This window comes from Chiloscyllium plagiosum, unplaced genomic scaffold (genome assembly GCF_037043375.1).
Source record: "Chiloscyllium plagiosum isolate Xiang-an unplaced genomic scaffold, Cpla_swu_hap1 HiC_scaffold_26, whole genome shotgun sequence".
In the NCBI taxonomy this organism is placed as follows: Eukaryota; Metazoa; Chordata; class Chondrichthyes; order Orectolobiformes; family Hemiscylliidae; genus Chiloscyllium; species Chiloscyllium plagiosum.
Window position 1 is genome coordinate 42,075,822 of NW_028270164.1, and position 138,414 is coordinate 42,214,235.

At 42.3% G+C, this 138,414-nt stretch overlaps 1 protein-coding gene and 1 long non-coding RNA gene across 3 annotated transcripts; both read left to right on the forward strand.

Moving 5' to 3' along the window:
- The first annotated feature begins 53,654 nt into the window (after positions 1–53,654).
- LOC148145138 (uncharacterized) lies at positions 53,655–54,857 on the forward strand. The gene is made up of 2 exons (XR_015751005.1): positions 53,655–53,915; positions 54,131–54,857. It is a non-coding gene; the product is annotated as an uncharacterized LOC148145138 (long non-coding RNA).
- A 10,207-nt stretch (positions 54,858–65,064) lies between these two features.
- Positions 65,065–121,688, forward strand: LOC122563263 (T-complex protein 11-like protein 1). 2 transcript variants are annotated; one of them, XM_087973652.1, is made up of 12 exons: positions 65,065–65,160; positions 65,303–65,446; positions 68,183–68,345; positions 85,393–85,525; positions 88,450–88,570; positions 94,240–94,460; positions 96,931–97,067; positions 98,585–98,754; positions 101,107–101,288; positions 106,278–106,441; positions 107,968–108,216; positions 121,189–121,688. In XM_087973652.1, the coding sequence occupies exons 1-11, from the start codon at positions 65,143–65,145 to the stop codon at positions 108,195–108,197; spliced, it is 1,683 nt and encodes a 560-aa protein (XP_087829778.1). In that variant the 5' UTR covers positions 65,065–65,142; the 3' UTR covers positions 108,198–108,216; positions 121,189–121,688. The 2 variants fall into 2 exon arrangements, with proteins under 2 accessions (XP_087829778.1, XP_043572842.1); XM_043716907.2 differs by lacking the exon at positions 65,065–65,160 and having other exon boundaries at positions 65,331–65,446; positions 68,157–68,345.
- Positions 121,689–138,414: the final 16,726 nt, after the last annotated feature.

A 138,414-nucleotide genomic window follows, 5' to 3' on the forward strand; every position in this document is an offset into this window, starting at 1 on the left:
TAATGGTAGGTGGCTTGTCCTTGGGATGGGAGATTTCAAGACAAGGGGACACATTTTTAAGGTAAAAGGAGAGAGATTTGAAAAAGATAAAATGGGCAAATTTTTCTTGTGGAAAATGGTTAATATCACGACACAGTGACAACCAGGGATAACGGTGCACAGTCTCTTTATTGTGCTTTAATGTTGGAGAAGGAATATCTGAGTGAGGCCTAATTGGATCGTAGCTTTCTTAATCAATACGTTACCGATCAATCCGTTTGAAACCATATGCTGCAGAACAAGGAAGGATCCCTTTGAGGCAAGTCTGCACAACATCAACCACAAAACCATTGATGCAGATATTCACCCATACACTGGTCAGCTGAACATCAAACAGCACCATCATCAAATCAGCTATTGATTTTTCGAGGAAAAGTAGCACACAATGAATCTGAATTTGGACTACAGAAAGAAGTTTTTTTTAAGCAAATATGCAGTATCTTCACACCAGTTGTAGAATGTGGTTTAATTACTGGTTTTTACTCAAAGCAAATATTCCATCTCCAGATACTCCTTCTGAAGTCAGCTGCAAAACAGGATTGTCAACCCAGTACAAATTTCATATCATTTGTTCCAGCACCACCAGACTAGGAACCATTTTGGAGAGAGTGGCAACTTTTATTGCTTATTAGCCCAAGGGAAGGACAGTCATTTTTCTACTTTATGTTATCATGATCAACGTCATTCACTCCCACATCAGTACATCAAGGATCAGATATAAAGTGAAGATTCCTCTACTTCAGCCCATAAAATTTCTCTTAACCTCGGCCTCAGAATAGCACCCATTTATAACAACAGTGTCAATTTCTGTCTTTCTTCATCAAGCATCATGGTAGTCTGTCTGAATGAGTTAACAATTTAATGCTAATGAATGGTGATTTGTTGGTAATTTAATACAGCTTTATGCACAGGAATAGGAGCTAAAAGGGTAAATCCATATCCATCCCCCCCCCCACCACACCACCCCAGACAGTTTAAAACCAATTTCTTTGTGTTCCTGGTTCCTGCAGGCCTCTCACCAGTAGCAGCTGTGAGGAAGGAATGTAACCTTTTATGAAGAATCTACTAATTTCAAAACTTGCTATTTAAAAGTGTTTGACAGGAGCTTGAGGATGACTTTCCCACCAGTTTTCCTCCTCCACTTAAGCGTGTCTCCTTCACACTGACATGATTAAGAGTAGAAATTCAGCAGAGTCAAATGGGACTGGTAATTTAATCACACTTACCTTGCACATGGGTGCAATAATATAAATACAGGAGTGGTCATTTAAATTGATCTTGACAAATGAACAAATTCAAGTTAATTGCAGGTGTAAATACTATGAAATGCATTCAATTTCATAAGACTAATTCAAATTCAATATGATTTCCTAATGTAACTGCAGATTTAGAGATAGGTTCAAATATATTGTGGCAGTAACTGTAACAGTCGTGATATTTACCTTTGAAGGAGCTAAAACAGTGATGAGGCAATAGGGGAGCTAGTTACCATTATAAAGTTTGCATTGGCAATATTCTATTAGATATCAATGTACAGGACCAACTCTGTATTAGAGGCAATAAGCAATTTTAACAAACTGACTGGAGTGATAAAGCTCCATTACAGTAGGGATGTATTCTCATTGGGTCTGTTATAATTGTAATATTCTATTATTAAATGAGGTATATTACCCTCAGCAGGTGAATTCAACCATTGGCCATAAGGTTTAACTGATTAGACTATTTAGCACAACTATAATGGATTCCAGAATTTAGTCATTTCAATTTTAATCCAGAGAAAATCCGGATTCAACTCTCAATTGAAATATGGTGTACAGTATAAAGCTTTCTCAGTAATGCACCCTAAATTCTCATCACCACAAATTCTTTTCCCTCGAGTGGCATGTTTCATGTTGCCCTGACTTAAAAAGACGGCACATGGCAAAAACTAGTCAAAATCACGCAATCACGTTTGGGTGTTTGATAATGCCGATGATAAGGGACGGGTCCCAGCAAGAGCTGATGCCACCCTACTGGCAGCGTTGCACCTGAAAACTGTCCAATGATCCTGCTGCACTCACTACCTGACGAAGGAGTAGTGCTCCGAAAGCTTGTACTTCCAAATAAACCTGTTGGACTATAACCTGGTGTTGTGTGATTTTTAACTCTGTCCACTCTCAAAAATGGTATATTGTTTTACAGAAACTGCAGCATACAGTTAAATAGACAGAGACGACCCATGGTGAGTGATGGTTATCAGTCTCTATACTTGCAGTGGCCTGTGGCTAGATTCTAATCAGTACTCTGCAGTCTTAAGTTGGCGTATCCCATTGAAACTGAATCAGATACGTTAGCTTAACACTTAAATAACCACACTGTGGCATTTGTTAAACGAGCAGTATGGAATTCCACAATATTGCATTTGTACTCACAAGAATGCAACATGATGCAGTTGTTATCTCTTCAATGTAATAGATCCATCTTCTCATCAGGGCAAGGATTGCATATGTCCAGTAAGGTCTACATCCCCAAACATTCTGGTTTTAAAGATACCCCGCTGACAGTTCTAATTGTGTTATTTTTCCCCTCTGGAAGAAATATTAAAACAAGAAATAAAATGTCACCATTACACATTAAAGTTGGTGCTGCTGATGACTTGTTGTAGAATGTAACATTCCTCAGTGGTGAATAAAAGGATTTTTGAGTGTGTTGACACTGTCTGAACACGACTGATGGTCTCCCAAAAGATGCTTAGACTGTTTCTTTAAGGGAATGAGTACTGATTAGTATCAAGTCTCTGAACTGGACCTTACCAGTGTGCACATTAGTGTGAAAATCCAACTAACCCACATTCTGTCTGAGAGAATGCTTGTAATCTTGGTCTTTCAACCATGTAATTTCACGTAGGATACCGAGTCATCTTTTAACAGTGTTTTCATGCAATATCACGTGAGCTCAAGCACACTTCAAATCAAGAATCATGGTAGTGGAATCAGCCAGAAATGTGTGAGTGCCCTGAGCTGGGTCACACATTGTTACAGCACACAATGACCATCAAGATGATGACTTGGGCTTAGTGGAAGCATTTACCCCCCTCAGGGTAGAAGATTATTTGATTCAACCCTGACTACAGAAAGTTATCTCATAACCTAAGATTATACTGTGCAGTGCGAAGGGAGTGCTACATTATCAAATGCCATCTTGTGGATGAAAGGTTAAAATGAGGCTCTGACTCCCTTCTCAGGTGGACACAAAACATCCCACAGCACATTCAAAAAAGAACATGGGATTTCTCCTTTGCATCCTGGCCAACATTTATCAGTCAAATTGACAACTGATTATCTGGTAAAATACTGTTTGTGGGATCTTGCTGTGCTCAAATTCACTAATGTTTCCTAACAGTGATTATCAGTCAAAAGTTCCTCATTGTCTATAAACTGTTTTTGGGGTGTGGTTGTGAATGCTTCTATATCAATACAAACATTTCTTTTTATTAGTTTAAGAAAATACAGTTAATACATACAAAATGCACATAGTTTTGACTTCATGTCTTCCCAGTCTCCAAAAGCTTTCCTTAACAAAATAAAGGGAGTTGGCTGAGAATAATGAAGAGCCTTTCAGCACATGCTCTTGGCAAAGTTTTTATTTTGACCACCTTATCAGTAAAAAACAGAAGGCGGTAATCTTCTACGCCGATCTCCAGTAGACTGTCCCTCCTGAACCCCTTTTTTTTTGTGTTCGCCATGGGTTCTGAGCATGGCTGGAAAGGCCACCATTTGTGACCCATGCTGAATTAATCTTGAGAATCTTTTAGTTGGCCACCTTCTTGGACCACTGTAGTCCATATGATGGGGGTACAGCCATAGCATTGATACGGATTAAGTTTCAGGATTTGATGTGGAAACAGTGAATGAGTGGTGATATGGATCTAAATTAGAATGGAGTATGATTTGGAGAGAAACTTTTGGAGAGAAACTTACAGAGAGCAATTTGCACATGGTTGCCTTGTTCCTCTAGGTAGTAAGGGCCACATATTTGTAAGATCTTGTCAGAGAAGTCTTGGTGAATTGCAGTTGTGCATTTGTAAATGATAGAGATTCCTGCCACTGTATCTCAGCAGTGGAAGAAGTGAATGTTTAAGCTGGTGGATGGGGTGCCGTTCAAATGCGCTTCTGTGCTCTGCATGGTTTCAAATTCTTAAGTGTTATTGGAAGCTGCACTCATCCAGACAAGTGGACATTATTCCTCCACACTCCTGACTTGGCCCCGATTTCTAGTGGACGCATTTTGGGAGTCATGTGGTCAGTTACTTGCTGACAAATCTGTGGCCTCAAACCCTTTTGTCAATGAGGTGGTCTTTGGTGGATGGATTAGAAGGGAAGAGAAATGTTTTGTTATTGTGAAGGCTCAGAACTCCCAAAGTATTTAAAAACTAGTTTTACTTCTAATTCCAAAACACAATTTTTAAAAAAGAACTGCTGCAGGAAAAGAAAAGCTGTGATTATAAGTTCAGTAACTGGCAAAGTCTGTGTGAGACCATTGGAATATCGCATTTGTAAAGAGTCAGGAAATGTCAAACAGGGAGAGACTGAACAAGAAGGGACATCAAAGGGGCTGATTATACCTCTCTAAGCAGAAGGCCACTCTTGCAGACATATCTACTTCATCACCAGGAATGTATGAAAAAGGGGGTAAAAACTGACTGCAACGAAGGTCGGTGTGTGTTATTGGCCTGACCTCCTTGTTTGTGGACTGAAGTGCTGTGAGGGCCACAGCTTGGAGAACTGCCATTTTAAACACCCCTGCAACACAGGTAAAACAAAGAGGAAAGAACTCCCTCATTTAAAGTACTGCCAGCCAGTTTAAAGGAATCAGGACAAGGGAATTTTGATCAACCTACAAATAAAGAAACTTGAGATTGACTACTTAGTTGCCAACATTAATGCTATTGGTTCCATGGGTCAGACAGCATCCATGGACAGAGAGCAAGCTAATGTTTCGTTTAGATGACTCTTCATCAGAGTTAACTATGTCTTCAGATCTTTACTAATTAATAAACTCACCCTTTTTGATTGATTCAAGAAGACTAGTTCAACTGCTTCCTTTTAAAACATACGTTCAATTTTGTCTATAATCAGAAGAGAAGAGATCATTTTTAAATAAACCTTGTTGCAACTAACCAAAGGGACACATGGATTACCAACAGGAGTCAGTTCACCTTTCTCAACCAGGAGCCAAATGATTTGGCTATCCATCTGGAACAAATTGAGGACCCTCACTAAGAGTCTGATCATAAAAACATATACATTATGATTCTTCATTATTGGAGGCCCCTGAAAACAATGATTTGGAGATGCCGGTGTTGGACTGAGTTGTACAAAGTTAAAAAATCACACCACCAGGTTATGGTCCAACAGGTTTAATTGGAAGCACACTAGCTTTCAGAGCATTGCTCCTTCATCAGGTGGTAGTGGAGGGCTCAATCCTAACACACAGAATTTATAGCAAAAATTTACAGTGTGATGTAACTGAAATTATACATTGAAAAATAGATTGTCTGTTAAGTCTTTCATCTGTTTGAATGATAGTTTCACTTCTTTCACGTGTAAATCACAAAACCACTGATTACCCATTCTCCTGCAATCCTAAGGTGGATGAGCATGAAGTCGGATTGTTTAATGTAATAGCAGAGAAATTGATGGTGATTCAACCATTGAGGTAGTGATAGCCTAATCATTTTTATCATTACTAATATCTTATCCTAGTTTTCACCAAAATGACTTTATTTTTAAAATGTAGGTTCTTCCATAAGTATTTTCCCTGTACTAAGTGTATAGCCACATCAGTGAGCATTTTCTATTTGCTACATAAGAATGATATCAGTCTATTCAGCACAGTCTACATGTTCTTATAGAGTCACACAGCACAGTCTACATGCACAGTCTAGATGCTCTTACAGAGTCATACAGCACGGAAACAGAGCCTTTGGTCCAACCAGTCCATGCCGAACATAATCTCAAACTAAATTAGTCCCACCTGCCTGCTCCTGCCCCATATCCCTCCAAACCTTTCCTGTTCATGTATCTATCCAAATGTCCTTTCAATGTTGTAGTCGTTCCCTGTTAAAATCTGTTAAAATCTATTTCAATGTGGTGGCATATGTTAGTCCGGATTGATTATAGGCAAGATGAATGTTTACCATTTTCTCCAAAACTAAGAGTTAAGGTTAATCTTTGATTCAGCTTTACCCAATGGTTTCACCCTTTTGGCCAGATAGTTATGGGCTTGCAGACTCATGATCATTCATCTAATTGTTCCTTATATTCACCTACGAAACAAGTGACTACGCTTAAAAATGAATCTGCTGGTGGAGTACTTCAAAATTCTATTAATCAATACCCTAGATTTTGCTCGTGGCACACTTGGTAAGCTTTACTCTCATCACCCTCAGAAGCTGACCACAGCATCAGGTTTTAATGCACGGAGTAAGTAATGCAGAAATCCTGAAGTTGAGGTTTCTGGTACACTGCTTCACCTCAGACTGCTGTAAACACTCCAGAACTGACAATCAGTGAAATCAGTGGGTGTGCTGCAGGACTCCTCCTCATATTATCATTGGAAACCCTATAAAAGGTTAAATCATTGTGCATTCAGGTAGAATTGGAGTTTTGTGAGAATTCCTCAATGAATTGAGTGTTTTTACAATGCCCATGAATGAGACCATTAGAATTAATTCAATGTCAAGAAGGAAAGTTCTGGTCACAGAGATTGCTAGCTCTCTCAGTGAAGGTTTCTTTAAGTTCAGCAGCAAGCCCCTTCAACAATGACCATAAAAGCCAGGACAATATTTTACCAATTCCAGTTAAGCTCTCCTCCCTAAGTCAATGTGGCTCCAAACTAAGTGGAGTACAACTCCCACCACTGCAGACATTACAATAGGATTAAACTGTACAATTAATCAACCTCTTCAGACCTGTTAGTGTATAAGCTCCACAGAATAATTGACAAACTTCCTTTGCCTTTCCTGTGTAGACAGGAAATTAATTATTTCACTTTATTCAATGTTTTCAACTGTTGAACTGTTGTTTAATCTCCTGATCTCAGTATTTTGTGCCAGTGTACTGATTTACTTTCGCTTATCCTATATACCACATTTAATTGATTAATAAGACTTAGACAAAACACTTGACTGATATCAAGCAAAAATGTTATCTTCTGTACAGTACTGAAATTCCCTAGCTGAAACTTTGGCTCAAACATAATAAGGCTCCAGGAAATTTTCTTGGATTAGTCACCCAAATCTGCCCTTACATGAGATGGAAGCATTTATCTATTTCTAATGTTACAATACCTGATGATGAACAGTGCAGGTAAATCAAAGCTCAGAGTGCTGCTGTCAAGGGGAATTTTCAGAGTAGGTTGTAACTAGAGGAAATGATAGACAGGTTAATCATTTAAAGAGGAGTACCAAAATACTTTATCAAAATCAAATGCTCTGTGAAAAGATGATTCCACCACTTTCTAACCACCAGTTAGTGAGTTCTTAATCTTTGTCAGAATAAATGACAACTTGACCAAGATTAAATGAAAGAAGACTTAGTAACAGGTTTTGATTTTGTAGCTTAAGCTGTACAAACAGTCTTTTAAAGCAGCCATGAAAGTAAACACAACTACCATCAATTCAGTTGAAGACTACTCAAAAACATTACAGACCACTTTGAAGTCATTCCATAATTACTATGAATTGATTTACCTCTGTACATTTTATGAATTCTACTTTATAATACTCAGCATTTGATATATATTAAAAAAAGGTTCTCATGGGGATATGTGCAGAAAGGCCACAGTTCAAAAGTTGAAAATGTCGTTGTTTACTTAAAATGCAAAAGATCATGTGTCAATTTGTATTGACAAATTCTTTATTGATGGTGATATGACTGCTGACAGAACAATCAGTCCAGAAGTTGAAAGCAAATGGAATGATATGATTTTACACCACATCATACTGGACACTTTTAACTGGTGCCAGTTTTGTAAATGATAAACCATTTACCTCCAGCAATGATCAAACACAAGGAAACCCTCACCAGGAGCACTGACACGATTTAAATGTTACCTCGTGGGCGGCACGGTGGCACAGTGGTTTGCACTGCTGCCTCTCAGCGCCAGAGGCCCGGGTTCAATTCCTGCCTCAAGCGACTGCCTGTGTGGTGTTTGCACATTCTCCCCGTGTCTGCGTGGGTTTCCTCCGGGTACTCCAATTTCTTCCCACAGTCCAAAAATGTGCAGGTTAGGTGAATTGGCCATGCTAAATTGCCCGTAGTGTTAGGTGCAGGGGTAAATGTAGGGGAATGGGTCTAGGTGGGTTGCGCTTCGGTGAGTCGGTGTGGACTTGTTGGGCCGAAGGGCCTGTTTCCACGCTGTAAGTAATCTAATCTAATCTCCTGTGGTGAAAGTTCTTGAAGACCTGAAATCACTCAAAGAGAAGGTTTTCTGCTATTACAAGTACTATCAGAGGCAGATCCTTTGATTGGCAATATGACATGTCAAGTAAAGACGATGCACTCTATTTCAAGGGTAGCATTCACAGTCTCCAGAATCTGGTTTCCAGCATCTGCAGTCTTGTTTTTAACTTTTTTCACAGTCAGTGCTGTTCATAGCTCACACAATACAACTCTTGACCACAACGCCTTCTCTCTTTTGAGTCTTGAAGGTTTGAGCAGGATGTCCCACTGTCTTATTGGTGTTGACACATTTGTCTGACATCACTGAGGAAGAGAGCTGGCATCACTGCCTCTTCCATCCCACAGCAGGCAGTCAGATACTGGCACCTCGGTGGTAACTTCAGCTTGGTTGGAGTCAGGAGCACCTCACTGCCATGTCTCATGGCTGGCTGAGGAAGCAACCCCCCCCCCCCCCCCCCCAACTGCTGGCACTCAAAGGGCGACCAAATACCAGGCCTCTGCTCAGCCCTGTGCAGGAGAAGACCCTGTGGTGGTGATAACTGAGGGCTTAATCCACAGGCGCGGGCAGGTACAGGACCAACAGACAGTGATGGCCCTCATAGCCCAGAGGCTGAAAGGCTGCAACTACACTGTGGAGACCCAGCATGTGATCTTAGGGCCTTCTGGACATGGGCACAGGCCTACACGCTATCGCTCTCAGCAGCAACAGCGAGGCACAGGAGGTCAGGCTAATTGGACCTCACTGCAAGTTCCTGTCCTCACAAGGAGCCAGAGAAGGAGCCACACACGAGCTCCTCACCAGTCTCCTCTCAGGACACTCCACCTCCAACCAACCTGTGACCTCAAACCTGGGGGAGTTCAAGCCAAGGTGAGGTGCACTTGCCTCTGGCAAGGACACATTCAAGTATGTCTGGGCCCTTCAGACACAAGTGCCCCTGGGGTCACCCAACTAAACCTGCAAGGCCATCAGGCTCAAGTGTGGGACTGGCTCCCTCCACTGCCGGTGCAGGAGCTATGATTGCATTGGGCGGTACTGGGAGGGAAAGGGAAAAGAAAACCTTGAGATCACATCAGTGGCATGGGTGACATTTCACTGCAAATAAAGTCGGATGTTTGTTAAAACATGCTCACAATACCACTAAATCTATTTGCTTGTGTCTCCCTCTAGCTCCTAATGTAACTATCGCACTATGAGGTCAGACATCAGGTCTGTGTGTGTCGGGTTAAGTGGCCTCATTTCACTGGGTTTGGTAGCTCCCCCCTCCACACCCCTGTCTCCCTCACAGACCCCAACCCTTCTCCTGCCCACTCCAGGAATGGTTGTCATTTTCCTCACCATCACATGGTTCCAATTTCCAGGATGTTGGAAGGTGACAATGAGTAATCCTTGGACAGTAATTTCCTGGCTCCACCTTTGTTTGGGTGAAGTCCCAGAATTCCAGTTCACCTTCCTGGCAGATTCCCTCCAGCAAGCCCATCACACCTCCTTAGGTCCATACTCAACCCATTGAGATAATCCTGTGGCTTCCCAACTTTCCCTGTCAGCCCCCCTGGTAAATAAGGGGACCATGACAAGTACTTTCATACACATCCCCTTCCTATGTGTCAGGAAGATCCTTATTGTCTACAAGACACCCCTCACATGAACACATTCTCATTCATGCTTTACTGTAACCTCTCCCCTTCCACCCAGGCTGCAGTCCCTAGCCCCATGAAGAGATTTCTCATTTCACCCCCCAACCCAATACCAGGTGGGTGAGAGGGAGCTACAGGAGCAAGCGGTCAGCACTGAGTCCGTGCACCCACTGTGTCCTTGAAAAGGGATTGCAATGCTAGTTGCCAGAGCACACTGAAATGCAACTTTAAAGTGTGGATTGGAGAGGTGCCACAAGGGTCCTGAGGAGCTGACAAGTGCCAGTCAGATCGGGTACCTGGCAACTTTAGCTTGCAGAGCAAGCAGCAAGCTAAAGTTGCCAGGTACCCGATCTGACTTTCACTTCAGGAATTGTTGACATCTGGTTTCCTCACAGCTGGAGGTAGAACAGGAATCTGCGTATCGATGAGGCAAGGCGTTGACAAGCAATACTCACCCTCAACATGCATCGCACTGCTCCCTAGCGAGAATCTCATCTCAATGCTCAGAACTCTGTTTGAAAGTACAACGAGTTAGTCTGAACGGCCTCACCTGGCCTCTCGCACAATTCCCCCAGACTCAATGCCAAAGCCCAGATCTTTGAGGGCCCCCTTTATGATTCAGCTCAAGGCTTCTCAGCAGCTGAGGTGCCCAGAGTCCCATCAATTGTGATCACGTCAGAGTTCTATCGATCAAAGCTGTAATTTTAAAATAACCTCCTTCTGTTCACAGCCAGTCAGTCAGTCATTCTCAATTGTTCTTTGTTCCTTTGAAGATTTGTGTGCTATAGCTGGCCAGGAGCATCAAGAACATAACATCTCCTTTCGAGAGATTGCCACCTGGTACAGCATTTGAATAGAAGGCACCTGGAATGCATCCAAATAACATGCACTTCACATTTACCTAAACAGCACAGAAGATACAATGACTGTAACCACAAGGAAACAGTCACTGTTGCCCATAGGGCAGCCTTCTGGCAAGAACAGCTGTCTTCCCAGCAGCAGATGTGTGATAATGTATCTGGGGTGTGATCCAATACTCAATGAGTCAGCTAGAACAGGCAATACTGAAGTTATTGGAGAATACTGACTACCAATCTTGAAGAATCAAGATATCATTCTTCTAATGTTAACAACAAATATATGACTGCTATTGTGAGTGAAACTTTCCCCAAAATACTGAGCATCAATACGTTGGACTTCTTCATATACAGGTATTAAGTATAAGGTAGACTAGTCAATACACTCACCTATTGTAAAATCCCAGTGTTTTGAGATATCTGTGTGACTTCTGATTGAAATATCCCACACCATTTTACCACAAGTATACATTCAAGACTAATCTGATGGCTTATCTTCAAGCCTTTCATGGGGTCTTCTGTGGTATAACGGGAGCGTTTAGTTTGAATCAAAATAAAGTGGCAACATGTAAGATCAAATTTCCACTTCATCACACACAAAACAGAAATAATGTAATAGTTCCACCATCCCACATCAGGGCTTCACAGTTCCACCATGGTGAAATCATTTATGACTTCAAGATCTCTGCAAAATATAACAAAATATATGGTAAGGTCCTAGAGAGTGTTGCTGAACAAAGAGAACTTGGAGTGCAAGTTCATAGCTCCTTGAAAGTGGAGTCGCAGGTAGATAGGATAGTGAAGAAGGCGTTTGGTATGCTTTCCTTTATTGGTCAGAGTATTGAGTACAGGAGTTGGGAGGTCATGTTGCAGCTGTACAGGACATTGGTTAGGCCACTGTTGGAATATTGTGTGCAATTCTGGTCTCCTTCCTATCGGAAAGATGTTGTGAAACTTAAAAGGGTTCAGAAAAGATTTACCAGGGTTGGAGGATTTGAGAGGCTGAACAGGCTGGGGCTGTTTTCCCTGGAGCATCGGAGGCTGAGGGTGACCTTATAGAAGTTTACAAAATTATGAGGGGCATGGATAGGATAAATAGACAAAGTCTTTTCCCTGGGGTCGGGGAGTCCAGAACTAGAGGGCATAGGTTTAGGGTGAGAGGGAAAAAATATAAAAGGAACCTAAGTGGCAACTTTTTCACGCAGAGGGTGGTATGTGTATGGAATGAGCTGCCAGATGAAGTGGTGGAGGCTGGTACAATTGCAACATTTAAAAGGCATTTGGATGGGTATATGAATAGGAAGGGTTTGGAGGGATATGGGCTGGGTGCTGGCAGGCGGGTTGGGATATCTGATCTGCATGGAACGGGTTGGACTGAAGGGTCTGTTTCCTTGCTGTACATCTCTATGACTCTATGAAACAAAATCAATTTTACAGATTTACAAACATTTCTGAATAAGATCTTTTTATTAAAAAATTAAAGTCATTGTTTAATGAACATAGCCAAAGCCATTTTCCTTAATCAAATTTACTTAAAATATTTATTGGGAGTGTGACAAGGACAAGGCCTATAGAAGTAAACACTGCATAAATCTAAACTGAAAAGCCAGCCTTTGAAGCTCAATGAAAGCATTAACATCTCTTGAAACGACTTAATGTGTGACAAAATACACGATTGATCCCCCAATTAAAATAGATTAAAAGCCAATGCTTTTGGCAGTTTGAAAGGGAAAGACACAGAACAGAAATACAATGTGTCAAGTTCGTCTGTGGAATTATAATGTTTGATCCCAAGCCAGTAACTTTCAAAGCTTGGCTTGCTTTGTTGCATTATGCAAGGTTCTTATCCACCATCTCTGGTTTGCATAATCTGATCAACATAACATTCCCTGTCTAGATGTGGACAATCTATAGAGTTCAAACAGACATGTAACTACTTTTTAGATACTCACAAGATAATTCCAATCTAGTAGAGATTGCATTGGAAAATTGTAACACGCACAATGCTGTATCAGCAGTGAATGTTCAGTTTAGAAATCAACTTGCCATTGCATAAAGAATGCACTGCTGAAAAATTGATTTGTTTACCTTTCTTCTGTACATTCTGTTATCATTTGGAATAAGATTGAAGGTATCACATTCACTGTTATTAAGTTTAAGACTTAAGGAAAGAAAACCCAAACAATTTGGGGATGCACAATCTACTCAATTTCCATTTGGAAGAACGGATCTATGTTCAACTAATTATGGGCTAATGGTATGGCATGCTGGATAATTTTTCGTGGAAACTATCTAAAGTGATCATAAAGAAAATATAAGCTTCATAGGACTTCTAATTGAGGAGTAGACATTTTAGAATTGAACTCATTGATTCTTCCTCAATTCCAGGATGAGGTCTGCTCAGTCATAAATTTATACCATCAGACTTCATACGACTCAACAAGCTGATTCTCAACCCTTTGGTTACACGGGGCAGGATATCTGAATATCTGGCCAGAGCATGTGTTATCCACAGCATACCAAGACCTTTTTTGCTGCTCCTTCCAACCCACAATTTCCTCTACTTAGAAGGATAAGGGAAATTGGATATTTGAGAAGCCATCATGTCCAAGTCAACTATGTTCTCAATATGCATCTCTGTTCCTTCATCAGCACTGGGACATAACTCTGGAGCTGTCGAACAGCAATGTCGGAATATCTCTACCACATGTTGCTCCTTTCCAGAAAATGACCTTTACAAAATCTTACCCATATTTTAAAATGGAAGTTCTTACAGATCTCAAATTGACCACTACTTATATAATCTGTAGGTTTGTAAAATGTAGACTTGGCATCTGGCCTCCCCCTGTGGTCCCCAGCATCACAGATGCCAGTCTTCAGCCAATTTAGTTCACTCCATTTGATATCAGTAAATGGTTGGAGACACTGGATACTACAAAGGCTATGAGTCCTGATAACATTCCTGCAATAATAATGAAGACATGAGCTCCAGGACTTTACTTGGCAGGGGTGTTCTAGTACAGTACAACACTGGCATCTATCTGTCAATGTGGAAAATTGCCCAGGTATGTCTTGTATGCAAAAAGCAGGACACATCCAACCCATCCAATCAGTGTGTCCTTGATCATCAGTAAAGTGATGGAAGGTGTCATCAACAGTGGTATCAAGCAGCATCTGCTCAGCAATAACCTGCTCTATGATGCCCAGTTTGATGTTCCAACAGGGTCCCCACCTCCTGACCTCATTACGGCCTTGGTTTAAATAAAGACAAAACAGCTGAATTTCAGAGGTTAGCTGGGAGTGGCTGCCTTTGACATCAAGGTTAAATTTGATCAAGTGTGGCATCAAGGAGCCCTAACAACACCAGAGTCAATGGAAATCAGGGGAAAACTCGCCACTGGTTGAATCATTCCTGGCACATAGGAAGATGGTTCTGTTTGTTAGAGCTCTCAGCCCCAGGATATCTCTGCAGGAGTTCCTCAGGATAGTGGTCCTAGGCCCACCCATTTTCAGATGTCTCATCAATGACCTTCCCACCATCTCAAGGTCAGAAGTGTGATGTTTGCTGATGATGCACAGTGTTCAGCACCATTCAGGACTCATCAGACACTGAAGCATTCCATGACCAAGCTCAGCAAAACCTGGACAATATCCAGGCTTGGGCTGAAAAGTGGAAAGTAACATTCGTGCCACACAAATGCCAGGTAATGACTATCTCCAACAAAAAAAAGAATCTAACCATCGTCCCTTGACATTCAATGGCATTACTATCATGGTCAAAATTCCCCACTATCAAACTCCTGGGGAATACCATTGACTAGGAACTGAACTGGAAGAGCCATATGAAACAGTGGCTCCAAGAGCAGGTGAGAGGCTAGGAATCCTGTCGCAATTAGCTCACCTTCTGACTTCCCAAAGCCTTTCCATCATCTACAAGGTACAAGTCAGGGGTGTGATAGAATATTCCCCAAGCAAGAAGCTTGATATCATCAAGGACAAAGCAGCACACTTGCATCCACAGCATCCTTCTACCATCAACAATCAATAACAATATTGTAACATCTACACGATGCATCACAGAAATTCACTCCTTAGATACCACCTTCCAAACTACTTCCACCTAGAAGGACAAGGGCAGCAGACACATGGGAATATCACCACTATCAAGTTCTCCTCTAAGCCACCACTCACCATTCCTTCAGTAACGCTGTGTCAAAATTCAGGAATTCCCTCCCTAATGGCATTGTGGGTCTATCCATAGCATGTCAACTGTTGAGTTTCAAGAAGGCAGCTCATCATTACCTTTTCAAGAGCAACTAGGGATAGGCAATAAATGCTAGCCAGCCAGTAATGCCCAAATCACACAAATGAAATGAAATAAAACTACTTGTTCTCACTCTTTCCAATATTGCAAGAGCCAAGCACAATGGTCTATTCTCACCATCTCAGTTCTCAATCATTTTTGTAGAAAACCATCAAAGGTGATTGATCATGAGTATATTATTAGGCTGTTAGTGATTTCACAAACTATTTGAGGTAATTTCCAAATACGATAAATAAAGTACACAGCAGGGCTCAAATATGATTCTCAAAAGCTAATACAAAAAATTTAATTTCTGCCAGATTGTGATTAAAAGGAACAATATTCAAACTGATTGCCATAATCCACAAGGTTCTCAAAGGAGATTATCAGTCGATTTATTTGTGGCTCTCCCTCATTCCCAGGTTTTGTGCTTTATAACCTACTGGGAACAGATTTCTGCAAATTCTCCATTTAACCCCCTTCCCATCCCCAGCAGAATGATTACATTTTTGGCTAATGACCCATCTTAAGGGCAGTGAGGAGAGTACCTGAGTAAGGCACCACCAGATTACAATTTGTGGGGTAGATGAGATTAGGAGGAAGTTCGACAGACAGTGGACAGCAATTTCAAAGAGGACAGCATGGAAGGTAAGGAAGAAAAGAGACATCATCTGTCATTAATGTACCATGTGATTATTGATCATGTTGTTAATGGTCAATACTTCATATTACTTTGAGTATAGAAATTAGAGATATTTCTTTCAAAATCAAGTTCTGACAACCAGTAAATTAAATTGGAATAGCAGTCATTTTAAAACAGACATCAATGAATTTCAATTGACCATATTACACCCACACAATTATATCATGACTTGGAGGTGCCAGTGTTGGACTGGGATGCACAGTTAAAAATCACACAACACCAGCTATAGTCCAACAGGTTTATTTAGAAGCACTGGCTTTCGGAGCACTGCTCCTTCATCAGGTGGTTGTGGAGTGTAAGATTGTAAGACACAGAATTTGTAGCAAAAGTTCACAGCGTTTTGCAATTGAAATTATATATGAAAAATACCTGGACTGATGAAGGAGCAGCAGTCCAAAAATGAGTGCTTCCAAATAAACCTGTTGGACAATAACCTGGTGTTGTGTGATTTTTAACAATTATATCAATGGCTTAAATTACTTCATTATTTTCATTAGCAAAATACTTTGGCTATTGATTAGGACAGATAATATACCAAATAAATATTAATATATTTTCCTTTCCCCTGATATCAGGCACCAATTATTCACCATTCTTGTTCCTGTTTCAATGGGTTAATTCAAAAAAAGCTGTCATTGAATTTTTTTGAATTCCCATCCAATCTAAAATGTCAATCCTAATTTTTTTTATTAAAAAGCCCCTTTGACCACTCTGGTGAAACTTAAATGATCATAAATCTCAAAGTTATGTCTTAGACCTATCCACCTTGAACTGTTACATCAATGATTTTTCCTCCATTATTAAGGTCATTTGTGGGGATATTAACTGATAATTGCACAATGTTTAGTACGTTTGCAGCAATAATGGACTGTGTTCACTGGTGTGATCTCGCAATAACACTCACATCATTCATTTGCCAGATAATGATCTGCTCGAACAAGGAAAGTTCTAACCCATTTTCCTTTGACACACAAAGGCATTACTATTGCTGCAACCTCGATCAACCTCGATTATAGGGGTCACAACTGACCAGAAATGTAGTTGGACCTGCCATTTAAGTATTGTTGTTCCAAGAACAGGTCAAAGTTTGGAAAATCTACAAAGATTAACTCATCTGCTGATTCCCTAAAGCTTGTCCACCATCTACATGACACAAAGCAGAACGATGTGGAGGAGTGTAGCTTCAACAACAGTTAAGAAGCTCAATACCATCCAATAGAAATTAACCTTTTTATTCACCCTATCCATCAGCTTAAACATTCACTTCCTCCACCATCAGCCCACAGTAACAGCAGCTTGTACCATCTGCAGTAACTTGTCAAGGTTCCTTTAAGCATCTTTCAAACCCGCAAACTCTACCACCTGAGAAGGATAGGGACAACAGATATTCGAAAACACCAGCACACGCAACTTCCCTCGACACCATGCACCACCTTGACTTGGTACCATACCCTATTGCTAACCTGCTCTGATAGCCGCAGTGTTAATATATCCTTAGTCTAGTTAGGTTCTTCGTTGTCACTGGGTCAAGATCCTGAAACTCCTTACATTCCAGTACAATGGATGCACCAACACTGTGCAGACTGCAGTGCTTCAAGAAGACAGCTCTTCACCATCATCTCCAGGGTAATTAAGTGTGGGCAATAAATGCTGGATGGACCGTTGATGTGCACATCACATGAATGAATTAAAATGCATGCTATTTTATAATCAAATGTTTTCCTGTGAAGAAGCTTTCAAATGTTACTGATACTGGAATTGCTCCATGGAGGGTATGCTTATGCTCCTGGACTTCCAATGTTTTTATACCCATCAGATCAAACTATTGCTCTAATGATGTTCAGATTGTGCATAGCATAGTGTTCTAGGCCTAACTATCTTGATCAATGACCTTCTGTCCATTATAAAGTAAGAGTAAGGATGTTTGCTGATGATCTTTATAGTGTGGAAGCAACTGACCCTCCAAAGCCATCTCATGCAGACAGACCCCTACTCTATCCCTGTGACCCTGCATTTCCCATGGCCAATCCATCTGACCTGCACATCTTTGGACTGTGGGAGGAAACTGGAGCACTCAGAGGAAACCCATGCAGACACAGGGAGAATGTACAAACTCCACACAGACAGTTGAGGGTGAAATCAAAACCGGGTCCCTGGTGCAATGATTGTACAATGTTCAGCATCATTTGTGACTCCTCAGACCCTGAAGCAATACTTAATCTCCCTGAAGCAACAGCTACACAACATCTGGGCTTAGGCCGACAATTGGCATGAAATTCACACCATTAGGCAGCACGGTGATTCAGTGGTTAGCACTGCAGCCTCACAGCACCAGGGTCCCAGGTTCGATTCCAGCCTCAGGTGACTGTCTGTATGGAGTTTGCACATTCTCCCTGTGTCTGCGTGGGTTTCCTCTGGGTGCTCCGGTTTCCTCCCACAGTCCAAAGATGTGCAGGTCAGGTGAATTGGCCATGCTAAATTGCCCATAGTGTTAGGTGCATTATTCAGAGGGAAATGGGTGTGGGTGGGTTACTCTTTGGAGGGTCGGTGTGGTCTTGTTGGGCCGAAGGGCCTGTTTCCACACTGTAGGGAATCTAATCGAATCTAATCTAATCTACAAGTGCCAGACAATGACCATCGACAACAAGAGAGAATCCAACCCTCTCCACTTGATTGTCAATGGCATTACCGCTGCTGATTCCCCCATTGTCAAAATCCTGGAGGGATTACCATTGACCAAATTACCATAAACTGAATTAAATACTGTGGCTACTGTCAGACTGTCAGTCACTACCTAACCACCTAAGCCTGGCCACTAGCTACAAGGCATAAGTCAAGAGTGTGATGAAACATTCTTCACTTGGCTGGATGAAGAAGTTTGACATCATCCAGGATATAGCAGCCCATTTGACTGGCACCCCATCCACCACTTTAAACATTCACTCCCTTTTCCATCGTCACACAATGGCAGCAGTGTGTGCCATCTGCAAGACGCATTGCAGTAATTCACCAAGGCCCCTTAGACAGTGCCTTCCAAACCTGCAATCCCCACCACCTAAAGGACAAGGGCAGCTGATACATGCAGAATTCCCTCCAAGCCATACACTATCCTAACTTCCTTCACTGTTGCTGTGTCAAAATCCTTAATCTTCCTCCCTGCAGTGTTGTGGGAGCCCCTACAGCACGTGGACCTCAGTGGCTCAAGGAGGTAACTCATCACCACCCTCCCAGAGCAATAAGGGCTAGCAATAATAGCCAGCACTTCCTGAAAACAATTAAGAACAGGGAATATTATGGAATTTCCGATTTGCTCTCACTGAGAGATGTGATTCAAGGGCCCTATTACAAGCTGATTTGAAGTATTCTATAGATATATTCATAATCACCATTGGTGGAATGGGCCTCTTCATGTTCTGTATCATTTCAATTACTTCGGGTCATAGTGTTGTTGATTGGGTTTAAACTGCGGGGCCTGCTGCACAAGGCACGGCAGTTTTACTAATAGCTTAAATAAATTCACATGCCAGAGATTTCTCAGCGTCCTCCCCTCCCCCTCTCCTAAAGAATATTCTGGAAGCAAAATTAGGAGGTTGTTCACTGTGTTAGTAATCACAGCACAGACTCATACAAATATAATGATTGAGAATGGTTTTGTCTGTTCACACTGATAAACTTCAAGGAACCAAAGCAGTGAAGAAAGCTCACTCTGAGCCCAATAACACTGTCAAATGTGAGCATTTTTGTAACCAGCTTTGATGGACAAAATTTCTACAATGTTCAACTATCTGTTGAATAGCTTTGACAAGAAACCCGAAAAGAAAGTACAAAGTTCTGAGACAAAGCTGTCAATTCGCCTTCTGACTGACAGAAAAATGAAATAAAGTGAGTGAGTTTCTGCTTCTATTTAGTGAGACTGAACCCCCCCCCCCCGACCCCACCCCCAAACAGTGTCCCTGAGCAAGACTCAGCAAACATCAGTGAGGCTCAACGTACCCTGTGCCAGTAGAAGACAACAGTTTAAGAGCCGAACCAATGCAGTTTGTATTGCAGCCCTGTTGGAAATGGTATCCCAGCCCCTCAGGCTTTGATGGAATGTGGGTGGAGGTGAAGCTGGAAGATAGCTACGGAACTAAAACCAGATCTAATTTCTCTTAAAGGACAACTCCACCCTACCTGATAATTGTGGTTAAGCTGAGAGGTCACTGACTACATTAGGGGATCTTTGTCTGTGCTTGACTGAGCAGAGCTGCTAGTGTCAGAAATTCCACGTATCTTGTCTGGGTGTGTCAGATTAGGGTGGTGCCATTTTTGCCATTCTTCTTCAAAGGGCTGTGCACAAAGTTGTTATGCATCACTCCCCATTGTTGTACACAGCCATCACTGAACGTATCTTCATTACATCTCTTGTAGGCATAATATAGGTACAGATACACGTCAAACACACACAATGAGGGGGATCGGTTGTCACTTTTACAGGTTTCCATTCTGAAAATGGATTTTTAAAAAAATCTTCAGTTTCTCGCGTAGAACAGCACAGATAGGAATTTGTTTTGTGCACCGAAGGATTCAGATCACAGTTTTGCTTTTGGGATTCACAGCATCCCTTCATCAACTCTGAATGGATCAGTGAACAAAGAAATGATTGAGAAAGAATGGATCATTGCTGAGGCTCTGTAATAAACTGTATTTAACATGACACAGCTTCTGTGTTACTCTGAGGCCTACAATGTATGAGTGATCCAACATGAAATATGAACATACATCACAAATGTTTCATCTTGCAATGAATATACTGCAGCCATATTATATTCGGTATAATACATTACTACCACCATTTCATTTTTGATTAAACACCAATAGCAAGGATAAAAATTACACAACAATAGGTTATAGTCCAACAGGTTCGATCACCTGATGAAGGAGCAGCGCTCCGAACGCTAGTGCTTCCAATTAAACCTATTGGACTGTAACCTGGTGTTGTGTTACTTTTAACTTTGTACACCCCAGTCCAACACTGACATCTCCAAATCAAGAGCAGGGATGTAAATTTGGAATCTTAGATTAGTATTTAAAAAGTATGTGAATTTTACGCACTGGATTTCCAAGCCAAGAATTTTGGACAGAAGCATGTATTTTGTTCATTGCCATTGGGGCTTTTGAGAAAATCCATCACAAATATTTGTGATTGGAATTTTCAGTAGAAGTTATAAGAAATGTACTGCGTGGATATTTCAAATTGTGTATTGATATTTTAAAATTGGCTAGGAATTATTGCCCTCTAGTGGCTGGATAGAAATAGCAGATTGCAAGGTCACACCTGTTTGACTTGGAAATGTCCAGGATCTGATAAAATTTTAAAAAATGTTTGTGCAATAATGCAAGTTTCAAAGAATCATAGAACAGATGAGGTCCTTCAGCCCATGGAGTCTGTACTTCCAAAAATACAAAACCTACACTAGTCCTGAATTCCTACACTACAACACAGTTTGAATGGTATGGTGTGTTGCTGGAAACATACAGCAAGTCAGGCAGCATCTGAGGAGCAGGAAAATCGACGTTTTGGGCAAAAGCCCTTCGTCAGGAATGAGGCTGGGAACCTTGGGAAGTGGAGAGATAAATGGGACGGGGGTGAGGCTAGGGGGAGAAGGTAGCTAATAGGTGGATGGAGTTGGGGTAAAGATGATAGGTCAGAGGGGAGGGTGGTGCAGATAGGTGGGAAAGAAGATGGACAGATGGGACAGGGCATGAGGATAGTGCTGACCTAGAAGATTGGAACTAGGACAAGGTGGAGGGAGGGGAAATGAGGAGACTAGTAAAATCCACATTGATGCCATGGGTTTGGAGGGTACCGAGACAGAAGATGAGGTGTTCTTCCTCCAGGTGCAGGTGGTAAGGGAGTGGCGATGGAGGAGGTCCAGGACCTGCATGTCTTCAGCAGAGTGGGAGGGGGAATTGAAGTGTTCGGCCATGGGGGCGGTGGGGTTAGTTGGTGCAGGTGTCCTGGAGAAGTTCTCTGAAGCGCTCTGCGAGTAGACACCAAGTATCTTTTTAAAGGTTGTGAGGTTTCCTGACTCATCCCAGGAAGTGCATTTCAGACTCCCAGCACACTCTGGGTGAAAATGTTTACCCTCAAAATCCCCTCTAAACCTCCCGCATTTCATTTTAAAATTATTCTCCTCTGCTTTTGATCCTTCAGCTAAGCTTTCTATCCCCTGGCCCATATAACCTTACCTCCCTCTATCAGATACTCCCCCCAACCTTCTCTGCTCCAAAAAAAACAACCCTAGCTTAGCCAGCCTCTCTTCAGGTTTGTTGCTATTTTGATATGCTGCCCTGTGTGTCAAATTTTAATGCAGTTCCTCAAGCTGAGGCTCAATTCTCATCGTTCCAGCTTTTGCTCGAAGATATTTCACAATCATGATTTTAATTTGGATTCTTGATAATGGAAGGAAGACGTGCATTTCAGTAACTCAGCAAGTTCTTGCAGGAACATTCCACACTGGGATAGAAATAAGTCCTTCCTGTGCCAGTTTATTAGGTTCTCATCACATTGTACTCTAACAATACCTGAGAAAAACAGCTGATGACATATTGGCTTTCGACAACCTCCAAGCATCTCCTCATTACTGTAACCACGACTAATGTTTGTTTCTGTGCCATTGGGCTATTCTGGTGAGTTAAGTTGTTCCAAATTTAATTCACACCAAGTCCCCGACAGGGTGAGCTGCTGACACCCCACCAAGTCATTGGGACAGCTCCAATTTCAGCCCAGGACAATTGGTCACAAGAACAGACTATTAAAATGGAAAAACAGCACAAAATCTAACTGCGATTACAAGACCTCAGTTTGCTTTTGTCAAATGTGCAGTGACATTCATTTCGAAAGCCGGGTTTATCAATCCTCTGTATATTCCACTGCTGTGTCATTGAATCTTGTCAGTGTGGTGGGAACCAATAAATATAAAAGTGGATTTTCCAATCATTCCTTTCACACTGCCGACGCATGCAGGAAAATTCCACATACCAAAGCAGGCTGGCTTCAATGGACAGGGCATCATAGGTCAAAGAAAATCTACTCTATGGAGTAATAAACTAAAATATTTCCCTGTGCTTTGTTTTATTCTTACATGAGATGTGGGCATCCCTGGCAAGACTGGCAGTTATAGAGTCATAGAGACATGGAGATGTACAGCTTGTCCACGCTGACCAGTGATCTCAATCCAAGCTAGTCCCACCTGCTAGCACCCGGCCCAACCCCCTCCAACCCCTTCTTATTCATACACCCATCCGGATGCCTTCTAAATGGTGTACTTGTACCAGCCTCCATCACTTCCTCTGGCAGCCCATTCCACACACGCACCACCATCTGCATGAAAAAGCTGCCAATCCCTAAATATCATTGAACAAATTTACACTTGAGGCCATTTCAGGGGGCACTTGTGTCAATCACATTTCTGTAGGTCTAGATTTACAAGGATGTTGCCGGGTTTGGAGGATTTGATATATAGGGGGAGGCTGAATAGGCTGGAGCTATTTTCCATGGAGCGTTGGAGGCTGTGGGGTGACCCCATAGAGGTTTATAAAATCATGAATATTCATGAAAGGATGAGTAGCCAAGGTCTTCTTCACAGGGTAGGGGAGTCCAAAACTAGAGGGCATAGGTTGAAGGTGAGAGGTGAAATATAAAAAAAGGACTAAAGGGCAATTTTTTCACACAGAGGGTGGTGTGTGTATGGAATGAGCTGCCAGAGGAAGTAGTGGAGGTGGGTACAATACAACATTTAAAAGGCATCTGGATGGGTACATGAATAGGAAGTGCTTAGAGGGATATGGGCCAAATGGTGGCAAATGGGAGTGGATTAATTGAGAATATCTGGTCATCATGGATAAGTTGGACTGAGAGGACTGTTTCTGTGCTGTATGACTCTATGACCATGGCTCTATATGTAGGTTGGGTAAAGATGACAGATTTTCTTTCTTAAAGCCAACAAGTAAACTGGATGGGTTTTCAGACAATCAACAATGGTCATGTGGTTGCCATTGGATTAGTTAAAATCATTGGGATGAGTTTAAACATAAGCGATCGAACACAGAATTATAAGGGGTTAGAGGAAATTGAAGATAATCTTGTAAGAACATGTGGGTTTAATTCTAGGGTAAGAAGTTAGTATGACTCTGTATTTAGTGTTACACTCAGAGTCCAATTCATTATGGTTCTGAATGAGATACCCCAAATTGTTCAACTGACAGGTGAGAAGAGAAAAACTAGTTCTCTTTATGCACATGCCCCCTCAGTTGGTCACAAGATTAATTGAAAAGTGATCCATTCCCTTTCTCCCAGACCCAAATAAATTAATGTTTTAAAAAGGAACTACTTTAACTCAGCTTCCTACAGGTAACAAATGAGTGAGTTTATTCATTACTAAACTTCAGAAGAAGTAAAAGTCATAGACACAAATTAAGAATAAAAGAAGAATACAAAATATGATAACTGTTAAAAAATAAACATGGATTAGTCTATGGGCCGCTGGTGAAGAACAGATAGGACAGTGTTGTGGGATGATACCATTGTATGAATATCAGCTGTTGGACTATCAATTTAGTGATTCTTGGTTTTGCAAGTTGATTTAACTCTCAGTTCCTTCTGATGGTGGCTGACTGGTAGTACTCAGAGAGAGAAAGTGTTTTTCTCTTTCTTAATCTGCACAACAGGTTAATGGTCATTCTAATTCACAGCACATTAGTCCATATTTTAGTGTAACAGGCCTCTAAAACACCGAGACCATGGGTTCTAGTTGGTTTTTAAACTCTCTTTTTGGAGATCCCTGGAAGGTTAGAAAACAAACATATCTGCAGGAGTTGGCTTTCTGCTGCCAAGGATGGAGGTGGGTAATACTTCTTCATTCTTAGTTTTTTACTTTGAGGTTTCCCTGACTGGGTACAGCAATGGCATTCCATGGGCTGAGTCTTACCTGAAATTGGCGAGAGGCTTTCTGTCCTCAAAGCCCAGTCAGTTTTCTTAAGCTATCACCCAAGACATGGCGTAATTAACTAGTATCATGTCCTTTTGTCCAATGCTAGCTCAATTCTTCAATTCACCACAGACAAACGTACTTGCCACTGAAGGGATCTCTGGCACTGGTGCTATCATCGACCCCTAGCCATGCACCCAGTCAAGTGTTGGCAGTCCGGAGTTACCCTTCATGGTTAATGTCATGACACAGCAGCCATGACCAACACCTCTCTTGGCATTTTGGTGGCATGTCTTACACTTCCTTGTACGTAAAACTCCACAGTCGTACCCCAATCACTGTTTAAGCATCGAGCCACACATCTCATCTGTCCTCAGCTATATTCCCTTTTATAATCCTCTCAATCTACCCTTTCTCCCATGCCCACTGTAGCCCAGCATCTTATCATTGTCTAATATGGGACCTTTACATACAGGGAAGTTATCAATAGCTTCAAAACATTCACCAACACCAAAGTTGACCAGAACTCAAACAAACTGAAGGTACATTTTCCTCTCAAAGCAGAGATAAACTGCTGGCATGTCAAACACCAATTTTACAGGCAATGAATGATCATTGAGCCCAGCTCTTGTCTCCTTGAACCGGGTTCAATTAAATCCAGTCTGGCTTATAGCTCCCAGGACAGTTGCACTCTCACTGTGATGTGTGTACCATCCATGATGCCCTACATTGGGCTGTAGGGGAGTAGCGATGGTGCCAAAGTCTACTGCCCAGGGTGCAGCACTGACTTCATCACAGGGAACAAGATGATGTGGCACACTCGGTCAGTCTTAGCCTACAGGATGATATAGATGGGCTAGTCAGGTGGACTGAACAGTGGCAAATGGAAATTAATACCAGAAAATGTGGGGAGGTACCATTTGGGTGGACTAACAAGGCAAGGAAGTACATGTTGAATAGTAGGACACTTGAGGTACAAAGCATCAAAAGGACCTTGGTGTGCATGTCCATAGACCCTTGAAGGCAGCAGGACAGGTGGATAAGGTGGTGAAGAAGGCTCTTATTAGTGAAGCCATTGAATACAAGAGCTGAATACATTGTTAGTTGGGCCACAGCTGGAGTACTGTGTGCAGTTTTGGTCAGCAAACTATAGGAAGGGTGTGATTATACCGGAGAGGAATCAAAGGAGATTCACCAGGATCTCTTCATGGAGTGATTCAGGTATGAAGTGAGATGAGATTGGCTGGGATTGTTTATCTTTAGAACAAAGAAGGCTGAGGGGGATCTGATTGAGGTGTACAAGGTTATGAGGGTCAGAGACAGGGTAGGTAGGGAGAGAATTTTCCCCTTAGTGGAGAGGTCAATAACTGGGGACACAGTTTTTATGTAAGGCCTAGGTGGGTTTGAGTTGGGAGTTGGATTATTGGGAGAATAATCACCCAGTAGGTGGTGGGCATCTGAACTCACTTCCTGCAAGGGTGGTAGAGGCAAGAACCCTCAAGACATTTGGCAGGATTTATTTAAGTACTTGAAACACCATAGCACGCAAGGCCATAGGCCAAGTGCTGGAAAATGGGACTAGAATAAATGGATCCTTGATTACCAGTATGGAAATGACAAGCCAAAGAACCTCTTTCCATGCTGCAAAGACTCTATGATTCTATGATTTGTACTTCAATACAAACACATAGCATGCTGGAGAAACACAGCAAGTCTAGGGGAGGTGATTGTCTAGCGGCATGATCGCTAGACTATTAATCCAAATAAAATACATAATATTCTCGGGATCTGGGTTCAAATCCCATCATGACAGATGGTGGAATTTGAATTCAAACGTTTTTTAAAAATCTGGAATTGAGCATCTAATACTAATTATGAAACCATTGCCAATTGTTGGGAAAAACCCATCTGGTTCACTAATGTCCTTTAGAGAAGGAAACTGCCATCCTTACCAGGTGTGGCCTACACTTGACTCCAGACCCACAGCAATATGGTTGACTCTTAACAATTAGGGGCAGGCAATAAATGCTGGCCTCGCCAGTGACGTCTCCATCCTGTGAATGAAAAAAATAAAATCTGTGGAGAGAGAAACAGAGTTAATGTTTCAATTCTGATATCACCTCTTAAGAGTTTCCAGGATTACCTCTGCCTCAGGGAGATGTCTGTCTTCAATCCACAAGGACGAATGACATGGTCAAGATTGCTTGGACCATGCCATTGTAGACTACACAGATTTCAAAATATAAAATTGGCTCTATGCTCGCTGGCTCAGTTGCTAACCATTTTGCAACTGCAGGTGACCGACTGGATCACTAATCACTCTCTGTACAGATCCCCAAATATGATCTGCAGATCCCTGACTGCTTATAGTAGACCTGCCAGATTAACCATGGTCCACATCCCAAGCTGAAGTGAGACAGTGCCCAAGCCCCTGGACTGGGAGTGGACACTGCCTTTGACTGACTGTACCGGGACCACCTAACTGACAGCTGCCCTCAGCTAGACTTAACTGAGGACTGATCCCATGCGAATTTGAGGCATGGTCATTTGATTGAAGCATGTACGGTGTGTTTGCCAGCTCTTGAACTGCTGGCCCATGATGTAAGGAAGACTGACACAGCACAGTGCTGTCGATGTCCATCCCCCCCTTTCACTTTCACTGACACGCTGCCTGGCTATGTGTCAGTGTTAGAGGGATCACAGAAATCCTGACAGACTTTAAGCTCTGGCTAAACAGCAAAATGCGAAAAGGGAGCACAAGACAAGACAAGGCAGGATTACTAGGCAAAAGTGAGGACTGCAGATGCTGGAAATCAGAGTCTAGATTAGAGTGGTGCTGGAAAAGCACAGCAGGTCAGACAGCATCCGAGGAGCAGGAAAATCAACATTTCGGGCAAAAGCCCTTCATCAGGAGTGCTGTGACCTTAATTGATAAACATGCAACATCCTTGGATGCTGCCTGACCTGCTGTGCTTTTCCAGCACCACTCTAATCAAGGCAGGAATACTGTGAGATCCAGGTAACCGTGTGAGCTGAGAGAGTGACTTCACAGCCCTGAAATGCATGCTAGTGCACTCTGTGAGCTGGGTGCCTGTCCTTGCGGCAGCATTACCATGGGAGGTGTCGGTGAGCTCCATATACAGGCGCATACTGCAACTGGATCAGAGATGTACTATGATGATACAGTGATGCTGGTCGTATCTAGTGATGAGAGTTGAGGTTTTCACTCTCTGAGAATCAAAGTTTATTCACAGAATGCTCCAGAACTGCCTACTGCTTCACCTACCCCTTACTCGACCAAAATTACACACATTCTGTGAAATTATTGTACAGTTGACATTTGATCCGAGATGACAAGGTTCCATCTTAGCGTTGTTGTGAGAGAGTAACAGCCTGTGTCTGAGATACAAAAGGACCCCTATCCACTCTATTAATGATCCTTTTAGTGTCCCCACGGCCCAATGATGTTCAAGCCGACTCCTGTTTCAGTTTTTAAAAAAATTATTCATTTGTGAGACACGGGCGTCGCTGGACTGGACCAGCATTTAATGTCCATCCCTAGTTGCCCCCTTGAGAAGGTGGTGGTGAGCTGGCTTCTTGAACCGCTGCAATCCATGTACTGTAGGATGACTCACAGTGCGCTTAGGGAGGGAATTTTGGAATTTTGCCCCAGCGGCAGTGAAGGTACAGCAATAAATTTCCAACTCAGTATTGTGAATGGCTTGGAGGGGAACTTGAAGGTCATGATGTTCCCATCTATCTGCTGCCCTTGTTCTTCTAGATGGAAGTGGTCACGGGTTTGGAAGCTGCTGTCCGAGGATCTTTGGTGAATTTCTGCAGTGCATGTTGTATATAGTATGCACTACTGCCACCGAGGGGTCACACACATTGCTGTGAGTTTGGTGTCACAGTTCAGCAACCCAATTAACATGAGGCTAAGTTGTTATTCCAAATTTTTATTGAATTTCAACTTTGCCATCTGCCACAGTGAGATTTGAACCAGTGTGTCAGAACATGAGCCTGGGGTTCAGGATTGCTAGTTCAGAGATGCTACCATTACATCATAGCCTCCCCACGTAAAGGCCAGACTGACAGTCACCTGGTTTCCTCAGTGACCCAGTTCAATGAAACCCAACCTCAAATTTAAGTTCGCCACTTTTTCCAGGACTCCATGGACTGCCCACTGAAAAGGCCCCTGACCAAACTCCAGGTTTGACTGTGTCCTACTTGTCGGATTTGACTGATCATTCCCAACTTAGCGCAGCCCACCCCCTGGACTGATGACTGCAAAATTCCCCACTTACCCACCTGAAATCCCCAGGCTGTTGTCACCTGCCCTACAGGACTGACCAGAGCCTCATCCCTCGATCTGGTTCGGTCCAAACTCCTGACCAAATGTGGCCAATCACATGGACTAGAACATAATGAACCCTTGACTGAATGTGGCGGAAAGGCTTGACTATAGCTCTGCCTTGGCTGTCATTAAGGATGGCAACCCTTTGACCCTTTGTCTTAATATGACCATTGCTTGGCGCACATGGAGTGTGTTTGCTGCATAAATCTCTGGAACGTATTGGAGGCATGACATTGATATAGCACAGTGCTGTTCGGTGAAATGTTCTTCCCCTTGACTGTTCATTTCTCCCTCACATGACAAGCTGCCTGCCTCTCCCTCGGCACTAAAAAGCAATGCAAGCCAGAGACGCTTGCAGCCCGTAACTAGTCACTGAAGACCTTAATTGCTAAACATGCAACATCCACTCAATACAATTGAGTGAGCTTTAAGTAAGCAAGCTAAAAGTCACAGGATGCATTTAGTGCAGATGCACGCAATGCATGTGTTTCCCTGTGTACAAAGCAAGCTGGTGGAAGCATACAAGTTGTTAGTGATCCAGTGCTCCAAAGGGAAGTGTCAAAAGGGCTCAAGTGATGTGTGTGTGTGTGTGTGTGAGAGACAGTCCAAGAACAGCATGATGATGTGACATGGCTGCTGGGTGGCCAATGCTACTTGTGAAGCTGAAAACTCCAGGAGGGTGGTGGCCATGAAGTGTATGGGACATTGTGTTGAAGGCACAGTTGGTTGCTATGAACCGCTGTGAATTAAGGATAGGATGAGTGGGATACTTTTTGGAGGGTCAGTGCAGACTCAATGGGCAGAATGGCCTCTTTGTTTGATTCTATGTTGGGAATTTTTTGCTGTCCAGTTTCTCTAGGAATGAGGGGGGCATTGGAAGTGGCATATAATTGGGGTGAGGTGGGGTATTAATGAGGTGCAATACATTTAAATGAGGTAGACACTTAGCGAATTTTGAGAAGATTTGTAGCTCAGGTTAAGGTTCTGGATGTAGGTTTGCTCGCTGAGCTGGAAGGTTCATTTCCAGACGTTTTGTCACCCTGCGAGCTAACGTCTTCAGTGGGCCTCCAGGCCCAGACGCCCACTGAAGACGTTACCTAGCAGGGTGACGAAACGTCTCGAAATGAACCTTGCAGCTCAGCGAGCAAACCTACATCCAGAGGTAGACACTGCCCAATGGTGAGATTTTGAAATAGCCATTTGAAGCTTAAGAGGAAAAGCAATTTTAAAAATTTTTGCTGCTGAGATTCTCATTTTGACTTCCTCATTGTACTTTTCCAATCTTTTTGTCACGTGCCCATAAATATCAGGGAGGGGAAAATCTTGCCCAATGTTTTTTGTGCATAGGAGAGGGCATCCTGGGAAACTCTGATATTCTGAGGGCCTTAGGGAACTAACGGGTGTACGTGCAGGGATTTTAGTCAGTGTTAGCCTGTTATTACAGAATCAGACTGGAATCTCCACAGTCGAAAAGTAGTTTTTTTTTTGTCCATTGGTACCTAGAATCACTGGATCCTGAATTCAGATGTTAGGAATTGGAGAGAACTCACAACTTTTTATTCATTCATGGGACAAGGGCATCCCTGGCTAGGCCAGCATTTATTCCCCATCCCTATTTGCCCAGAGGGCAGTTGAGAGCAACCACATTGCTGTAGGTGTGGAGTCACATGTTGGCCAGACTAGGTAAGGATGGCAGTTTCCTTCCCTAAAGGACATTAGTGATCCAGGTGGGTTTTTCCAACAATCAACAATGGATTCACGGTCATCATTAAACTCTTAATTCCAGAAATTTATCAGATTCAAATCTCACCATCTGCCTTGCTGGGATTCGAACCCAGGCCCCAGAATGTTATCTGGATCAACAATAATACCAGTAAGCCATCACCTCCCTTAACTTTCCAACTGAGAACACTGAACAAAGACCAACCATTCCTCAATCTGTGTTTGCATATGAAACATAGAGTCTTTTTGAGATTTTTTAGAAAGAACATTAATTTACTTTTACCAGTTTGAAACATGCAGATCTAAATTTATATTTCTGTGTTTCTCCAACTATGGCCTCTCTCACATTCCCAAATATCACTGTCCCACTTTTGATATTAATTCGATTGCTGAAAACATTGCCAAATTCTGGAAATCTCTCTAAACTCTTCATGTATCTACATTAGTTTCTGCTTTAAGATATTCCCTAAACCCAAATCTTTAACTAGACTTTTGCTAATACTCTTCCTAGAAATGCCATTCTGCTCTAATATCTTATGGCCATTGGACTTCTAACACACCAAAGATATAGATATGTGTCTAACGGTCATTGTAATTGTTAAAGGGCTGGGGAAAGAAGTGGAAATTGGGCTTTATTAGCACTGATTATTCCAGCACTTAGATTTCAAATGCAGAGCTCAGCAGAGCAACTGATGGGTATGTAAACTGAATTGTGTACATCTATCAGTGGGCTGTCAGCATGGCTTCTTGCACTACTGAACAGATTACCTTGTTCTGCTGTTGTGTATTATTAAATCCTGCCAATCCTGCTGTCAGATAAGTGGGTGTTAACGCATAGTAAAAGCCCACATTCTGAGAACAGCCCTGATCATTAAATCACATTCAATTGATGTTTGGAGTGAACATTTAAAGGCCTTTCTATGAGAATAAAAGATTGCAGCTGATTAATGGATATGAAGGTGATGGAAGGATTTCGCTGCTGTGCGTGTTTTAATCAGTTGGGGGAACGCTGCTGCACTGCAGAATTTGTTGGAATGGGTATTACCAGTGCCTTTAGTCTCTAAATGATGTGTTGTAATATTGAGAACCAAATACAAACTTGGAAAAAATACAGCAGAATATGCAAAAGCCTACTTCCAATATACTGGAATGTCAGTGCACTGCTGTAGCACTGCATGACAGTGTCAATTGCCAGAAAAATACATTAATGTAATGCCATGCTGGATATCAATACAGCATATTGGAGTCTCAGTGACTCTGCATCAAAAAAACATTGGAAAATGGATCTACTGGACTATCAACACACTGCAGTGTCAGGATGCTGCAGTGTCAAATCCCTGAGTCCCAGTCTCCACACAATAGATTCCTTACACACTGGAGTGCACACTTAAATACTCCTCACTTGCCTGGATGGGGGCAGCTCCAACATCACTCGAGAAGTTTGACACCATCCAGGAGAAAGCAGCCCGCTTGACTGGCACCATATCCACAAACATCAAATCCCTCCACCACTGACGCTCAGTCGTAGCTGTGTCTACTGTCTACAAGAAGCACTGCAGAAATTCACCAATTTAGACAGCAAATTCCAAATCCATAACTACTTCCATCTAGAAGGACAAGGGCAGAAGATACAAGGGAACACCATAACCTGCAAGTTCCCCTCCAAGCCACTGAACATCCAAATTTGGAAATATATCACTGTTACTTCACTGTCCCTGGGCCAAAGTCCTGGAAATCCCTCCCTATAGCACATGGACTGCCGCGGTTCAAGAACACAGTGTCCTATCACCTTCTCAAGGGCAACCAGGGATGGGAAATAAATGCTGGCCTAGCCAGCGATGCCCATATCCCATGAATGAATAAAACAAAACTACTTCATGGAGTAAAATCTTTATATATGATTATATAGGATATGTACCATGGATCAGGTCATTTGACCCAACCAGATTTGGTGGTGTTGCTTCATTCAAGAATCATCCTAACTTTTCCATATTGAATCTAGCATTATAACTATCAATTCCCTTTTCATTCATGTCCTTGTCTAGTTTCCTCTTGAATACGTTTATACTTCAATGATACCTATCATAGCAAGTTTCATATTCTTTGGGAAAGTAGTTTATTCTGAATTCCCTATTGGATTTCATGAGGAGTATCTCACATTGATGATCTCTGGTTTTGCTCTTTCCAACAGGAGGATATAGTCTATCACAACCCACCCTACCAAAACTATTCATGATGTTTAAGTCCTTGATAAGGGTACCCCTCAGTTTTTCTTTTTCAAGATAAAAGATCAAGCTTGTAAATCCTTTTCTGATATATATATCTATGTACATCTCCTACCACCCATGTAAATCTTTGCACCCTCTCTGGTGTGTTCTCTTTCCTTCCTATAATATGATGCACTGCATATAGTTTTGCAAATGTGGTCTAACCAATGTACGATACAGGTTTAGCAGAATCAAGACATTTCAATTCCAACCTTCTAGAAATAAAACATTTGGCTTGCATTTTTTATGACCTTCCTAACCTTTAGTGAATCATAGAATCCCTACAGTGTGGAAGCAGGCCTTTTGGTCCATCGAGTCCACCTTGACCCTCCACAAAGCATCCCACCCAGACCCAGAACATCCCTATAATCCTGCATTTCCCATCACCAATCCATCTAACCTGGACATCCCTGGACACTTTGGCAATTTAGCATGGCCAATCCACTCTAATCTGCACGCGGGACTTTGGGAGGAAACCAGACCACACTCACACAGAGGATACGGGGACAATGTGCAAACACTACACACACCATCGTCTGAGGGTAGCGTCGAACCCCAGTCCCTGTCATTTTGAGGCACCAGTGCTAACTGCTGAGACACCCATGCTACCTGTGATTGATGTATTTGTATCCTGAAATCCCCTTGTTCCTCTACCTCACCCAAACTCTCAGCTTCCAGGCAATAAGTGACCTTTCAGTTCTTCCTACAAAATTTGGATGAAATACCTCATGTTTATGTGTGAAGAATCCCACATTTTCAAGGTTCACTCTCCAAGCTGTGGAGTGAGGGGTAATTGCACCTTACTTTAATCATTGCTACCGAGCATGTACATAAGGAGCTCTGTCATGACGACTTGAGATCACATGGAACTGAGACATAGGTTCCAGAAATGTGTCTCCTATACTCTCCTGCATGGAGTGTGTATCCTTAATCAAAGTTGTTGATGTTCACTGACAAGGATATGGCTACTTTTTATTAACAACCCAGATATGATCTTACTGCATCTAGGAACAGAGTGACCAGGCAGTGGCAAGCAGCAAGGGAGCGCTGAAGAGAATCCCAGCAGCTATAGGGGGTCAGCAGGAGGAAGATACTGAACTAACCCAGTCACTGGTCCTGTCTACTAACTAACAGAGGCAGTACTGTGGTAAACACCAGCTTCATCTCGAATGAGCAATGTGTTCCACTTTACCCCACTCAAGAAACGTATGGAACAGAGTCCCCCAGGCAAACCTAAGCAAGGGTGTAATCCCTGTCACGCTATCAGCTGCAGTGGACGTAAAACCAAAAGGGCTGTGTGGCAGCATTTAGCTGGGAAAAGCTGCCAACCACCATTTTACCCATGACAGTACGAAGGAGGTCCACCCATTTATGAGTGTGTCTTCCAAAAGTACAAAGCAACTGTCTTTAAAGGCACGAAATGAAAATAGAGAACGGTGCTGGGCCCTCTACGTTTTGTCATTTACATAAATGACTTGGATGCACGCATAAGAGGTACAGTTAGTAAGTTTGCAGATGACACCAAAATTGGAGGTGTAGTGGACAACGAAGAGGGTTACCTCAGATTACAACAGGATCTGGACCAGATGGGCCAATGGGCTGAGAAGTGGCAGATGGAGTTTAATTCAGATAAATGAGAGGTGTTGCATTTTGGGAAAGCAAATCTTAGCAGGACTTATACACTTAATGGTGAGGTGATAGGGTGTGTTGCTGAACAAAGAGACCTTGAGTCCAGGTTCATAGCTCCTTGAAAGTGGAGTCGCAGGTAAATAGGATAGTGAAGAAGACATTTGGTATGCTTTCCTTTATTGGTCAGAGTATTGAGTATAGGAGTTGGGAGGTCATGTTACAGCTGTACAGGACATTGGTCAGGCCACTGTTGGAATATTGCATGCAATTCTGGTCTCCTTCCTATCGGAAAGATGTTGTGAAACTTGAAAGAGTTCAGAAAAGATTTACAAGGATGTTGCCAGGGTTGGAGGATCTGAGCTATTGGGAGAGGCTGAACAGGCTGGGGCTGTTTTCCCTGGAGCGTTGGAGGCTGAGAGGTGACCTTATAGAGGTTTAAAAAATTATGAGGGGCATGGATAGGATAAATAGGCAAAGTCTTTTCCCTCGGATTGGGGAGTCCAGAACTAGAGGGCATAGGTTTAGAGTGAGAGGGGAAAGATATAAAAGAGACCTAAAGGGCAACTTTTTCACACAGAGGGTGGTACGTGTGTGGAATGAGCTGCCAGAGGATGTGGTGGAGGGTGGTACAATTGCAACATTTAAGAGGCATTTGGATGGGTATATGAATAGGAAGGGTTTGGAGGGATATGGGCCAGGTGCTGGCAGGTGGGACTAGATTGGGTTGGGATATCTGGTCAGCATGGATGGGTTGGACTGAAGGGTCTGTTTCCATTCTGTTCATCTCTATGACTCTATGACTCTATTACTGCGGATGCTGGAAATCGGACACCAAAACAGAAATCGCCGGAAACATTCAGCCTGGAAATCAGAAATCAAAACAGAAACTGCTGGAAAAACTCAGCCTGGAAATCAAAAATCAAAACAGAAACTGCGGGAAAACCTCTGCCTGAACCTGGGCCACCACAGCTGAAAAGTTAACTCTGCTTTCTCTCCACAGATGCTGCCAGACCTGCTGTCTTCCCAGCAGTTCCTGTTCATGTGCTTTTCAAGGCAGCCGTACGCAGGGAATTATTTCCCTTGGGGAAAGCACAAACAGAGAAAATCCAATCTTGACATATGAAGCTCAAAGTCAATTCACATCACACCAACTTTAAATTGGACGCAGGAGCTCCGGCCGCCTATCAGTGAGATGGTTCTAAATAGTTGCAAACGATTACCCAGCAACCTTCATCCATATAGCTTCTAAGGCTAGGAGAAAACAGCTTCAATGTCAAAGTTCAGTCTCACCCAAGAATAAGATGCAACAGACCAAGAAGTCTTAGAAAGATGGTAAGTCGTCCACAGCCAGCTATGTTTATTGCTAAGCAGGAGAGCTTGCATTTCTCTTAACCTTATCCTTAAATTGGAATGAGAAACAACAAATAGGAACCAGCAAATACATTTAAACAATTTTCAAAATTCAAGACTAGGGAAACTGAATAACTGGCACCAAGTCACAAACTTATATTTTAAAAGTGATGAATTTACAAATATAAAATGAAAACAAAATTTAAAAGGGATGGGGGTGATTCAAGCAGGAGAGTAGCACTTACAGAGAACCAACAAATGAAAGATGGCAGAATAGCCTCTTTGTGAGAATGGTTTTAAGTCTCATTTGAAACATGATCATTATTAAACAGAATCCACCAGCAGCAAATCACAATGAATCCCAATAGCTGTGTATTCTGTAGTTCTTTGGGCCCACCTTTGAGCTTCTGCCAGAAATGGAGGTGAGTAGGAACTGGAAGCAGCACTGATGACCCGTGTTCGAGTTCTCCTGCTCAATCTCAGCAGCACGACATCTCCAAGAGGCAGAGTGGTGATTCCTGATGAAGGGCTTTTGCCCAAAACGTCGATTTTCCTGCTCCTGGGATTCTGTCTGAGCTGCTGTGCTTTTCCAGCACCACTCTAATCTTGACTTGAAGGATGCTGACTGGTCTTTTCCAGTCAGCTTCCAGGTTTCCTGATGGGTGGTATTAGTTTGCCTCCCTGGAGGTGGGGAAGATTTCAGGGAGATTTAGAGCCTTCAACACCTGTCGGGGTGCAGGCCACTGTGTAGAGAGGCTCCTTTCACCCCCATTCCCCAGCACAGTAATGGTCAGGCTGCACGTTAAACAGATGGAAAGAGGGAGCCTCCAATATGAAACACCCTGTTCCCCACTTACCTGTCATGGCTTCGTCTGCTGCTGGCTAGCTGTAAAATCCCTGATTGGTATCCACCTTAGGGAGTCCACTGGCTATCCTCAATTGGACAGTGAGCCTGCCCTCTGGCCATGATTTGGACTAATGGCTCCAGGGAAAATCACATTAAGCATTTCCTATGAGTTTGGCTGCCTTGAGTCAGAAGGAGTTCAGAACTCCCAGAAGGAAAATCCAGCCCTAAGTACATATCCCACATTACAATCACATAACTTTCTTCCTAGTTTTAATTTTTTTAAACTCCCTCTGAAAAAGATCTTCTTGCATCTAACAATTCTTAAAATCTAAACCTTGACCCTAACTAAAACAAATAAAATAAAATAAAACAGATTAGATTAAAGGAGTAGGATTTCACAAAATCTGCTTTCTTTTAAAAAATCAGACTACTTACCAAAGAATTTGATGCAGTTCTGCTACATTTGTTGACAGTAGGAAACTGGGTCTGTGATTTAATTTGGAGCACTTCGACATTCAGTTTGCAGTATAATGCGATTATTAAAGCAAACGTTCTGTAATATGTAACTATGGATTTATCTTGTACATGATTATGACTATAGGACCAGTTTAATGTGTCTAACTGTTGGTTCCTTACAGGGTTTTGCATCACTGATGTGTGTTATAGGTTACAAAACCCAAATGCAACAATGATTGATATTAGTTAATAACGGTGACAAAATAAGTTCCTGATAAAGGACAAATGGGAATTCCTTAAAAAAAAATTCCCATTGAGATGTAAAAGCCAAATGTCACAAATTTATCCCAAGACGTGATTTAATAAATGCCTCTTTTGCCCACTCAGGGGGTGGAACAAATACAAAGTTACTCAAAAAAACAAGAGAACGTGTCTCAGTGTCCTGTCCAATGACTAACCTTCAACCAACATCGTTAAAAACATTTTCCGGTCATTTGTTGCTTTATACTTCATGTGATCTTGCTGTTGTGCATGTTGTCTGTATGTTTACTACACTGTAATTGAAGAGCACTGAAAACCTGTGCTCCAGAACAAGCCATGCCCCAGCTAGTCTGTTCTAATCATAGCTACAACACATCAGTATAAGAAGATGGAAATTGCCCAGCCATGTCCTGTACACAAAAAAGAAGCAGCTCAAATCCAATTCGGAAAGTTACCACCCATCTCTGCCTCATCTTGATCATCATCAAGATGACGGAAAGTGTCAACAACAGTGCTATCAAGTGGCATTTGCTCAGAAATAACCTGATCACTGAATCACAATTTAGTTTCTGCCTGGGCCATTCAATTCCTGGCCTCTTGGGCAAAATGTTGGTCCAAATCTGCACAAAAGACCTAACCTCCAGATGTGAGATGGTAATGACTGTCCTTGAAAGTACGGGAGCATTTGATTGAGACATTAAGGAGCTCTAGACAAATTAAAGCCAATGGGAATCAAGGGAAAAACTCTCCACTGGTTGGAGTAAGACCTAACGCACAGAAAATGATGGCAGTTATTGAAAGCCAATCATCTCACTCCCAGAGCATCTCTGCGGGGGTTTCTCAGTCTAAGCAGCTTCAATTGCCTCATCAATGACCTTCCCTCCATCACAAGGTCAAAAGTAGAACTGTTCAGTAATGATTGCACAATGTTCAGCACCATTTGCAATTCCTCAGACACTGACCATATGCAACAAGACCTGAACAATATCTAGGTTGGAGCTGATAGGTATCATGTTACATTTGTACCACACAAGTGTCTGAGAATGACCATCTCAAACAAGAAAGAATTAACATCTCCACTTGACTGTCAGTGACATTAACATTGTCGAATCAACATCCTGCAGTCACTATCCATCAGAAACTCAATTGGACTAGACATATAAATACAAAAACAGGTCAGAAGCTAGGAAGTCTCTCGTCACAGTGACATGCAGAAGATTGGATGTTGGCTAACGGGTGCCACTATTTAAGAAAGGTGGTAAGGAAATGCTAGGGAACTATAGACTGGTGAACCTGACATTGGTGGTGGGCAAGTTGTTGGAGGGAATCTGAGGGACAGGATTTACATGTATTTGGAAAGGCAAGGACTGATTAGGGCTAGTCAACATGGCTTTGTGCGTGGGAAATCATGTCTCACTAACTTGACTTAGTTTTTTGAAGAAGTAATAAAGAGGATTGATGAGGACAGAGTGTTGGACGTGATCTATATGAATTTCAGGAAGGTGTTCAACAAGGTTCCTGATGGGAGCCTGGTTAGCAAACTTAGATGTCATGGAATACAGGGAGAACTAGCCATTTGGATACAGAACTGGCTCAAAGGTAGAACACAGATGTTGGAGGTGAGAGTTGTTTTTCAGACTGGAGGCCTGTGACCAGTGGAGTGCCACAAGGATCGGTGCTGGGTACATTGCGTTTCGTCATTTATATAAATGATTTGGATGTGAACATAAGAGATACGGTTAGTAATTTTGCAGATGACACCAAAATTGGAGGTGTAGTGGACAACGAAAAAGGCTACCCAGAGTACAATGGGATCTTGATCAGATGGGCCAATGGGCCAAGGAGTGGCAGATAGAGTTTAATTTACATAAATGTGAGGTGCTGCATTTTGGAAAGGCAAATCAGGGCAAGACTTATACACTTAATAGTAAGGTCTGGGGGAATGTTGCTGAACAAAGAGACCTTGGAGTGCAAGTTCATAGCTCCTTGAAAGTGAAGTCACATGTGGGTAGGATAATGAAGAAAACATTTGGTATGCTTGCCTTTATTTTGTCAGTGAATTGATTATAGGAGTTGGGAGGTCTTGTTGTGGCTGTAAAGGACACTGGGGTTAGGTCACTATAGGAATACTACATGCAATGCAGGCCTCCCTGCTTTTGGAAGGATGTCGTGAAACTTGAAAGAGTTCAAAAAAGATTTGGAAGGGTGTTGCCAGGGTTGGAGGGTTTGAGCTATATGGAGAGGCTAAATAGGCTGGGGCTGTTTTCCCTGGAATGTTAAAGGCTGAGGGGTGACTTTGCAGAGGTTTATAAAATCATGAGGGGCATGGATAGGATAAATAGACAAGATCTTTTTGCTGGGGTGGGAGTGTCCAAAACTTGAGGACATGGATTTAAGGTGAGAGGGGAAAAATTTAAAAGGGACCTAAGGGGCAATTTTTTCTCACAGAGAGTGGTATGTATATGGAATGAGTTGCCAGAGGAAGTGGTGAAGGCTGATATAATTACAACATTTAAAAGGCATCTGGGTGGGTACATGAACGGGAAGAGTTTAGGGGGATATGGGCCAAACGCTGGCAAATGGGACTAGATTAGTTTAGGATATCTGCTTAGCATGGGTGAGTTGGACGGAAGGATCTGTTTCCATGCTGTATATCTGAATGACTCTAAAGGACACACCATCCAACTCTTCAAAGCCTTTCCACTATTTACAAGTCACAAGTCAGGGGTGTGATGGAATATTCTCTACTAACCTGGATGAGTGCAGCCCCAGTGACACTCAAGATGCTTGACACCATCCAGAACAAAACAGCCCAATTGTTCGGAACTTCATCCACCAATTTAAACATTTAGTCTGTCCACCACCAACACACAGTGGCATAGTGTGTACCATCTTCAAGATGCACTGACGCTTCGCAGCACAGTTCCTTCAACAGCACCTACCAAACCTGCAAACTCTGTCATCTCAAGGGACAAGGGAAGTGGATGCATGGGAAAAGCACCGCCTGAAAGCTCCCCCCCGAGCCACTCACCATCTTGACTCCAAAATATATTGCTGTTCATTCATTGTCGCTGTGTCAAAATCCTGGACTCTCGTCCTAACAGCACTGTCAGCTCAACACCCTAAGGACTGCAGTGGTTCAAGAAGGTAGTTCAACCCCAACTGCTCAGGGCAATTAGGGATGGGAAAAAAGTGCTGGAGCTGTTTTATCTCATGTAGTCAAGTAATTACACTTTCAACAACCCTTTGCTGGCTGATTTGTGGTATCCTGAGATTTTTCAAGGTGCTATATGAATGAAAGTCCATTGCTTCGTCTAAAGCAACACATAGACTCTCAAATTCTCACACTGTGTTCCTACTCCCTAAGTACTGCCTCCCTTTTTATAGCAACCGCTACTCTTCCAGACACAGCACTATCCCTAAAAAGAGACTCACCGAGTATTAACTACTCTGATTAAAATTGCTTTTCCTTTGGAAATTTCTCTTTACCCCTTAAAGTAAGAGCAACAGTCAGCCTCAAGGTCACAGAAATGCTTCCCCAGGAAACCGAATCAGAAAGTGGCACTGTCATTTTAGAGGTTCAAATGATAATGTGGAAAGACCCCACAAAAAAATGTACACCAATTTATTCCCAAAATATTCAATATCTCTCTTGGAAACTGGGAAAATTCCCTGGGAAAGAAGAATCTGTGCTTTGATCAGGGTTTCTGCACAGGAGACTGGGGAATTCCATCAAATTCTGTGAACTGCTACTGCCCTCTGCTGCTGGCTGGGCAGCATGATTCTCTCCTCTGTCACTTCGGCTGTTCTATAAATTTGCAAACATTGAGCAGGAATGTGTGGCTCTGTGACTTTACAAAAATATTTATATAGCTATCATGAGAATGTACTCAACCAAAGTACTTGCAAGTGCACTGTAGATCGAGGCTTTAAAAACGAAATACTACTTTATATTTGTTACCATGACTCTGAGTTACAATACAAAATTTACATTGATTACACACATGTCAACTGTGACAGTCAATTGATTTGTGGTTTCCTGGAACTGAAGAGAGGGGACTACAAAAACTTGACACTATTTCAATAAATTACGCAGAATAGATTTTGTTAGAAGGGAGTTGGAAAGTGCATATGGTAGCTCATTATGTATCATATTGAATTGTAGAACAATATACCACAAAACAAGGCCATTTAGGCCATGGAGTCTGTACTAGCTCTTTCAAAGTGCAGTCCAATTTTCCCCTTCTCTTTCTTCACAACTTTACATTTTCTCTTCTTTGCTCATCTATCTAATTTTGTTTGGGAAGTTCTTACTGAATGCACGCCTCCACCCTTTCAGGAGGGTATTTCTAATCATAAAACCAAGTTTCTGATGCTGTCAGTGCTGCTGAGTTTCTCCAGTATTCTCTGTGTTTGTTTCCTCATCTTCCCCTGATTCTGTTGTTTTGCCCAAATACATTCATAATTTGCAAAACCAGTACAAATCAGTTCATCGGCTAATCCTGGCTAAATGTTTGGAAGTCTCCAGTGATGGGAATAAACAGATCAGTTCTGGATCGATGCAGGGCTTGGATACCGAAGGGCCTGTTCCTGTGCTGTAATTTTCTTTATTCTTTGCTCTTTGCTCAACCACAAAGCAAATAGCTGATTTCTGGCCATTGAAGGCTTCATGCTAACTTATCTTTCAAGTAAGATTAGTTCACTCCAACGACATTATTGTCAGACAAAACACCTGGGTAAACTGCAAACATGGATGCATCCCAACTCCTTCCTGTAAACTCACCAATTCCCCATTTTAATGTACAAATGCAGCTCACTGTTCTTGCTAGACCACAATCTGATTCACAGCAAAGTGTAAGAATCTGTTGCTGGACTTCTCTGGCTTGAACTTTCTGAACTGCTTAGTAGCACAGTCACACAATTCGGTGAAGGCATGAAGAGAATTGAATAAAACGTGAAGTCATTATAGTACATTATAGATATAGGTAAGATGAATGGCACGTAAATTTCCCTTGGGTGGGGCATTACAACACTAGGGGGCATATGTTTAAGGTGAGAAGAGAAACATTTAGAAAGAACGTAAGAGGTAACTGTTTTACACAGAGAGTGGTTTGTGTGTGGCATTAACTTCCAGAGGAAGTGATGGACGCAGGTACATTTACAATGTTTAAAAGACATTTCAATAAATATGTGAATAAGAAATGTTTGGAGGGATGTGGGCCAAGTGCAGGCAAGTGGGACTAGTTTAGTTCGGGATTATGACTGGCTGGACTGAAGGGTCTGTTTCTGTGCTATATGACTCTATAACTGTACTTACAGGGTGCAGTAATAAAAGGACTATTTATTCATTGTGCCTAATACAACTGAAGCTATCTAACCTAATCCTTATTTCAGCTCTTTTCTGGTAGTATTTTGTCTTGTTCCCAAACACTTGGGCGACACAGTGGCTCAGTGGTTAGCACAGCTGCCTCACAGCACCAGGGACCTGGGTTCGATTCCAGCCTCGGGCGACTGTCTGTGTGGAGTTTGCACATTCTCCCCGTGTCTGAATGGGTTTCCTTCAGGTGCTGTGTAGGTTAGATGAATTGGCCGTGCTAAATTGCCCATAGTGTTCAGGGATGTGTAACTTAGGTATATTAGTCAGGAGTAAAATGTACAGTAATAGGGGTAGGGGAATGGGTTTGGGTTGGATACTCTTTGGAGGGTTGGTGTGGACTTGTTGGGCTAAAGGGCCTGTTTCCACACTGTAGGGATTCTATGATACTTAACAAATGTTATAACATTCTCAGTAGCCACTTGTGATAAAGCAGTCCAAACTGTCATAAACCTCTGTGAGAAACTGTTGCGAACCGTCTCCTTCATTCTTGTGATATTCCTAAATTTGCACCCTCCCACTCCTCAACTGCTGATTTGCTAACCAGTAGAAACAATCTTTTGATACTTGCCATTTCATAACCTACTGTAGTGATTGTAACCAGGTCAGCCAGGTCGATCTCTACCATGAGTTCCCTGATTGGGGCTGTTAATCTGGTTCAATCAGGGAGCCCTGACTGACAGATAAGAGCAGGAGTGTCAGACATCCTGTTCCCTCCAAGAGCTGGCTCTGAAGGATAGTGTCAAGGGCTCGCCATGTATAAACAAAGGGTGACTTGGTGACAGGATACTGGCCTCTGTATCATTAACTTCTCTTATTTTAAAATAGATATGTTCAGCAAATGGTCCATTGAAGGCAGGAAAACTGAGGTTGCAAATTCAAATTCCATCATACAAGAAGTGAAACTGAATGGAATGAAAGACAATATATTGATCTTGAAGGGAGTGTTGTGAATCATTTTCAGAATGGTACCTGGATTCCAAAGTGAAATTATGAGGAGAGATTACATAAATTAGGGCTTTATTGGTTGGAATTTGAAAAAAAAAGATTAAGAAGCGATTTCTGTTCTACACAGGTCAGAAAGGGTTCATACTTAACTGGGTGCAGTAACTACCACCACCTGGGAAGAAGCTGCAGGAACAAGGTAAAGAAAGAGCTGGTAGGAGACAGACCTGGAGCAGATTTAACCATCTCTGCAGTTATGTAGGTCAAATAGAACTAGAATTAGTTGTAGGAATGCAAAGAGCTTCATATTGTTTACTCCACAAGACTCTTTGTATTAGACCAGAAAGGAGGATGTCCTCATCTACACTTGATTACTTTGGGCTTGAAGGAAGCCACACGCAACATGGTATCAGCAGTGGGCCCCTGCTACAACATGTCGATCAGTGCTATTTTTAAATGGTGCCATTTAAGAGAAAGTAGAATTTAACACTTCAAGAAAAAAACGTGAATAAAAACAGATTGGTGACCCAGATGTATCAGGAGAAACATATTCCTGACTGTTGATGACAGTAAACTTTGTGGCAACAATAAACTTCCAATACCTTTGAGAATGACACAAGAAGCCTTTCAGACTTGACAGAAGATGTGTGGCAATGTGCAGCTCCAAGGCAGAGGGACAGGCTACATCACAAGATGGTTCTTTGTGGAAGTGGTCGTGAGTCCAAGTTCTGTTGGTGAGCAGACCAGACACCAAGAATTGCATGAATCTGAACCAAAAACCTGTTGTAGAAAAGGAGAGACAATGAATTACATGGTAACTTAGGCTGAAAGGGTAGTAATTGTTAACAAAAAATTAGTTAGAACTCTGATCAGGCGTTGCTGCCATTGTGTGGAGACACTGCAGGACAGTTGGAACTAAGTGGGCCATGGGAGAAAAAAACATGTATCCTGGGGGTCCAGGAATTTGTTAGCCAAGCCACTGACAGCAGTTGGACAATTTATAGGATAATGTGATTCTGATCTAACAGGAACATTTTTTCAGAAGGCAAAATTATATGATCACACAAATCATAAGCAAGATTAGGCCATTTAGCCTCTTGACTGTGATCTATTATTCAATCAGATCACAGCTGATTTAATAAATCCACAGAGAAATGCAGGAACAGTCCTAGTGAAGTCCCAAATACAACAAAATTTTCACTTTAAATAAAAGCTCTATTACAGCTGTGAAGGACTGTGAAGTGTGGGAGAACCACCATTATTACAGAGTAATTACATCAGAGATAGTACCAGAAATAATTTCAGAGATGAGCCAAATAGAACACAAAATTGGACATCCTGAAGAAGCTAATTTTTGAGGTATGGATTAGCTTCTAAACCAGATGCACAACAGAAGTTGTACAAATCAGTATACCTCTGGACACAAGTGGGAGTATACAAGATGATGTTATCACTCACCAAAAAATAAATGAAACATCAGACAAATTCAAAGAAGTATTAAAAATGTTTGTCAATTATTTAATCCTCAGAATTAGTAAAATTCTGGAAGATGCAGAATTTAACAAGAGTACAGCATCCAGGTAAATCCCCTGAGGAATTCATAAATGATCTCTACAGACTAGTAGAAGGTGTAACTATGGTAACTTCAATTTAAAATTCGTAAGAGACTTATTGTTGTATGTATCACTGATGTGTCTTTGCCTGATTTATTATAGTACAACGAAGACTGAACTCCAGAAGAACAGTGAATTGGAAGCAAAACAGATCAATCCTAAGAGGAGTAGTTAAGACTTGGCACAGGAGACCTACAGAATCTAAGGTACACTATCCCAAAAAACACACCAGGTCCCAAGCAGTTAAGACAGACACAAATACCAAAAGCTTTTGCAGAAACAAAACCTCACAGGCCAGTAACAGTGCCCAGCATTTTGAACCAGATGTCTTGGTGTACTTCCAGAAAATGTACCAAAACAGGACAGAGCCACAAAAAAGCTGTAGAATTACACATACAAAAAGTTAAATAAGGTAGAGTATTCACTAGTAGCAGATAAAATCAGGGCTTTTTTATGGGATAGCAGCAAACCAGTCAATGGGAATATCATGAAATTCAAGTTAAACATGGGAGTAAATGTCACATTATTGTCAGATGGATGCCCTTGGTTAACAAAACACTGCTTACAGATGATTGGTTCAGCTGCATGATCCAGAAGACATTGCACTTAATGTTAAAGTAATGCCACAAGAAACTCTCCAACATACAGGACACCAAATACTAAAAGCAAATTTCACCAAAATTCAGTCTTATTCCTGAGCATGTGTTGTTTTTAATCTCATTCAGAAGCTCCAAGTTATGCAACAAAAGCTAAAACGTTTGTTTGAAAAGGAATATCCTAATTTATTCAAAGAGTTAGAAAGGTTCAACATTGAATATAGCATCACACTGAAGAAAGATGTTAAACATTTCTGCCTTCCTCCACCAAGGAAGATATGCAACATTTAATACAACAAGAGATAACAAGAATGAGTGCCATTTCACTAATTTTAAAACTAACAAAATGATCTTCAGACATAGTCCCAGTACCCAAGCCTATTGATATTTGTCTTAATCTTACACAACTCAATAAGCTGGAAGCAAACAAAATTCACATCATGTCCATGGCTGACAAGAGCCTTGCTGAACTATCCAGGAGCAAAGTTTTCATAAAACCTGATGCAAATGGAGGCTCTTGGTAAGTGCTATTAGATAAGCAATCAAGATTGCTTACCACATTTATAACTGTGTTTGGAAGATTTTGTTTTAACTGATTACTGTTTGTAATTGCCTCTGTACCAGAGATTTTCCAGAGAATTATGTCAAACATCTGACAAGGTCTTTTCAGGGTTTACTGCTCTCTGGTGAAACAGCAAAGGGCAACATCAGACAATGGACATAGCATTTTGCCCGAAACGTCGATTTCACTGCTTCCTGGATGCTGCCTGAACTGCTGTGCTCTTCCAGCACCACTAATCCAGAATCTGGTTTCCAGCATCTGCAGTCATTGTTTTTACCTCACAGTATTAAAATGTTTACAATTGGTTGAGCCAGATTTGACAAGAACAAGTGAGAGACCAGAAAAGTCTCAATGTTGACTGACGTAGGGCCAAAGGTTGGCTATATCAAAGGCCAAGCAGTGCGGCCATGAAACATATTTTAAATGGGAAAAAAAATTCCCGTTGTTGATGCATACTAATGTGTGAGGAATGACTGATCACCTCAGCTTTCTTTGAGCAGATATCTTGGGGAAGTTGCATCAAAGACAAGTGTTGGGTCAGAGCTCAGTTGGCAGGGTGGTGGCCTGTTTAATTGACCCCTCCGAACTTCCCCTCCATAACACACCCATGTATAAAAGCTCCTCAGTATTTCCATTCAATCCAATATTTTCCCTTGCCAAATCCCAGCCACTGCAGTGGAGGAAACAATGAGAATGTACAGACTTAACTGTCCTTTTGACTGACTGCCTTCATGCACAGCAAGATCTCAGTCCCCGGGCATTGCCTGCCTCCCCCCAGTGTGAACACCACTTCAAACCACTTCACCCCCATCTGGACAGCAATGGGACAGAATAGAACAGAGAGAGGTTGGTGGGGTGGGGGGGGGAGAGAGAGGGGGGAGAGAGAGAGAGATGCAGGGAGATAACCAGAGGACAGAGGGAAGGAGAGACAGAGAGATGCAACAACAGAGACTTAGTTAGGTAGAGAGAGGCAGGGACGATGCAATATGCAGATAGAATGATCCACAGATAAGAACAGCAAGATCCCACAGGGCTTTGGTAGAGCAGTGTGAAGAGAGGTGAGCAGGGAAGTTAAGACTGGAGAGATTGAATGATTACATAGTTCTGGAAAAGAGTGAGGAGACAGAGTTGTAGAAAGGGATCTAAAAGGGAATGCGAATAGAGTCACAGAGTCATAGAGATGTACAGCATGGAAACAGACCCTTCGGTCCAACCCGTCCATGCCAACCAGATATCTCAACCCAATCTAGTCCCACCTGCTAGCACCAGGCCCATATCCCTCCAAACCCTTCCTATTCATAAACCCATCCAAATGCCTCTTAAATGTTGCAATTGTACCAGCCTCAACCACTTTCTCTGGCAGCTCATTCCATACACATACCACCCTCTGCATGAAAAAGTTGTCCCTTAGGTCTCTTTTATATCTTTCCCCTCTCACCCTAAACCTATGCCCTCTAGTTCTGGACTCCCCGACCCCAAGGAAAAGACTTTGCCTATCCTATCCATGCCCCTCATAATTTTGTAAACCTCTATAAGGTCACCCCTCATGACACAATAGCTACCTTGCTTAGGTTTCTTCACACCCTAATTCCAGTAAGGGGTTATCTAATTTTATCAGTTTCTCTGTCTCTGTCATATCCGTTCTTATGCTGAAACCTTCCATACTCGTGTTTCTGACGTGTCTTTTTCAACTGAGGATTCCCATAAGCTGCAGTTCTGCCCACCACTTTCAGCATTGAAAGGCCATTCCATCCATCACATCCCAACCCTCTCTTCAACCAGTCAAACTCCGACCCGTCAAATCCATTGAACTTTTCCGTTGCCAAATCTGCCCTTTTATTTCCTCCCATCCCAAATCTCCAGGGGCCCAAACACTAGACTAAAACAGTGATTCATTTGTACTCCCCTAAATTCACTGCTTTTGCTGCTCACTGTCCGTGCTCTCCTCTGCAGTGGGGACATTGTGTCCATTCAGTCTGTAACTGTGACCCTGACTTTCTGATTGCTTGCCATTTTAATTCTCTTACAACTCCCACTGTGGCCTTGACCTCCACACTGTTCTGATGAAGAAGTCTTCCAGACTCAAGAATTTTAGATCATATCCAATGCTCCCATTTTTTTTTCAGATATAGGTTGCAGGTAATAACTTCGCTCTTGGTTTCAGTTCTTCTAACCCCGTTTGCATCTGCCATGTCAGCAGTTTTCTGGCCCTGATCTTTTTCACCATGGACAGCCTATTCCTCTCCTCCTCCAAATCCCCACCAGGACAGTGAGGGCTCACCATTTCTTCCCATTCCTATTGCCTTGCAGCTTCACTCCTTTTGTCAGTTAATCTTTCCAAAACCATCTCAGACCTTCTTGATTTGGAGACGCCGGTTTTGGACTGAGATGTACAAAGTTAAAAATCATACAACACCAGGTTATAGTCCACCAGGTTTATTCGGAAGCACTAGCTTGAGGAGCGCTGCTCCTTCATCAGGTGGTTGCAGCGCTCCGAAAGCTAGTGCTTTCATATAAACCTGTTGGACTATAACCTGGTGTTGGGTGATTTTTAACTCAGACCTTCTTGTTTGCTTTTTCCTCTCCCTCTCCTTTTCTCTGCCTCCATACTTGCCTGGAGACAAAAAAAAAAGCCCGGCAGATGCTGGAATCCAAAATAGACAGGCAGGAGGCTGGAAGAACACAACAAGCCAGGCAGCATCAGGATGGCCAGAAGTCAAACCTTGTTTAAAGCCTTTTATACCTCTAATTTTTTCCAGTTCTGGATTATCAACCTGGAATATTAGGTGTTTCTCTCTACAGATTCTGCTGGGTATTTCCAATAATTTTTGTTTTTATTTCAGATTTCTAATGTTCAATGACTTGACACATTTGAGCATATTGAAACATGTGTAAAGAAGTTAGATAGCAGATATTATTGTCTGATTCTCTACCTTTTATGTGTTTCTCTAAAGGAGAGATCTTAAAGTATTCACTAGCAATCCAGTTTACCCAATAGCCTCAAACTATTTACCTACAAACATTACAGGACCTAAATCTAACTGCATCATCTATTGTAATTACACAGGATAAATAGCTGAGAAACTGGTCATTCGTCCATATTTTCTCATCTAAATCTACCATTGCAACCATCTTTCCCTTCTCCCTCATATACTTGTCTGGCTTCCTTTAAATGCATCCACTATTCACTTCAATCACTCTGTGGAAGTGGATTCCAAACTTGCACCAAATATTTCTTCAGAATTCCTCATTATGTACTTTGGTGATTATCTTGTATAGATGGCCTCTGAGTACACTCACTTCAATAAGAAGAAATAATTGCTGTATCCAGTTTCATAACCTTAAAGATCTCTGTAGGTCACCTTCAGGTTTCATTTTTCAAGAAAGAAGCGAGTACAATGTGACATCTCTCATCCCAGTAACCTGGTAAAATCTTTTGTACGTCATTTAATCAGATGGTAGTAACGCTGTAAGAGTACTGCAGAACAGTACGGTTCAAAAAGTGAAATAGCTGCTTTCTCTTGTCCTCCCATTCCTCCTGGTTTCTGTGGGTCACTTCACCAGTATAGTACTGTCCTTTCATTTACACGAGCAACTACTCCCAAGCCAAGTCATGCCTGTATGTAATTTTACATTTAGAAAACCTCAGCCACTAATGCTATGAGCCAGACTATAATTAAGTGCCATAAACAGCTACTTACTGTCATGTCCCTCTCCACATCTATATGTGTAACGCCTGAAGGCGGTGACATTTTTGCGTGATTAACAACTGGAAACTGTTCAGGCCCGTGCAGAACACAATGCTTGCATTTTATGTATAAAAGATGCTCCACAGTGATACTTTGCAATGGGGAATGACTATGTATTTAAAATAAAATCTTGTCAGCTGATGGGAGGCAAGTAAACTGGCAAAAATAAAGCAGGTCAAATAAAATAAAAGGTCAAATTCATTAAGCCCAAGCCATCTGGAAGTCATCTTCACTTGTGGCTCGGGCATAATTGTATTGCTTAATCTTTGTCAGGAGAGTTCTGCAAAATTTCTTCAAAATTAAAAAGTTAATCATTGAATGAGATTACTTCTCCATGAATTTAAAGTAGCAAGCAGCATTTAACAGTAATAGTTCCTGTTCTGGCAGCACAAGCATCGCAGCAGTCCAATGAATAAGTCAACATCCCAACACATCTTATAATCTTCAATCACATTTCTGATCCAACATTGATTCAGTTTAATTTTGAAGGAATGACCTGATGATGTTTGTTCTTCTCACTATGTTTTACACACACACACACACACACACATATCTCAGTCTTAACAGTGAAAAACTGTTTCTCTTCATACTGATATTTGTATAAATAAGAAATGCTCTTGTTTATAACTGAAGCCAACTTTGTAAGAGAAAACGTACACAAGTACAATCTTAGAAAAACCCTGAAATTAAGATTTGTTAAGAAATAAGTAAATCAAAGGTTAAAAAAAATTCCATAATTCACAATATGTTGATTAATGCTTTTAGATTTTTCCCTGAAAACCTCAGCCTCTCCTAAAACCATGGGCTTGGAATTGATATTTTTGCTGAATTGGGGTGGTTTAGAATGTGTAGCACAGATAGCTTTTCATGATTCATTGTTCAGTTGTGCTGATGGAAAAATGCTCTTCAACCTTCAGCATTCTTTCAAAATTACTTAAAAGAAAATCTGAACGCTTTCTTCATATACAGTTTATGTTGAATAATTTTAAACTGTGTTTTGGTGCTTTGTTAAACAGAACAGGTAAAAGTATGCATATACATGAGAATAGTAATGCTGACTGTTACAATCAGATGAGGAGGGATGAATTGGTTCCTCTTTCTTTAACTCCTCTCCATTGGTTAGCACAGAGATATGTCACACTTCAATTAAAACCTAGTACTAGTCAAAATTAAGAAGCTAAGACTTCCTTCAATGAATGAGAGAGGGATAATGTTCTTTACATCCGCTGTTCTCTGGGATAGATAATTCCAGTGAATAATAACTGTCTGAGAGAAAGAATTCCTTCAAATTTCCATCTTAAATGAAATCCCCCTACTCTAGTCCCATGAGGGGAAAAATCTCCCAGCAACCACCTTGTCAAGCTCCTTTGGATTCTTACGGTTTACCAGGATCACCTGAAACTTCTAAACTCCAATAAGACCCTTCTCATATAACCTTTTTCACATAAGACAACTCCTTCAAAGCAGATATCAACCTTGTGGACATTCTTTGAACTGTCATCAATGAAAACATATTTCTCCTTCAAGAGAAGGCCAAAACCTTATGCACAACGTTTGGTGTGGTCTCATCAATGCTCTATAAAATTGTAGCAAGATATCCCGACTTTTATTCTCTATCTCTCTTGAAAAAGCTACCGTTTGATTTGTCTTCCTAGTCACTTGCTGTACCTGCTTGCTAAACTTCTGATTCAAGGGGTAATCCAAGATGGAGGATGGGGAAATGTGGCTGTGAGAGCTGCTCCTTTTTTGAGGGATTTTCAGTGCTGGAACTGATTTCTTCAAATTCTTGGAGCAGTAATTACTGTTTTATAAGCTGTTGCATTGTTTTCGAACTTTGGAAAAAAAAGATCAAAACAAGGTTACATAAAATCGAGCCAATTTTTGAAGATTACATAGTGTTAGGTGCATTAGTCAGAGGGAAATGGGTCTGGGTGGGTTACTCTTCGGACGGTCAGTGTGGACTTGTTGGACTGAAGGGCTTGTTTCCACACTGTTGGGAATCTAATCTAATCTAAACTTAAGTTAATGTTAAGATGTTGTTTCCACATAAAGAGATCAATATAGGGCATGTACTTTCTGCTGTACAGTTCAGACAAATATCGCAGAATCAATTAAGAAGCAGCTGAATGCTGTGATCGGGATACTTCGGGATGGATAATTGTGGGAACATTTTTCTTCATCCAATCTATCACGAATTGTACGGTTATTGTTTCACAGTAAGTCTGACAACATGCTTCTCCCATTTGCTTCAATGATATTTATACCCTCCATGGTCAGGAAAATCTAAAGCTGTACATACAGAACAACAATTTGTTTCCAAGTTCAGTGTTCTTCTGGCCAAATTTCAAGTACAGACCCAGAAATATCAGATTAGCCCCAGAATCAACATCATTCATCAATAAAACAATTAAACAAACCAGTGAATCTGGTTCATGTCACATCTGTGGAGAAGTAAGAATCTATAGTTTAAGTCATTCCCTTGAATTTTCAAGCATTCCGTTGCATCAATGGAGTTGGTCATAGACAGGTCAGCTGGAATATTTTGGATATAAATAGGATATTTTGCAAAGGTTGCCAATGAATGATTAAGATATCAGAAAATTATTGTCCCCTCTGCACCCTTCACCCCACTCCATGCCAAAACACACATTTGCAAAGTCAAATCACATTAGGTAATTTCTTCCATTAATACTCTGTAAACTGCCTAGTTTCTGTCCACTGATTCCTTCTGCAGTGAGCTTTAAACTTTACAGCAGTTAAACACTGACAAATAAGCACTAGGCAACAGGAAGCAAAGATATAAACAAGGCAATGGGCCACCTGTTTGAACTTAAGATGTGTAGAATTTTTAAAAAGTTTCTGCAATGTATATACTATTGGCTGGGAGCATTGAACATCTGCTTGTGGTCAGGTGACACATGACTTCCTGGATTGTTACAGAAACATTGATATTTTTTCACGAGCACAGATAAAATCTTGAAATGTGGAAACCAAGTTTAAATCTAGCTGGACGTTGTAAGTTGCAAACAGCAGAGCTGGAACAGACAGTATTCATGTAGCCAGCCTTCGACAATCAAGTTCCCAATGAAACCACATTGACTGGAGCTGTTTGGTCAGGTGCTAATGACCACATTGTTTTAGAATTCTACTTTTTAAAAAAGGTTTTGTGATTTACACATGAAAGAAGTGAAACTATCATGGTATTTGAACAGATGAAAGACTGAACAGACAATCAAGGTATTTTTCAATGTATAATTTCAGTTACATCACACTAAACTTTTGCTCTAAATTCTGTGTCTTATAATTGTGTCCTCCACAACCACCTGATGAAGGAGCGGCGCTCCGAAAGCTAGTGCTTCTAATTAAACCTGTTGGACTATAACCTGGTGTTGTGTGATTTTTAAATTTGTCCACCCCAGTCCAACACCAGCATCTCCAAATCATTGTTTCAGAACGGACTGGTGTTTATTTCTCAAGTGAAGCTGCTGTTTTAGAAGAATGTTACACAGGCTTGGCACCCAGCTCAGTAGGAGGCCAGAGGCACAGCATAACAAGGACAGCACTTGAAGGTTCAAGATCATGTTCTGCGATCTCCAAATATGGAAAGTCGTCACCTCATTGGATTTTTCTGCCCCTGCCTGATACTAATATTGGACACAGGCTATAGATTCTTCAAAAAGGACACAAAGAGGGGGATATAAGGTAAAACCTGGAGCCCCAGATCACCCTGCCTTTTGCTCATTCTTCAGTAGTGTCTCCAGAGAGCGCCTTTTACTGTTAGAGAGCTGCTCACTATCTCTAGTTCCTTGTACCCAGAGAGACCACCTCGACCTGCGAAGTAGAACCAGCCCTAGATGAGACAGGAAGACCAAATCAACTGCAGATCCTGAAATATCGACCAATCCTCAAAGACTGAGGAACAACCTGTTCTAGCCTTATTGAACCAGCCTGTTCAATCCAGGATAGAGGTGTGGATAAGGTGTAATAAATCCTCAGAAGCACGTGTCAGAAGTAGATAGATAGTGTACATTTGAGACTGATTACTTAGAGATTTAAAACTGTTTCCTGAAAAGTCCTGTGAAGAAATTGATAGAGTTTGATAGAGTTTAATTAATAGTAGAATCTGATAAATATTGTTTTTTCTTGATAAAGTGTTCAATAAAGTTGTTTTGGACCTTGTCCTTATTTTTGTTTTCTTTGTCTATCTTGTCACATAATATGCCTGAGTTAAAAAGTGTTTCTGCAAACTGGTCAAGATTAGTCAGGGTATATTTACCCATCTTTCACTTTCCAACATGTTCCATGACTCAACTTCTAATGACCATTTTCTTCTTTAGTGCAAATGTTGAGAAATCAATCTTGGTTAATTAATTTTCAACAAGGTAAAAAATGTTAAAACATCATAAATCAGCCAGCCAAACCCCTTTACCATAAAAAATGCTTGTGAGAATTAAATGTATTTTGAGAGGACTAACCAGGCAAGGGAGTATACATCAAATGGTAGGACCCTAGGAAGTAGAGGTTCAGAGGGACATGGTTGTGCTTGGACAGAGGTGCTTGAAGGCAGTAAGACATATAGATAAAGTAGTTAAGAAGGCACTTGGGATTATTAGTCAAGAATATAAGAGCAGGGAGGTTATGATAGAGCTATATATAACATTAGCTGGGCCTTTGCTGGAGTATTCTGTGCAGTTATGGCTGCCACAGAAAAGGGAAGATGTGATTACATGAGAGAGGGTTCAGAGGAGATTCACTAGGATTTTGCCTGGGGCTGGTGTGATTCAGCTCTGAAGATAGGCTGAGGTTGTTTTTCTTAGAGCAGAGAAGGCTGGGGGGGGGGTGTTCTGAATGAGTTGCACAGAGTCATGAAGGATTGGGTAGGGTAGATTGGGAGAAATGTTTACTTCTTAATAGACTGGCTGTATTCTAATGAGGGGTATGTCAGGTTCCAAGTGATCGATTGTGATCGGGACTGTCTAGGCAGGAGGACAGACAGATGTTTCTGCGGTTGACAGTGAGACATTAAAATGGTGTGTTGCCTTCCTGGTAATAGGGTCAAGGATACATTGGAAATGATGCAGAATATTCTCAAAGGGGAGAGTGACCAGCAGAAGGTCATGGTACACTTTGGTACCAACAACATAGGAAGACAAATGGACAAAGTTCTGAAGAGAGCATATAGGAAATTAGCCAGGATGTTAAAATGTAGGTCCTCTGAGGTAATATCTGTATTATTCCGAGTGCCTTGTGCTAGTGAGGTTAGGAATAGGACGATAGGGCAGATGAATGTGTGGCTGAGGAGCTGGTACGGGGTCAGCGATTCACAATTTTTGGATCATTGAGATCTCTTCTGGGTTAGAAGGGGTCTGTATAAGTAGGATGGGTTGCACCTGAATTGGAAGGCGACCAACATCCTGGCGGGGAGATTTACTAAAGCTACTCGGCTTGCTTTAAAGTAGTGGCGGTGGTGGTGGTGGTGGTGGGATGGGGATCCCAAAGAGATAGTGAGTAAAGTGATTAGTCTGAGGCTAGTATAGTAGATAAGGGCAGCGAGTTGAATAGTTAAGACAGGCAAAAGCGCGGCAGAGAATGAGGTAAGATTGATGAATTAAACTGCATTTATTTCAATGCAAGAGGCCTGGCAGGTCAGAACTTAGGGCATAGTTAGGAACAGGGGACCGGATGTCATAGCAATTACAGAAATGTGGCTCAGGGAGGGGTATCTGGGGAATAAATGCAATAAGTAATATAGAAAAGGGAGCAAGAGAGGAGGGAGAGTGGCAGTTTTGGTTAAGCATATCATTATGGTTGTATTTAAGGACTTATTCCTGGGAGAATGTGCAGTGAAGTAATATGGGAACTGTGAATTAGGAAAGGGATGAGCACTTTGTTGGGATTGCATTATAGGCCCCTTAGTCAGTGACAAATTGAAAAGCTAATATATAAGGAGATTTCAGATATCTCTCAGAATGGTAGGGTTGTAATGGTAGGAGATTTTAACTTTCCAAAACATAGGCTGGGACTGCCATACTGTTAAGGGCTTGGATGGAGAGGAATTTGTTAAGTGTATAATTTAAAATTTTCTGATTCACTATATGATTCAATGTACCTACTAGATAAGATGCAAAAATTGACCTTCTCTTGGGAAATAAGGAAGGGCATGTGACTGAAGTGTAAGTGGGAGAGCACTTTAGAGCAAATGATCATAATATTAGTTTTAAGGTAGTTATGGAAAAGGATAGACCTGATCTAAAAGTTAAAGTGCTAAATTGACGCATGGCCAGTTTTAATTGGGAGTTGATTGGAAGAGGCCATTTGCAGGTAAAGGCACAGTTGGAAATTGGGAAGCCTTCAAAATGAGATAATGAAAATTCAGAGACAGTATGTTCCTGTTATTGTGAAGGACAAAGGTTGGTAGGTGGATGAATAGAAAAATTGAGCCTCTAGTTAAGAAAAAGAAGGAAGCATATGTCAGGTATAGACAGCTGGGTTCAAGTGAATCCCTAGAGTGGTGTAAGGGCAGTAGGAGTATACTTAAGAAGTAAATCAGGAAGGCAGACAGGGGACATGAGATACCTTTGGCAAATAGGGTTAAGGAGAATTGAAATAGATCTACAAATATGTTAAGGGCAATAAAGTAACTCAGGAGAGAATAGGGCACCTTAAAAATCAACAAGGCCATCAAAGTGTGGAACCACAGGAGATGGGGGAGATCCTAAATGAATATTTTACGACAGTATTCACTGTGGAGAATGACATGGAAGCTTGGAACTCAGGGAAATAAATAGTGATGTCTTGAAAAGTGTCCATATTACAGAAGAGGGAGTCCTGGAGGTCTTGAAACACAAAAAGAGAGATAAATCTCTGGGACCTGATCAGGTGTATCTCAGAACTTTGTGGGAAGCTGGGGAAAAGATTGCTGGACCCCTTATTCAGATATTGGCATCATCAACAGCCACAGGTGAGATGCCAGACAACTGGAGGTTGGCTAATGTGGTGCCATTATTTAACAAAGGTGGTAAGGAAAAGCTAGGGAAGTATACACCATTGAGCCTGATGTCAGTGGTGGGTAAGTTGTCAGAGGGGATTCTGAGGGACTGGATTTATATGCATTTAGAAAGGCAAGGACTGTTTAGGGATAGTTAACATGAGAAATCATGTCTCACTAACTTGATTAAATTTTTTGAAGTGGTGACAAGGGAGACTGATGAGGGCAGATCAATAGATGTTGTATGTATGGACTTCAGCAAGGAGTTCAACAAGGTTCCTCACATAGGCTGGTTAGCAAGCTTCGGTTACATGGAATCCAGGGGGCGCTATCCAATTGGATGCAAAATTGGTTTGAAGGCAGTAGACAGAGGGTGATGGTGGAGGTTCTTTTTGGACTGGGAGCTTGCGTCCAGCGGTGTGCCATAAGGATCAGTGCTGGATCCACTGCTTTTCATCATTTAATTAAATGGTTTGGGTGTGAAAATAGGAGGTATGGTTAATAGGTTTGCAGATGACACCAAAATTGGAGATATAGTGGACAGCAAAGAAAGTTATCTTACAATACAATGGGATGTTGATCAGATGGGCCAATGGGCTGAATAGTGGCAGATGGAATTTAATTTAGATAAATGTGAGGTGTTGTACTTTGGGAAGACAAACCAGGCCTGGACTTGCACTTGTAGAGTGCTGGGGAGTGTTGCTGAACAAAGAGACTTAGGGATACAGGTATAGTTCCTTGAAAGTGGAGTTGCAGATAGACAGTGAACTGAGGAAGGAGTTTGGTAAACTTGCCTTCATTGGTCAGTGTATTAAGTACAGGAGTTGGGATGTCAAGTTGTGGATGTACAGGACATTGGTGAGGCCATTTATAGAAATCTGTTCAATTCTGGTCTTCCTGACCAGCAGAGATGATGGGCTGAAGGGTTTGTTTCTATTGTGTAAAAACTCATACTCTATCACTCTCTGTCTCAAAGATGTGGTCTTCTGCAATCTTTGCTGAATCAGGCTGGTTCCTTGGCTTGGTGGCAATGATGTGAAGACAACAAGACAAAAAAGACAGAACAGCAGAAGAAGACCATTCAGCCCATTAAATCTACTCTGCCTTTCAATGAGGTCATAGCTAATCTAATAAACCTCACCTCCACTTTCCTTTCTTTTTTTCCCAGAACCATTGACTCCATTACTGATTAAAAAAATCTATCTCAGCCTTGAAGTTACTTAATGACCCAGCCTCAACAAAGGATTCCACAGATTTCACAAGTACCCTAAGAATCTTGTATGTTTCAAAGACCCTCTGAAATGATCCTTGAAGTGTGCCTGTATTGCATTGATTCAAAATGGGGACAATTTGTCCTTCAAAACTGTGTCATGCTTCAAGTCTAACTACTTTAACAATCAAGCAGAGTAGCAGCAGTAGAGGAAACAAATCCTGCATTCTAGATCCCACTGCCTGGTGGGACACCCTGCTCCATATGCCCAAAGATCTTGGGGTTGAAAATCAGCCTGTGCAGTCACATGACCCATGGCAGAAACCTGCAACATATCATCCTTGAATTGAAGAACAAACAAAAACACTCACGTTTCTCTGGACCATGAGACCATAAAACACAGGAGCAGAAATTAGGCCAGAGCTGAAAATGTGTTGCTGGAAAAGCGCAGCAGGTCAGGCAGCATCCAGGGAACAGGAGAATCGACGTTTCGGGCATAAGCCCTTCTTCAGGAATGAGGAAAGTTTGTCCACCAGGCTAAGATAAAAGATAGGGAGGAGGGACTTGGGGGAGGGGCGTTGGAAATGTGATAGGTGGAAAGAGGTCAAGGTGAGGGTGATAGGTCAGACTGGGGTGGGGGTGGAGAGGTCAGGAAGAAGATTGCAGGTTAGGAAGGCGGTGCTGAATTTGATGGATTTGACTGAGACAAGGTGGGGGAGGGGAAATGAGGAAACTGGTGAAATCCGAGTTAATCCCTTGTGGTTGGAGGGTTCCTAGGCGGAAGATGAGGCGCTCTTCCTCCAACCGTCGTGTTGTTGTGGTCTGGCGATGGAGGAGTCCAAAGACCTGCATATCCTTTGTGGAGTGGGAGGGGGAGTTGAAGTGTTGAGCCACAGGGTGGTTGGGTTGGTTGGTCCGGGTGTCCCAGAGGTGTTCTCTGAAACGCTCCGCAAGTAGGCGGCCTGTCTCCCCAATATAGAGGAGGCCACATCGGGTGCAGAGGATGCAATAGATGATGTGTGTGGAGGTGCAGGTGAATCTGTGGCGGATATGGAAGATTCCTTTGGGGCCTTGGAGGGAGGTGAGGGGGGAGGTGTGGGCGCAAGTCTTGCACCTCCTGCGGTTGCAGGGGAAGGTGCCGGGAGTGGAGGTTGGGTTGGTGGGGGGTGTGGATCTGACGAGGGAGTCACGGAGGGAGTGGTCTTTACGGAATGCTGATGGGGAGGGGAGGGAAATATATCCTTGGTGTCCAGCAGGCTAAGATAAAAGGCCAGAAATTAGGCCATTCAACCAATCAAGTCTGCTCTGCCATTCATTCAATAGGCCATTCATTTTTTCAAACCTATTCTTCCTCTTTCTTCCCATAATCTTTCATCCCCTTGATAACCAAGAACCTATCTATCTCTGTTTTAAACATACTCCATGACCTAGCCTCCACAGCCTTCCGAGGCAATGATTTCCACAGAATCACCACTCTCTGGCTGAAGACGTTTCTCCTTGTCTCCATTCTAAAAGGGTCTTCCCATTACTCTAAGGCCATGCCCTAGGGTACTAAGCTCTCCTACTGATAGAAACATCTTCCCAATGTCCACACTGAACATCAATGTTTGCAAGTTTATTGTTGTTTAAAACTTATTCTGTTTCTATTCATACTACTAAAATAAATAACCTCACATTATACTCCATCTGCCACCCAGTTGTTCACTTAAATTGTCTATATCTCTTTATAACTTCTTTTATCTTCCTCACAGCTTGCATTCACACCAGATTTATATTATCAGTAAACTTAGATACATTATACTCAGACTCTGCACCTAAGTCATCAGTATAGGTTATAAATAGCTGAAGTCCCAGCAGTGACCCTTGAGGCAATTACAGCCTGGCAACACTGAAGATCTCCCGTTTATCCCCTCTCGTGCATCTTGCTTGTTTACCAGCCCTCTACCCATGTTAATATATGACCTCATGATTAAGCTCTTATTTTTGTTGCATTTTATCTAATGCCTTTTCAAGAGTTAAGTATATAACATGTATTAGTTCCCCTTTATCCACCTTCTTGGTTGCATTCTTTAGAAAGTCCAGTAAATTTGTCAGACACAATTACCCTTTTATAAGCCAATCTGAACGCTGATCAAGCTGAGATTTTCTAAGTGCATTGTTAAGACTGCCTTAATTACAGATCCATAAATTCCACATGGATTTTGCACAGAAGATTTCAACACTTTCCTGTCAGCTGATGTCAGGCTTACTGGCCTTTCGTTCCCTGTTGTCTCACTCTGTTTCTTTGTTTCAATGACAGTATTACATTTACGAACTGAAGGGGCTTGACAGGATAAGTGCTGAGAGGATGTTTCTGCTCATAGGAGAGTGTAGGAACAAAGAGCATAGTCTCAGAATAAAAGGAAGCAATTTAAGACTGAAATAATAAGCAATTTCATCTTTCAGAGCAATGTGAGTCTTTAGAACTCCTTGCCACAGAGAGCTGTGGGGGCAGAGTCCTTGTGTATATTGAATGCTGATAAAGATTCTCGATCAGTCAGGGAATCAAGGATAATGGGAAAAGGGCAAGAAAGGAGATCAGGAATAATGGATCAACCGTAATCCCACTATATGGCCGAGGGGAAAGGGGATAAATGGCCTCTTCCTATTTCCTACTGTCTTTTCACAAAGTGGCCAATTTTCCTTCTACACTTGTTAGAGTGAAAGATTGGACAGGCCATGAGGCTTGGCTCACAGTGGAAGTCAATTCTGCTGATGGCTTCATGATGCTCACTCAGGAAGGAGCTGTTAGATCTACAGTGGAGTGATGTTGGAATTCTGAAACAAGACAAAGTATGGGAAGAATGACAGCTCTGACAACATCTACAGGAAGAGAAGTAGAGTTAACTTTTCAGGTCAATGATGTTTGGTTAGAATTCCAGTTCCAATCAGGGGAGAGTGCAAATGAGAAGATTTCTCAGAAAGTTTGCTTTTGAAAACAGTTTGTGTTAAAAAAAAGTCTTTTGCTGTGAATCAAATTCCCACACCGCTTCTGTGCCTGTTATCAAAAGCTCTTGAGAGAATGGTGCAAACTTCTGAGAAACTTCAAAGCCTCTGGTCCAATTCACTGTCGCTAGGGCCAGTATCTGAGAGAGTGTGGAAGGGGAACATTCCTGATGAAGGACTTATGCCTGAAATATTGAGTCTCCTGCTCCTCAGATGCTGTCTGACCTGCTGTGCTTTTCCAGTACCACACTTTTTGACTCTGACTGCATCTGCATCTGCAGTCCTCACTTTCTCCACCTTCCTGTATCAGAGAGAGCCAAAGAGGGGTTCAGGCAGGAGAACTCTGCCAAAGGGGGATGTTTGAAATTCATCAGCATCTGAACATTGAACAAATGACATCAAAATTGGAGGTGTAGCATCCAGCGAAGAAGGTTACCTCAGAGTACAATGGGACCTTGATCATATGAGCCAATGGACCGAGGAGTGGCAGATGGAGTTTAATTTAGGTAAATGTGAGGTGTTGTATTTTAGAAAGGCAAATCAGGGCAGGACTTATACACTTAATGGGGAGTGCTGCTGAACAAAGCGACCTTGGAGTGCAGGTTCATAGTTCCTTGAAAGTAGAGTCGCAGGTAGATAGGATAGTGAAGAAGGTGCTTAGTATGCTTTCCTTTGGACAGAGCATTCAGTATAGGAGTCGGGAGGTTATGTTGCGGCTGTACAGGACATTGGTTAGGCCACTTTGGAATATTCTGGTCTCCTTCCTATAGGAAGGATGTAGTGAAACTTGAAGCTGTAGGGAGAGGCTGAATAGGCTGGGCTGTTTTCCCTGGAGTGTCGGAGGCTGAGGTGTGACCTTATAGAGGTTTATAAAATCATGAGGGGCATGGATAGAATGAATAGTCAAGGTCTTTTTCCCGGGGTGGGGGAGTCCAAAACTAGAGGGCATTGGTTTATGGTGAGAGAAGAAAGATTTAAAAGGGACCTAAGAGGCAATGTTTTTACACAGAGGGTGGTGCGTGTGTGGAATGGGCTGCAGAGGGAAGTGGTGGAGACTGGTACAATTACAACATTTAAAAGGCATCTGAATGCACATGAATAAAAATATTTAGAGGGGTATGGGCCAAATGCTGGCAAAAGGAACTGGATTAATTTAGGATACTTGGTCGGCATGGACTAGTTGGGCCGAATGGTCTGTTTCTGTGCTGTACTTCTCTATAAATCTAATACTTAATTAACCAGACAGATATTAATTCTGTGAATGCTGGAGATCTGAAACAAAAAAAAGATAAATCACTGTAGAAACTCAGCAGGTCTGGCAGCACATGTGAGAAGAAAGCAGAGTAACCATATTGAGTCTAGATACCCTTCTTCCGAACTGCTAGCAGTTAATAAAAAGTGGTATTTCAGATGAAGACAGGGGTTGGGGTGGGGGAAAGGTGTGAGAGGATAGGTGGAGGCGGAATCTATAGAGAGGGAAAGAAATCTACAAATCTTCTCAAAACTTGCTAAGAGGGAAAGAAAGTTAGGCAAATGGGTGGTTAATACTAAACCATGGAGGGTGAAAAGCTGTTAATCAGGACAACGGGTAAGTGAAAGGGGTTAGCTGTGCTGAAAGCAGCCCATGTGTTGTGCAGTGACCCACAGTACACAAACACAAAGTGTCACTACGTACTGAGGTTTTACCTGTCCCCGGTGTTGGGAAGAATGGGACTAGCCTTGTTGCCAAGTAGTTGGACTGTTCCATATCACCTGTCCTTGTGGAGAAATTTGCAAAGATAAACACCTTTGACCACAAGTTCATCAGGAAGTGGTCAGCACACAGCATCCTCAAGACCCTGAGGGAAAAGGAGAGGGTAGATCCTGTCATGTGGTTCCCTGAGCAGACTGTCAAAGTCATTTGGCAGAATGCTGCATCACCAGAACTTTCCAACAAGCACCAAGACATTACTTGGCTGGTGGTGAGAAGGGCACTACCTGTGAGATGCTTCATGAACACCTGGTTGGTCTGCACCATTGCTCACTGCCCTCAAAACGGCTGCAGGGGCGGGGGGGGGGGGGGGGGGGGGGGGGGGTAGAGACTGTCACACATCTCCTTTTGGAATGTGCCTTTGCAAATGAAGTCTTAAGGAAGATGCAGTGGTTTTTGTCAAGGTTCATCCTGAGCAGCTTTGTGATGCAGGATTCCATGCCCTATGGTCTGTTCCTTGGGATGCACACCGAGACAAACATAGATTGGAGGACCATCAGCTCGGTGAAAGACACTCTTTAGTCTGCCCAAAACTTGTTGGTCTTCCAGAACAAGCAGCTTACCTCCAACAAGTGTTGTAGATTGGCACATTCCAAGTTCCAGAACTACGTGGTGAGGGACACACGAAAGCTTGGGGCAGCTGCCACTAAGGGCACAGTGGGGAAAGACCGCCATCAGAGATCTTCCTACTGAAATTAAATGTGGGTCTGTTCTGTTTTCGGAACATCCCAGTGCCTCAAGTGCATGTCTTGTATGTGTAAGAGATGTCTTTGTTTTGTTTGGATAGATTCAAACTCCAATATGTGTTTGTTTCCTTGATACTCTATTGTACAGAACCGTACAGCATTTGTGACTATATATATAATGAATAAAGTATAATTTTGACATAAAAAGAAGCAGCCCATGTCATGACAGGACTCAGGGTGTGGGGGATGGACAAAGGACATGGAAGGAGATGTTCTGGCCTTAAAATGATTGAACTGGACATTGAGTCCTAAAGGCTAGTCTGCTGTATTCAATGTGGTCGCCTCTGTATTGAGGAAGAAGAAACACAGACTGGCTGAATTATTTGCAGAACACCCACCTTGTGTTTGTAAAGATGACTCTGAAGTTGCTGGCCACTTCAACACAACACCGTGTTTCCCTGGCCAACATCTTTGTCTCTGACAGGCTGCAGTGCTCCAGCAAAGCTCAGCACAAGCTGGAAGAACAGCATCTCATTTTCTGGGGATCTGCAGCCTTCAGGACTCAATATAGAGTTCAATAATTTCAGTCAAAAACAGAAGTTGCTGTTGGTCCTGCGGTTCCTTGTATTATTTCAATAATTTTATAACCTGAACACTGTCCATGTTATTTACCCATCCCTCAGGCCCTGTCAATCACATGGGGTGAGTCAGCACAGTTGAGCCACTTTCACCTACTTGTCAGCGTTTCTTCCTGGTTTAGCATGAGCTACCACTTTGTCTGCCTAACTTTATTTTCTCTCTCACTACTCCACCTATCCGCTGGCTTCACCCCCCCCCCCAAACCCATGCCTTCAACATATACGGTATATAAAGTTTAAAAATTAAATATGGTACTGGAAATCTGAAGTACCATCTTTCTATATATAGCCTTTTCCCAGGAACTATCAGTTCTGAAGAAGGGGCACTGGATTCGAAATGTTAACTCTGTTTCTCTCTCCACTGAAGGTGCCGGAGGGGGGCTGTATATTCCTGGCATTTGCCTGTTTGTGTTGCCCATTTCGCAGCGTGAAGCTTTCGCGCAGTCCCTGCCCTGCTATGGGCTCACCAATTCGCTGTCGTCGCTTCGTTGTCACTTCCTCGGTTGCCATGGTAAGACATTGCTTATTTTTAAATTATGTTTTGATTTAGGGGTGACAACGGGACTGTCCAGATTTGTGACTCCACACAATTTCTTTTCCGTATTACAGCGGGTGAATTTTGTAAATCCCTTAGCTGTGGAAGGACAACAAATGTATCTTAGATAGGGATTTCCTGAGCTGTTCAATGACTGTACAACTTTGTGACTGGCTGCACGGGTGGAACTCCAATACTCTGTTTAGTTTCAATATTGGAATGGACCATTCATTAGGGGGTAACAGAGGAGCTGCGGAAAACATCATCATACCATAATTCAAATGAAACACTTACAACTTTGCACATATCACACCTTGAATATTTACAGTCGGAATATGATGAAAAATTATGCCCGCTGCGTAGCGCTGTGTCTAAATGTATAAGTTTGTATTGATAGAGCCCTCCCGTGCTGTTAGCAGAGTGGCAGGGCTCAGTTTAAAGTTACAAGCGGGACTGATAGGGTGTAAACACTCCGAGCAGTTATCTCACAGGTAAGGCAGCTCAGCTCAAGGACAAACAAAACTTCCATTTACTCTCTTTTCAACATATTTCTTCACCATAGATTAGCAGCTCGACTGCTTGACGTTTTTTTTTTACCCGAATGTCGGAAGGAAGGCTTTAAATTTAACTGTGTGCACTGCAGATTTATCCCCAACTCTTGTTAAATGGTACCGGAAAGGGTTGCATTCCAGATTTGAAATGTTAAATTGTATTACGAGTTTATTTTCGCTATTTATGCGCTTATTCGTCTCGCGGTTGAATATCTGGGATGTGGTTCAGCTTTATTTTGGTTTAAAAGCCAGACTTGCCATTAGTGCAACCAAAAGTGTTTGGATTTCAATTGAGACGGGTCTGTTGGTGTCCCTCCCTGTTGCCCGTGCTTGCTCCACACTGTGTGGATGCTGAGATAACGCGAGCAGTGTACACTGACAGCAAAAGGCGGTTGTTAGCAGCAATAGGTGCTGGTGAATGCAGGAGGCACAAATCCTGTGTGCAATTTGCCGTCATGTCCCTGACGCGCGGAATTGTCTCAGATGCTGTTTGTTGCAAACATTGTGGAATTCTAGGGTCTGGGTCTGGGACTGGGTTCCAGGTCAGAATCTCCCAGGCACCCTCTGCACTTTAACTGACTGGATTCCCCCATCAGAACAGCAATCGTGTCACTCAACCTTTGAATCTGTCTGAAATGGCTAATCTGTCAGTGAATTATCTGCCTTTTGCGCACCCCCCCCCCCCCCCATCCCATAACCTCAAATTTATCTAGCATCAGTTCTCATTTGCAAAAGAAAGTTCTACATTTCTTTGTGGTAGAAGTGATACCTAATTTCAATCCTAATGAAATCAGCAATGGGCCAATGGAACTACTGAGCTGCCTGCACCATTCAGTAAGGTCCTGGCTGATCCAACTACAGTTTGATCTCCGCTTTCCTGTTTTCCCCATTACCATAATCGGGTCTAGGTCACTCAGGAGTTGTATTCGTGGTTTCATTTGTTGCTTTAGTTTCTGCCTCCCATCAAGTCCTCCCTGCCCTTTTTCCAGGTTGGGATGAGGCTTCCCCATACTGGATTCACCGTAATGGTTGGAGGCTGGGTGAATAGATGGCCAGTGCTGTAATAGTCCATATAGTAAGCTGGATGTAGGGCTGGAAGGAGTTGCAAAGGTGATAGGGAGTGATTTCCCATATCAGCATACTGGCTCCACCGACAATACATGGACTGAATGCATTCAAGATAGCAGCTCACCACCACCTTCTCAAGGACAACTCAACATGAGCAATAAATACAGGCCCAGTCAACGATGCCCACATTTCATGGATGAATTTTTAATAAAAGGCTAAGTAGCAACTTGCAAAGAGAAGGTGAAGCATTGGAAATTGGCAAGGAGAAGCATTATAGGGCAGAGAGGGAGCGGGGTTGCATGACTGAATGGCCTGTTCTTACGTTTCGTGTTACAATGTGAATTGCTCTCCTTTAATTAGGGCATGCTGAACAAATAGTGGAGGCTTTCCTTTGAAAAGTAACTTTGGTGAATATGATAAGGATTTTGAGAGTCACTTGCTTTTTTATATTTAAAAAAAAAAGGAGTGAATGGGACAATGTCTGCCCAAATGCTCTGCCCAATTTTGTTCCCCAAATTAAGGTTCCCTTCCCTGTCAATTTACCAAAACAAATCTGGTGTTTAAGTTGTGCTGTATCTAGACTATTGGAACTAATAGCTACAGCAGGTAATCATCTGTAAATGCATGAGCTTGGATCTGAGCATACCACACCACAAAGGTTCTACAGTTATGAAAACTGACTAAAAAAAAAGTTTTCCAGCACAGAGTCAGTACTTAATAGGTTGTCGCCAAAGTCAAATGGTGACAATTCCAAAAATGGAGGCTATTGGGAAGGTGCCCTCAATTGTCAGAGAAATCTTGTTGGTCAGCAGTACCTTGAAAGGCAAAGTGTGGTGTTGGAAAAGCACAGTCGGTCAGGCAGCACCCGAGGAGAAGGAGAGTCAACGTTTCGAGCATAAGCTCTTCATCAGGAATGAGCTTATGCTCAAAACATTGACTCTCTCGCTCCTTGGATGTTGCCTGACCAGCTGTGCTTTTCCAGCACCATCCTCTTTGACTCTGATCTCCAGCATCTGCAGTCCTTACTTTCTCCCAGTACCTTTGAAAAACATGTCTTGTTTTGACAGATTAATTATCTGACTTGTTTCGAAAGGAGGAAAGCCCAGACAAAATGCCCAACAGTGAGGAGACCAGCGATGCCAGTGGCAAAGGTCAACAGGAGCAGGACAGAGGAGCTTTGCTTGATGAGACAACGTCTGCAACAGGAAAAGGCGACACAAACATGCCTGGCCTCTGTAAACCAGGGGTTTCCTGCTGTAAGTACAAGGTGACCACTCTCAAGGCATCACTTTGCATGTGTCAACCACATCTAGTAAACATGACATTTCAAAATCAGCACATCCACACTGGTTTACACAGGTGTCTAGGTATAATGTCAGTAGTGCAGTCACACAAAAGTGCTACTTACTCCACCATTTTTTAAAATGATAATTTATTCAATGAATATGGCCATCGCTGACAAGGCCTAGTTAGAGACACAAAAATTGCAGATGCTGGAATCCAAGGTAGACAAACAGGAGGTTGAAAGAGTGCAGCAAACCAGCCAGCATCAGGAGGTGGAACAGTCGATGTTTCGGGTATAACCCTTCTTCAGGACTGGAGGTGGGGGTGAGGGGAACTGCAGATAAAGGGGGTTTGGGGACGGTTTTGGGTGGGGAGTGGAGTGGAGTGGTGAGGTAGTGATAGTGAACAGAGGTAGAGGGTATGGCCTGGTTGGTTGATGGGAGGAATGAATCCAGTTGGTGGCTGGAATGACAGGTCAGAAAGTGGGATGAAAGGGAGGAGGTGGGGGATTGAAAAAGGATGGGAAGGGAGGTTATTTGAAATTGGAGAACTCCACATTTATTACCCATCTCCAGTTGCCCTTGAAGACGGTGGTGACCATCATTAGTGTTGCCCAGTAGCTAGCAGAATCTCCATTCTGATCCTTACAGATCATGGTAATTGTTCATATTAATTATTCCCTATTAATTGGTAATAAAGAAATATTATCCTCTAATGGATCAAATTACACACTTATAACTCACTGAAATCCCATTGCTTGAGAACACTTATCTGAAAACTTTGTACGATCCCTATGATTAATCCAAACAGCTTTGGGAATGCAGCAATTGTCAAAGTGTTCCTCTCTAGCAGCTTTCGCTGCTGTTTCTTTTTTCTGATCACAACAGGCTCTTCAGCAAGCTGACCTTTGGAGTTGAAGGATGAACCATTTTTCTTAAAATCAGCAGTTTTTCCAGCTTATGCTAACTGTCAGGTGTGATGCTCGGGCATTCCCATCAGATTGAGGCAGGAAGTACCCTTTGATCTGAGTTAGAATGAGCCCAGGAGGTATGGACAGGGTATTAAATAGCCTCTGGCATCCATGCTGCACTGAGAGGAACTGGTGCACATGCAACCAATGCGGCATACTTCATTGCTTGATTGACATCTTGAGCTGGCATTTTACTGACATACAGTCAGTGCTGCCAATGGAACCAAAGGCAGGTCCCTAGCCACACAAGTGAACAGTGGGACCATGACAAAAAGGCTGATTCCACTATGGCATTCAGGACAATTGAAGTGACCAGTGATGAGGCTGAAAGTGGAGGGAGAGGGCACCTCTATATTGAGGTACCCTCAAGGATTGGCATAAAAAATATTTGTGCGAGTGCCCAGAGAGCCATCCCATGGTTTTTGAAAGGGTGGACCCTCTGGGGGTAGAATCAGGACTATGGTGGGTGGTGTAGCCATTGCTGATGGCAGATCCTTCTTTGGCCCAGCTCTAACTGGCCTGCTGCCAAGTCACTACCATACACACTTTTGGTAAATTCCCATGGCTGAGGAAACATGTCGGCCTTCCCTGCTGATTCTTTCTGTTGCAAAACCGCCCCTCCCATCCCCCAGCCCATTTTGAAAAAGCCGATAACATTTTAGCCACTGTATCATTCACTGTTAAAAAGTTGATGTTGGAATGTTCTGTGTCTCTAAACACATCATGTGCAAACCAATGTGCAAAAATTATTGATACCACAGCAGCTTCCCGTTGAAATAAAAACAGAAAGTGCTCGAGAAACTCAGCAGGTCTGGCAATACTCGTGCAGAGTGTTATGGGCCAGACCGCTTCAAAATATTTTAAGAAGGTAGCTTAAACTCTGACTTTTCTTGTTTTAAAGATAGATATAAAGTGTGTGTTCTGGATGTCATGTGACTGGTCAAACTACTCTATGATAAGCAAAATACATTTTATTTAAACACTATAGTTAAAATGCCAATAAAAGAAAGGAATTTAGAATAAATTAACTACTGGAAAACTTAACCAAATAATAGATATAGTAACTATTACTAATGAACTGTTCCAATATAATAATATCCCATAAATACACCCCGTGGCAAAAAGGTAAAATCAGACACCGATTTTTACATGCAGTTTTCCACTCCAGGATGAAATAGCATCAAGAGAGATTTCAGGGAAAGTAGCAGCTAGGAATCGTTTTACTGAAGCTCCAACTTTTCTGGGATGCAAACAGCTTCTGACCGTTACAGCTTTTTTAAAAAAAAAACTAGAAAGCCTGATCTGTGAGAACTGGCCACTCCCCTTCCATTGTTACAACATTTTTAAAAAGCCCTAACGACCTCCTAAGTTCCTGACTTGGGTCGTCTCCAGTAGAACTTCAATGCCTCTGCCTTTACAACCCCTCTTCCAAAAAAAAACCCAGGACAAAATAATCTTTTTAAAATGACAGCATCATCACAAGAGAGAAACCAAATCAATGGTTTGAGTTCAATACAACTTCTCTTTGGAGTTCTGTTTCTCTTTCCAGATGTTGCTAGACCTGCTGAGTTGCTCCAGCATTTTCAGTTTTTATTTCAGGTTTCCAGCGTATGCAATACTTTGCTTTTGTTTGAGCTCACCTTCAATTCTCTTTGACTGTTGCAAGGGTAACGATTTGCAACCTTATTGAAGAGTGTGGTGTGCCAAATGCCACACTTAATTATAGTGACTGGGCAGCAGTCTGGAGCAGGACCATTTTCCCATGTGCATAGAGGGCATGGGAACAACCATTATGGAAAAGGGTGGGTGGGATAATGAAACACTGCACCACCCCTTCCAAATTGTTCTGGTATCTAGTTCTTCCTCAGAGTCAAATATTGATCCCCACTTTAAGTGCTTGTGGCTCTGTCTGTGACCAAGTGCAGTATTCTTTTGTGCTGTTTAGCTGAGCAGATAGTTCAGAAGTGAATTTAAACCTCACAGAGCCAGCATCCCTTAACCAGCTCCTATGAAATCCAATATAGGGGAACCTTGATTATCCAAACGAGATGGGCGGGCACTATTTCGTTCGGATAATCGGTAAATCAATTAAATGCCTTTCCTCTGGGGCTCAGAGTTTTTAAAGTCTGCTCCCCGTTCAGGAAACTGCAGCAGCACACAGTGCGCAAGATCCACCCCCCCTCCCCCTCCCTGCCCCCAACCCCATCCAACACCTCCCCCCGCCTGCGCCCCCATCCCCGTCCAGCACTGCCCCGCTCCAATCCCAGTCCAGCACAGCCCACCCCCCCTACCATGTCCAACACAGCCCCTGCCCCCTCTCTGGGGCAGCTGGCCTGGACACCAACAAGACTGTTTCCTTTGTGGCGTAAGTCTCCAAATACAGCCCCACACACAATCTTTACTGCAACTTTTTCACAGGTTCCACTTCTCCCCTGTACAGGATAATGTTGGAGAGGCTATCTGGGGAAGGGGGCTTTAGGGTACACCCCTGTGTAGAACTCCAGAAAAAGTGTGGGGAGAGAGAGGGAGGGAGGGAGGTCAATCATTTGGAGACAGTGCCTGTTTAATCACTGTAAACAAAAGACACAATCACTGTTGGAAACACGTCTTTGATGTAATGTTTCTATCGGGACCTCGAGATCTCCTTCAGATAATCCGATTTTTCAGATTATTGGTATTCAGATAATCGAGGTTCCTCTGAAGTTCATTAAATCTCTTTCAGGCATTTACAACATTGACGAAGACTTCTTCAGACAAGGGCCACGGGGTCATGCTGTATAGAAACATTGAGAAATTATTTCCCATGGCTGGGAATTGAGAATCTGGGAGAACAGTCTCAATTTAAGATTCAATCATTTAGGACTGAGATTAGATTAGATTCCCTACAGTGCGGAAACAGGCCCTTTGGCCCAACAAGTCCACACTGACCCTCTGAAGAGTAACCCACCCAGACCCATTTCTCTCTGACTATTGCACCTAACCCTATGGGCAATTTAGCATGGGCAATTCACCTGACCTGCACATCTTTGGACTGTGGGAAGAAACCGGAGCACCCGGAGGAAACCAGCACAGACTCGGGGAGAATGTGCAAACTCCACATAAACAGTCACCTGAGGCTGGAATCGAACCTGGGTCCCTGGCGCTGTGAGGCAGCAGTACTAACCACTGCTACTGTGCTGCCCCATGAGGAAATATTTCTTCATTTGGAGGGTGGTGAATCGTTGAAATTTTCTATCCCAGCAGGATGTGTGATCTCCATCATTGAATGCATTCAAGATTAATTATTCGAGCTTTGATCTCTTTGGGAATAAATTGAGAGGACAGTTGCACTAGCCACCCTGAGCATGAAATTGGACAGGGTGAACTAAAAAAAATATTTGTAACTACCCTTAAAGTCTAGCTGAGTGATGACAGTTAACATAATTTCAAGCAACTAACAATTATTCTTGAACCTCAATTTAAACTTGCTTTCAATAAAGACCATTGAGGTAGATGTAGTGGGCTGGTTTCATAATTATTCGGTTTTCCAGATTTGATTGTCTTTTTGGTCTCCACTACCCTGCTTACATTATCAACTGAGAGAGCTGGGACATAGGTACAAGGATGACTTTGAGTTAATTTCCTGTTAGCGGTTTTTTGCTCCCCTTTCCCACTCCAGACAGTAAGATGTCAGACCTTTCTTTTGCAATTCAACCTGAAGGCAAAGCAAGGTCAATAATAATGCCATGAAGTGAAAATCGTTACTGTCTCGCACCCTAGAAGGTTTTAAAAAAAAAAAAAATAATGGTTACTAAGTGGTCAGTGAGTTGGTCACAAGGGACATTAGTAGTGGAAGTATAGTGGGCAAGGTTAAAAGCTCAATTCACACATACGAGGTCTTACGAGGAAAGGCTGAGGGACTTGAGGCTGTTTTCTTTGGAGAGAAGAAGGTTGAGCGGTCACTTAATAGAGATATATAAGATAATCAGAGGGTTAGATAGGGTGGAGAGGGAAAGCCTTTTTCCAAGAATGGTGACAGTGAGCACGAGGGCGCATAGCTTTAAGTTGAGGGGTGATAGATATAGGACAGATGTCAGAGGTAGTTTCTTTACTCAGAGTAGTAAGGGTATGGAATGCTTTGCCTGCAATGGTAGTAGATTCGCCAACTTTAAGTCGTCATTGGACAAGCATATGGACGTATATGGAATAGTGTAGGTTAGATGGGCTTCAGATTGGTATGACAGGTCGGTGCAACATCGAGGGCCGAAGGGCCTCTACTGCGCTGTAATGTCCTATGTTCTATACATAAGAACATCTGCATGGAATAATTAATTACAGGCCTCTTGTAGCTGAATTATTTATGATATTTAAAGAAAATAAGAGAACAAAGCAGAAAACATTTCAAGTCTAGAGGGCATTTTTTAAGGCAAGAGCAGAGAGAGATTTAAAAAAAAAAGTCATGAAGGGCAATTTTTTTTTAACAGAGGGTGGTTCACGTGCAGAATGGACTTCCTGAGGAATTGGTAGATGTGGGTACAGCTACAATATTTAAAAGACTCTTCGGTAAATACATGAATAGGAAAGGTTTGGAGGGATATGGGCCAGGAGCAGGTAGGTGGGACTAGTTTAGTTTGAGATTATGGTCAGCATAGATTGGTTGGATGGAACGGTCTGCTTCTGTGCTGTCTGACTCTGACTCTGTGACTATGAGGCATGAATAGGATAAGGAAGTGGGATTAGGGTGGATGCATTGGATGGGAAGCCAGCAACAGCATAAGCTCAACAGAAAGGACAGCCTCCGGCAGTAATGATACTTCTATGTTGGTGTTGCCTTGTGGCAAGTCACATGTTAACTTGTGTAATACTAACAATGAGATAGATAATGGTCTGCTTGGGGACCCTGCAGCCTTTGATATTAAGTTTGATCATTTTAGGGATGAACACTATCTTCCATATCCTTTAATTACTCCTGCACCCCAGGCCTGATCATCACATGAGCTATTCTCAGCACAGCCAATCCATTTCACCTATTTATGATCCTCATTACCATCTTTTCTCCTTGTTGACTGACTATTATCCATCTTCTTGTTTGTCTAACTATCTTTCACCCCCTTTGGCTCCATGTCCACCTATCCTCTCACTCCTTTAACTGCCCTCAGCCCCTATGTACCACCCTTTCATAATAAAGGGTCATTGGACCCAAAACATTGACTCTGTTTTCTCTGCAAAAATATTAGGAAGACTGAATGCATTGCTTTTGGTCATTAACTCTATTCTCTGGCCAGCTATTCCAACCTCTCCTTGGCCATAACATGAGCTTGAACCAGACAGTGTGCAACATCGGTTTCCAATTTTAGCTGGTATCAGAGCTCAGCACTACTGCTGTTGAAACCCTAGTCTTCACCTTTCTTACTCTAGACTAAACCATTCCAAAGTTTATCCTGGCTCGTCCCTATAAACTTCAACCCATCCAAAACTGCTCCCATCCTAACTTTAACAGGTTCTGTTCACCCACCAATTGACACTTGCTTCCAGACTGGTAATGCCTCAATATTAGAGTTTCATTCTTGCTTAAATCCCTCCAGAGCATGACCCTTCACTCTCTCTGTAACCTCCTCCAGTCTGGCACCCTTTACGATATCTGCCCTGCTCTAATTATGGCCTCTTAAGTAGCCCTGATTTTAAGTGCACCCAATGTCAACAGCCATGTCTTTGAAACACTAAATTCTTGAACTCACCTCCACCCCTTCCCTAAATCTCTCCACAAATCCAACTTTCTCTTGTAAAATTCTCCTTAAAATCTACTTTTTTGATGATATTTGATGATCACTTATCTTTGCATCTCCACTGTCAGATGTTGTCTGACTTTACTTTGTGAATTGCTATTGGGTTGTTTAACAATGTTAAAATAGAATGTCAATAAATTGTTGATGTCTATACTGCTCTTTTCATTGCCGGTCACTGGGCTTCAATGCTGTCCAGAGAGAATGAATGAAATGGTCAAATTTCTGACAATTGTAAAGGCTTCATTGTGAATTGAGTTTAATGGAAACATAACACAATGCTTTTATGCAGAGTTTTCCCTTAAAGTTTTATTGAGACAAATTCATGGTACCAGTCCACCATGGCCAGCAGTGGTTTTTCCCATGCAGTATCCATTCTTCACCTCCATTAATTATGTAAGTGGACACCTTTCCTGTGGGATCACATGGCCAGAGGGGTGGACAGGCTCACCATGGTTGGGCCCATGAGCTGTTCATGCCATTGGCACCATATTTAAAGTGCAGCTACACACCATTTTGGATGCTGTAGGCATCCTGATGAACCTACCAAAATGACCGATGTGCCAGACTCTAGATGTGATGCTCAAGATGAAAGAAATTCACACCATGTTTCATCGGTAACAGAAATAAATCATTTCAATGTAGCATACGTAAGAGCAGTGAAAAGAAAGGGTGACTAATTTATTAACTTAAACTGTACTCCTTCAAAAGTCAAACAGACACATTCAATTTGGATTTAAACAGTCAGAACACAAACTGTTTAGCAAACATTCTATGGATAGAAGAAGAACATATACAGAATAAGCAAAATCTGGTGTCATAGTCATTAGACCCTTAACTTCAGATTTTTAAAAAAATTGAATTGAAACCAAACTCTGCTTGAAAGAAATCCTCACAATACTCTGGAAAATTCGTCAAACATGATTTGCTTTTCATAAAACTATGCTAACTCAGTTTGATGGTGTTGAGCTTTTCTAAATATCCTGCTATTTCTTCCTTAAAAATTGCTTCTAGCATTTTCACAAAACCAAATGAGAGAGAGCAGTGGTGGAGGCAAATTAAATCATCTCTTGCAAAAGAGAATTGAATCCTTTATCTGATGAGGAACAATATGTAGATCTGCAGGGAAATTTTATCTGGTGAATTGCTCTTGCAGAAAACATGACACAAATGTGTCCTGTAACCATTCTAAGATTCAATTTAATATTGCCTGCTAAACTTTTTTCTCAAATTCTCTCTTTGCTTCTTATATTAACTTTGTCAATTGCCTCTTGCACTTCCTGGTTATTAAATGTTTGTTAGTGTTTTCGTTTTATTTTCAATTTTATATCTTCTGTCTTTCAGGACTGTTTAGTCTGGATGCTTTACCCTTTCCCTTTAAAAGGAAATGCCTAATCGGCACCCAAACTAACTTATTACAGAATACTTTCCATATTCCTTTTTTTTTTTTTTGCTGCATTACTCTACAGTAGTCATGGTTATACAGCATAGAAACAGATCCTTCAATCCAACCAGTCCACACTGACCATAATCCCAAACTAAACTAGTCCAACCTCCTGTGCTTGGCCCATATCCCTCCAAACATGTCTTATTCATGTACCTCATAGAGATGTACAGCATGGAAACAGACTCTTCGATCCAACCCGTCCATGCCGACCAGATATCCCAACCCAATCTAATCCCACCTGCCAGCACCCGGCCCATATCCCTCCAAACCCTTCCTATTCATATACCCATCCAAATGCCTCTTAAATGTTGCAACTGTACCAGCCTCCACCACTTCCTCTGGCAGCTCATTACCTACACGTACCATCCTCTGTGTGAAAAGGTTGCCCCATAGGTCTCTTTTATATCTTTTCCCCTCTCACCCTAAACCTATGCCCTCTTGTTCTGGACTCCCCGACTCCTATCCAAATATCTTTTAAATGTTGTAACTGTACCTGCATCCACCACTATCTCTGGAAGTTCAATCCATGCACGAATTACTGTTTATTTAAAAAAGAGTTGCCTCTCAAGTCCTTTTTAAAATCTTTCTCTTCTCACCTTAAAAATATCCCCTCCTTGTCTTGAAATTCCTAACCATCGGGGGAAAAAACACCTGCCCTTCACCATATCTATTTCCCTCATATTTTATGAACCTCTATAAGGTCACCCCTCAACCTCCTGTGCTCCAGTGAAATTCAGTATGTGGGCTACCTACTAGAAAAGGTGCAAAACTTGACCTACTCTTGGGAAATAAGGCAGGACAGGTGACTGAGGTGTCAGTGGGGGAGCACTTTAGGGCCAGCGACCATAATTCTATTTGTTTTAAAATAGTGATGGAAAAGGATAGACCAGATCTAAAAGTTGAAGTTCTAAATTGGAGAAAGGCCAATTTTGACGGTATTAGGCAAGAACTTTCAAAAGCTGATTGGAGGCAGATGTTCGCAGGTAAAGGGACAGCTGGAAAATGGGAAGCGTTCAGAAATAAGACAGCAAGAATCCAGAGAAAGTATATTCCTGTTAGGGTGAAAGGGAAGGCTGGTAGGTATAGGGAATGCTGGATGACTAAAGAAATTGAGGGTTTGGTTAAGGAAAAGAAGGAAGCATATGTCAGGTACAGACAGGATAGATCGAGTGAATCCTTAGAGTATAAAGAAAGTAGGAGTATACTTAACAGGGAAATCAGGAGGGCAAAACGGAGATATGAGATAGCTTTGGCAAATAGAATTAAGGCGAATCCAAAGGGGTTTTACAAATATATTAAGGACAAAAGGGTAACTAGGGAGAGGATAGGGCACCTCAAAGATCAGCAAGGTGGCCTTTCTGTGGAGCCACAGAAAATGGGAGAGATACTAAATGAATATTTTGCATCAGTATTTACTGTGGAAAAGGTTATGGAAGATATAGACTGTAGTGAAATAGATGGTGACATCTTGCAAAATGTCCAGATTACAGAGAAGGAAGTGCTGGATGTCTTGAAACGGTTAAAGGTGGATAAATCCCCAGGACCTGATCAGGTGTACCCGAGAACTTTGTGGGAAGCTAGAGAAGTGATTGCTGGGCCTCTTGCTGAGATATTTGTATCATCGATAGTCACAGGTGAAGTGCCGGAAGACTGGAGGTTGGCAAACGTGGTGCCACTGTTTAAGAAGGGTGGTAAAGACAAGCCAGGGAACTATAGACCAGTGAGCCTGATCTCGGTGGTGGGCAAGTTGTTGGAGGGAATCCTGAGGGACAGGATGTACATGTATTTGGAAAGGCAAGGACTGATTCGGGATAGTCAACATGGCTTTGTGCATGGGAAATCATGTCTCTCAAACTTGATTGAGTTTTTTGATGAAGCAACAAAGAAGATTGATGAGGGCAGAGCAGTAGATGTGATCTATATGGACTTCAGTAAGGTGTTCGACAAGGTTTCCCATGGGAGACTTCATAGCAAGGTTAGATCTCATGGAATACAGGGAGAACTAGCCATTTGGATACAGAACTGGTTCAAAGGCAGAAGACAGAGGGTGGTGGTGGAGGGTTGTTTTTCAGACTGGAGGCCTGTGACCAGTGGAGTGCCACAAGGATTGGTGCTGGGCCCTCTACTTTTTGTCATTTACATAAATGATTTGGATGCGAGCATAAGAGGTACAGTTAGTAAGTTTGCAGATGACACCAAAATTGGAGGTGTAGTGGACAGCGAAGAGGGTTACCTCAGATTACAACAGGATCTTGACCAGATGGGCCAATGGGCTGAGAAGTGGCAGATGGAGTTTAATTCAGATAAATGCGAGCTGCTGCATTTTGGGAAAGCAAATCTTAGCAGGACTTATACACTTAATGGTAAGGTCCTAGGGAGTGTTGCTGAACAGAGACCTTGGAGTGCAGGTTCATAGCTCCTTGAAAGTGGAGTCGCAGGTAGATAGGATAGTGAAGGCAGCGTTTGGTATGCTTTCCTTTATCGGTCAGAGTATTGAGTACAGGAATTGGGAGGTCATGTTGCGACTGTACAGGACATTGGTTAGGCCACTGTTGGAATATTGCATGCATTTCTGGTCTCCTTCCTATCGGAAAGATGTTGTGAAACTTGAAAGGGTTCAGAAAAGATTTACAAGGATGTTGCCAGGGTTGGAGGATCTGAACTACAGGGAGAGGCTGGACAGGCTGGGGCTGTTTTCCCTGGAGCGTCGGAAGCTGAGGGGTGACCTTATAGAGGTTTACAAAATTATGAGGGGCATGGATAGGATAAATAGGCAAAGTCTTTTCCCTGGGGTTGGGGAGTCCAGAACGAGAGGGCATAGGTTTAGGGTGAGAGAGGAAAGATATAAAAGAGACCTAAGGGGCAACTTTTTCACGCAGAGGGTGGTACGTGTATGGAATGAGCTGCCAGAGGATGTGGTGGAGGCTGGTACACTTACAGCATTTGGATGGGTATATGAATAGGAAGAGTTTGGAGGGATATGGGCCGGGTGCTGGCAGGTGGGACTAGATTGGGTTGGGATATCTGGTCGGCATGGACGGGTTGGACTGAAGGGTCTGTTTCCATGCTGTACATCTCTATGACTCGAAGTCCCAGCTTATCCAGCCTCTCTTATGACTCAACTCTTCCATTCCCTGTGCTAAGTCCCTTCTTAAGACACTAAAAATTAGTAATTCCCCAAGTGAACCTTATTACATGTGATATTTTCAGGTAACTTTCCATAATTCCTCTGAACCAAATGATGTTGTGATCAGTATGAACTAATCAATTTCCTACTTTTATACTCCATTTGAACTAATTCATCTCCCAGAATTATGTCAAGCATTGTTTGCTTCTTTAACTAATGCCCTCCTGAGTATAGAATCAGAATGTCATCTTTTTATTTATCTTTGCACTGTTTTTCCCAGTTTCTGTTAGGAGCATTAAACTGGTCTAAATGCTTTTCGAACTTCCAGCCAACTTTGCTCATTGTTTTCCTTCTCACTATTTGGAACTTCGTGGTTTAAAAAAAATTCCCAATAATTTAAAGCCCCAATATAATTGTAGTCATGATTTGGAGACGCCAGTGTTGGACTGGGGTGCACAAAGTTAAAAATCACACAACACCTGGTTATAGTCCAACAGGTTTATTTGGAAGCACTAGCTTTCGGAGCGCTGCTCCTTCATCAGGTGATTGTCACAAAGCTAGTGCTTCCAAATAAACCTGTTGGACTATAACCTGGTTTTGTGTGATTTTTTAACAATGCTCACTAGATACACTCACAAGAAGTGTGACCCTTTGGACAGGTAACAGAGAGACACCCAACAAATAGGGGTAGAAGATAAGAGACAAAAAGGAGGGTTAAGAAATAGATCGATTACATTTCTCACTTTCAACACAAAAGGAAAAAGAAATTTCAATTGATTTTCTTTATTTTCCATTGTTTGAGTAAATTTGTACAGATGTTTAAGATGCAGATTGAAAAGTGCTTTATGAATAAAGAGCAAGAGCAGGATTAAACACCAGTCTAAGAAACCAGAAGTTGCAATATGTGCTCCAACAATTTGCATTTTCTTGAAACAAAGCTTCTTAAATAATAGATTAACAGTTCAATCATTGTATCTATTCCTTGTAATAGTAGGTCGCATTCTTCAATTAATAAATTCTCAGAATTTAATTCAAAGCTTTGGTGTTGACTGACCTGCTGTGCATTTCTGGTATTTTAGCATTAGTTCTACACGTGTGGGAATATCTGATAAAAATGTGTGCACTATTCATTGAAAAGCAGAGTCCAACCAGCATCATTAATACAGCCTAAGTGGTCATTTATCTCTGTTGTTTGTTGATCTTTGCTCTGCGCACTTGGCGGCCACATTAACAATGATGACCACACTTAAAATGTACTTTCGTATTTGTGAAGTGCTTTGGGGCACTTGAGGTCATGAAAGCTGCAGTAAAAATGCAAGTATGTTACAAGGCAATAAAATTAGGACGTCATAAAGTGCAAGTAGAGAATTGGAGTGGTTTGCACCAAACACCAAGTTGTTACTAAAACAGAAATTGCTGGAGAAACTCTGCAGATCTGGCAGCATCTGTGAGGAGAAAGTTAATATTTCAAATCCAATGACCCTTCTTCAGTTATATATCCAAGTTGTTACTGTCTGGGAATGTAATGACCCTTCATCTTAGTCACAGCTGTGTTGTAAATTTGTGACACTGCTGCCTCTGAGTCAGAGGTTTGTGGGTTCAAGTCCTACTCCAGGATGAGAGTGCTAAAATCAATGCAGCACTTTTGTCACTTAAATCAGGTTACCTAGTCAAAGAATAGATTACTTGGTCATTATCACAGTTGTTATTTGTGCTACCTTCCTTTGTGCAAAACAACTTGCTTGTTTTCTCCAGCAGATTCCTAACTGCCCTCTGGGCAATTAATGCTGGCCTAGCTAGAGGTGCTGACATCCCATGAGTGAATAAGTAAGTGTACAAAGACTATTTGTGTTAATTCCAAGTGCAGAGAGCCAACTGAGACACATCTGTGGTTGGCCTTCCCATTGCTCTCATACCTGTGAATAAACGGATTCTCCAACAGGAGGTGCCAAGGAACAGTGATGTCAGTCAGAATGACAATGGATCAGGCAGTGGAGATCTTTGTTACAGGTTCCATTCGTTCTGCACAAGAGAAATTGTGCACGATGCCTTTAGATGTCTCATAGCTTGAAGACAAAAGCTGTGGTAATTGGACTCAAAGCAGCTGAGCTGTAGTGTCCACGATTACAAACACATGCAGCTGTATATTTCTAGACAGCCACTGTCTAGACACCCAGAGCAAATGAAGGGTATGCTTACAGATTATAGCATTTCAATTTAATACCATTTCTGTTCAGAGGTTAAGGGAATGCTTATGTTATCATTACCTGGTATAGTGAATTGATGTGAAAGCTTTAACACGTTCAAAATAAAGTTACTTTCTAATTATGTCAACTTAAGAGACCCACCTATTCATTAGTCAAAGCAAGGAGCATGCATGATATTGGCCCCCAGTTATGAGTAACTCCTAGCTGTTTTGAAATGTGAAGCAAATAGATAGATGCAGTATGCTCTGTTGGAATGGAGACCAGGGGCCTCTTGCTAGTTGCTCAAAATCGACATTGTCCATCTGAATTCCAAATAAAGTCCACAAACAGGAGCTTTTACCTGTACATTTACTGGTTTTCTCCACACTGACTGTAGTAGCATAGTGGCAGCCTGGAAGTAAACATTTGGCAAAGAATCCCAATTCACAGGCACGCTCTACAATGGCATCATGAATTAGGAATGCAGCTTTCAGTCTTCTACTGCTTCAATACCTTTCATTACTGAGAGGTTTTGGTTCTTGGTGATTTCACTGAAAAGGATAGGTAAAAACGAGGACTGCAGACGCTGGAAACCAGATTCTGGATTAGTGGTGCTGGAAGAGCACAGCAGTTCAGGCAGCATCCGAGGAGCAGCAAATTCGACATTTCTGGCAAAAGCCCTTCATCAGGAATAAAGGCAGTGAGCCTGAAGCATGGAGAGAGAAGCTAGAGGAGGGTGGGGGTGGGGAGAAAGTAGCATGGAGTACAATAGGTGAGTGGGGGAGGGGATGAAGGTGATAGGTCAGAGAGGAGGTTGGAGTCCCTCTCCCACTGCAACTCCCAGGTCATTTCCTCTGCCCTGAAGCTCTTCAACCATATCCTGAAACAAACTTGCTCATCAATGTGGACTTCAGCAGTTTCCTCATTTCCCCTTCCCCCACCTCACCCTCGTTCCAAACTTCCAGCTCAGCACTGTCCCCATGACTTGTCCTACCTGCCTATCTTCTTTTCCACCTATCCACTCCACCCTCCTCCCTGACCTATCACCTCCATCCCCTCCCCCACTCACCTATTGTACTCCACGCTACTTTCTCCCCACCCCCACCCTCCTCCAGCTTATCTCTCCACGCTTCAGGCTCTCTGCCTTTATTCCTGATGAAGGACCTTTGCCCGAAACGTCGATTTTGCTGCTCCTCGGATGCTGCCTGAACTGCTATGCTCTTCCAGCACCACTAATCACTGAAAAGGATGACTTGTTTGTAGTGCCTACTTTAAGTATTTTTGTTTTGCTTATAAAATCTCCTCCTTATAAATGTTTATGATTGTGTGGCAATTTGAATATTCTTCTAATTGTACAATAAAATCTGATCAGTTAATTGTCCCAACAAATGCTATAAAATTATTTTAATTTATGAATCTAATCTGTAAATTACTACACTTACTGCACACGGTCTCATTCCCTGCCCATGTACAATGTCTTATTGGGTGCTCTGGATAGATAATGAGAGCTCCATGTGTATTTGCATACCATTTACTTTGCTGAAATTAGTGAGCAGGTTAGTGTCATTGTGATATTGTACTAATTCTGTTGTCTGTATGGTGTCGATAACTTTGAGTTTAACATGATAAAGACACTGGATTGATTATGTTCTGGGTGTAACTCACACCTCTCTTGACAGCAAGGATGGTAGTGTCTACTGCTTTACAATTAGATACGTCAACATCATTAAGATCTGATCAGTCAAGTCACCATTGTCTTACCAGACCACAGGGCTGCACTCTCTGTAGGTGACTGGTGTTCATTTAATTTGAAGGCCACTGTGCCTCAGGCAAGGGGAGAGGGTGAGACAGAGTCCTTCATGGTAACCTCCGGTACTGCAGGGATTGAACCCACGCTGTTAGCATCACATTTTCTCAAACCAACCGTCCAGCTAACTGACCAAAAGCTAATGTAGAACTCCTTGTCTCCACCACAGACTGTGTTTGACATTAGTGGAATGGGGGGAACTAAACTAACATGAGTATTAACCCCTTCAGAACCATCACTGCATACAACAGAAAGTGAGGCTGGAGATGGAGAAGTGTTTGGAAGGACAGAGGCATCAATTGTGGAGTTTTTGAAGAACAAAAGTGACAGAACAAAAGTGACAAAACCAAAGGTCTGACATTTAGAGGAAATCACTCCCAACATCAGTTAGCATGGGGGGGTGTGAAGAAAGGAAGTGAGGTGGTCATTAAGTTATTTACTATGAACCAGGAAAGCAGGAGGTGAGTCTCATAGAGAATGTGAGATTGGTGTAATGGAGAGAGAGGGGATGTTATAGGGCTACACAAGAGAGGACTCCATGAATGGAGTGAGGGAGAGACGAGAATGTGGCATGCTGGACAGGATGGAAGAAAGGAAGTAGTTGTGGTAAGAGGACAACTTGTCTTTGTCCTGGTCAGTCCATGTTCTCCTCACATTTTTACTGGAGATAAAAGCAGCAGTGGGGAAAGATTTTTAAGGAGGCTTTGGTAATGAAGAAAAGCTATAGTTTATCTTTGTCCATTAGAATTACTGCCTATTTTGATAGAGAGATGGTGGTGGGGCTTGTTACTATCAAGCCAGAAATGATGAATGATTCAACTATGCCTCGGTTACCATTGGACTTGGTTATTTTAATACAATTCTGACCAGCATCCCATGTGATATACACCGGAAACTCGAGGCCATCCAAAGTTCTGTTGCCCGTACTTTGATTCACACCAACAGTTATTCGTCTATCATCCCTATAGATAGAGCTACACTTGCTCCCATTTTAGCAGTGCTCCAAGTTCAAAACTCTCGTTCTTCTTGTCAAATTCCCCTATGGCCTCTCTCTCGTCAGCATGTCTTCAGTATCCTTTAACTTTACAATCTTTTGAGATTTCTGTATTCCTAGAATTTGGTTTTTATGATTTTAAAATCTGTAATTTTAATTGCTGTTCCACTGGTGGCTACACTTCCACTGTAAAGGCCCCTCTAGCTTTAGAATTCCCTCCTGAAACCACAATATATCTATCTCACATCATACTTTAAATTTCTTTAAGCAAACTTTCTTTAGCCCTATGTCACCTCATGTAGCTCAGTATCAAATCTTGTTCAATAAAACTGCTATGAAACACCTCAGGATGGTTAACTATGTTAAAGGCACAATCCACATACATTTTATGACTGACATGCCTATATCTGCATGTTTTAAACTTCAGTAAAGAAGGGGCTTATACAAGAGGAATGACTATGATGGGAAACGTGAAGGTTTTCTTGGTGTAAAACAGAATCAAACGTACAGTTGTGAGAGCACATTCACAGCAGAAGAAATAATGTGGTGATTGGAGGGTTAAACCTTAGACCATTGGTTTATAGCATTATTAATTTGAAACTACCTCTATTTTGTTCCAACATTATAGACATGTACATCCTGGTCACTTGATTGTAGATCTAGGGACTTGTATCACAGTAATGTTGAAAGTAAAGAAATGCTGTCTGCATTATGTCCTTTCTACAGCCAGTCCTCCAAGACTAGTATCCATGACGGAAGTTTTGGAAACCGCACGAGATGTGTCCAACATGGCCATTGCACATGAAATTGTCATAAACAGCAACTTCCAGATTCAGAAGATGGAATCTCCTAAAAACAGGTAAAGGTCTAAATTAATGAGTTGACTTTATCAATTAAATTACTCCTGCATCCTTGATGAATCTGCAAGTTTCTCACCAAAGTGTTTGATCCAGGTTAAACTTCAGTTGGCTGACCTCAACATTTTTTCCCCTATTATTTCAGGGAATGATGGGTCAGCATTTACTGCCTATTCCTATTTGCTCTTGAAAGCTTGCTAGATCGTGTCAGAGGACAGTTAACCACATTGCTGTTGGGCTGGAGTCATGACTAGGCCAGACCATGTGAGGCCAATAGATTTCTATCTCCTTAAGGATATTAGTGAGCCAATTGAAGGTAGTTATAGTGTTTCTCAGTACTGACACCAGCTTTTAATCTCAGATTGAAATTTCATCAGCTGCCATGATGAGATGTTAAGAGATTTTACCACCATGGCACCATCTTGCCACTTGACAGAAGGATAGTTTGGTCAGCCTCAGAGCCCCCAAGAGTTGAAGTTAGATGGACTTCATCCCTTTATCGATTACAAGTTGACAACTCAGTTTGAGTATGCAAGTGTTTGGAATTTGAAGATGGCACCAGTCTCAGCTGTAGTATACCTGTTGTTTAGAGCCTTGGGAGTAATTACTGTCAAGGCAATTTGCCAGTTTTTGCTTAAATCTATTATCCTGCAACTTAGGACATTTGTTAGGCCACTTTTGGAATATTGCATGCAATTCCGGTCTCCTTCCTATCGGAAGGATGTTATGCAACTTGAAAAGGTTCAGAAAACATTTAAAAGGATGTTGCCAGGGTTGGAGGCTTTGAGCTATAGGGAGAGGCTGAACAGGCTGGGGCTGTTTTTCCCTGGAGTGTTGGAGGCTGAGGGGGTGACCTTATAGAGGCTTATAGAATCATGAGAGATGTGGATAGGGTAAATAGACAGTGTCTTTTCCCTGGGGTGGGCGAGTGCAGATCTAGAGGGCATAGGTTTAGGGTGACAGGGGAAAGATATAAAAGAGACCTAAGAGGCAACTTTTTCACGCAGAGGGTGGTACGTGTATGGAATGAGCTGCCAGAAGAAGTGGTGGAGGCTGGTATAATTGAAACATTTAAAAGGCATCTGGATGAGTACATAAATAGGGAGGGTTTGGAGGGATATGGGCCGGGTGCTGGCAGGTGGGACTAGATTGGTTGGGATATCTGGACGGATTGGACCAAACGGTCTGTTTCCGTGCTGTACATCTCTATGACTCTATTAAAAAGCAAAATCCCTTTAAGGCTACAGACCCAACTGATGCAAAGTAAACACTGGGTAAGTTCATCTGTCGATTGGTTAACCAAACTGTGCTTAAAATAATATCTGTTGCCGTAGAGTTTCTCTGTGCAATGTCAGTCTTTTCTCTCTCTAACTTCCTTTGCCATGTGTGTTAGACAGCATGTAACAGCTTAGAAGCTGCACATTTGCACTTTTTTCTTACGTGAAGAATGATTGTTAACCTGCTCATGCTTTTCACAGTTAAACCAACCTATTCTCTGTTTATCAGGATAGGAGTGGTATAATACATGTGATGTACTAATGACTGAGAATCTTTACAAAACCTTCCCCAAATCAACATTCCTGTGTTTTGTTCAGAGCCTTTGTAATTCCCTCTGCCATCTTCAAAGAAGGCATTTTATCATTGGTTGGTCAGGAAATAGATACCCTTCTTCCAGGCAAGTGGAGAGTATTCCATCACACTCCTGACATGTGCCGTGTAGATGGTGGACAGACTTTGGGGAGTCTCAGAGTGAAGACTCCCTCCTAGGCCAGGTTTTAAAAGGGTACCATTGGATGGAAAGTCAGTCAATTCCACCTCAGTGGAAATAGACAGGCCCTTCTTCAGGATTCCTGAAGAAGGGCCTGTGCCCGAAACGTCGAATCTCCTGTTCCCTGGATGCTGCCTGACCTGCTGTGCTGTTCCAGCAATAAAGTTTCAACTTTGATCTCCAGCATCTGCAGACCTCACTTTCTCCAGGAAATAGATAGCCTTACTACCAACTTTAGTGGCCAATACCAATGGTTTTGTGGATGGGTTGGCTTATCTTTCGGTGAGGGGGGTGGTACCTGGCAGTTACCCCACGTGACACTCTGTGGGAAAGGTACCACCCCCCTCACCGAAAGATAAGGCAACCCATCCACAAAACCAAACCCGATGGCGGTCTGTCCTGATGAACTTCACTCAAACTCCTCTTAATTCCAGGCCGTCCTCCACATGGCCAGCCTTCCCCACTAGCCAGCTGTTCTTCATGCCAGATTAGACAGCCTTCCTTAAACAGGAGTATGAACTGATTGTGGTCATTAATAACCTGTGGATACTTGGGGCCTCCGTTACTGAGGTGGAATTGACTGACTTTCCATCCAATGGTACCCTTTTAAAACCTGGCCTAGGAGGGAGTCTTCACTCTGAGACTCCCCAAAGTCTGTCCACCATCTACACGGCACATGTCAGGAGTGTGATGGAATATTCTCCACTTGCCTGGATGAGTGCATCTATGTAAATCCTCTGGATGGTCAACACCCATCCAGGACAGAGCAGCCCACTTGAATGGCATCCCATGCACCACCTACAACAGTCACTCCTTCCTGCATTAGCTTGCTATGGCAACAATGTGTATCCTCTCCGAGGAGGTACTGCAATAACATGCCAAGGCACCTTCAACACCATCTTTCAAGCCCATGACTTCCACCACCTCTAAGTCCTACAACATCCTGACTTCAAAATATATCACCTTTCCTCCTGAGTCAAATTTCACAATCTTCTTCCTCCCTAATGGCAACGTCGGTACTCCCACACCAAAGAAACTGCAGTAGCTTCTTTCCGTTGTATCATTCTAAGGTTCTATGATATGCCATCTCCTTTGGAATTTATTTTTTTGGGATGTAGTTGCAGAAGTTCTCAATAAACACTTGTATATTTCTTTCAGTTTGGAAAGGAAAGTAAAGGAGATTGTGCACAAAGCCTTCTGGGATAGCTTGCAGGCACAATTAGATGAGAAACCACCGCAGTACACCCAGGCCATCAAGCTGCTCCAGGAAGTTAAAGAGGTAAGTGCTGGAGATGGACTGAAATCCAGTTCAGGCTGGACTGTACCAAACTGAACCTCTGTTGTGTTAATTGGCCCAGATTTCAATTCTTCTTCTTGAATAAGACAGGATGGAATTTAACACTGAAACTTTAAGGCAACTGTTTACAACACTGAAGCAATCTTCAAATTCACTGTTCCTCTGTTCAATCAATCAGCCTGAACTATACAGCAACTTTCATAAACCCTTCAGAGTTATGCCAAATTGGCGACATTAGCGGTAAAACTGTCAAATCCATATTTACCCTTGCACTTGGGTGATAAAATATTTGGAAAATTGCTCATGACTTGGCAATTAGGAAATTTCAGAATCCACTAAATTGACTGTAAACCCTGCAGAAGTCTGAATTTCAGCTGCAGATATGCTGATCTGCGTAGGAGTCTGGGGATATGCCCAATAAGTGGCAGCAACTGAGTTTTCAGACCTTTTGGCTGTTTGTCCTGCAGTTCAGCCAATCGTCCATCTTCCAGCAAGGCAGTGGACAATCCTCCCCCACCAAACTATCAGGCCTATGTGTGCTGAGGAAATAAGCCTGGAAAAGGATAGAGTCCATCTTTGGAAAGAAATCTGTGAAGGACTTGAGAGGGGAATGGTGAAACGTGAGAGAAATACTAAAAACTGAAATGATAACTACGCCAAATTCAATTAAAAGCTGGAAAATCTCTCCGCCTTGACAAACTTGAAGTATGAATGGTCTAGCATAGTTTGCAAATGGTGTTTTTCTAGGTATTTCCTACCTAAGCAACTACATGATATTTTTTTCTGCTCTTAACAGAATCTACCAATTGGGGCTCAAGCTAATATTAGCACTCCCTTGAGCATCCATTCAGAAATGGCCGGCACAGTGGCACAGTGGTTAGCACTGCTGCCTCACAGCGCCAGAGACCCGGGTTCAATTCCCGCCTCAGGCGACTGACTGTGTGGAGTTTGCACATTCTCCCTGTGTCTGCGTGGGTTTCCTCCGGGTGCTCTGGTTACCTCCCACAGTACAAAGGATGTGCAGGTCAGGTGATTTGGCCATGCTAAATTGCCCATAGTGTTAGGTAAGAAGGGGTAAATGTAGGGGTACGGATGGGTTGCGCTTTGGCGGGTCAGTGTGGACTTGTTGGGCCGAAGGGCCTGTTTCCATACTGTAAGTAATCTAATCTATGCTATACAATAGCCCACAAATAATTAACTACATAAATCTAGCAGCGTTCAAGGAGAATTGAACATAAACTACAAGGAATAAAAGTTTCAGAAGTATTTTTGAAGTCTTCTCCTTTTCAGTGTTGATTTATAAAAATGATAAGAATAATACATCTCTCAAATATCAGGCAATAACATGAACAGGAATTGCTGGTGAAAATGAGCAGGTCTGTCTGCATCTGTGGGAAGAAAGCAGAGTTAAGGTTTATGACCAATAACTCTTCATCAGAACACTATCCTCACAATCAATATCCTGGGATTGGAAAAGCGATGTAAAAATTGTGGGGCAAGAGGTTAGGAATTCTAAGGTGCGTCCCTCACCACCTGTTTCCTTAAAGCCGGTTCACCATCTACAAGGCACAAATCAAGAGTATGATGAAATACTCTCCACCTGCCTGGAAAGGGGCTGTTCCAACAACACTCTGAGCTCAACGTCTTTCAAGATAAAATACAGTCGGTTCTGATATAACGCAATAGTTTTGTTCTCATGCAATCTTGTGTCACGAGAACACCGCGCATTAGCCACGTCATTTAAACTAATGGGGCAGGAATTGTTTTACAGCCAATATAGGTAAGGAATGTTCGCATTCCACAAATAGCGGTCTAAATCCTTCAATCACGTCAAAGCCAATTTGTGTTGAAGAAACACATGTTAGAGCAGAACCTACTATAATGCATTTAATTGGCACTGGATTCACTATCTTAAATAAACATTCCCTCCATCTCACACAATGGGTACCATCTGCAAATACACTTCCAAACCAATGACTTTTGCTAACCCAAAGGTTAGGGCAGCTGAAAAATTGAAATAACATCAATGTTGCCCTCCAAGCCATGCATCATCCTGATTTGGAATTTTATGTCCATTCCTTCATTGTCAGTGAGTCATAATCCTGGATATACCCACAGTAGATGGATGACAGCAGTTTAAGTAGGTAACCCACCACCAGCTTTTTAAGGACAGTTAGTGATGAGCATTAAACTCTGGCCTAGCCAGCAGTGCCTACATTCTATGAAACAGATAACGCAATCAGCACAGCTCACGTCAGGACATTTAACGGACTTGGACTAAATTCTTTTCATCCAGACTTTAATTCTCACAAAGTTCTCACAAACTTTGAAGACTTTAATTATTTAAAAATAAAAGGAGCACCCAGGGACGTGACACAATTATGTAAAAATCATCAGTCAGAATTTCTGCTCTGACTTGCATATCATAAATCTTGTAACATGAGTCATTCAAACCAGGGAGGCAATAAGATTATAACTGTGGTGGGGACACTCTCTTCTCTACAGCCATAAGTGAAAGTCCCAATGGTCGTGATGCTAGCCCAGTGCCAAGGTTAAGGACATCTCCTCCGGACTGAAGAGCAACTTGGAATGAGGCGGGGAGCGATCCTGCTGTCATCATTCATGTTTGTGCCAATGATATTGTTAGGACTCTAAAAGAGGTTCTGCTGAAACAAAACTGAACAGTTCAGAGATAAAGTAAATACAGAACCTCCAAAGTAGCAATCTCTATAATTACTTGAGCCACGGGCAAATTGGCAGAGGCTAAAGAAAATGAAGAAGCTAAGTGTGTAGCTCCAAGAGTGGTTTAGTTGGAATGGGTTTCAGTTCATGGCACACTGGTACCAGTGCTCTGGTAGAAGGGAGCTATTCCTGAGGGATGGGCTGCCCTTGAGCCATGCTGGGACCAGTATCCTAGGGATGTAGCAAGAGCTTTAAAGTAATTGGGGAGGCTAGTGGTTTGGGAAAGGAGAATGGTAGATTTACAAAGAAAAAGGATTTGGCAGCTTACTCGGTAGCTATTTGGATAGTGATACCCAGAGTTGGACCGTAAGGGTCAGAGGCAAAGGTTAATGGTAAACCAGAAAATTTGGGTAAGTGTTTTTTATTGAAAATCAACAAAAGATCTCCAAAAAAAACAGTAAAGAGTGAGGAAATTCAACTTTGGGTTAAAATTGCAAGTAATTTCAAAATGGAGAGCAAGGCCTTCTTTAAATATATAGAAAGGAAGAGAGAGGCCAAAGTGGATGCAGACCCCATAGGCAATGAGGCTGGAGAAGTAATAATGTGGAAGCAGGAAATGGCAGAGGAGTTGAACAAATACTTTGCTTCCGTCTTCAAGGTAGAAGACATTATTAGCAATCCAAAAATGATAAATAATCAAGGGCAAAAAGGTAAGAGGAAATAAATAAATCCACTATCTCTAGAGAAAAAATACTAGGGAAACTGATGGGGCCAATGATAGCCTCAGGACTCGATGGGATACATCGTAAGATAATAAAAGTAGTAGCTACAGTGATAGTGGGTGCACTGGCATTAATCATCCAAGAATCCTATGATTCTGGCACAGTACCAGAGGATTGGAAAACTGCCAATGTAACACTATTACTCAAAAAGGGAAGGAGACAAGAAGCATGTAAAAATGAAGCAGTCAGCTTAACATCTGTCATTGGGAAAATGTTAGTGAGTATTATGGAGGATGTAGTAACAGGACATTTAAAAATACATAATAAAATCAAGTCAATGTAGTTTTATTAAGAGGAAATCATGTCTGACAAATTGATTAAAATTATTTGAGGAGAGATCACAGGATAGATAAAGGGGAAGCTGTGGATATAATTATATTTGGAATTGTAGAAGATATTTATTAAGGATATAAGAACACTTAAAGACAAGAGCCCCTGGTGTTGGAGGTAGTATTTTAGCATGGAGAGAGGATTGATTACTAACAGAAGACAGAGTCGGGATAAGGGGGGCATTTTTAGGTTGGAAACCTGTAGCTAGTAAAGTGCCACAGGGGCCAGTGCTGGGGCCACAATTATTCACCATATTTATTAAAGACCTGGATGGGAAAAGTGAATGCATTATAACCAGGTTTGCAAATGACTCAATTATAGGTGGGAAGGCAAGTGATGAGGATGACACCGTCTGCAGAAGGGTATCGACTGTTTAAGCAAGTGGACAAGAATTGGCAGGTGGAATATAATGTGGGAAAATGTGATGTCTTGCACTTTGGCACGAAGAATAGAGGATCTGTTTTTTTTTAAAGTGGAGCATGACTACAGAAAGCTGCAGAGGACTTTGGAGTCCTCATGCATAAATCTCAGAGTTAGCATAAAGATCAGCAGGTAATAGGGAAGGCAAATGGAATGTTGGCCTTTATTTCAAACAGAATGCAAAATTTAAAAATAGGGAAGTCTTGCTCAAACAATACAAGGCACAAGTTAGACCACACATAAATAATTGTGAACAGCTTTGGTTCCCTTATCGAAGGAAAGATATATTGGCATTGGAAGGAGTTCCGAGAAAGTTCAATAGGTTGATCCTGAGTATGGAGGGACTGTCTTGTAAGGCAAGGTTGAGTAGTTTGGGCCTGTACTCATTGGAATTTATAAGAATAAGAGGCGCCCTTATTGAAACAAACAAGATTCTTCATGGAATCATCAGGGTAGATATGGAGAGGTTGATTGCCTTTGAGGGAGTGTCTCTATCCAGACAACATAATCTCAGAGTAGAGGGTTACCTAATCAGGACAGAGGAGGAGGAATTTCTTCTTTCTCGGGGAACAGAATCAATGGAATTCTTCACAGCCGAAAGTTGTACAGGCTGGATCATTAAGTGTTTTCAAAGCAGAGATAGATTTTTTAATCAGTAATGGAATCCAGGATTAAGTGGAGTTAAGGATGATCAGACCAGCCACTACCTCATTGAATGGCGGAGCAGATACAATGGACTGAATAGTCTTAGTTGTTTGGTAAAGGTTGAGCCCCTGTTTTTCTGGCTGTCTTGTTGCAATCCTATCACATTGGGATGCTTTGATACTTGAAGGTGTAACGTTGAGCCGTACAATATTTATGAATGCCTGTAGCTGAGAGAAGGCTGTAGTTGGATGGAATCATGGCAAAATTGAAAGACTTTGAATCAGGACTAATTGTTCAACTCCTCTTCAGGACAGCAATAAATGTCCCATCTCCAACTCAAACATTCTTTCCTAGAATCATAAAAACTGTAACCCTTACCTTCTGCAGCTTTCTCTCCCGGCTATGATCTTGCAAGCCAAGAGTGCACGACCCAATAGTGGCTACTCCATGTTTTACTCATTTCCCTCCTGTTATTTCTGATAGGGATGCTGTGATGCACTATGGGATATTGCTGTTCCCAGGTTTTTGAGTAGAATAAAACTGATTTTCATTGCTTTTAAAGCACACAATACACCTGATTCTGGGAGCATGAATAGCATGAAATGCTTAAACCACCTAGTTAGGCGGCCACACCACCCCACAGCTCTTTGTCAGGCTGAGTTACAAGGTGTATAACCTATACGGTTGGATCCACAATTCCATATCTTGAGAGTTTATCAAAAGATGTCAGAGAGGAATAGAAGCGCTGGTCTAAAGTGAATCTTATTCCTTTGTTGGTTTTCTTTTCTTTAGTCGCTGTTATCTCTCCTGCTTCCTGGTCACACCCGTTTGAGGACTCAGATCAATGAAGTGCTGGATATGGAGTTGATTGAGCAACAAGCTGAGCATGATGCATTAGATATCCAGCAACTGGCTGGCTTCATTGTAGGCATGATGGCAAACCTATGTGCCCCAGTCAGGGATACAGAGATTGAGAAGCTGAAAGGCCTCACAGACATTGTCTCTCTCTTCAGGTATGTTTGGACTGGGGAATGATATGTGAATGTACAATACCATCAGCTCTAAATTTTTTATATAAATATCCTTCCTCACCCCTTCTGCCTTCTCAGAGTTGCACTCCAAAGTGGACCTCCTTAATCCTGCCCTAATATCTCCTCATGGTTCAATGATCCCTGTTTTGTTTGTTAACCTTCCTATGAAATTTGCTTTTCTACATTAAAGATGCTATATAAATGCAGGTTCTTATTATATACAAGAGTCAGATCAAACAATACTCCTGTAACCCATTACAAAACACTTGAATAAACTACGTCAGTTATCCTCACTGCTTCATCTTTAGTTACTTTATCAAATATTCTGCTAAATTGGTCAAATTTGATTTCCCTTTGTAAATCAGTGCTTGTTTTTGTTAGGTTGCTTATTTCTATAAATGTTTGACCAACTTGTTCATAATAATCAGAACTTTCCCACATACCAAAGGTCAATTTCATTAGGAACATAAGAATTGCTAGATTCAAGAAACTTCAAGCTCCAACTATTACTAAGATTTAAGAAAGAAACTGGGCGATTCAGTCTGTCAGATACCATCCTGGCCATCGCATGGCGCTACAACAGTAGAGTTATTGACTAATTGTTTGCAATTTCTTTATTTTTCATCATTTATATAAATGATTTGGATGTGAACATAAGAGGTATAGTTAGTGAGTTTGCAGATGACACCAGCAAGGTGTAGTGGACAGCGAAGACCGTTACCTCGGAGTACAACGGGACCTTGATCAGATGGGCCAATGGGCTGAGGAGTGGCAGATGGAGTTTAATTTAGATAACTGCAAGGTGCTGCATTTTGGAAAAGCAAATCAGAACAAGACTTATACACTTCATGGTTAGGTCCTAGAAAGTGTTGCTGAACAAAGAGACCTTGTAGTGCAGGTTCATAGTCTCTTGAAAGTAGAGTCGCAGGATCATGAAGAAGGCATTTGGTATGCTTTCCTTTGGACACAGCATTCAGTATAGGAGTTGGGAGGTCATGTTGTGGCTGTACAGGACATTGGTTAGGCTCCTTTTGGAATATTGTGTGCAGATGATCTCCTTCCTATCGGAAGGATGTTGTGAAACTTGAAAGAGTTCAAAAAATAACTCTTTTTTTTTGAAGGATGTTGCCAGGGTTAGAGGATTTGAGCTATGGGGAGAAGCTGAATAAGCTAGGGCTGAGGGGTGACCTTATAGAGGTTTATAAAATCATGAGGGGCATGGATAGGATAAATAGACAAAGTCTTTTCCCAGGGGTGGGCAGGTCCAGAACTAGAGGGCATAGGTTTAGAGTGAGAGGAGAAAGGTATAAAAGGGTCTAAGGGGCAACTTTTCACACAGAGGGTGGTGCGTGTATGGAATGAGCTGCCAGAGGAAGTGGTGGAGGTTTGTACAATTACAGCATTTAAAAGGCATCCAGATGCCCTTTATGAATAGGAAGGGTTTGGAGGGATATGGGCCAGGTGTTGGCAATTGGGACAAGTTTAGGTTCGGATATCTATTCGGTATGGATGAGTTGGATGGAAGATTCTGTTTCTGTGCTGCACATTGACTTAAAGTTAGAGTCATAGCGTAGTAGGCTTCAGAACTTGTAGATCTAATATCCCCTTCCTCCAGCATATGCTAGAATTACCACAAATCACAAATTACTCGTGTATTAAATTGCTCATAGACTGCTCTCAAACTATTAACGTTGAAAGAAATTTAATGCATATTTGAATGAATCAGGACCAATTTTTTTCCACCATCTCCCTGGTGAGTTTGTTTCATTAGCTTGATTTCTTACTCACTGCAATAATAGCAGACACATTACCCCCAAAATGCAAGTGGGGTTGGATTGGATAGAACATTAAAAATTTTTTGAATCTCAAAAAGCAATAGCAGCAGAGAGACCTGGATTTCTGACCAAAGTGCTCCTGTCCCTGCTCAGAGTACTCCAGCCAGTAAATAGTGGTGCTATGTTTTTTTTGCTGTGCCTTCAAACACAGGCTGCACCTTTTGTAGTTGCAGCTTTTATTATTGTACTGTTTGCAGTTACATTCGCTACTTGGCCAGCTCTGCAAATGAAGGCTATTATCCATTTGCCATATAGTCATTCACTTTCTCAAGTAACCTGTGGGATTATTACCTCTAGGTTTGATTTCATATCAGTACAAGCTATCTATCAATTGATTAGGTCAGAACCTTGTCATTTCATTCTGTTGTTGTCTGTTAAACGTTAACCGTAAAACGCCATAAATAAATGACAATGGTCTCTTTTGTTTGATCTGATCATTTTTAAATAAATTTGAGTGATCATCTACTGGGCCATTTCTCAAGTTTCTTTGCCTTCTCTGCAGTGAGTAACCCTGCTTCGGTTGAGTGTAGTTACATACTAAGCGTATCAGCAAAACAGCCTATTCTGTGGTGAGAGGAATGAAATCTGTAATCCAGTCTGACTTTACTTTCTGTTAGAGAGATCTTCCGAGTGCTTGACCTGATGAAGATCGACATGGCGAACTTTACCATGAAGGCTTTGAAGCCTCATCTAAAGCAAGAGTCCATCCAGTACGAGCGCAGCAAGTTCCAGGCATTCCTTGACAAACAACCCAGTAAGTAACTCACAGGAAGGGTCAGTGCTCAGCCTGTTATGGCACTGACCTCATGAGAAGTGTAATGGATCAGACTAAACCCCCTCAAAATACTCAGAAGGTCGAGATCCTAAACTTTTCTTCTTTTAAAGGTAAGTGCCAGGCATTGCAATTCGATTGGTCAAAATACCAGATATGAAGCAAAACACACTTTACTTATACACTAAAGTTAAAATATAACAAAAGAAAGAAGAAACTGGAATAACAATTCTATTAGAATACTTAACAGGATAATAGATTATTTAATTACTAAACAGTAACTGTTCCAATATAATAATATCGCCTAAACACGCCCTTGGCAAAGCAAGTTCTGTAAAATAGATTCTCTCCCAGGCAATTCTCCACTAAATGAGGAAAAATATCAAGAGAAAACTCAGAGTAACAGGGAGGGATGTACTCCAGCTTCCAAACCTGACTTCAGGACCCCAGCAACAGCTACTGAAAAACTAAAACTGAAAATCCTGGTTCTCTGGGAGCTTGACCGCACCCATTCAGGCTGCTTCTATTGTTCCAATCTTAGATGGGAAAAATGTCCAAGGCCTCACAAGGTGTTTACTTCACTGGCTTTGAAGCAGACTGATTTTTACTTCTTATCTTAACCTTTCTTCATTTAATAAACAGGACAAAATACACCTCTTAAAGCCATAGAATCGTCACAGAAGATAAACTGTAAGAACCACTGAGAATTAATGCAAATTGTTCCCTGAGAACTGTTCTCAAAATGAAGGGACAAGTGCACACAAGGGGGAAAGGCAATGGGGGAAAAAATGTATTGATGTATTATTTCTGAACATAGTTGCAACGTGGCTACATATATTGTCGTGAGACTGATTCCTCCCTCCTATGATGCAGAGTTAAATAAAGTTATGGTAAGGACTTTGGAGAAACTGAGAAAATGCAGTTATTAAATTTGCTATGCCTCCATCTATAGCTTTGCATGTTAAAACAATTCAAATATCAGTATCGAGGGAAGTTATTAAAAATCTGAGTGCGAGCTGAGGCTTCACAATTTAAATTGATCATAGTTAATTCTTATGGGCTTAAATTGTTCTTGCCCCTTTTGGCTAAAATTGTTTTAAGGATTCACATCTTTCAGTTCAATTCCAACATTCCTCCAGGCACCACCTAACAAATGAAAATATCTCCAGACCCACATTAATGGGTTATTTATTTCTGTCTCTCTGCCCTGAATCAATCCCTGAAGGACATCACTGATATAACTTTGTAGATCACTTCAGACCAGAAATAAAATAAAGGACCTTTTGGATATACAATAAAAACAGTGTTGGACAAACTCAGCAGGTTTGGTGGTATCTGTGGAGAGAAAAACTGAGTGAATGTTTTGAATCTGATATGATTCTTCTTCAGAATTGCCTTTTGGGTCTGTATTGGTAAACGAGTCCGTAACTGAACCAGTGTCTCATTAATTTCTACATCAAGCTGCCATTGTTATCCTCTTCCTCCTCTCATTTTTTCAGATGGTTTGGAGCACACAACTGCCTGGCTGAAGGCAGCAATTGAAAAAACTATCCCTTCGGTCTCATCGTCTCGTGGTAATGGTCCAGTAGCAGTGAGCCCGATAGTGGTGCTGAATGAAGGCTACATGAACTTGTTGAAATGGGACCAGGACACCAACGTTTATCCAGAGGTAAGCGCCAAGTCACCAGTAAGCAGAGAGCACCTATTTGAACAGGTTAGAGGGCTGTGCCTATCGCCTCCTGTTGCCATGCTGGAGCATGCAGATAGTGCTGCAAAATGACAAATCAGCTATCTTCATGGACTCATTTCCTACTTAAAGATGCTTTAAAGGTGCCCGGATTAATTAAATTTTTCACAATAAACTGCTAATTAACAGAGAACATTAAATCATACAGTGGATGGGAACTGAATTAGAATTGAATTATATCAATGGAAAAACAGATTGTTATTTTAAGTTTAAAACCAGCTTAGACCTTTTGCCAATCTGGTTGGCTACAGCTTTGCTGTAGTGCTAGATAGTTCTGCTTTATTTTCCCTCAACTCCTTATTTGCTCCCATATAGATCCTCATATGCTTCTCATACATAGTTGCTTTGATCCGAGCCACCAATCACATGACTCCTCAATACTGTAATATGCGAGCACACATTTTGAGTTCAACAGTGCATACCATGGAAAAGAGATATGCAAGGAGAAGGCAAAGGTGTATACACAGCCTTCAAAGGGCAGTCTCTGTCCAAATGAAACACATGTCCAGCTCTTTGCTGTGATAGTTATTATGCCCTGTCCGTCAATTCATGGATGGAAAGACCCTCCTTCCTTCAATCACTCTCTGCCATTGTACAGCTGTGGTCTTGTTCACAATTTGATAATTGATGTATTGAATATGACTTCAGGGAGAGCCTGAGGGAATGAGACCTAGTAGAGTCAGAGTCAGCCTAGTCCTGAACAGTGTGGGACAATTTTTGGCTATTTGCATTTAAACGACTTGTTGATCAATGTTGACTGATCAATCTACTGATCAATGTTGACGAGGGAATTGAGACCTTTTCCTTCATAGTGTTTCAGACCTTATCAAGGCTGCTTTGGAGACCAGCATTCATAACATCTTCAGCAGAGTAGTTCCCAAACGGCCATTGTCCATTTTAAACCAAAAAAAAAACAAGCACACTGAGAGAAGTAAAATAGATTCCGTTTAGTAATTCAATCTTGCAATTGGCGGTATTGATGATGAGACTTACTCCAAGTACAGCCGTTGTGAATGGCTTTTCCGATGCTTTGTCAGAATGCTGGTGGGATACTGTGCATCTCATGGAGTCAGTGATAGAGTCATACAGGACAGAAGCAAACCCTTTGGGTCAACCAGTCCATGCTGACCATAATCCCAAACTAGACGAATCCCGCCTGTCTGTATTTGGCCCTCCAATTCTGAGATATAGATTTCTCTCCGTTGTTACAAGTAAATCTAGAAATAAGCCTGAATCTTGGGAGCAGCTGCAAGATCCACATCTCATGCAAATCATTCCTTCAACAACTTAAATTCAAAATCGTCATTAAAATTCAGGTTTATTCTGATGATCTGGTTGCTTCCAGGTATTTGTTATAGCTGAGAGATAATAGCACCATCTGCAGCTGAAACTGTTGATCATTCCTGGAACCAACTTCACACCTGCTTACTCCCAGAAACAAAAATTCATATTGCGGGCTCCATATTCTCCCACTCCCATCAGTTTGTCGGATTGCATTCCCTTCCAACATGAGTAGAAATGTCAAAACAGAATTCCCAGTCAAGACTAATGGAGAAAGACTGAGATGAGCAGAAAGTGATTAAAGTGAAGAGGAGAGCAAAGGGTCCCAGAAACAGTCTTGCAAGGCTGAAGTCTACCTACAATTTGGGAACTTCAATGTCAACACGCTCTCTAAAGAAAACTTTGAACTCTGATAATAAATCTCAATACCAATCACAACTGAGAGTTTGGAGAAGCCAGAATATGTTGTTCCTTTCCCAAAAATTGGAAGACTTCTTAATTACTTGAGGATGAATACTTCTAACAACTCAGGCCAAGCTAGAACATTGATTTATGAAGGTCCTAACTTCATTCTTGTCCTGAAAGTGCAGGGGTATGGTTCCTGGGTGGTGGTCAGTCTTTAGTTGCTGTGACCCTTAAGTGAGAGTCTGTGCTTTGGCTGGTGGTCAGCTACTTATCAGATTGTGGAAATGACCAGTCCTGACACATGCACACTGCATGTTATCCAGCAAAGGTCACTCAATGACAATCCAATATTGAAACCTGGTCTGGTTTCCCTCACCTCTTATTCCAATCATCCAAAGTCTGCATGGGCCAATTCTAACCCACATATTGGTGCTGTTGTTGGTCCCAGTTAATGAGCATAGAGATGGAATAGAAATAGCTCAATACTTGAAAAGAGTTATACTTGCTCTGATGATTCTCTCAACCAGTGAAGGTTGTAATTTTCCTGTTGATAAACTGAGCTAACATTTGTGTTCTCCCCCCATACAGACTCTGCTGATGGACAGATCACGTCTCCAGGAGCTGCAGCAAAGAGTTGATCAGCTGACTCTGGTGGCCTCCATTCTATTGGTAACCAGTAATGCAGTGGGAGCAGCCATTTGTGGTTTGCCTGGGTTTGTAGATAAACTAAAGCAAGTCACTTGTGCCTTGTTGGATGGGCTGAACTGCAAGTAAGTTAACCTGAGCACCTGTGTCTCCAGGAAGCAACAGGGGAGATGGATTATTCTGAAGTGTGGTTAGGAGCACCAGCTGTAATGACCGCTCTATTCATTGAGTTTACCAGGCGAAAACGTTGCACAACTTTCAGCTGTAAGAATGTAGACAGACGTGTGCGGGTCCACTATTTCACAATAGTTTTGGAAACATCTCACGTAAGGTACCTGTTTCAGTCTAACCCGCTTATGTTATGATCACATGATAGATCTGGAAATAAAAGGCTGTTTTGCCCCAGCATCCCAAAAACTGACTCTATAGCCATTCCTTTTCAGCATTCAACTCTTTTTTTTTTTAAACAATGTCTAGACAAGGTCTCAAACACACAATCCATTCAGCTTTCACTCATGCACTATATAAAGACACCTTTCCAGCTTAAACCTTTCCTTCTATACATGAGAGCTTTTGTACTCCCTTACTTTCTACAATCGTGAGCCCTGTGTTAATGCTGACTTTCTTTAGCATCAACCTCGATATCCTATACTAACAGAATGGACCTATGAGAAGATTTGTAGCTCGGGTGCTCGTTGCTGTGGTTCTGTTCGCCGAGCTGAAAGTTTTTGTTGCAAACGTTTCGTCCCCTGTCTAGGTGACATGCCGCAACCCAAAGGACTAGCCACACTACCATACATCAAGAACATCTCTGAAATGACAGCCAGACTACTGCGACCACTAGGACTTATAACCGCACACAAACCAACAGCCACTCTCAGACAACAACTCACCAAAACGAAGGACCCGATACCCAGCATGAGCAAAACTAACGTAGTGTACAAAATCCCATGCAAGGACTGCACAAAACACTATATAGGACAAACAGGAAGACAGCTAACGATCCGCATCCACGAACATCAACTAGCCACGAAACGACATGACCAGCTATCCCTAGTAGCCACACACGCAGACGACAACCAACATGAATTTGACTGGGACAACACTACCATTATAGGGCAAGCGAAACAAAGAACAGCCTGGGAATTCCTAGAAGCTTGGCACTCATCCACAAACTCCATCAACAAACACATAGACCTGGACCCAATATACCGGCCACTACAGCGGACAGCTGAAACTGGCAACCGGAAGCGGCAGGGACAGGCCACTATAAATGCCGGAGGAAACACCACAGAAGCGCTTCACAGGAGGCTCCCAAGCACTGAGGATGTCACCTAGACAAGGGACGAAACATTTGCAACAAAAACTTCCAGCTCGGCGAACAGAACCACAGAATGGACCTATTTTTATACTGACATGCACTGTGAGATTATGATAATAGTGGTGTTATCACTAGGCGAGTAATCAGGAGAGTGTGGCATTGGAAAACCACAGCCAGTCAGGCAGCATCCAAGGAGCGGAAGAGTCGATGGTTTGAGCATAAGCTCTTTGTTTGGAATGACATCAGATTCCTGATGAAGAGCTTAGCTTGAAACATTGGCTCTCCTGCTCCTCGGATGCTGCCTGACCTGCTGTGTTTTTCCAGCACCACACCTTTTGACTCTGATCTCCAGCGTCTGCAGTCCTCACTTTCACCTTGTAATCAGGAGACCCAGGTAATATTCTGGGGACACCAGTTTGTATTCCACCAGAGCAGGTGGATTGCCAGATAGATTCAAGCTTACATGTAACTCCAGACCCACAGAAATTCACTGCCCTCTGGCCGATACTCAAGAAGAAAAGGGTGTTGGTAATGACAGGAAACGCAATGGCACACACCATCTTGACACACGTATAAAGTTCTCCTCATTAGTCCCAAAATTGGGAGTTCCATTAACCAGAAACTGAGGTGGACTAACCATATAAATAAATAGTGGCTACAAGAACAGATCAGGGCCTCAGGATTCTGTGATGAAAAGTTTCCCACTCGCCTAGATGGGTGCAGCTCCAACAATACTTCGGAAGCTTAACACCATCTAGGACAAAGCAGCCTGCCTGATTGGCACCACATCCGCAAGCATCCACTCCCTGTATCAGTGATGTGAAGAAACAGCAGTGATTCCTACCTACCAGATCACTGCATAAATTCACCAAGGCTCCTTGACAACATCTACCAAACTCATAAGCACTGCCATGTAGGAGGACAAAGGCAACAGATACCCAGGAACACCACAACCTGCAATTTTCCCCTCCAAGCCACTTACCAACCATAAAATAGGAAATATATTGCTGTTCCTTCAGTGTCCCTGCATCAAAATCCTGAAACTCCATCCATAATGGCATCGTGGGTCTACCTACACCAAATGAACTGCAATAGTTCAAGACAGCAGCTTCACCACCTTCTCAAGGGCAACAAGGGACAACCAGTAAATGCTGGCCAGCCAGTGATGTCCAAATCCCCATAAGACATTTTTTTAAAAAAAACGTTAGAAGTCCTGTAGCATTTAGACCAAGAACATCGTTCCAGGTTCATTTGCCTTTTAGGGTTGTTGTAGACATTTTGGATGGTTAAGCTAAACAGTTTAACTAAAGGTCAGCCGTAATAAGGTGAGAATCAGTTATTTTATTGAACTGAACTTAAAAGTTGTTTCCCAAATATGATGGGCATGGGGATTGTTTAAGTATATCCCAAGGCACATGTTTACTCGGGAATGTAGAAGTGTTTAGCTTGTAAAAAGGAAACTAGGCTGTCTGTAGGTTGAAATGTTTATCAAATAACCTTGACGGACTTGAGGCTTATGTTTGTTCTTGAAGTCATTAAGGCACAAAAGGAGATCACTCAGCCCATGGACTTTATGCTGGCCCTCAGTAAATCAATCCAATCATTTCCCAATCCCCTTCTCCATCCCTGTCCCCTATACTTCCCTGAAGTGTCCATCCAATGCCCTTCAGAAAGTATTATTCATGCTCATTTCGAGGGCAGAGTTTCTGTTTAAAAAAGATCCATCTCCCCTGCATTTTTTTCCCCAAACTCTTAAATCTGTGGTTGCTAGAACTTCAGCTAAAGGAAGCAACTTTCCTTTGTATAGTTATGTAAACCTGTCCCAATCGACATACAAGGACAGAATACAGAGGTCTCAGCTGAATCAAGAAATTTTATGGGACTCAAATTTACCATTGTTTTCTGACCTATAATTTATGTGGCACGTCTTGGTCTCTTAGTGCTCACTTACAGCCTGTGATCAGATGTTTTGGAAATAGTGACAGCCGTTAAAAGGGCTGTGATCCTCTCTATCTGCTTCCGAGATTCCTGGGTATTTCTCCTGGTTGGGACCACACGTGAACTGATAAACCAATCATCTGGCTGAGTGTAAACTAAGTCGAACATATGATGCAGAAAATGCTGGAAACACTCAGCAACACCCCTCTAGGAAGAAACCAAGTTATTGGCTCAACGTTTTGAGGGAAGGGAAGGGGTCCAGGTGCCAGGATTGAAAGCAGGTGCTGACCTGGCACTGGCAAAATGTGGGAACCTGAAGTGGTATTTTACTGATGGCGACCAGTTTGCTGGGACTACCATATGCTTAGGTTCTCCCAGAGTTGCTCGTCCAAACAGAGCAACATCAGCAGCTCCACCATCGGAGGTAGCCTCTGATGAGACTGTGAGATGAAGGTGAGATGGTGACGTGCCCTTGAAGACAAAGTCTCAGTTTTATTCAGCACATCAAGGTCCTGGCAGGGAGGTTCAAGTGGTGGCCACAGGGTTGGCTATTGCTACTGGGAGGGGGGGGGGGGGGGGGAGATGATGCTACATGGATTGGTCATAAAGAAGGGCCTTCTTGGGAGGCCGCTAGGATCTACCTAATAGTCTATCCACTTGACTATGGAACACTGGTAGTGATGGAAGGTGGCTAAGAGGTGCGTCCGTTGGCTGCTGTGCTCAAATTCTTGCAGCTGGTTGAATGCTGGTTGAGGCCATCTTGCCTCCTAGTCTGTTACCATGGTTACATCCAGTCCAATGTTTTTGGTCAATAACTTTGTTTTGTTGTCAATAACCAAGTGCCCAAGATGGTCACTGCTGCCTGGGAAATAGACTCAACGAAGCACTCCTATTTCACACCCTAGTGAAAATCAATTCCTTTCCCGTTTTGTGCACCACACAATTTCAAAATGGGATTCAGTTTCCCCATTTGGGATACTTAATTGTGAGAAACTTTCATTTTCTTTCCCATCTGACTAAACCTGTTGTTGAATCTGAGGGGTCTTTCAAGCCAACAACTTGGAGTAGCTCATCATCAGATTTTGGCTCATTTAGAACCCTCTCAAACATGGATGGAGAAAAGCTGCCTTCGTTCTGAGACTCGAGAGGATTTCCATCTCAACATTGGAAAACATTTAAGTTTTTTTTTGGTCTGGTTTCCCATGTGCCCCTATTTTACATTCTTTTTTCCCAAGTCCAATTGCCATATTTTCAGTTCCATTCCCAGAGAGTGGACAAGGAGAGCCTTTTTCCAAGTATGGTGATGGCAAACACGAGGGGGCATAGCTTTAAATTGAGGGGCGATAGATATAGGTCAGATGTCAGAGGTAGTTTCTTTCCTTAGAGTAGTAAAGGTATGGAATGCTTTGCCTGCAACGGTAGTAGATTATCCAACATTAAGTGCATTTAAGTTGTCATTGGACAAGCATATGGATGTACATGGAATAGTGTAGGTTAGATGGGCTTTAGATTGGTATGACAAGTCGGTGCAACATCGAGGGCCGAAGGGCCTGTACTGCGCTGTAATGTTCTATGTTCCATGTTGATTAAGCGTAACATTTTTTTTTTGCCTCCATTGTTTGAATGACTATCAGAAGGATAGATGAAAGGGAGATGAAGTTTCCCTTTTCTATCCTCCATATTGCAAGCCAAGGTGATGTTTTGAGCTTTACAGACCTGAACAGCTGAGGCTTTGATTCTGAATTCTGAACAGGTGGTATCTGTAATTAAAGTGTCCCTCTCCATCATCATTGGCAGTAAGTGTTATCTAAAGGATTCTTGTGTTGCTCCTTCTGTCAATCTCCACAATATTCAGGTTAGAAGATGCTCTACTTGCAGTCAGCGACCAGATATACAGAGAGCTCGACAAGTCACTTCCTACCCATGGGTATTCTCCCCTGACAAGTGAGCAGGGAGCCAGCTTAAAAGGACAAATCTACAGCATTTCACACAGCGACAATGTCATTTGGAATCTGATTGGTGAGTTCATTGTATAATCTCCAAAATAAGCAGAGCCCTCCTGGATAGTGACCTGTGGAATAGAGGCTGTTTTCTGAATGAGATTGAGCTGTCTTGTCATTACTGCATGTTGCTGTTCTTTACACAGAGCAGACCGAAATCAGAAATAGTAACTAGAGTAGGCCATTCAGCTCCTCAAGACTCTACCTGATCATCTACCTCCATGCCAGTTTCCCACTATTCTTGACTCTTTGATACCATGACTCCCCAGAAACCTATCAATTTCTGACTTGAACATGCTCAGTAGTTCCACAGCTTCCACAGAATTTCAAAGATTTACCATTCACTGAGTGAAGAAAATCTTCCTCTTCTCCGATTTAATTGGCCTATCCCTTAGTCTGAGACTGTGCCCCTGATCCTTGACCTTGAGCACACGGGAAAGATCCTTCCGACATCCATCCTGTCGGCCCTGTAAGAAGTTGCAAGTTTCAATGTGATCGCCTCTCATTCTTCATAATGCTGGAGCCTTCTCGATCTCTCCTAGTAAGAAAATCCCACTGTACCAGGGCTTAATCTGGTGAGCCTCTATTGCACTCCCTCTCTGGCAAGTACATCCTTCCTTAGATGAGGAGACCAAAACGCCACACAATATTGCAGGGGCAGCCTCATTCCAGCTCTCTGCAATTGCAGCAACTCACCTTTAGTCCTGTACTTAAAGTTCCTTTGCATTGAAGACCAGATGTGAATTGACACACAATGTTCCATTAATTCCATTTACATTCAACATTAATAGTGTCTGGAATGACTCAGCTGGTTAATGCGGTGTTTATTGTGGAACCGGAGCACTTTGGCCAGCGTGATCCCAGGATGGATTTGATTCTGTGCTAGCAGCATTGGAATTAGCAATGGAGCCCAGAGGAGGGAACATTAGTCAGGACTACCCCATTCCAGCCTGCCACAATTGACTGTCTTTGCTGTGTCATAAAGGGTGGCCATGGTGGTTAAATGCTAAAGGTATTGAGCTGGACCCCTGGTTGGGCCAATACCCAGAGATCAAAATGTAGGAGAGGGAACAGCTCAAAATGAAGTGCTACCATCAGAATCAAGGGTTTATTAGAAATATTGACAGTATTCACACTACTAATTCACCAGTAAGGAAAGTCCACCAATAAGTTTCATTCCCTTTGTCTAGATACAAAGGGAAGATATCTACAGATCTTCCCTAAGCGAGGTAATGCAAACATCCGGACTATCCAATCCAATATTGCCTAAACATCTAGGTAATCCAAAGAAATAGGCTCCAAACATTCGGAAAGTTTAACTGAAATGTTTGAATTTCCTCAACACCCAAGATCTCAATCTCTGAAGATGCACTAATTTCCTACTTGGTGAAGAGAAATACTATCACAATATACATACTGAAACCTGATCAATGTATTATGAGAAAATTTCATACATATTTTTTAATATTTATAGACCCTATCTTGCTAGGACCTACTCTGCAATGTCATTTAACTGGTTTCATTAAGCAGTATCTCTTTTTGTAGGTGAGCGGGTTCATTCATACCTGAAGGGTTTTCTCAACTCCTCGAGTCCACAGAACGGCCTTCATGCTCTCCCCGGGGGTCTTGCTCCAATTCAGGCAGAGCTAAAGGAGGTTGGCTGCACCTTCAGCCATATTCTGCACCACAACAGGATGGTGTTTGGACCCTATTACTCCGGGATACTGGCAAAGCTGCTCTTCCCTGACAGTGACGCTGGGATGGACTCTCGCTGAGTCTGCAGTCAGTTGATGGGTAAGGATCAGAGATGTTAGAGGTGAACGAGAGTTATCTGAGGTATTTACTATGTTAACCCTATCCTTTTGGCCACGGTATAATTCTAGAAATGAGTACAGTTATCAGCATAATAAAAATTGTTGTTGGTTTCATGCAACAAATATCAATCCCATGGCATCCAATAGTCTTGTATCTTAACCATTGGCAACTACTCATAATGTTGAAAGGAACACTTGTTTTTCAATTTTTACTCCCTTCCTTATCTTTGCTATCCATATGTCATACATCCTTTGTGGACACGTTTGTAAGTAGGCAGTGTATTGCTAACATAACTCGAAGCCCTTCAGAACTGGGATTCCTGGGCAGGAGGAGTTGCCCTTATGAAGGAAGGTTGAACAAGTAGGGCCTGTTCCATTGGAGTTTAGAAGAATGAAATGCAATCTTACATAAGAGACCCTGAGGGAACTTGAAAGGGCAGATGCTGCAAGGTAGTTTCCTCTTGTTGAAGGGACTAGAACTAGGAGACATAGGTTAAAAATAAGACGTTACCATTTAAGATGGAGTTGAACAGGAATGTTTTTCTCTTGGAGGGCCATGAGTATGGGGACCCTCTCCCCAGAGAGGGGGCTATGTGGGGTTGTGGTCACGGTCAGATCATCCTTATCTTATTGAACAATGGAGCAGATGTGAGGGGCTGAATGGCTAACCACTGCTAACTCATGATCATTTATAGATATTTTTAATTGCACACATTATGACACACCTCCTGGAGCAAGTGAGACTTGAATCTAGACCTTCTGGCCCAGAGGTTGGGACATTACCATTGCACAAAAACCCTTACACACAGAATCCATTTGGCCCATTATGTCTGCACCAGCATTCTGAAGAGCATCCCATCCTACCCCTGTAACCCCACATTTACTATAGTTAATCCAGTTTATCTGCACAGCTTTGAATCGAACCCGGGTCCCTGGCAATGTAAGGCAGCAGTGCTAACCACTGAGCCACTCTGCCACCTAGACTGTAGCTTTAGGGTGCAGGACCTGGAGTGTAGGGAGGTTAGGAACATGGCATCAATCTCAAAGGAGGGTGCCTGTAAACAGGAAAGTGGCTTGAAGTGTGTATACTTCAATGCAAGAAGTATACGAAATAAGGTAGGTGAACTTGCAGCGTGGGTTGGTACCTGGGATTTCGATGTTGTGGCTATTACGGAGACATGGGTAGAACAGGGACAGGATTGGCTGTTGCAGGTTCCAGGGTTTAAATGTTTTAGTAGGGTCAGAGGTGGGGGTAAAAGAGGGGGAGGTGTGGCATTGCTTGTCAAAGATCGTATTACAGCGGTGGAAAGGACGATGGATGAAGACTCGCCATCTGAGGTAGTTTGGGCTGAGGTTAGGAATAGGAAAGGTGAGGTCACCCTGTTAGGAGTTTTCTACAGGCCTCCTAATAGTCCTAGAGATGTAAATGAAAGGATTACGAGGATGATTCAGGAGAAGAGTGAAAGTAATAGGGTGGTTGTTATGGGGGACTTTAACTTTCCAGATATTGACTGGGAAAGCTATACCTCTAGTTCGTTAGATGGGTCGGTGTTTGTCCAATGTGTGCAGGAGGGTTTCCTGACACAATATGTAGATAGGCCAACAAGAGGTGAGGCCATACTGGATTTGGTTCTGGGTAACGAACCAGGCCAGGTGTTAGAATTAGAGGTAGGTGAGCACTTTGGGGACAGTGACCACAATTCGGTGACTTTTACTCTAGTGATGGAGAGGGATAAGTGTGCACTGCATGGCAAGAGTTATAGCTGGGGGCAGGGAAATTATGATGCGGTGAGGCATGACTTAGGATGCGTGGCTTGGAAAAGTAGGCTTCAAGGCAAGGGCATAATTGATATGTGGAGCTTGTTCAAGGAGCAACTATTGAGTGTCCTTGTTAAGTATGTACCTGTCAGGCAGGGAGGAAAGGGTCGTGTGAGGGAGCCGTGGTTTAATAAGGAATTGGAATCCCTTGTTAAATGGAAGAGGGCGGCCTATGTAAAGATGAGGCGTGAAGGTTCAATTGGGGCAATTGAGAGTTATAAGGTAGCCAGGAAGGACCTGAAGAGAGAGCTAAGAGCAGCAAGGAGGGGACATGAAAGGTCCTTTAGTTGGTAGGATTAGGGGAAACCCTAAGGCTTTCTATAGATATGGCAGGAATAAAAGAATGACGAGGGTAGGAATAGGTCCAGTCAAGGATAGTAGTGGGAAGTTGCGTGTGGAGGCTGAAGAGATTGGGGAGACACTGAATGAATACTTTTTGTCAGTATTCACTCAGGAACAGGACATTGTTGCCGATGTGAATACTGAGTCACAATTAAGTAGAATGAATGGCTTTGAGGTATGTAGGGAGGGAGGTGTTAGAAATTCTGGAAAGGGTGAAAATAGATAAGTCCCCTGGGCCTGATGGCATTTATCCTAGGATTCTCTGGGAAGCAAGGGAGGAGATTGCAGAGTCATTGGCCTTGATTTTTATGTCCTCGTTGTCTACAGGAGTAGTGCCAGAAGACTGGAGGCTAGCAAATGTGGTTCTCTTGTTCAAGAAGGGGAGTAGGGATAACCCTAGTAACTATGGGCCGGTGAGTCTCACTTCTGTTGTAGGCAAAGTCTTAGAGAGAATTGTAAAGGATAGGATTTATGAACATCTGGATAGGAATAATGTGATCAAGGATAGTCAGCATGGTTTTGTGAAGGGCAAGTCGTGCCTCACAAACCTAATTGAATTCTTTGAGAAGGTGACTAAGGAGGTGGATGAGGGAAAAGCGGTAGATGTGGTGTATATGGATTTTAGTAAGGCGTTTGATAAGGTTCCCCATGGTAGGCTACTGCAAAAAGTACGGAGGTATGGCATTGAGGGTGAGTTGGAGGTTTGGATTAGGAATTGGCTGGCTGGAAGAAGACAGAGGGTAGTAGTTGATGGTAAAGGTTCATCTTGGAGTGCCGTTACTAGCAGTGTTCCGCAAGGATCTGTTTTGGGACCATTGCTGTTTGTCATTTTTATAAATGACCTGGAGGAGGGGCTAGAAGGTTGGGTGAGCAAGTTTGCGGATGATACGAAAGTCGGAGGAGTTGTTGACAGTGAGGAAGTATGTGGCAGGTTACAGCGGGATATAGATAAGCTGCAGAACTGGGCAGAAAGGTGGCAAATGGAGTTCAATATAGCTAAGTGTGAGGTGATTCACTTTGGTAAGAGTAACAAAAAGATGGGGTACTGGGCTAACGGTCGGATACTTGGTAGTGTGGATGAGCAGAGGGATTTTGGTGTCCATGTACACAGATCTTTGAAAGTTACCACCCAGGTAAATAGTGCAGTGAAGAAGGCATATGGTGTACTGGCTTTTATTGGTAGAGGAATTGAGTTCCGGAGCCCTGAGATCATGTTGCAGTTGTATAAGACTCTGGTGCATCTGGAGTATTGTGTGCAGTTTTAGTCGCCATACTATAGGAAGGATGTGGAGGCACTGGAACGGGTGCAGAGGAGGTTTACCAGGATGTTGCCTGGTATGGTAGGAAGATCGTATGAGGAAAGGCTGAAGCACTTGGGGTTGTTTTCATTGGAAAAAAGAAGGTTTAGGGGTGACTTGATAGAGGTGTACAAGATGATTAGGGGTTTAGATAGGATTGACCATGAGAACCTTTTTCCACGTATGGAGTCAGCTATTATGAGGGGGCATAGCTTTAAATTAAGGGGTGGTAGGTATAGGACAGATGTTAGGGGTAGGTTCTTTACTCAGCGAGTCGTGAGTTCATGGAATGCCCTGCCAGTAGCAGTGGTGGACTCTCCCTCTTTATGGGCATTTAAACGGGCATTGGATAGGCATATGGAGGATAGTGGGCTAGTGTAGGTTAGGTGGGCTTGGATCGGCGCAACATCGAGGGCCAAAGGGCCTGTACTGCGCTGTATTCTTCTATGTTCTATGTTTGTCTGAATGTTTGTAAAACTGTAAGAATAATAGATATTTGCTTGCCACTTGCTGTGGCTGGAAGCCTATAACTTCCAAAGCACAATCAAGAGGTACTACCAAAGCTATCAGCCACATAGCAGTGATTAACTTAACTTTCGTTCTGCTGTGTTAGTTGGCTCTTTTCCTCCTAGAATGATTCACATTCGAGGTTGCCACGAAATTCCATGTGATTTTTACAGAGTCATAAAGAAAATTTCTGACTGTTTTGTGCTGCAGACTTTCTAAATGACACCTTGCTCTTTAAATTGATGCTTGACACCCAGTACTGGGAAATCCACATGGACTGTGAAATTTGATCTGCAACTTAACAGGTCCTGAATGCATTTATGATTATACATCTGCCATTTGCTATTTGCCTACTGGTTAAACTTGAAGATTTGCTAGCAGAAGGAGGAGGAGAACAAAGATGTTGTAGCAAAGACTGTTAGTGCATCATTGGATGAGCCCATTAATATTACAAAGGCCCATGTCATGCCATTGACTTAACTCCATTGGTGTGTTTCTGAGATTGTGCTGGGGCCACCACAGGATTTTGAAACTGGAGGTTTGCAGCTCCTATCAAAATAGTATAGGAATATGTTACTTGTGGGTTAATTGAGCTAATCTGCTTTGAGAACCTATGTCATGGGTCACACCAGCCACACCCAGAGCTCACTGTAACTTGTGAAATTCTTAACTCCAACAGTTGTTGAAAATATACAAACCTGAGATTACAATATTGTTTTCATTGTAAAAGTATCTCATTTTGCAAATGTTCCCAATTATTCATCTGTCTGTATACATTCAGACCTAGTTGTCGTGATCACTGTACTAAGCTGTATGGCACAGTACATGTCGTGGTCTTTCATTCCCCACAGTCTGCAGTTAGTAATCTATACTCTTCCATCCAATCCAAATGACCACGATGAAAGGTACACTGAGCAAGAGCTCCTGACTCTTCTGCTCAGTTGATCCTGTATACTGTAATAACAGGAGGGGTGAATATGCACAGTTTTTACACACACAACTGCCTCCCATAAGGACCTGGCATTATAAAATCAACCAAACGAGTAATCCTAGATTCCTTCAATATGTTCATAGAACCCCTACAGTGTGGAAACAGGCCATTCTGCCCAACAAGTCCACACCGACCCTCTGAAGAGTAGCCTACACAGATCCATTCCCCTATCCTATTACTCTACATATACCCCGACTAATGTACTTAACCTGCACATCCTTGAACATTTATGGGCAATTTTAGCATGGTCAATTCACCCAACCTGCACATCTTTGGATTGTGGGAGAAAACCGGAGCACCCTCCAGAAAACCCAAGCAGACACTGGCAGAATCTGCACACTCCTCACAGACATTCACCCAAGGCTGGAATCAAATCCAGGTCCCTAGCACTGGGAGGCAGCAGTGCTAACCACTGAGCCACCATGCTGCCTTGTGTTTGTTATAGAGTCAGAGAGATGTACAGCAAGGAAACAGACCCTTCGGTCCACCTCATCCATGCCAACCAGATATCCCAACCCGATATAGTCCCACCTGCCATCACCCAGCCCATATCCCTCTAAACCTTTCCTATTCATATACCCATCCAAATGCCTCTTAATTGTACCAGCCTCCACCACATCCTCTGGCAGCTCATTCCGTATACGTACCACCCTCTGCGTGAAAAAGTTGCCCCTTAGATCTCTTTTATATCTTTCCCCTCTCACCCTAAACCTATGCCCTCTAGTTCTGGATTCTCCACCAAAGGGAGGAAACTGTGTCTATTTATCCTATCCATGCCCCTCATAATTTTGTAGAACTCTATAAGGTCACCCCTCAGTGTCTGATGCTCCAGCAAAACAGCAGAGTAACACTGTAGAAATCTGTTCAAAGCTTGTTTAAAATTATAACTCTTCTTATTCACAGCCAGTGAATAGACAGTGACCAAAGGTGACCGCACTTTATCTAAGTTGCGGCATATGTTTTTAACTGTTATTTCTACAGAAACACACTACTGATGCTTTGTACAAGTATATTCATTGTGTGCCATCTAGTGGCAAACAAAACTTGTCCAATCTTGCCAAAAATATGGTGCCTTCAAATTTCAGTAATAGCAAGAATCTGAACGCAACATCTCAACTGATCCTTCAACTCAGACCCGAGGGATTGCTGTTCTGTCGGACATGCTGCATTTTAGATAAACCATTAATGCCAAGTCCTGTCAGCCCTCTCAGGTGGACGTAAAAGATCTCATCGCATTGTTTTGAAGTTGTCCCTAGTTTACTGGCCAATATTTATAATCCCTCAACCATTTTAAAAACTGCTTGTCTGGCCATCATCACATTGCTGTTTATGGTACCTTGTTTTGCACAAATTGATTACTGTGTTCCATACATTACAACAGTGACTGTGTTTTGTAAAATAAGTACTTTAATGCATTTGTTTATGAAATGTTGGCATCGATGGCTAGACCATCATTTATGCCCATTACTTAGTAATCCAGAGGGTAGAGAGGCAAGCGTCCGGCATATTGCCATGGGTTGGGAGTCACATGTAAGGCAGACCAGATAAAGATGATCGAGTTTTCTCTCTAGTAAATGTTAGTGAGCCAGGTGAGAGTTTATTGTTGTCGTCTGGCTACCTCCTCATTCCAGATTTTTCTTAAGTTCAAATTTGACCATTTGCCACGGTTGGATCCAAACACTTGTCCCCAGAACATTAGCCTGGAGTTCGGAGTGCTACTTACCTAGAAATCACTTTGGGACACCCTGAAGATGGCAACAATGCCATCTAAAAGGAGTTTTCTCTTTTGCAAACTTTGCGTAAAAAAAAAAAATTTGAAAATATCCCTCAACAAATATTTTTTGTCGGTTTAGCTATTGTCGCAATTCAGTAATAGGCAGAATCTGTTCCGAATTAGAAATGTATCCAAATAGCAATGAAAAAATATGGAACCATCTTACAAATTGCAAAATATCCCTGGGGGTGAGCAAATTAGGAGACTGAAATATTTTACTATAATTATCTGCAAGGCAGGAGTGTCCTACAGCTGAGAATCCACTACTTTTGACATAATAGGGTGGCGTGGTGGCTCAGTGGTTAGCACTGCTGCCTCACGGTGTCAGGGACTTGGGTTCAATTCCACCCTTGGGTGACTGTCTGTGGAGTTTGCACACTATTCCTGTGTCTGGGTGCTCCAGTTTCCCCTTTCAGTCCTAGGATGTGTAGGTTGTGTAGATTACACATGCTAAATTGCCCAGTAGTACTCAAGGATGTGTGGGTTAGCCATGGGAAATGCAGGGTCACAGGGATATGGTGGGGAATGGAATTGGGTGGGAAACTCTTTGGAGTGTTAGTAGGGGCTTGTTGGGCTGAATGGCTTGCTTCCACACTGTAGGGATTCTATAATGTGGAAGAGGAGTGATGAAAGAAGAAAAAATAAATGAATAGTTGTATAACTGTGAGATGTACTTATAATATTTACAGCCAACTCAGAAATTTTAAATGAGATTCTGGGCCAACTCATCATTTCGATTGCAACTATTTGTAAACTGAGGTTGTACCAGTAGGTGGCATCAACCCCAACAGTATGAACATTTTAAAGTTGAATTTTTCACATCAACCTGAAAAAAATAGCAGCCATTTGTAATTTAAGGAATTCGTTTAAAGTCCAATAATAGAAGTTACAAATTTAGGTACATCTTGCATTGCAATAGGATTGAAAGAGACATAAAAATTTATTATTGAAGTGTTGAAATTTATAAGTACAAACAACATTTCACTTCCAAATCAGAGTGGAAGCATTTCATGTAATGTGAGGCTGTAATATTTAATCCAAATATTACATGAAACAATCAATGGAATGTTATTCTATTGTGATAAAATGATAGCGTGACTGAGCCAAACAGATAATTTCTCTCCCAAATTGTGATAACTTCTTTAAAGCTTCAATGAAAAACCGGAACTCAACAGTTCTTTTCGTCCTTAGATTTTGAAAGCAGAACTTCCTCACCAGTTCGGCAGCTAGAGTCACTCTATGGCAAGCCACTAGGAGGCAAACATTATCATCAGTTGCTGAGTGGTGAGACCGTTTCAGGCCATGACCACTGCAACCATCACTCCAGGACATTAGTCTGGGATTCTGGATTACAGTGCAGTGACATTACCACTACTGTCATGCCACTGCTCCCTTAAGGATGTTGGCTTAAAATTAACTAGGCAAAAGTGAGGACTGCAGATGCTGGAAATCAGAGCCTACATTAGAGTGGTGCCCAATGAACTCCTGCTGTGTTGACCTATGGATGAGTTGACTGGCCTCCAAGAAGCACAACCATTTTGCTTTGAGCTCAGTATCACTCCAACCAGTGAAGAGTTCCTCTTTCTGCCCTCGCCCCTGAATCCCATTGACTCCAGTTTTGCTAGGCCTCCTTGATGCCAAGTGGTCAAATGCAGCCTTGATATCAAGGGCAGTCAATCTCAGCACACCTCTTGAGATCAGCTGTTTTATCCAGGTTTGGAGCAAAGCTGTAGCAAAGTCATTAAACGTAGAAGATAGAAGGAAGAGTAGGTCATTCAAGCCTGCTTCACTATTCGTTATGAGCAATGGCTCATCATTGAGCTCAATATCCTAATCCCATTTCCCAGCTCCCACCCTGCCCCCAAATATCCCTTAATCCCTTTATCTACAAAAGCTATCTCTCCTCCTTCTTGGAAAACATGTTTTGGCCTCAACTACTTTCTGCGGCAGTGGATTCCACAGGCTCACTGCTCCCTGGGTGAAGAAATTTCTTGTCATCTCAGTCCTAACAGGTTTACCCCTTATCCTTAAACTGAGAGGCCTGGTTCTGGAAAATCAACGTTCCAGGCAAAAGCCCTTCATCAGGATTGCTCCTGATGAAGGGCTTTCCTGCTCCTTGGATGCTGCCTGACCAGCTGTGTTTTTCCAGCACCACTCTAATGTAGACTCTGATTTCCAGCATCTGCAGTCCTCACTTTTGCCTAGTTAATTTTAACCTTACTACAAATCCTCTTGCAAGGATGCCTACCATGAAGAAGTTCTCCTCCTCTCTCCACAAGAATCTGTGAGTCTCTTTCTCACTGCAACCCCCAGGGTCATTTCCTCATGAGTACAATTTTAACTGACTTAATCTCTCCTCATACATCAGTCCTGCCATCTCAGGAATCAATTTGGTGAACCTGTTGCTACACTCCCTCTCTAACAAGAACATCCTTCCTCAAATAAGGAGCCCAAACCTGCATATGATATTCCAGGTGTGGCCTCACCAATGCTCTGTACAATTGTAGTAAGACATCCTTGATGCTGTACTCTAATCCTCTTGCTATGAAGACCAATGTACAGTTTATCTTCTTTCCTGCCTGCTGCACTGACACGTTTACTTTCAGCAACTGATGCACAAGGACACCCAGGTCTCATTGAGCATTCCCTTCTCTCCATTTACAGCCAGTCAAATAATAATTTACTTTCCTACTTTTACTATCAACGTGAATGACCTAACACTTGTTCATATCATACTGCATCTGCCAGGAAATTGCTCACCTACTCAGCCTGTCCAAATCAGATTGCAACATCACTGCATCCTCAGCCCACTCTCCCATCCAGCAATGTATCATCTGCAGAGTTTTAGATATTACATTAAGTTCCCTCATCTAAATCATTAACATATATTATGAGTAGCTGTGTTTCTAATACCTGAGGTACCCCACTAGTCACTGCTTGCCATTTTACACATTAATCTCTTACGTGGGACTTCGTTGAAATTCCAAAACAAACCACACCCACTGATTCCCTCTGATCAACTCTACTGGTTACATCCTTGAAGAATTCCAGTAGATTTGTTAAGCAAGACTCCCGTTTTGTAAATCCATGCTGACTGTGTTGATTCTACCACTGTTTAAGTGCTCTGATATAAAATGCTTGATAATGGATTCTAGCATCTTCTCCGTTACTGACATCAGACTCTTTGGTCTATAATTCCCTGTTTTCTCTCTTCCTTCCTCCTAATTAGTGGGGTTACATTAGTTGCCCTCCAATCTGTAGGAACTGTTCCACAGTCCAGGTGACCACTAATACATCCACTTTTTCTTGCACCACTTCCTTAAGTATTCTGGGATGTAGATTATCAGCACCTGGGGAATTTATCAGCCTTTAATCCCATCAATGTTTTCAACACCATTTCTGTACTAATACAGATTTGCTTCAGTTCCTTCCTCTCCCTAAACCTTACGTTGTTCTTCATTTTTGGTACCTTATCCTCCTTTGTGTCAATCATGTCTTTGTTCCCCATTATAAACTCCTCTGCTTCTGACCGGAAGGGACGTACATTAATTTTTCATCATTCTTTGTCTCTTTACAAAACTATAAAAACTCTTTACAGGCTACTTTTATGTTTACCTCAAGCTGAGTCACACTCCCTTTTTAATCAATCCCTTGGTCCTCCTTTGCTGATTTCTAAACTGTACCCAATCCTCAGGTCTATTGTTCTTTTCTTGCCACTTTGCATGCTTATTTTTTGCACCTAATGCTATCTTCAAATTTCCCCATAAACCATAGTTTGGCCACTGCTCTCTTTACACTCCTGAACCAGACAGGAAAAACAATTTTATAGTTCAATTTTGCCTTTGTCTATCCACCATCTCCCTTTCAGTAACATTTCCCAGTCCATCGTAGACAACTCCTATCTCATATCATCATAGCTTCCCTCATTAACATTCAGGACCCTAGTCTCAGAATCAACTACCTTACTCCCCATCTTGATGAAGAATTCTAGCATATTATGGTTGTTCGTTCCCAAGGGGTCTCTCACAATTACATTATCAATTGTTCCTTTTTCATTGTATGAGACCCAGTCTAAGGTAGCCTATTCTCAAGTTAGTTCCTCAGAAAACCATCCCATATTCGGGGTTAGGAATTCTTCCTTTTATAATTTTGTGACTAATTTTATTTTCTTAATCTATGTGCATGTTAAAATCACCCGTAAATACAAATGTTCCTTTCCTCTACTGCCTTTTTTCTTTTTGTCTGTCATTCCTAGATACTGAATATCCCTGGGTTTTCAGTTTCCAATACTGGTCACCCTGCAGCCATGTCTCCATAAGCCCAACAATCTATCATTCCTGTATATATCTGTTTGTGTGATTAGTGCATCCACTTTACTTCATCTGTTCCATGCATTCAGGCACAAAGCCTCACAGCTTGTCTCTTTAATGTTCTTTGTCCCATTATGAGGAGGTGTTGGTGTGGCGGTATTATGGCCAGACTTATTAATTCAGAAACTCCGCTAATAGTCTGTGGCCCTGGGTTTGACTTCTGCAGCAAATTGTGGAAATTAATCCAATTTTAAAAGTCTGGAATTAAGAATCTACTGATGGCCATGAAACCATCTGGTACGCTGTTGTCTTTAGGGTGGGAAATCTGCCATCCTCACCTGGTCTGGCCTATATATGATTCCAGAATCTCAACAATGTGGTTGACTCTCTGAAATGGCTGAGCAAGCCATTCAATTCAAAGGCAACTAGGGATGGGTAACAAATGCTGTCTAATCAGCAACACCCCCATCTCATGACTGAATAAAGAAAATCCACTTTTCACTGTGGCATTGTTTGATTCTGGCTTTTGATTTTACTGCCTATCACTTCTCGTATTCCCTTTCTGTCATTTGTTCTTGGCCTTGCATAGGTTCCCAGTATCGTGGCTAATTTAGTCAGGGGCTCAGTGGGCCTGGTGAAATTCAAGCCGAGCATCAGTGAGCAGATTACCGTTGAGCAAGTGCAGCTTGAGATCACTGTTGGTGACATCTCTCATCACTTTCCTGATGACCAAGTGTAAACTGATGGGGTAGTGATTGGTGGAGGTGGATTTTTCTTGGTTATTTTTGTGGACTGGACAATTTTCCATGTTATGTAGATGCCAGTGTTGTAACCATACTGGAACAGCTTTGGCTAAGGGTCAATCAAGTTCTGGAGCACAGGTTTTCGGTACTATTGCTGGAATGTGATCAAGGCCTACCTTTGCAGTATCATTTTTTTGGTGTCATGCTAAGTGAATCGAATTGTCTGAAAGCTGTCATCTCTGCTGCTGGGGCCCTCAGAAGAAGGCTGAGATTGATCATCCATTTGGTACTTTGGCTGATGAGGCTTGCAAATACTTCACCCTTTTGCACTAGTATGCTTGGCTCTCTCATCAGAGGAGGGGGATGTTTTTGGAGACTACCCCTGTACTCAGTTGCTTAATTGTCTATCATCAATCATGATTGGATGTGGCAGGACTTTAGAGCTTACATCTGATTTGCCAGTTGTGGTATCCCTAAACTTAGGCTACTGCATGTTGCTTAGCAGGTCAGTAATCAGGTGTTGTAGCTTCAACAGGGTGAAAAGTCACTTTTAATATGTCTGGTGCTGATTCTAGGAAAGTAAATTTGTATTTAGCCAATTTATTCTGGGTCTCTGGATCACTACTCTGGAGACTACCATTTGTCCAATCAATGTTTGTTTAGAATTTTGTGCTCCCCTTTGCATCATGACTATGTCACCAGTCCTTGTGTCATCATTACAATTAGATATGTAACACACACACTCTCACTCTCTCTCTCTCTCTCTCTCTCTCTCTCTCTCTCTCTCTCTCTCTCTCTCTCGTATCTAAGTTATTAATGAATGTAGCAAATAGTTAAGCACCATTACAGATTTTTATTGGATTTCCATTCTCCACTCCTGATCTTCTAGCGTCGAACCAATCTCCTTACCCGGTTAATCATTTGCCTTCTATTCTGCAAGCTTTTGTTTTCGCTAGCAGTCTCTTATGTCGAAATTTACTTGTGGCGCGTAAAATTATTCCACATTTAGTGGAGACGTTAATCTTAAGATTTCACTTTAAAGTTTAGTGTTGGTGGTAAATAATGCAGTAAGTAATTTTATATAAATATTTAAAATCAGTTGCACACTGTTGCCTAGCATAATTTTGAGGCTACAGATTTTGAAAGATTGTTTGTGCTTCTGTTTTCAGTCCATTGCTTGTACCAGCAAAAAAAAAACAAACAATTCATTCTTTAACCGTTGGAACTAGGACCTTCTCTCATCACCCTATGTCTACTCGAATCTGAACACCAATAAATCATCGCGAGAAGCTGTTCAAAGTAACATTGTTGTAGAACATTCTGTTTTCTGCCAAGGGTGACTCAAAGCTTGATTTCCTCTGGCTTCGCCACCAAAAAGAACTATCTGACCTGCTATTGCTGCCTCCTACTGGAGCAGCACATGCAACAACAGTCTGTACTTACTTTAATTGCACTATTATATTTTTAATAAGCTTGCATGAGGTGATAAATAAATTCTCCGTATGGGGTAAGACAGAGAATATCTAAGGTAATGGGTTTCAAGGATTGCTGTGTAATCAGGGTCATAAGATAAATCTGTTCATTGATTTTGTTCTAAAATATTAATGTTGGCTATGTTTGTTGCCTCATGTTTGTTGCATTGTCCTTTCTACCACTGTATATGGTTCATGATGCTGTAACTGTAGGTTTTTATTTCACTGCAAGGTTAAAAACTGGGGAAGTCTGAAAAAAATGGAAATTTCTGAAAACAGACTGTAAATCCTGTAAAGGAAAAAATCCAGTTCAGAGTTTGGATGAGATTCCTGATCAGGGTCTGAGTTTGGTGAGGGGGGTGGGGGGGGTGTAATTCCTGATCAGGGTCTGGTTTTGGTGGAAGCGGGCAGGGGGTAATTCCTGATCAGGGTCTGGGTTTGGTGGAAGCGGGCAGGGGGTAATTCCTGATCAGGGTCTGGGTTTGGTGAGGGGGGGTGTAATTCCTGGTCTGGGTTTGGCGAGGGAAGGGAGGGGGTTATTCCTGATCAGGGTCTGAGTTTGTAGGGGCAGGAGGGGCTAATTCCTGATCAAGGTTTGGTGGGGGGACGGGGGTGGAATTCCTGATCAGGGTCTAGCTTTGGTTTGGGGTGGGGGGAGTGATCATTCCTGATCAGGTGGTGAGGAGGTGATTCCTAATCAGATGTTGCTCCAATGAAAAACTCTCCCTGTAATGCAGATCTGTTTCTCTTTCCATCCTGAGGATATTTTCTGTTTTCAGAACATTCTATTTTTATTCAACAAGCTGTCCCATAATTATTCTTAGCTGGCTATAAACTGTTACCCTGGTAAAATTCCTAATCAGTGTGGAGTTTTTAATAATTATAAATGATATTTGTTTGCAATTATGTTAGCGACATGTTTTAAAGATTTTGTAGATTGTATTAGTTACAGGATTATATACTCTGCCTTCTTTTGATGTTATTGCCACTTTTCCAAGGTAATCACTCACTGTCTCGCTACCAAAGACTGATGGTCACCCCGTTTTTGCAGCTTTAAGCTGAATCCCAAGTGAGACATCACAAGAGGACTTTACAACCCAACTTCTGATGCTCCCTATTTTTTTTGTGTGTGGAGATGCCACATCCCAGGTGGGTGAAAAGGCAAGAGTGTGCATTTCATGGCACATTGCACCTTGCTACCAGTGGCAAATTATTGAAATTAGCACAACCACCAGCTGAACGGTAGACTCCAAAGGAACTGACCAAGTGAATCCGGATCCCTTCTAGCTCTCAGCAACTAGCAGTGTGTGAACCGACATTGTTGAAGTCTGCAAGTCACCTACATTACTCACTGATGTGGAACTCATGATATGGACTTACCAAGGGAAGGAAAAGAAATATAAATGTACAACAGCACATTTTCCATATTGTGAGAGCCTGGGGGGATTATCAGCAATCTTTGTGCAGCAGCTATTTGTGCAACTGTGTTTACTGGATGCTGAAGAGAATTGTCTCAATCGTTGACATTTGCTTTTGAAAAAATAAGTTCAATTGGGCTGAATTAAACCAAATTTAAGCTTGTTTTTAACAAAGAGTTGAGCAGTTCTGAATATTTTAAAACAACCTATTCAGATGTGTCATGATACATCTCTGGGGCAAGTGAAACTTGAACCCAGGTCTCCTGCCTCAGAGGTAGGGACACTATTGTAATGGTTGTAACATGGTCAGCCAGGTGGACATCATAGAATAGGAGTTCCTTGATTGGGACTGTTAGTACCGCAGTTAGGCGGTAGTGTGGGGGTTAAGGAAAAAAAGAGAATTAAAAAAAGGGAAAAAAAAGAACAGTTAGTATCAGAGAAACCGACATCCTGGCACCTGACTCCGAAGGAGGCAGTACTGAAGTCAAGGACTATTCACGTGTAAATGAAGGATGACTTGGTGATGGGATACTGACCTCTGTGGAGTCATTTCACCTACCATTGCACTACAAGAGTTCTATTTGCTGATTGTATGGTGTGTGCAAGTGGAAGTGATCAATTGACTTGAGCACCAAATAATGTTAAAATTCGATGGATATAAGAATTGTCATTGAGCCCCCTTAAGCCTGTTGCAGAATTCACTTCTATCATGGTTGATCTTAATTCCATCTACCTGCTTTGGTTCTGTAACCCTTGTTTAATCTCAGATTTGATTTTTTTTTAAATTGACCCTGCTGCCTAGGTAGGGCATTCCAGATTTGTACCACCCTTTTAGGGAAGTAATTACTGACATTTGACCCTTAAAATGAGAGATTTAAAGGTCTCCTTTGATCTGGATTCACTTATCAGAGAAAATAGGAGAGAGAGAAACCATCAATTCCTTTGGTCAAGTTAAATGCCAATTAAATCTCAATCTACACTCTAAACTTCCATCATTGTTTAATCCCATTAACCATGATTATTTTCTGGTGGATCTGCACTGAACCCCATCCAAGGACAAGATATCCTTCCTGAGATGGTGTGTCCAGAACTGAACTTGGTGCACTAACTGGAATAATGTTCAAAGTTTGTGCGAATAATGTAATGGAATAATGTAATTTCCATCCCTTTGAAATCGAGCCCCATATTCCATTGTTCTTTAAATTATAATTTGTAAATTTGTGATTTCTGTGTTTGGATCAGTATAACTAATTGTTCCTTCATCTCTATGTTTCCATTTAGAAACTACTGTGATTTATCTTACCACCTCAATCCTTGTGTTTGATCCAGTTAATATTCAGAGGATATCACAACAGGACCTCACACTTTCCTTCTTAGCATTCTCAGGCATATAATTCCAGCAAAATTGCTTGCATTATGATTGGGGGCAGGAATCCAAACTACTTCAAGAACATTAAAACCAATTGTAGAACCTCTCTACCACCAAGAAATTAGCCAACCTACAATGAATGTGTACAGAACCAGGGATGTTTCTGTTCTACCTGGGGCTGTGTACCATAGAGTCAGAGAATCATCACTACACAGAAGGTCATTCAACCATCATGTTAGTACTTGCTTTTATAAGGAGCAATTCATGTCCTATCACTTCCTCCATTCCTGCATATTTCTCATGTTCAGAACATCAGTTGCATATCCAGGCACTTTCTAACCGAGTTGAGGGTTTCTGCCTCTAGTTTCAGAAACTGACCTCCCTTCGATGAAAAACATTTTTCCTCATAGCCCCTCTAATCCTTTCACCCATTACAGGCTGTGTACACATCCGTTGACCTTTCCAAAATGAGATGTTCACAGAAAACAGTTTTCAGATAAGTCTTGCTAGATTATTCCTCTTATTTCAATGTTTATCTTTTTGAGAGTTTTTTTAATGCACTCAAAGTGGGGATGGAATTCTTCTAAGTGTGAATGAATTGAAGAAAGCACCAGATGAATTTCTACAGGGTAAGTTATGAATAGCTAACTTGCTGGCATTTTATGAAGAGGGGGAATCAGGGTAGCGCAGTTGATGCAGTGCACATAGCCTTCAATAAGACATTTCGTACAGCGGCAAAGAACAAACCTGTGAACGATGTCATGGTTCATGGCATAAAAGAGACAGGAGCAACATGGATATGGAATTAGCTGACTGACAGGAAATAGAGTTAATGGATATTTTTGGGCCAGGGAAATGTTCGTAATGGAGTTTCCTGGGGGTCAGTGTTAAGATACTTGCTTTTCCTGATCATATATTAATTACTTAGACCTTTGTGTACAAAGTGCAAGTTCAAAGGTTGCAGTTGCTTGTAAGCATTGTAGACTGTGAGGAGGACCGTGTACAGCTACAAAAGCATATGGTGTTCACTGCAGAGAAATGTGAAGTGAGGTAGAATGTGGAGAGACAAGACAAAACAAAGAGCAGGCTGTGAAGGAGTCCAGGCTCCAAGGGACCTAGGGTGGCAGACCTATGGGCTTAACTCATGAAAGGTGGCAGGACAGGCTCAGAGAAGGATTAGTTTGGGAAAAAAAAAGTATCCCAGCATTATTAATCACAATATGGCTGACAAAAGCAACTTCTACTTGACACTCGTTCAGCCTCAGCTGGAGCACTGTGACTAGTTCTGGTGCCACTTTTTAGAAAGGAGGTGACATCTTTGAAGGTTGTTCCAACTTCACTTATGAAGGCCAACTGGAGAAGTTAATACTGTTTTCTTCAAAGCAAAGAAGGCCAAGAGGAGATTTGATAGAGATATTCTGGACAGAACAGAAATGGAGAAACCATTCCCACTCTTGAAACATTTGAGAACAAAAGGACACCGATTCAAAATAATTAGCAAAAGAAGCCAAAGCGACACATGGTAAAACTTTTCATGCAGCGAGTGGTTCAGGGCTGGACTACAGTGCCTGAGAATGTGGTAGAGACCGGTTCAATCGAAGCCGTCAAATTTGATTTAGATTTGGCAGGAGAGAAGGCAGGAGAATGGGACTAAATGAGAGCTGGCACAGACTCAATTGGCTGAATGGCCTTCTTGTGCACTATTACAATTCTCTGCTAATTTAACATGCCCAGCATTCAGTACGAAACTCTACAATCTTTACTATTGTGTCTCCCGCTGACTTGGTAAAGAAAGATCTACTGGTATGTTTTACATTTTCTATAGCAGGTATCCTGTGGCCTCTGATTGAAGTTGCTAATCCAGGTTATGGACTGATTAGATTAGATTCCCTACACTATGGAAACAGGCCCTTCGGCCCAACAAGTCCACGCTGACTCTCTGAAGAGTAACCCTTCCAGATGCATTCCCCTACCCTATACCCAGATCCACACCCCCCACCGACCCAACCACCACTCCCGGCACCTTCCCTTGCAACCGCAGGAGGTGCAACACTTGCGCCCACACCTCCCCCCTCACTTCTCTCCAAGGCCCCAAGGGAAACTTCCATATCCGCCACAGATTCACCTGCACCTCCACCCACATCATCTACTGCATCCGCTGCAGCCGGTGTGGCCTCCTCTATATTGGGGAGACAGGCCGCCTCCTTGCGGAGCGATTCAGAGAGCACCTCTGGGCCACCCGGACGAACCAACCCAACCAACCTGTGGCACAGCATTTCAACTCCCCCTCCCACTCCACCGAGGATATGCAGGTCATTGGACTCATCCACCGCCAAACCACAACAACCCGACGGTCGGAGGAGGAGCGTCTTATCTTCCGACTGGGAACCCTCCAACCGCAGGGGATGAACTTGGACTTCACCAGTTTCTTCATCCCCCCTCCCCCCACCTTGTCTCAGCCGGATCCTTCCAGCCCGGCACCGCCTTCCTGACCTGCAGTCTTCTTCTTGACCTCTCCGCCTCCATCCTACTCCGACCTATCACCCTCACCTTGACCTCTTTCCACCTATCACATTTCCAACTCCCCTCCTCCAAGTCCCTCCTCCCTACCTTTTATCTTCTCCTGCTGAACACTCTCTGCTCATTCCTGAAGAAGGGCCTGTGCCCGAAACGTCGAATCTCCTGTTCCCTGGATGCTGCCTGACCTGCTGTGCTGTTCCAGCAATAAAGTTTCAACTACCCTATATTTACCCCTGACTAACGCACCTAACATTATGGGCCAATTTAGCATGGCCAAGTCACCTAACCTGCACAACTTTGGAGTGGGGGGGAAACCAGAGCAGCTGGAGGAAACCCACGCAGACTCAGGGAGAATGTGCAAACTCCACACAGACAGTCGCTCAAGGTGGGACTTGAACCCACGTCCCTGGTGCTGTGAGGCAGCAGTGCTAGCCACTGAGCCACCGTGCGCCAGTTTTAAGCTGCTGTCCTCTGCTCACTAGGTACTAGATTGAGAATATTTTGTATAGAATTCTTAGAGCCACTGAATAGGCAAGCAATCAGTCTCAAACCTAACTGGACTTTGTTTAACTCTTTCAGTACTCACAGCTTATCATCCAACCGATTGTTTTCATTGAAAAAACTTCAAACCATTTGACTGTTATTGACTGACTGTTTCAATTGACTGTTATTTACAGCATTTGTGTTATTTATTTCTCACAAGGTAGAGACTTAACGCACACAAATATATACAATATACACTGAACTTCAGCCAAGAGGCAGATAGATCGAAGAGATTCCTCAGCATCTGCCTCTGTGCAATTAACAGCTAATTATTTAGCAGCTTTGCCACAATGAAACCGTACCAAGAAGCAATCAGAGTTAGGGGTTAAAGAGTCAGTTTAAATAGAGTCTCTAGAAGACTGGTTTACAGGGACAGGTCAGAGGAGAATGTGAACTCGTGATGGCTGAAAAGGTGTCACTAAAGGAGGCCAACTTGACAGCAGAAGAACTGGGCCAGCATATAGATGCAGGGCTTGGTAACGTTACAGAGGAGATTTGTAAATGAAGACAGGCAATAAATTCATGGAAAGCTGGTGATATTAGAATTGAAATTAGTGCTGGAGAGAATGCAGGCAGGCAGTTGTGAGAACAGCAGGAGGGCAGCTCTGTCAGTCAACCACACTTCATTCATTATAGAGTTAGTCGTCAAAGAGCACAACCCTCCCCACGCTTCCATCTCCCAGGCAACACCATTTCCAAGACCTTCGCTCGTTGCTTCCCCCTTCCCCAGACAGCACAGCTCTGATCAGAAGCTGGGTGGGCAGAAAATCAATCTCAAATCCACATGTGCTCACTTCAGAATACATCGTGTTAAAGATAAAATAAAAATAATCTGATTCAGTTCAGCATTATCCTAGTAGAACTGGCAAAGGGATACTATTTACTTTGAATGGCTCATCCAGTGCTTCCTTAGCTTTTCAGCATCAAGGAATGTCTGGACAGCGGCCTGTTGTACAGGGCAAAGGTTAAACTTGTGTAACCTTTGACAATATGAAATGTTACAGAATGATTCACTTTATGACAATAGCCAATCTTTTTAACTATTTGCGTATGTTAGCTTGCTTTGAATGCTATATGTATCCAAAACTAGAGGGCATAGGTTTAAGGTAAAAGGGAAAAGACTTAAAAGGGACCTTGGGCAATTTTTTCATGCAGAAAGTGGTGTGCATTTGGAATGAGCTGTCAGAGGAAGTGGCAGAAGCGGGTACAGTTGCAATATTTAAAAAACATTTGGACGGGCACATGAATAGGAAAGGTTTAGTGTGACATGGGCCAAATGCAGATAAATAGGACTAGCTTAGAAAAGCTGGTTACTATGGACAAGTTGGACTAAAGGCTCTGTTTCCATGTTGTATGACTCTAAATAGATTTCTAAATTTTTAGTATAAAAGTGTTGTATAACTACACGGCCAGCTTTCTGGGATTTATATTCTAGTGTATTGTAATGATCACTTAAGATGCATTTGGAGTTTTCACAGGCCCAAGAAGGTGGGAAAATGAGAAAAAAGATGAAAATATTGACAGACTGAAATCTCAATTCACTTCCATCTTTTCCTAATTTTCCAAGTGCAAGTGAAATAACTCCACAGAGGCTAAGTCACCTTTTATTTACATGTGTGTAGTTTGTGATACTGGCTTGGCTTCCTCAGAGCCAGCTCTCAGAGTGAATTGAACCCCTGACACACCTGTTTATATCTGTCATCCAGGGCTCCCAGCCTCAAGCAGGGAACTCAGATTCTGAGATGCACTGGCTGACCTTGTTACAATCGGTACATTCCCCCCTCCCCAAACACAACCCCGAGTCCAGGGACATAGGCCTGTTCCTTTTACTTGTAGCCCTGGGATTGTTTTTGCACTGGGTCTACTTGCTCTGACTTAGCCTTGGACCATAGCCCGCCTCTTACGCTCAGAACATCTTGGAAGAAACTCATCCTCTTCTTCATGTGATAAAGGCGTCGAGGCTGTGACATCCACCATGTCCACATCCAGACTCTGAGGTTTCTTCGACGCCAAATAGACGGGGAGAAGCCACGGGTTCTGTCATCCTTTCCGGCTGTTCCGAGAGGCTGGGAAGGTTTTACTCACGACCCGTTTGCAAATTTGCAGCTTTCATGTGGTCCACATGCTTATTCAGGGCCACCTCACTCACTTGAACTTCGTACGTCATGGGACCTGCCCACGTCAACCATGCCTCTTACCCATGCAGGGCCATTTTCATGGTTTTGGCACCAAACCTTGTACCCTGAAGTAGACTATCTCTCTTGCTTAGAGGAGTCTTCTGCCTGGCATTGGCGTTGTTGATGCCATTTCATCCCAACCCCCAGGTCTGGGATGATCAGATTTAACCGGGTGTGGAGTCTTCTCCCCATTAGCAGCTTTGCTAGAGCTAGCCCTGTATTTGCATGAGGGATGAACCAATTTTCAAATGTGAACCATGACAGTTTGGTATCAAGTGAAGCTGTTTCTTTAAGCCGGCCTTCAAAGTTTGGACTGCTCTTTCCACCAGACCATTGGACAGTGAATCCAATGGAGTTGTCCTTATATGCCAAATGGTATTTGACTTTTGGATGGCCCGTGTCTGTGACCAACACTTCCAAGAGCCCCTGTATTGCAAAAGATATTTGCAGCTTTTTTATTTGTAATTCCCAGCCTCATGCACTCGCCCAGAATAATCCCCTCTGTGAGTTAAAGTTTCCATTGTGTGAATTTCCAGAAACATTTTCAGCACAAATTGAGAAGTTGATTTGTATTAAATGAAGATTTGTCGATTAGAATCCCTACAGTATGTAAACAAACACTTTGACCCAACAAGTCCATACCGACCCTCCAAAGAGTAACCCACCCAGACCCATTCCCCTACATTTACCCCTGACTAATGCACCTTACACTATGGGCAACTTAGCATGGCCAATTCATCTAACCTGCATATCTTTGGAGTGTGGGAGGAAACCGGAGAAAACACACACAGATACTGGGAGAATATGCAAACTCCACACAGACAGTCACCCAAGGTGGGAATCAAACCAGGGTCCCTGGCACTGTGAGGCAGCAATGCTAACCACTGAGCCAACGTGCTGCCCCCATTTGTAGCCAAATTCAATCATTTCTCATTTATTAATTTCTCCCCACACCCAAAATAACCATTCAGACCAAAGGATGTGAAATTTCATTACTAGGATCAAAGATAGAAACATACTTCAAGTGAGATGGTCCTGGTTCTGGCAGTCCCCTTCCCCATTGCCTCCTGGAGACCTGATAAGACCAAAACAATCACACTACATGAGCTGCAGTAAGAGACACTGAATACTTGGCATCAGGGTGACTGGTCTACAGAAATTTCCAATTTAGTCTCACTGATCTTTATTAGTGTAGAATCATAGAATCCCCACAGTGTGGAAATAGGCCATACGGCCCATTGGATCCATAGTGATTCCCCGAAGAGTATCCCACCCAGACCCACCTCCCTACCGTATTCTTGTAACACTGCATTCCCCATGAGTAATACACCTAGCCTGTACATCCCTAGACACTATGGACAATTTAGCATAGCCAATCCACCCAACCTGACATCTTTGGACTGTGGGAGGAAACCAGAGCACCCGAAAGAAACCCACACAGACACAGGGAGAATGTGCAAACTCTACACCAGTAGTCACTCGAGGGTGGAATTGAACCCGGGTCCCTGGCGCTGAGAGATAACAGTGCTAATTACTGAGCCACTGGGCTGCCCCATACCATGCATTGCTTTTTGGTGAATTGATCATGCTGAATTGCCCATATTTTGGATGTGCAGCTTGGTGAATTAGCCCTGGGAAATACAGGGTTACAGGGATGGGATAGGGGTGGGTCTGGGTGGGATACTCTTTCGAGGGTCAGTGTGGACTCAATGATCCAATTGGTCTGCTTTCACTCTGTAGGGATTCCACAATCATATTTTTGTTCAGGAAGCTGAAAAGAATCTGGTGGGCTTTTTGTCCTTTACTTCCTCTGGTTGATCTTGACCTAAGTCAGTTTTGGAAGTTGCTAACAGGACGCTTTCTAATGACTTAATTCTCCATTTCAGCTTCTTGCTTCAGGAGCAAGGTGTGAAGTCCTCCTGACAGTGCAGAAGACTGGATTGAGATGTGGGTCAGAAAGTAATTCCATGTTTTAAGACTCCATTATTGATAATGTTTAGTTGGCAAATACAATGCCCCTAAAGAGCAAAGGTGTCACTGGGTCTTTTTTTTTAATCAAGTCTTTTGGATATTAAGTGACATACCTCCAGAGCCTTTACATGCTGAAGTGAACCTTGAACACAGACCTTCTGACCCAGACATAGGAACACTACCACTGGTCGACAAGAACTTTAACCAGAGTCAATTGTTGCATGATACTTCTGTTAGCCAAGTTCAGCTGCAGTTATGGATGAGGTGTTGCAGTCACAAAATGCCACTGATGCTGGAAATACTGAAATCAAAACAGTAAGTGTTAGAGATATATAATAGACCAGCAGCAATTGCGGAGAGAGAAAACACAGCAGATATTCAAAATGGGGACAAACTAGAGATGTAATTGGTTTTAAAAAGTGAAAGGTTGGGGTGGAAGAAGGTTGAAAGTTCTGGAAGTCCTGTGATAGGTTGAAAGGCAGAAGGAATTAAATGCTAAAAGGGTTGCAGGAGTATAGAACCACAGGGAGCAGTAATGGGATGAGAAAAGAAACAAAAGACATGTAAAGGGGTGGTGTGAATGGCAGAATCATAAATAGCCACAGCACAGTAAAACAAAACAAAATGACAGCAGTGTCTCTAGCTCTGGGTAATATTGAGGTTAAAGGGGATGTTTTGCATTTCCTGCACTTGCATGGAGAGGTGCCATGAGAAGGGAAAGGGCTAATAGGAGGCTTCAAGGCATGGACCATTGTGTGATGGTCATTTTGGAAATTTGAAAGTGGAGGATGTGTTTAGTGGAGGCATTGGCTTAAAATTTTTAAATTTCTCTGAGATCACTGTACAAGGCGTTTCAGGCAGTGTGAAAATGGCACAAAATTATTGGCCATGAACTCCCACTCCATGCTGTTTCATCCTTCACAATGTAATGTTTTGCTTTGTCTTGAAATTGGAGTTTCTTGTGCATACAGCTGCTTCCAGTTGCAGCCGCATCATTAGCTGACACAGCGCTCCCTGGAACTCTGCAGAATAGGGAAACCATAAGGTCAGCTAACACCTTCTGCAAACATCAGACAGCTGGAAGAAGCCCCATTTCTGCTGTTCAAAGGAAACAGCAATTACTTTGGATTTTTTGCCGATTGATTCCTGTTGGTTCTTATTGAGATAAAGGTTTGGTGGCCTAAACCTTTAAAAAGACTTGCATTTATACAACATCAATCGCAACCATATGGTATCTCATGGTCATTTACAGCCAATTTGTGCACAGTAAACTCCCACACACAGTAATATGGTAAAGACTACAATCCGTTTTCTTTGGCACTGACAGAGGGATAAATATTAGCCAGGACATCAGAGATAATCCCCTTTTCAGAAACGGCTGCTCCAACAGTGATGAGCACTATCTCCTCTGGAGGAGCACACATAGCTGTGACTCTTCCAACTAAGTCAGTGCTTTGGCCTCCGTTTATGTGTCACCCATGTTTTTCAAGACAGAGAGCAAAGCATGTCAGTGATGCAGTGCAAAGTATTTGGCTGATGTAGCTGCTAGGGTTGAACAGTGTACAAGCGAAAGACCAGGGTGAGATTTGCAGCGGTGTGGGTGTGTGAAATGAAGCTGTGAATGTGAGGGATGGGCTGTGATTGGTAGAGATTATGTTAAGTGAATGATGCGTTGAGAAACGTTTGTGGTTGTTAGTGCAATTAGTGGAATATGGTGCTTAAAAGTACATTCGCTGACCTTGACAGCTCATGTGAGTTCATTGAACTTCTTGCAGCTCTGTATCCAGATTCTCGTGACTCATCCTGTGCCGTTCATTTCTCTTCTGCTGTGTGGCGCAGTGTCCACACCCATGAGTTTAGGTTCAAAACAAACAAGAGGAGAAGAGGAGAAGGCAAGGTCAAGAAATGATTTCGGACTTAGGCTTCTACATAACACTTCAATACATATTTTGATTAAACTCTATAATACATGGTATTCAACAATATACTAGGTTGTAATCTTATAATACACTATTGAAAGATTATTCTATAAATTCTACCACCCCATGTTAGCTGGTCTACTCCACATGATTCTCTACTTGTTTCCAACATTAACAGGGCTCATCTTCAAGCTCCTGCCTACCATTCCATGTGTTTTTTTTCTCCTTCTTAATTTGTCACACTGTGCTATTTATGCTCACTGAGGAGCATCATCACAAGGTTCCTCCAGGGCCCTAAAGCCATTGCACAATAACTGCCATAACTATCTGGTCCCACTTCCGTTGCAAAGTTGGTCTGGAATGCCTCCTGGTCCTCAAGGGATAGATTATTCCTCTCCTACTCTTGACATTCTGCACCAAGGCCCTTAGCATAATTTTAGAAATCCTTGGAGCCCATACTTGCCATGGTCTGCTATTTGTGCCTTTACCTGGTCAGAATCTGGAATGAATTGCAGCATCTCCTCCAAGCAGAATGTCCCTCCCCTTTCTGAACTGCAGGCTGTCTTTAATTAGTATCTAGCAAGCTTTAAGTGTCTCATTACTTTGTGCCCCCTACTCAGGTACACGATATGTTTAATGTTCACTCATTGAGAAGCAGTGAGAGTTTTGTTTGTGACCTGCATCGAAAGCAGTAGGTGAGGGTCCATAGCACAACATGATCCTTGTGCCCATTTTCAGGAATTATCGAATGTCACAGCCATTATTTCTGCTACCCTGCATAATTGTAACAACCCATTATTCCCTAAGTGTCATTTCTCCTGATGCAGAACACAGCTACGTCTTCAGTAGTTGGAGGAATATAGATTTCTCATCCTTCCCAGTCTCAGGTTAGGATGGCAGAATGCATTTTTACTTATTACATTCATTAAGCTTTCAATTGAATTGCTATCATTTCAGGCCCAAATGCACGAATCGATTTACATGAATAATCAGTCACGGTTACTTCATTATGAATGTTCTTCAGCCAAGGACAGTATAATTAGTCACTGGTAATGAAAAGTGCAGCTCTGATCATGTTCACTAAAGGTAGCCCTGAATGGAATAGCTCTGAATTATGTGAGGAGTCAATGTTAAAATTGGCTACATTGCCAATTTTCTTTTTAAATTAATCTGAATTTTAATCTTAAGGAAAAGGGTACATGCTCTCCAAATAATTCCTCTGGTTAAATGAATAAATAATTGAATCACCAGAGTGGTCACATGGCAGGTTCGATCTATGTTGTCTTCATGAACCTAAGTATGGACAGTTTCAACATCACAATATTTGGACAATCAAATATAATAATATCATAGAAAAGTTAAAGCACAAAAAGAGGCCATTCAGCCCTGTCAGCATGTGCTAGCTGCAAAAGTATTCTTGCTTTACCTAAATGCAGCATAAATGAGATAAAAGATCTCTGCTGGGTTTATTTACAGCTAAACTAATCTATGCAGTCGAACTTAAATGCAGAGAGCCTGTGGACATGTGACAACATCCAGGTACTTGGTTCATTTAGCTTGATGAGTTTCTTAAAGGGACATCATGCCAAATGAGGTAAGATACTGCCCAAAGATAGCTCTTGTATGCTTCAAGTGAAAACATACAAAGATTGTGTTTTGGCAATACTAGTGGTGTGCATCAGGGATCAGTGTTTGGATGGCATTTATTTACAATTTACAGGGCTGATTTGGAGTTGTAGTGTGTCAATATTTGCATATGACGCAGAGATGAGTGGTAGAACAGAGTGTGCAGAGGACTCTGAAAATTTACAGAAGGATATAGATAGTTTAAGTGAGTGGCCAACGTTCTGACAGATATTGATAAATGTGAAGTCATCCATTTCGGTAGGATTAACAGTAAAAAGTACTACTACTTCAGTTGTAAAAAATTGCAGCACACTCCTGTGCAAAGAGACTTGGGTGTCCTTGTGCATGAATCACAGAAGGTTGGTCTACAGGTGCAGCAGGGAATTAAGAAGGCACATGGGATTTTGTCCTTCATTGCTAAAGGGATTGAGATTTAAAGCAGAGAGGTTATGCTGCAGCTGTGTAGGGTGCTGGTGAGACCATACTTGGAGTACTGCGTGCAGTTTTGGTCTCCTTACTTGAGAAAGGATGTTCTGGCACTGGAAGGGGTACAGAGAAGGTTCACTAGGTTGGTACCAGAGTTGAGGGGGTTGGCTTATGGACTTCAGTAAGGCATTCGACAAGATTCCCCATGGGAGACTGATTAGCAAGGTTAGATCTCATGGAATACAGGGAGAACTAGCCATTTGGATACAGAACTGGCTCAAAGGTAGGAGATAGAGGGTGGTGGTGGAGGGTTATTTTTCAGACTGGAGGCCTGTGACCAGTGGAGTGCCACAAGGATCGGTGCTGGGCTCTCTACTTTTTGTCATTTACATAAATGATTTGGACGCTAGCATAAGAGGTACAGTTAGTAAGTTTGCAGATGACACCAAAATTGGAGGTGTAGTGGACAGCAAAAAGGGTTACCTCAAATTACAACAGGTTCTTGACCAGATGGGCCAATGGGCTGAGAAGTGGCAAATGGAGTTTAATTCAGATAACTGTGAGGTGCTGCATTTTGGGAAAGAAAATCTTAGCAGGACTTATACACTTAATGGTAAGGTCTTAGAGAGAGTTGCTGAACAAAGAGACCTTGGAGTGCAGGTTCATAGCTCCTTGAAAGTGGAGTCGCAGGTAGATAGGATAGTGAAGAAGGTGTTTGGTATGTTTTCTTTATTGGTCAGAGTATTGAATACAGGAGTTGGGAGGTCATGTTGTGGCTATACAGGACATTGGTTAGGGCACTGTTGGAATATTGTGTGCAATTCTGGTCTCCTTCCTATCGGAATGATGTTGTGAAACTTGAAAGGGTTCAGAAAAGATTTACAGGGATGTTGCCAGGATTGGAGGATTTGAGCTATAGGGAGAGGCTGAACAGGCTGGGGCTGTTTTCCCTGGAGCGTCAGAGGTTAAGGGGTGACCTTATAGAAGTTTACAAAATTATGAGGGGCATGGATAGGGTAAATAGGCAAAGTCTTTTCCCTGGGTTTGGGGAGTCCAGAACTAGAGGGCATAGGTTTAGGGTGAGAGGGGAAAGACATAAAAGAGACCTACGGGGCAACGTTTTCACACAGAGGGTGATATGTGTATGGAATGAGCTGCCAGAGGAAGTGGTGGAAGCTGGTACAATTGCAACATTTATGAGGCATTTGGATGAGTATATGAATAGGAAGGGTTTGGAGAGATATGGGCCGGATGCTGGCAGGTGGGACTAGATTGGGTTGGGATATCTGGTCGGCATGGACGGGTTGGACCGAAGGGTCTGTTTCCATGCTGTACATCTCTATGATTCTATGCCTCGATGAGAAACTGAGTAGACTGCGATTATATTCACTGGAATTCAAAAGAATGAGGCGTGAATCTTATTGAGACATGTAAAATTCTGAAGGGAATAAATAAGATGGAAGCAGGGAGGATGTTTCCACTAGCAGGTGAAACTAGGAAAAGAGGGCATAGCCTCAAAATTAAGGGGAGCAGATTTAAGGCTGAATTGATAAGGAATTTCTTTACCTGGAAGGTTGTACATCTGTGGTATTCCCTGCCCAGTGAGGTAATTGAGGCTTTCTCATTGAATGTTTTTAAAGCTAAGCTAGGTAATGTTTTGAACAGCAAAGGAATTAAGGATTGTGGTGAGGGAGTGGATAAGTGGAGCGGAGTCGATGAAAAGATCAGCCACGGTCTTATTGAATGGCGGAACAGGCTCCATGGGCCTATTCCTATTTCTTATATTATTCTTAGTCATACAGTGATAAAGATTCTATAATTTACAAGTACAGAAGTCTCAGGATGCATATAGTGTTTTGGCAGTTGAACAACTCTTTCAGATCTTGTCAAAATGTTGCCTTCTGGAAGGTTGGCTATAAGCCTCAGCTAATCTGGGTGTGCAGATGTGTAGTCAGTGTGTTGGTCATTGGCCTGATGTTCCATCACACTATCATCATTGGGAGATTTCCCCTTTGAAAGTTGCATTTTAATCTGCTTTCACCACACAGGTATTCTAGATCCCAACTATTGATTTGGTTAAAAAGTACATTTCTAATCACTTTAAATCTATGTCCTTTAGTTCTACATCCTTCTGTCAATAGGAGCTATTTCTTACTTTGTTTCAATCCATCATGATTTAAAATCTTAATTTTCTCTTCTCTAATAAAAGCACTAAATGCTAGCTCAGCCAGTGATGCCCACATCCCCTGATTGAAAGTAACCCTAGCTTCTCCAATTCACCCACACAACCAAAGTTCCTCATTCCTGATAGCATCCGCATCAAACACTTCCATATCTTCACTAAAACTTTCTCAAACACACCCTTCCTCAACCACAATGCGTAGAACTAAACTCAGTACTCTACTTGATGCTGAATGAGCATTTTGTGAAATGAAAATACTTTATGCATACAAAATGAAATAAAATCTCCAACATCAGCAACGATTCTAGGTGCTAATGGCTTCATGTGACCTGTGGGTGAAGACTGGATTTTATTTTCATTGTGATGATGCCAGCCTTGAACATGATGAAATTTATAGCCTCCAGACACAACACAAAGAGAATCAGCTGCATTGCAAATAGGAACATTACGTAACTAGACGACATTTAGCTTCAGAGATGTACGTGTTTAGATGACGGGAATGAAGAATGAAGGAGATATGCAGGAGACCAAATTAAACCCACATGCTGTAGCAGTGAAATATTTGTTTGAAAAATGTGGACAAATTAATTTATCTGCTTTTAAATATTTGGAATTGGTTTCCAATCACAGCCTAATATGAGGTTGAAAACCAACTTTAAGATGTTTAATGGGAATAGATCCTTTCAGATTGTTGAGTGTTAAAGGTGCTGACATTGTTTTGGTAGCTGCACTAACACACCCAGGTTGGTGGCTGGTCGTTAAACTGTGATTG

Coding starts and splice junctions, on each gene's coding strand:
- LOC122563263 (XM_087973652.1), top strand. Junction 68,346..85,392: donor TAAACCAGGGGTTTCCTGCT/GTAAGTACAAGG, acceptor TCCTTTCTACAG/CCAGTCCTCCAAGACTAGTA. Junction 88,571..94,239: donor TGCTCCAGGAAGTTAAAGAG/GTAAGTGCTGGA, acceptor TCTTTTCTTTAG/TCGCTGTTATCTCTCCTGCT.